This window comes from Canis lupus, chromosome 6 (assembly GCF_003254725.2).
Source record: "Canis lupus dingo isolate Sandy chromosome 6, ASM325472v2, whole genome shotgun sequence".
NCBI classification, from domain to species: domain Eukaryota; kingdom Metazoa; phylum Chordata; class Mammalia; order Carnivora; family Canidae; genus Canis; species Canis lupus.
The window spans coordinates 9,478,915-9,595,757 of NC_064248.1; the positions used below are offsets into that span (position 1 = coordinate 9,478,915).

Sequence of the window (116,843 nt, forward strand, 5' to 3'; positions counted from 1 at the left end):
ACTTAAAACTTTTATTTTTATCTTTGAAGTTTGCAAGTTTCACTATTAAATGTCAAGGTGTTGAACAGTTTTATTGATTTTTTGGGGGGTGGTCCTCTTTATCTCTTGGATCTGAATAACTGTTACCTTCCCCAAATTTGGGAAATTCTCAGCTATGATTTGTTCAAATATACTTTGTGGTCCTCTCTCTCTCTCTCTCAGCCTCTTCTGGAATCCCAATTAGAAGTATATCCTTCCTTCTCAATGTATCATTTATTTCCCTAAGACTTTCCTCATGGGTTCTTAATTTTTTTTCTTTTTTTCTCAGCTTCCTTCCTTACCATCAACTTGTCCTCTATGTCACTATTTCTTCCACCTCATTAACCCTAGTAGTTAGAACATCCAGTTTGGATTGCATCTCATTTAATTGATTTTTAATTTCAGCCTGATTAGATCTCAGAAATAATGAAATCTCTAGAGTCCTTTACACTTTTTCCAGAGCCACCAGTAGCTTTATAATTGTACTTCTGAATTGAATTTCTGACATCATATTTAAATCCAAATTCTGTAATTCTGTAGCAGAGTATTGTTTCCAGTTCTTTCTTTTGTGGTGAATTCTTCCTTCCAGTCATTTTATCCAGTGCAAAGTGGCTGTATGAGCAGGCTGAGTCAAAAATATCAACCATGACCTTTACATGTAAAATACACTCTAGATGCTTCCAAAGAGGTCAGAGACCGGAAAATAGAAGAAAAAGAACAGAACAAAATAAAAGGACCACTAAAGTGAAAAACAAAATTTAAAACAAAGTACTAAAAATAAAAAACCAAAAACAAAGAAGAAAAAAGGAAAAAAAATAGAAAAGAGGAAAAAGAAAAAAAGAGGGGGGAGATGGTGGTGGTGAGGAACTGGTAATGGAGAGAGAATGTAGTCTACCTCAGGGGTCCTAGAGGGTGATCCTCTTGGTTCTGAGTGTATTTTGTTCTTTATGTTAGAAGATGCTCAATCCCAAATTTATATAAACCAGCAATACTTACATAAACCCCCAACACTGACCACAAAAACATAAGATAAAAGGGGAGGGCAGAATGGGAAGGAAGAGAGAATATAATCTCAGAGAATGAACCAACACTGAATTCCACTTGGTTCTGGGTGTATGTTGGTCATGTTTTATAAGGTACTAATTTCCACCATTGTAAAACAAAACGAGGCAGAAAAAATAAAAGACTAAAAACAAATACCCATATCTTGCATATATAGCAAAATTAAATTGAATATGTTGAAGGAAATTCAGAAGTGAACAATATATCTAAGACATGTAATTATAGAAATATGAAATATGTCAAAAAAGAAAAACCTGAAAAATGAAGAGCCAGTAAAATACTGTAGTTAAGGTGGAAAAAGAAAAAATATCAGAAATTTTTAGTCTGATATAAAAACGAGTGGTAATGGAAAAAGAATGAAAAAAAAAAAAAAGGACCCTCTAGTTCTATATACTATTTTCCCTCAGTCCTGGCGCTTTCCAGTACTGTTTATTTGGCCAATAAATTTGTTCTTCCCTTGTTCTTCCAGGAGTTCTTCTGGGGGAGGTCTACTGTGATGATTCTCAGGTGTCTGTGGCTGGGCGGAGATGCCCTGCCCCTTGCCAGGTGCTGGGCTCAGTATGAGCTGTTTATTCTGTGAGGCCTTTGTTCCCTTGAGGCCCCACCTCTCCCAGGCACACAGTGAAACAAAGAGGAAAAACAAAAATGGCAGTGGCCAGATTTCCAGTTCTGGAGCTGAGCTCCTCCAGAGTAACTAACCACAGTCTCCCAGTCTGCACTGGCCTAGATGCTCCTGGGGGCAGGCGCAGCTGCACTGATCTGCACAGCTTGTGGGGCACCCAGCAGCAGGAGAATTCTTTCTTTCCTGTGCCCTCCCCACTTCCACCTGTCCCAGGGGGAACAGAGGATTGCCGGCTTTGTCAGCTTGGGTGCCCAGGATCTGGGGCTCTGTGCTGCTGGACCTGCACTCCCAGGGCCCACCTCTCCTGAAGGGAATGGGACATAGCCACCTCCTGTTGCCAGCCTCTAGGGTAAAGGCAGCTCTGGAGCCGGCTGGCCTAACTGATTGGCTTCTCCCAAATGCCCCAGAGGCTGCAGCACTCCAGCCCTTTACCAATATCAGACTGTGGTTTGCAGTGAGCTTTCCCCGGGGCACCCCTCCTCTTATAGTGACTCCAGGAATCTTGAGGCTTAGCTGCCCGTCTTTCAATTTTGCCTGATTTCCCTGATGAGCACTCTTCTGTCGGGGAAAACCCTGGCACAAATTTTTAAAGTTCCTGCTTCTTCAGGGCTGGGCTTTCCTGCCCCGGAGGCTTTTGGTGCTCTGCTTTAGCCCTGCTAGTCGCGGTTCCCCTCCCCCACTTTATTATTTTTATTTTTGCCTTCTTACTTTGTTAGAAGTGAAAACTTTTCTCCCTGTAGTATTCCAACTGTTCTCTCTTTAAATCTCAGGTCGAATTCATAGATGTTCAGGAAGTTTTGAAAGTTATCTAGGTAAGTTTGTGGGGCCAGGTGAGTTGAGGACCCCTACTCTTCCGCCATCTTGCCCCTCCCTCCTACTATCAATTTTGTTAATAAACAATTATTCAAAACTTGGGAATAACCTAAGAGGATGGCGGAATACCCTTTCAATGGCATACTGCAGCATTGTTTAGCAAACCAACCCATGGCTTATTTATTTATCTCTCAGAATGTTTCTGTTTGACTTTGTGATTTACTATTTAACTAGACCCCATTGCGCACTGTTAGCCTGATTTATGTCTGAGAAAAAGACAAACCCAAAGATTATGGGTTTTATTGCCCTGTAGGACATTACTCATTTTTCTGACCTAGAAATCTTATTCTCACATTCTTTTCTTGATGTATTGTCAAAAATGCCTTTACTGATGAACTCTACAAACTTCTGTTTTACAAAAGCCCTTGGAAGCAGTTTTCTCTTATGATCTCCATATTACTTAACAGTTGAATAAAATCTTTGACACCTGTTGACTCCACATTTTTGAAAGTCGTGTGCTTAACTTATAAAAACTTATACTCACAGTAAAATGGTAATGATGTGAAGAGAAATCTCACAGAGGAAGACGTAGACATGGCCAACATGCACATGAGAAAATGCTCTGCATCACTTGCCATCAGGGAAATACAAATCAAAACCACAATGAGATACCACCTCACACCAGTGAGAATGGGGAAAATTAACAAGGCAGGAAACCACAAATGTTGGAGAGGATGCGGAGAAAAGGGAACCCTCTTACACTGTTGGTGGGAATGTGAACTGGTGCAGCCACTCTGGAAAACTGTGTGGAGGTTCCTCAAAGAGTTAAAAATAGACCTGCCCTATGACCCAGCAATTGCACTGTTGGGGATTTACCCCAAAGATTCAGATGCAATGAAACGCCGGGACACCTGCACCCCGATGTTTCTAGCAGCAATGTCCACAATAGCCAAACTGTGGAAGGAGCCTCGGTGTCCATTGAAAGATGAATGGATAAAGAAGATGTGGTTGATGTATACAATGGAATATTCCTCAGCCATTAGAAACGACAAATACCCACCATTTGCTTCAAAGTGGATGGAGCTGGAGGGTATTATGCTGAGTGAAGTAAGTCAATCGGAGAAGGACAAACAGTGTATGTTCTCATTCATTTGGGGAATATAAATAATAGTGAAAGGGAATATAAGGGAAGGGAGAAGAAATGTGTGGGAAATATCAGAAAGGGAGACAGAACATAGAGACTCCTAACTCTGGGAAATGAACTAGAGGTGGTGGAAGAGGAGGAGGGCAGGGGGTGGGGGTGAATGGGTGATGGGCACTGAGGGGGGCACTTGAGGGGATGAGCACTGGGTGTTATTCTGTATGTTGGCAAATTGAACACCAATAAAAAATAAATTTATTATTAAAAAATAAATAAAATGGTAATGATGATAACACCAAACCCCATAGGCTTTTTTTATGGAAAAAAGAAGAGTACATGTGTATGTACCTGTAACATTGCCCTAATAAATGTTATTTGTAATTAACACTACTTCCTCTTATATAGGTACATTGTATATTATATATGTATATTATATAAGTATATCACACCTAATAGGCACTCAATATATATTTGTTGAATCCACATATTGTTGAATACAAATACAGTTATTTAATTTTTAAAAACATTTTATTTATTTACTCATGAGAGACACAGAGAGAGACAGAGACAGAGGCAGAGGGAGAAGCAGGCTCCATGCAGGGAGCCCAATGCAGGACTTGATCTCAGTACCGTGGGATCATGCCCTGAGCTGAAGGCAGACACTCAACTGCTGAGCCACCCAGGTGTCCCCAAATACAGTTATTTGTTGAATGGATGACTGTATCACCAACAATGAGATAAGACAAAATAGTGACACATTCATTTTCAGTAAGCACAAGTTTCTAGGTGTTAATTGACACTAAAAATTCTGTTTCCATCTGCCTTCCTAAATCTGAGCTGTGTAGTTTTTAAATTAATTTTCAAATTTTGAGGGGCACCTGGGTTCTGGGATCAAGCTCTGCATGGGGCTCCTTGATCAGAGGGGAAGCCCGCTTCTCCCTCTCCCCCTGCTCATGCTCTCTCTCTCATTATCTGTCTCTCAAATAAATACAGTCTTTAGAAATAATTTTTAAATTTTGAGATAACTGTAGATTAACATGTAGTTGTGAGAAATAACACAAGGAGATCTTGGGTGCCCTTTAGCTTTCTCCAATGGTAACACTGAATGAAACTAGAGTACAATATCACAACCAGAATATTAACATTGATATTCATTCATTGCTGAAGCTTTTTATTTCTTTGTTAAAGCTTTCTATTTTTGTTTGTTTTTGTTTGTCTGAAGCATGTTTTAAAAATATTTTAATTATTTATTCATGAGAGACACACAGAGAAAGGCAGAGACACAGTCAGAGGGAGAAGTAGGCTCCCTGCAGGGAGTCCAATGTGGGACTCAATCCCAGGACCTCGGGATCACTGAAGGCAGATGCTCAACCACTGAGCCACCAAGGTGCCCTGATGGAATTTTTCATAAGGAATCTTGATTGAACTTTCAGGCCTTTCTAGGCCAGAAGCCAAGCCAAATAATTACCATCAGACATGCCTTCAATACCTATATATTTGGACAAATTCCTCTTCTTGAGGTCCCAACATATCCTGAGGCTCCTGCACCTGCCAAAAAGTGACATTCTTTTTTTAAAAAAATATTTTGTTTATTTAATCATGAGAGACACACACGGAGAGGCAGACACAGGCAGAGGGAGAAGCAGGTTTCATGCAGGGAGCCTGATGTGGGACTCAATCCTGGGACTCCAGGATCATGCCCTGGGCCAAAGGTAGGCACTAAACCATTAAGCCACCCAGGGATCCCCCCCAGAAAGTGACATTCTTTACTCACCTGGTAAGGCTGCTGGAAACCCTGGAAGCAAAGTATCAGGCCAACATTTCCAAGGGGCTTTATTGGATCCATAAAGTCAACTTCAGTTCCTTAAAGCTGTCTGTTCATATCTGAGTCTATGTGTGTCTCTCAACTATGACATTCCAGTCAAAGTCTTGCTAAAATAACCAATGTTTCCATTGGTGTCCTGTTACAAGGAGAACAGATGCTTATTGAATTTATGGAAACGATTATGACTGCCATGAAAGAAAGAATACTCTCTGAGACTTTTTGGAGAGAAAAGTTAGATGCTTCCATTTGTTCACATTTCTATAAGCCATAGATATCTTAGGAGAAAGTTTCCTTAATCTGGAAGAGCAAACATTAGAGAACCAGCTACATTTCAAACAAGAGTCACAGCAGTATAATAATCTTCAGTTCATTTAGTTCCATCTTACTAATTTGAATGGAGCTTTTTAGTCAGTTCTGGAAGGCAGCTGGTTAGCCTGGTTAGAGACCAAAGATGTTCTGCAAGAGGTTCTTAGATCAGGGTCCTGGTTTAGGGCTAGGACACTGAGCAAGGCATGTATAGGACTTGTGACCCCTGGGAGGAGTTCCAGCATAGGAGATCAAGCTAGAAAACAGAATCTTTTTTTTTTTTTTGGTGTTCAACTTGCCAACATATAGAATAACACCCAGTGCTCATCCCATCAAGTGCCTCTCTCAGTGCCCGTCACCTAGTCACCCCCACCCCCCGCCCACCTCCCTTTCCATCACCCCTTGTTCATTTCCCAGAGTTAGGAGTCTCTCATGTTCTGTCTCCCTTTATGATATTTCCCACTCATTTTTCCCCTTTCCCTTTATTCCCTTTCACTATTTTTTATATTCCCCAAATGAATGAGACCATATAATGTTTGTCCTTCTCCGATTGACTTATAGAAAACAGAATCTTAAAAGAGAGTTCTGTGGAAAGCCATAGTCTTGATCTGGGAGTTTGTACTGAGGGCAGGAGTCATAAAAAGATGAGATATTTTTCTTCAGTCCCTGGGGGTCAGATTTCTTCCAGCTTAAAAAAAAAGTATATACATATGAGAGAGAAGGAGGGAGAGGAGCGGTGGGAGAGAATCTCAAGCAGACTCCCTGCTGAGATTCATTCATCCCCCCAATGTGGGGCTCAATTTCACACCCTGAGATCAAGACCTGAGCCAAAACCAAGAGTCCGATGCTCAACTGACTGAACCACCCAGACACCTCAGATTTCTTCCAGCCTTTAAGAACACAGCTCAAAGATTCCCATTGTGGGAGAAACAGGTTGCCGATTCCCACTGGGAACATCACAAAAGGGAATGGAACTCTGGTTTGAGGTCAACATTTCACAGAGTGACCTGCCTGACCTGGAAAAAGACCAGTCCTATACCTGGCAACCGACTTCTGGTGGCATGTCATTGATGAAGGAACAGAAGCCTAGCTGAGGACAAAGCACAAGCTGACACCCCACAAACAACACTCCCCCCCACCCATTGGAATATGTGTGACATTCCTCAGGCACTCCTGGCTACCCTAAATCTAAGGGGAAGAAAAAACAAATAGTTAATTTATAGAGATTATAATCCTATACACATGAGTTTCCCTCAGTTTACAAAATGTCTTAGTGATTTATAAGACAAAAAACATTCTTATCAATAACCTAACTTCCAGAAGGAAACTCCCAACTATCTTAATGCTTTATTAAAGGGAAAGACAATCTTAACTTGACAATGGCAAGGCTTCTAATATTTTTTAGGTCCTCTTTAGCATACAAAAATTCTTTTGAAAACCTTCCTTTTCCTTACCTCCCCCAACTCCCAAGTATATAATCAGCCACCCCTCACAACCGTGGGGCAGCAGCTCCTTCTGCCCACAGGTCCTGTACCCCTGCCTTAATAAAACCACCATTTTGCATCAAAGACATCTCAAGAATTCTTTCTTGGTTGTGGGCTCCAGATCTCACTCTGCCAAACCTCACCTACACTCCAAAACTACATCATGACCACAGAGAGGGTCACGGGAACCCCACAGCAGTCCCTGGGGACATCCTCTGGCAACAAGGAGAGCCAGACACCAGTGTGGCCAGACCCGCTGGGAAGAGGAGCGCGAAGGCTCACCACTCACACCAGGAACAGCTTTGCCCGCAGATCAGGACTGCAGCTGGACCTCCGGTGGAGGCCAAGGAAACCAGGTGGCTGAGAGTCGCCAGCCTCAGGAAAGGCTCCCAGCTGAGTTTGTAAGGTGCACGGATTTGCCAGGGGCCAGTGGACAGTTGCTCAGGCCTCTGGGAGTAGAACTGCAGGCAGAGCAGGAAAGCAGAGGGAAGGAGTGCTTCGCCCTGGATGGCGGGCAGTCTCACCTGTTGGCCCTCAGCTCTCAGACCACACCTGAGAGCCATCCGCAGCCAGACACCTTCCCTTGTGTGAGAAGTACTAGAGTTAGACTGAGGAAGGATCCCAAATAGAGAGGAGAGGCAGAAAGGGTCCCTCCGAAGAGCAGGAGGGGAAATCCCTCACCTTTCTGGGCAGCGGCGTTGGGGCTCCTTCCCCCTCGGACCCGAGGAGTCACCTCCACCAGAGGTCATCAGCCCCCTGAGGACTAGAGTGTGTCCATGATGAAAAGTCTGGAGAAATTCCTGAAGAATACGGGGAGAGTCTCAGACTGGCAAAGGCTCCTTGTGTGAGGGTTCCCTCCTCCAAATGGGGGGTGCACAGACTCCCCGTGTGCAGCCCCCAAAGGTGGTATATAATCGGGGTATCTGTCCTGGGGGCATGGGGGCCCCCAAATGTGGGGTGAGGATTGTGTGGAAGCCGGGACACAAGCCAGGAAAGAATTCACATGAAGCAGAGCAAAGGACACAAAAGAAGTTTATTGGGTACACCCCCAGGGAGCAGCGGGCAGGACAGCAAACCAGAGGCTGTCTGCAAGGAGGCAGTGGGTGGGGGTTGTTTTAATTAATTAACTAATTAATTAATTATGTTTTATTGGAGTTCAACTTGCCAACATATAGCATATCACCCAGTGCTCATCCTGTCAAGTGCCTGTAGGGGTTGGTTTTAAAGAGGGAAGCTGGGGAAGTATGGGGACTTAGGGCAATTTCCCTTTTTTGGTAACTGTGCCTGCTTGTAAGTAGCCCATGGGTAAGTTAGGGCCTTATGGATATTTGGAGGTATATCCTCTGATGGGCGTGTTGCTATTCAGCCGGGGGTTCACTGTGGGCCCTTCCAATAATCCATTGCCTGAAGCCTGTTTGCCAAAAAGTGGACTCCACACTATGTTTCTATCAGGAGAAAAGGGGAAGCTGGGAAGGCTGTTATAAACTGGAGTTCATTGGAGTAACCCCGGAGTTAGAAGTGTGGCAGCTTCTCATTTGCAGAGCTCTTGTGGGGAGGAGTGGGGAGTTGTGGTGACAAGGAGATCCCTTATTCCTGCAGTTGGGATACTAAAGTACAGCAAGGACAAGTCCTTGCAAGGTCAAGTCCATCTCTTCCTTTGGATCTGTGTAGGGGTGAGGGCGCCCCCTGTTGAAACTGTCCCACTCCATCTCAGTGATGTACATTATTCTCTCTTGACAAAGGCTTTTCTAGAATGGGGCTGTTTATATTGTTCTTTAGAAATTTCCTGACTGTGGGATGCCTGGATAGCTCAATGGTTGAGCGTCTGCCTTTGACTCAGTATGTGATCCTCAGGTCCTGGGATCAAGTCCCGCATCAGGCTCCCAGAGGGACATGTTTCTCCCTCTGCCTATGTGTCTGCCTTTCTCTCTGTGTCTCTCATGAAAAAATAAATAAAATCGTTTTTTTTTTTTAAGAAAATTCCCGAACAACATCAGCTGAGACATCAATAGCTTGTAGTTAAATTAAACCTCTCGAAAGATGTATGCAAATACTTTCCCAAATGGCAGATTTGAAGATGGACTTGACTAGGTTGGAGCCCAAAGATCAAACCAACCTGGCCTCCTGAGGACTGAGGATAATACAGCTATGAAAGTCATAGCTGACACTGATTATGTGCTCACTGCATGCTCTGTGCTGTGTCCTAAATAACTCACTACATCATCTGGTTTCACTGTCATGTCAGATAGGCACTGGCATTATGCCCCTATTTTAGGAATCTGGGGCACTAAATACTGAACAGTAAGGTACTAGGTAATTTGTTCAAGGTCTCAGGTATAAATATCTGTAGTGGAGTGTGGCCCAAGCCCTGTAGGCCCAGCTATGTAAAGCGGGCATCTTTCCTCATTTACCCAAAGCGATTAGTTTAGGCTCAGTTCTGGACTGAGCTGGGATTTAAGCCCAGGAGCACCAGCCTTAGAGCTCCCCATCTTTCATCACTGTGTGGTGCTGCCTTGTTTTTATCAAATAATACAAGTCAGACTAAGGCAGGAGCTGGGGAGAGCTGTATTAGGCTCAAAGTGCTTTTGTGACCTACTCCCCAAAACAATCACAACCTTCCAGAAGAATCTATTTTAAGAATTATGTTCCCAACACATCTCAGAGTAAATTACTGACCTGATGTTTCATAATCCCCTGTAATTCCTACAAAGAGATTCTCCATCAGAGTCAGAAAGGGGAGGCTGACACATTACTGCCATGTAACCATCAGAGCCCTCAATTCCCAACTGTCTCCACAATATCCTTTATAGCAGAAGGACCCTGCTCACATGCTGAGGTTACATGTCACCCTCTATAGTCACTTTAGTTCAGTTTGGAACACTTCCTTAGTTTGTCTCTGGCTTTCATTAAAAAACAAAATTCCAGCAAAACAAGTTGAAGATATAATCAGCTTTATTAAGTGATTGGTGAATTGGCACATCCCACCTGGCAAATAGACAAATTCTCTCAGGAGGTGTACAAAATGCAGGGTTTTCTAGGAAGGAGGGTGGGGCAAGAAGTGCGTAGAAGGAAAAGAAAGGGTTGTTTCAGGCCAGGATCCTTTATTTCTGGGGTTTCTATCCTGAAGATAACTCACTAGTGCCCATTAGGAAACTTAAAAGTTTACCTTCCTGGGATAGGTGGAAACTGTCATTAGTCATGGTTTGCTATGAGGTAGGGTTGGGGGCCAAGTGTCTCCAATTTGGGCTTGTTTTTTCTCTTTTATTACTTCCATGACCCTGACTTTTTAGACGATTACACACAAGTTACAGATTAGGCATAGATATTTCTTTATTTGGATTTGTCTTATTTTTTTCAGGATTTCTTTCAGGTTTGCATCCCTGGCAAGAATATCTCAGAGGTGATATTGAGATCTTCTTATGCCATCCTATTAGGTGATGCCCCATCAATTCCTCCTGTTCCTGATGACCTTCACTTGTCTGCCAAATCTCTGCTCTGTGAGCCTCTCTTTCTTCAGTTACTCATGGGTGTTTGAGTGGTGATACTTTGAAACTGTGTGAGTGTCCTCATCAACTGTAATCTACCTCTGTTATTATCTACATCTGTGTGTATTTTTGTATTCCTATTTTATTAAACAAGTCATATCCTTTCATATTGTCAGTTATCATGAGCCCAAATTGCTTCTGATGGGTGGATGAAGCCCTTCAGGCTGGCTCTGTGTTCTGTGGACATGTCCTCGTCACTGTGTAGGCAAAACATGCTCCAGGCTCATCATGTGCTCTGCCAGCCTGGAATCAGCCATTTTTTCTGAAAGGTCCTAGTTCTTTTCAGGAAAATGACATTTATAAGGCAAGATCTGGGCAGAAGATGTGCTTATAGTCTTACAATGTCACTGTTTCTAAAAACTGTTTGTAGAAGAGGTAGAGAAAATGTGTTTTTTACACACAGAAAGGTAAATATACACATTTTAATTGCTCTCTATCAGTTTATCATCTATGTATCAAAAAGCCTGACTTTATATTGACAGACTTCCAATCTCTGAATACACAGATTCATTTGGCTCTCTCCTTTTCCAAATAAGTGACACAGTTCTCCAACAGTGAGAAACTCCTGAAACCCTTTTGCTTTAAAGCTTCTAAAAAAATAAAATAATAAGATAAAATCTTTATTTCTCTGATCAATCCCTCTTTATGTAACTAATCCCTACTCCATTGCTTAACACTCATGGATGTCACCTTCATGCTACTTGGGTTCTCTACTCTGTATTTAGACTCTGGGGGCTCTCAACAGGCCACTCTCTGTGTGAGTACCCTTCTCACCTAGCTTGAGCTCCCACACCTATGACAGGCAGCTCCTCCATGTGGACACCATCCCACCCTACTGAATCTATAACTTGGGAGTCTCTGTGATCTCTTGTCTGCCCCTGGCCCTCAATGTGGGGCTGCTCACCTGCCTGTGCTCCACCTATTGACTTTAGGACTGACTTATCTAGGGAGGGAAAAAAAGGAAGAGGAGAGGAGAAGAGAAAAGAAGAGGCAGGAGTGGAGGGAAAAATAGGAAGACTCCTGTACAGCTTCTGATACCAACTGAAGGGCTAAGAGCTAAAAGCCTTTCACTTGGTATCATCTGGCCAATCACAATCTCTTATTCAATGCTCATTGTGTCAGGACAGTTAGGAGCTGAGTATGGAACACAAAGACAAAGCATGTGCCCGGTCTACTAGAACATCAAGGCAGATGAGATGAAAACATGAAATAAAAACTAATGATAGAATAATAAGGACTTCAACTAAGTGTAATAAAAATAACACATGTGCTCCAAAATCTGTAGAATTAAACTGTGAATATACTTGCTGAGCAATGAGCAAAGTCATAGTGGATTGACTCTCATCTACCTTAAGAGATCACGTTGGAGTTCTGAACAAGGCCCAACTACCCAATGACTGTGATGGTCAAATATTCAGCCACTGGCTCTCACTCATCAGTTCTATGGATTCCCCCCTTAATGTTCATGAAGGCATAAGTTAATATTTTGGTAAGAGGATATTGACTGACATCCTCAGTATGATATTTAATATGTAATATAAAATAAGACATGATATAAATGTCACTATCACAGTGACCATTGTTTCCATCAAATTTTGTTGATAAAACAGTTGAGAAAATTTTATTCTTGATCAGTGCTCAGGGGAGTAGATGGCACAAACTGGGGGTAGTCTGTGTGAACCAGATAGACTGCATCTACATGTCTAGTTTACTCTCCACAATATATAATGCTCCACACAGACACCAGACAAAGCTGAAGGCGTGTACAGAATCTCTAGTCATCCGTCATGGGCAGTAAATGAAGCCCATCTTCATTTCTGGGTTTTACTCACATAGGAAATTGAGGTCTGTGGTGTTCTGGGATATAGCTTCTCGAAGAACAAAAGGGAAGTCCTTAGGGAAATTCAGGCTCCACGCACACTCCCATCTCTTGGCTCAACGTTGAGAATAATGGGTTCTTCTGGTCGAATTAACCCTTGAGAACTTAATTTCAGGGGAATCTGCAACAGTTAAACCAGCAAATGAGAGCCAGGAATGAAGCCCTGCCAATGACAGATGCAAAGTAAGCAAGATACATGAAGGACACTAATGTGTTACAAATATGTAAGTACTCTTGGTTTAGCATCCTATATCTCTTATTCTTTATCTTACTCGGTAAGCTGTCAAGACTGGAGCATGGAACATTCAACAGATTATCTATTGAGTACTCACTCTGTACCAGGCTGGAGACAAACTCATGTTGGTTTGTGTTCTTTTTTGATTTAGATTTTAAGTAAAAAGGATGAGTCTTTAAAATTTAGGACAGATTTTTAGCCATTATGGCACACAATTTTGAAAAGTAATACAGAGTTAACTTGTGTATGTTGAAGTTTGGAAGGTCATCCTGAGTGGGTATTATGTATTTTATTCTATGGCCATCCTCCCTGCTAATGATCCTGTCACTTCTCCCAGTGGAAACATCCATTCATGATGGCAGTTTGGGTTAGAAAGGGAGAACCTCCTGTCAGTGGGGTTCATGGAAGGTGGGGCCAAGTGGCCAGGATGGCCTGGACCATGGTAGTCTATCACATCTGGCAGAAATGCTTCAAACCAGTGAATCTCAACCTTGCTTACACTTGAGAATCAATGAAGGTACTTTTAAAGCCAGACACTGTGTGAATTATGTTAGAATTTCTGAGATGACCTGGACACCAGGATTTTTAATGAACCCACTGATTCCAATATAGAACCATGGGTTGAGAATCACGGTCTTGATAGCATCTGTAAGTTGTGGTGGGGAAGAGCATCCTTCAAAAGTCATGTCGCAGTAAACACTGCATGTCATGACTGTACACAGCTTGTTCCCTTCCTTTCAGTGGACTTGAAAGAAATTTAAAACATTGCTGAAGTTAAAGGTCTGTGCATAATCATATCTTGTGAACTGCACTGAATAGATAGATGATCCTTATGGTTGTGTGGTCATAAGACACAGACATGCACTCAGGAGCTGAAGGACACTTAAAAGGCCACAAATGACTCCAAATAGATTCTCCAGGAAATAGGACAAATTATTAAGGATAAATGAGCCCCCCCCACATCCATTTGATATCTCTTAGTTAAAAAAAAAACAATAAAATACTATTTATGCAGAAAGTTCTCTTTCTGACCTGTGTTTCTTTACAAGGTTTGAAGGAGAAGTTCTGCAGGACTTTGATGAGGGCAAGTTTCATGTTCATGATTGCGAATCTCATTCCAAGGCAGTTTCGGGGTCCAGTTCCAAAGGGCAGGTATGTATAAGGATTTATGCTGTCCTTGTTCTTCTTACTGAACCTGGTTCCACAATACAAGTTGGAAACAAGTTAGTGAAACATAAAAACCACAAGAGGTACATGTTAGGAGTTTTCAACCAGGAGTATATAGGAAACTTTGATGGACTGGTTACTGAAATCCTGCCGTGTTTATTCTGTAGCGACAATTTTAGCTATAGATAATTGGATACCCCTTCCTTATGGGAGCATTCGGTACTGTTTAGGAGATGAGATGAATGCTGTTGAAAACAAGATTTGTCTTGAACACTGGGATTACATTCAGGGTGGTGAGTTGTTCACACTCTGAAAGGTGAGCAGAAAATATGACTGATTGAAGGAAAGTTAGGATCCTGCCCCCACTGACTTATGTTAGTCACATATCCATGGACAAAAGAAGCAGGAAAAATGCCACCCATGATTTGTATTGTTATTTTTCCCTTCACTTCCCCCTCTTCCCCAGCAGTACCCCTCTTCCAAATAATAGCATGTTAGATGATATGCATGGGCAAATGTTGCTACTCTACTATGCTCATACTCACGGTTATGTATAACGAGTGTAATAACTGAAATCTTGCCTATCTGTTCCATGAGGCTATAAATTCCTTGAAGGTTAGACTTATATTTTATTAAAAACTCATTCCTCAATATTTATATTAAGGAAAAATGTGGGTTTGGTGAAGGTAATAATGGCATTCTCAGTAGGTATTTTTTTTTAAACTCCATATATTATGAGGAACATACTGGAGTGTGTTTATAGATGATGAGCCTTAATGTAATATGGGAATCAGACAAGGAATTGCGAAGGTTTGTGGATGGGGCAGCTGACATGGTTAGTGGTTGTTGGGCAGGTGATGGGCACATATGCATTAAAAGTGTTTCTTAGACGTGTTTTTCTAGAATATCCCTTTGTATGTGTCAAAAATTCTCCATAACAGCCATTTTTAATACGTGAATCTTCCACTGCCTGGCATAGTCCCTAATACATATAAGTAAGCACTTCCTCTCATGATTGAATGAATCAGAGAGAAGCACCAGGAGTGGTCTTCTGGTTTCTGTTTGAGAAGTGGCAGGAATGGGGACTGCTGAGTGACCAGGAATGGGAACCACCAGGGCTTCTGATCCAAGAAACAGCTCAATTGGTCAATTCTGACTTCTTTTAGGAAGTATTACATGTAGATGTGATGGTAGCACTAGGGACACCATGCAACAGGACAATGCCTCTGCCATCAGGGAGCTTAGAGTCAGGAGCTAAAAGTCTAGATCCCTAAAAAGTTCACTCCAAAATTTCCTCACCAATATAATAAACAGGAAAGTACCAACTTTTGCAGAATTTAAGTTGTGCCCAAAGCCAGACTCTGCTCTGAATTCCCAGAAGAGGAAGCTCAAGACCCCTTCAAGAAGGCTCCTCAGACAGCTAGAGAGCAGATTTTTCAGATGACTTTGCTTTGGACGAACCACAACAAACAAACATGGGAGCTGCACAGGATTGCAGCCACAGACAGCATAGGACCTGTGTGCCTCTCTGTCCTCATGAGGCTGCTTCTCCTGCTAGGGATGTAAACTCTCAGAGCCACAGACTCTGCTCTCCCATTTAGGCTAGCAGAATGGTGGCCAAGGTTTGCAAACATGGAATGTGGGGACATGGGAGGTGAATTCATAGTAAAGAGGACTAAAAAAATTAAAGGAAAAGAAAAAGACCTATTTCCTTCAATAAGGTTGTAGTTAAGAAAATTACATGCATATGATCACAAACCAAATATAGATGTTGTTATAGTTTAATGTTACATTAAGTAATTCAAGAGACACCTGGATGGCTCAGCAGTTGGGCATCTGCCTTTGGCCCGAGGTGTGATCCCGAGATCAAGTTCCCCACCCGGCTCCCTTCATGGAGCCTGCTTCTCCCTCTGCCTGTGTCTCCGTCTCTCTCTTTGTGTCTCTCATGAATAAATAAATAAAATCTTTTAAAAAGCAAGTCATTTGGGATCCCTGGGTGGCGCAGCAGTTTGGCGCCTGCCTTTGGCCCAGGGCGCGATCCTGGAGACCCGAGATTGAATCCCACGTCGGGCTCCCGGTGCATGGAGCCTGCTTCTCCCTCTGCCTGTGTCTCTACCTCTCTCTCTCTCTGTGACTATCATAAATAAATAAAAATTTAAAAAATAAAAAAATAAAAAGTAAGTCATTCAAAAAATATAATGCCATCTTAATTTTTAATAATCAATATATGCACCTCTATGCATTTCTCTAAATGTCCACAAAGGACATATGTATCATTATTCATAATCTTGATGTATTGGGACTGACATTGACTTTAATATTCTCTTTTAGGGTGTACAGTTTATAAAATTTTGACAACAATCATCATTTCATAACAAGAAAAATACTTATAAGAAAAAAAGATGTACAAATAAATCATTGTACAACCACACGATTGTCATCTATACTAAGAACATTTCAAAATATCCTCCAATATGAAGGTGGGTTCCCCTTTCCAGGATTCCCTGTACCTTTCAGGTTGGAACTTCTCAGGCTCTGGCCAGATATCCGGGTCTTGGTGAAGAGTAAAGGTTGGCACCATCACCACTGTCCCTTTAGGAATGAACACACCACTGATTTCCACATCTTTCTTACAGACCCTTACAAGTCTACCAGTGATTGGGTATAATCTGAGACTTTCATTCAACACCATGTCAAGATACTCCATCTGTACAAGAGTATCATAAGTAGGTGCTGCCTGGAAGGAAAGAAACAGATGTAGATAAATTGATTTGGGGGATAAATTTCACCTTATCAGCATTACTGCTGACCTGTTAGAAAGAAACCTCTAAGAAACATTTGTTTTGATAAAGGGCATTTATAATCATTTGACTGTCTACCATGTCCTTTGATCCGCTCAGTGGCCCACTGACACGTGTACAATAGTAACAATTAGGGGAGACACCTGGGACAATCCCATAAACGGCCTGAAATCCTTCCCACTACTAGGTAGTGGTGTTTCTTCCTCATATGAATAAAGTGACTAATATACCATGACCCTTATTCTAAGTGAAATATGCTGAAGTCACCTTCCTTTCAAAAGAGGGGCCTTACTTACATCTGTACCAAGGAAGGAGAATGTACAACAGAAAATATCCTATATCCACATAAACTCTTTTAGTTGAAATATCTTGCTTCCTAGCCCTTCAATTATCTATACAATATTTGAAGATAAATATTATCTTATACAAAAATAGAAATATTTCAGGGCGCCACAGTTTCCTTTCAACCCAAACAGGGCATAAAATGGTAGGGTTGGATGCTACCAATTGTAGGAACACAATTTCAGTTCTAATGGAACACTGTTAAGGGGATCAGAATCCTATTCTCAGCCCCACCCTATGTGGTTGGAAAAGTCTCCTAGTTGTTGCCTTAGGGTTTCACTGTTTGCCAAATAAGCCCCTCCAGCCTCAGAAGCTGGTTCCCTTCATAAGTAGGGAACTCCAGATTGGGCAGGGATCTGAAAACAGTGTATGCAATATGTCTCTATCACTTGGTGTTATATTTAAGAGCCAACATTGCAGAAGTTAGAGGTAGATCAGGATCCAGGCAACCTGTCTCCTACCTTGGCTTCTTCACCATTAGTTATATGATAGTTTAAGAATGTTATGTCGTCTCTCTGTAGCCCAGTTTCCTGACTTGTTATATGAAGATAATTAGAACTGATACTTAAAAAAAAACCTGATACTTCATAGGGTGTGTTTCAGAACACTCTGTTCACCCAATACCCATGTAGACCACCATATTTCCCAGCCCATGTGAACCTAGGGGAAATCACTTGCAAATGAGCTGTGAACTGAGGAGATGTATGTGTTCATGCCAAACACTTAAAAAGCAAGTGAGCAACACTCTAGCACTTGTTACCCAGTCAACATGAAGTCCCCAAGTTGCAGATAATGCAGATGTAAGAAAGCAGAACCTTGGGAGAGGAGACAAGATGGTGGAAGAGTGAGAGTCCTTGATTCATCTGGTCCCCCAAACTTACCCCGATAACTTTCAAAAAAACCTGAACACCTATGAATCCAACCTGAGATATAAAGAGAGAACAGCTGAAATGCTACAGAGAGAAAATCGATCACTTCTATCAAGCCACTCTGCACTGGACAAAATGACTAGAAGGAAGAATTCACCACAAAAGAAGGAACTGGAAGAAATATTCTCTGCCATATATCTAGTACATATGTATTTAAGTAACATGTCAGAGATATAATTCAGAAGTCCAATTACAAAATTCCTGGTGGCTTTGGAAAAAATCACAAAGGACTCTAGAGATTCTATTACTGCAGAATTAAGATAGAATCAGGTCAAAATTAAAAATACTTTAACTGACATGCATTCTAAACAGGATGCTCTAATGGCTAGGATTAGTGAAAGTGAGTGACATAGAAGACAAGTAGATGGAAAGGAAGGAAGCTGAGGAAAAGAGAAACACAGTCAAGAACTTATGAGTAAAGGCTTTGGGAAATAAATGATAGTTTGAGAAGGAAGAGTATTCGTCTTATTGGAATTCCAGAAGAGGCTGAGAGAAAGAGGACCACAAAGTATATTTGAACATATTATAGGTGAGAACTTCCCAAATCTGGGGAAGGAAACAGGCATTTAGATCCAAGAGATAGAGAGGACCCTCTAAGATCCACAAAAACCGATCAACACCCTGACACAAAATAGTGAAACTTGAAAATTTTAAAGATAAAGAGATAAAAGAGATAAAATCCTAAGTAGCAAGAGACAAGAGATTCTTAACTTATATGGGGAGAAATATCATATTAACAGCACATCTATCCACAGAGACATGGCAGGCCAGAAAGGGCTGGCATGAAATATTCAGGGTACTAAATGAGAAAAACATGCAGGCAAGAATACTTTATCCAGCAAGGCTGTCATTCAGAATAGAAAGAGAGATAAAGAGCTTCCAGAATACTGAAAGAATATGTGACCACCAAACTGGCTCTGCAAGAAATATTAAGGGGCACCCTTTAAGAGAAGATGGAGCCCAAAGAAACAATCCACAAAACAGGGACTGTATAGATATTACTATGACACTAAATTCATATCTTTCAATAGTTACCCTGAATGTGAATGGCTAAAAACTTCCATCAAAAGACACAGGATATCAGACTGGATAAAAAAAGCAAGACCAATCTATTTGCTGTCTACAAGAGACTCATTTTAGACCTAAGGATGCCTCCAGCCTGAAAATGAGGGGGCAGAGAACCATTTACCATTCAAATGGTCCTCAAAAGAAAGCTGGGGTAGCAATCCTCATATCAGATAAATTACAGTTTTTACCAGAGACTCTAATAAGAGATAAAGAAGGACACTATATCATACTTAAAGGGTCTATCCAATAAGAAAACCTAACAATTATGAATATTTATGCCTCTAATGTGGGAGCAACCAAGTATATCAATCAATTAATAATGAAAGTGAAGAGATACATAGATAATAATACAAAAATAGTAAGAGACTTCAACACAGCACTCTCAGCAAAAGATAGATATTCTAAGAAGAACATCACCAAAGAAACAAGGGTCTTGAATGATACACTTGACCAAATGGATTTCACAGATATATACAGAACATTCCATCCTAATGCAACTGAATACACATTCTTCTCGAGTGCACATGGAGCTTTCTCCAAAATAGACCACATACTGGGTAACAAATCAGGTCTTAATCAATACCAAAAGATTGGGATTATTGCCTGCATATTTTCAGATCAAAATGCTTTGAAACTAGAATTCAATCAGAAGAAGAAATTTGGAAGACACTCAAACACTTGGGGTTAAAGAGCATCCTACTAAAAGATGAATGGGTCAACCAGGAAATTAGAGAAGGATTAAAAAGATACATGGATGAGTAATATTCCATGGTGTTGGTGTATATATATATACACACACACACACATACACACACATATACATATATATGTATATATATACCACATATATATACATCATATATATACATCATATATATACACACATCATATATATATATATATATATATATATATATATATATAGCACATCATCTTTATCCATTCATCCATTTATGACTCAGCCATCAGAAGAGACAAATACCCACCATTTGCTTCGACATGGATGGAACTGGAGGGTATTATGCTGAGTGAAATAACTCAATCAGAGAAGGACAATCATCATATGGTTTCACTGCTACATGGAATATAAGAAATAGTGAGAGGGATTATAAGGGAAAGGAAGGGAACTGAGTGGGAAAAATTAGAAAGGGAGACAAACGATGAGAGACTTCTAACTCTGGGAAACAAAGGGTAACAGATGAGGAGGTGGGTGGGGGATGGGGTGACTGCATGATGGGCACTGAGGAGGGCACTTGATGGGATGAACACTGAGTGTTACACTATATGTTAGCAAATTGAATTTAAATTTTATTTTATTTTATTTTAAAGATTTTATTTATTTATTCATCAGAGAGAGAGAGAGAGAGAGAGGCAGAGACACAGGCATAAGGAGAAACAGGCTCCATGCCAGAAGCCTGACGTGGGACTCGATTCCAGGTCTCCAGGATCACACCCTGGGCTGAAGGCAGCGCTAAACCACGGAGCCACCAGGGCTGTCCTGAATTTAAATTTTAAAAAGTAAAAAAATACATCATTGACTATAAAAAATTCATGTAAACTAATGAAGATGAAGATAAAACCATTCAAAATCTTTGGGATACAGCAAAAGCAGTCCTAAGAGGGAACAAACTTCCCTCAAAAAATTGGAAAAACTCAAATACAAAGCTAACCATGCACCTAAGAGAATTGGAGAAAGAATAGTAAATAAAGCCTACACCATGCAGAAGAAGAGAGATTATAAAGGTTAAAGCAGAAATCAATGAAATAGAGATCAGAAGAACTGTAGAACAGATAAACAAAACCAGGAGTTCGTACTTTGAAATAATTAATAAGATAGATAAACCCCTAGCCAGCCTCATTAAAAAGAAAAAAGACTCAAATAAAATCACGAATGAAAAAGGAGAGATCACAACCAATTCCAAGGAAATACAAATGATTTTAAAAACGTATAATGAGCAGCTATATGCCAACAAATTGGGCAATTTAGAAGAAACGGATGCATTTCTGGAAACCTGCAAATTACTAAAACTGGAACAGGAAGAAATAGAAAACCGGAACAGGCTAATAACCAGCAAGGAAATTGAAGTAGTCATCAAAAATCTCCCAAGAAACAAAAATCCAGGGGCATATGGCTTCCCAGGGCAATTCTACCAAACATTTAAAGAAGAGATACCTATTCTACTACAGCTGTTTCAAAGGAGAGGAAGGGAGGGAATACTTCCAAACTCGTTCTATATGGCCAACATTACCTTGATCCCAAAACCAATGACTCCACCGAAAAAGCAGAATATAGACCAATATCCCTGATGAACAGGGATGCAAAAAACTCACCAAGATACTAGCCAATGGGACCCAATAGTACATTAAGAGGATTATTCACCATGACCAAGTGGGATTTATCTCCAGGATGCAAGGGTGGTTCAACACTCGTAAAACAATCAACGTGATAGATCACATCAACAAGAGAAAAAACAAGAACCATATGATCCTCTCAAGAGATGCAGAGAAAGCATTTGACAAAATACAGCATCCTGATTAAAACTCTTCAAAGCGTAGGGATACAGGGGACATTCCTCAATATCATAAAAGCTATTTATGAAAAGCCCACAGTGAATATCATTCTCAATGGGGAAGAACTGAGAGCCTTTCCCCTAAGATCAGGAACAAGACAGGGATGTTCACTCTCACCACTGCTATTCGACATAGTACTAGAAGTCTTAGCCTCAGCAATCAGACAACAAAAAGAAATAAAAGGCATTCATATTGGCAAAGAAGAAGTCAAACTCTCCCTCTTCTCAGACGACATGGTACTGTATATAGAAGACCCAAAAGAGGGCAGTCAGGGTGGCTCAGCGGTTTAGTGCCGCCTTTGGCCCAGGGCCTGATCCCGGAGACCTGGGATCGAGTCCCACCTCGGGCTCCCTGCATGGAGCCTGCTTCTCCTTATGCCTGTGTCTCTGCCGCCCACCCCCTCTCTGATGAATAAATAAATAAAATCTTTAAAATAAACTAAAATAAAATTTAAATTCAATTTGCTAACATGTCTCTGTCTCTCTCTGTGTCTCTCATGAATGAATAAATAAAATGTTTTTTTTTAAAGAAAGAAAGCCCAAAAGACTCCACCCCAAGATTGCTAGAATTCACACAGCAGTTCAGCAATGTGGCAGGATATACAATCAATGCACAGAAATCAGTTTCATTTCTATACACTAACAATGAGACTGAAGAAAGAGAAATTAAGGAATCAATTCCATTTACAATTGCACCCAAAAGCATAAGATACCTAGGAATAAACCTAACCTAAGAGGTAAAGGATCTTACCCTAAAAACTACAGAACACCTCTGAAAGAAGTTGAGGAAGATGTAAAGAGATGAAAAAAAATTCCATGCTCATGGATTGGAAAAATAAATACTGTGAAAAAGTCTATGCTACCCAGAGCAATTTACACGTTCAATGCAATCCCTTCAAAATACCATGGAATTTCTTCAGAGAGTTGGAACAAATAATCTTAAGATTAGTATGGAACCAGAAAAGACCTCAAATAGGCATAAGAATGTTGAAAAAGAAAATCAAAGCTGGCAGCATGACAATGCTTGACTTTGAGATGTATTAAAAGCTGTGATCATCAAGACAGTGTGGTACTGGCACAAAAACAGATACATAGTTCAATGGAACAGAATAGAGAACTCGGAAATGGACCCTCAACTCTATGGTCAACTCGTCTTCAACAAAGCAGAAAAAAATATCCACTGGAAAAAGGACAGTCTCTTCAATAAATGGTGTTGGGAAAATTGGAAAGCCACATGCAGAAGAATGAAAGTAGACATTTCTCTTACACCATACACAAAGATAAACTCAAAATGGTGGAAAGATCTAAATGTGAGACAGGAATCCATCAAAATCCTAGGGGAGAACATGAGCAACACCCTTTTTGACTTGGCCACAGTAACTTCTTGCAAGATACATCTATGAAGGCAAAGGAAACAAAAGCAAAAATGAACTATTGGGACTTCATCAAGATAAAAAGCTTCTGCACAGCAAAAGAAATGGTCAACAAAACTAAAAGACAATCTACAGAATGGGAGAAGATATTTGCAATGGCATATCAGATAAAGGGCTAGTATCCAAGATCTATAAAGAACTTATTAAACTCAACACCCAAGAAACAAACAATCCAATCATGAAATGGGCAAAAGACATGAACAGAAAATTCACCAAAGAAGACATAGACATGGCCAACAAGCACATGAGAAAATGCTCTGCATCAGTTGCCATCAGGGAAATACAAATCAAAACACAATGAGATACCACCTCACACCAGTGAGAATGGTAAAAAATAACAAGACAGGAAAGAACAAATGTTGGAGAGGATGTGGGGAAGTGGAAACCCTCTTGCACTGTTGGTGGGAATGCAAAGTGTGGTACAGCCACTTTGGAAAACACTGTTGAGGGTCCTCAAAGAGTTAAAAATAGAGATACCCTACGACCCGGCAATTGCACTACTGGGGATTTATCCCAAAGATACAGATGTAGTGAAATGCCGGGATACCTGCACCCCAATGCTCACAGCAGCAATGTCCACAATAGCCAAACTGTGGGAGGAGCCTGGATATACTTTGACAGATGAATGGATAAAGAAGATGTGGTATATATGTTACAGTGGAATACTATTCAGCCATTAGAAAGGACGAATACCTACCATTTGCTTTGACATGGATGGAACTGGAGGTTATTATGCTGAGTGAAGTAAATCACTCAGAGAAGGAAAATCATCATATGGTTTCACTCATACAGGGAATATAAGAAATAGTGAAAGGGACTATAAGGGAAATGAGGGGAAAAGATTTGGAAGAATTAGAGAGGTAGACAGAACATGAGAGACTCCTAACTCTGGGAAACAAACAAGGGGTAGTGGAAAGGGAGGCGGGCGGGGGGATGGGGTAACTGGGTGATGTGTTGAAGAGGGCACTTGATGGGATGAACACTGGGTGTTAGGCTATATATTAGCAAATCGAACTTCAAATAAAAAAACAAACCTTTGCTATGAAACCCCCCACTAGATTTGAGGGCTAATCTGTTACTGAGGCATAACCAAGCCTATTCTGACTCCCTCTTCAGGTATGACCCACTCACCTTATTGGGGAAAGTCGCATCAATCTCCTTCTGCAGTTTCTGCTGGACATCAGGGTGAGTGGCCAATTCATACATAAGGAGGCAGAGAGAAGTACTAGTGGTCTCATAGCCAGCAACAACAAAGATAATAGATTGAGCAACAAGCTCCAGATCAGACAGAGCTAAAAGGAGAGAAAAGGCATTTTAGCTAGAGCAGGTGAATGTAAAACATGGCAGCTTCAATGATGACAAATCCATTTGAAACTCCCAAATCCCTGGTGAGAAATGTAAAAGCAATTCAGAATCAAACTGGGAGCAGTTTTACTCTGATGTTTATCTTACAGAGCCGGAAAGAGGCACAAGTTGTCTTGATGTGATTATTCCTATAGTCTCTACTCTTCTTGGACACCTGTTACTGCTTATGCCACACACATACACACCACCAACAAGGGAGGTAATCTCAAGGGATGGTATTTTTTAAAAGATTTTATTTATTTATTTATTTATTTATTTATTTATTTATTTATTTATTTATGAGAGAGAGACAGAGACAGAGACAGAGACACAGGCAGAGACACAGGCAGGCTCCATGCAGTGAGCCTGACATGGAACTCAATCCCAGGACTCCAGGATCTCGCCCTGGACCGAAGGTGGCGCTAAACCGCTGAGCCACCCGGGCTGCCCCAACGGACGGTTTTTCTGTCTAATATACACAGAGTTATCAATAAGTCCTTCGGAGAATCATAAAAGTACTTCTGCCCTAAGAAACATGGACTAGTACCCTCCCCAAGGAAAAATATAAATTCATCCAACTTAAATATTTTAATAAATTTATTTTTATTGGTGTTCAATTTGCCAACATATAGAATAACACCCTGTGCTCATCCCATCAAGTGCCTCCCTCAGTGCCCGTCACCCAGTCACCTCCACCCCCCGCCCACCTCCCCTTCCACCACCCCTAGTTCATTTCCCAGAGTTAGGAGTCTCTTATGTTCTGTCTCCCTTTCTGATATTTCCCACATTTTTTCTCCTTTCCCCTTTATTCCCTTTCACTGGAACTGGAAGGTATTATGCTGAGTGAAATAAGTCAATCGGAGAAGGACAAACATTATATGGTCTCATTCATTTGGGGAATATAAAAAATAGTGAAAGAGAATGAAGGGGAAGGGAGAAATAGTGAGTGGGAAATATCAGCTTAAATTTTTTAAACAGTTTCTAATGCTAAGGCTTAACTGTCAGGAAAATTGAATTATCTTTTATGTAAACATATCCGTGGGAACTTAACTGGACAAGGTTGGGCTACAGATAAAGTCTTGTTACTCAAAGTGTAGTCCATGGACCAGCAGCATCTGCAGCACCTGGGATCTTATTAGAAATGCAGAATCTCAAACCTCACCCTAGATCTATGAAATCAAAATCTGAGCTTTCAGGAGATGTGGTGACTTGAGTGCACAACCAAGCTTGAGAAGCATGGATTATACCTTTGAGAGGTTTCGGTTAAGTGAAGACCCGGGGTATATTCTTTACATGGATGATCTCAGATACATATAAAACTGTGACAGAGACAAAATGCTAGAAGAGTGGTGAATGACGTTAGTCTAATCAACTGCATTGAAACAGCAAAAGAAACAATGATCAATAAAAAGACATTGACCAGCATGAATTATACACAAACAGAATCCACTGAGTGGAATTAGAAATGTTTATTTAATCATGGCTTGAATGTCACCTTCCTCATCAAATGGATGCACCCTGAATATATATTGGCCTCCTTTTTGATTTTCTTGTAGTAGAAACTAGGCACAGTCATGCTCTAATCTATTTGACTGAAATTAACATGGTACTTGCCACAGACATAAAATTCAAAACTAAAAATAATACAAAGTGAGTGTAAGAAAAGTCTACAGAATTCTGATTTCTTGGTCATACTTTCTGTGAATCTGGTGTGGATAAATTCAACTATCAAATTCTTTCCCCCAATTGCTATGAAGCCCATGATAAAATCAAATTTCACAACTCTGCTGTCCAGTATGGTAGTCACTCTCCAGATGTGCCTATTTATATTTAAATGTCACTTAAATTTAAACCAATATAAGATTTAGTTCTTCAGTGACACTAACCACATGTCAAGTGTTCAATTAACCATATGTGTGTAGTGGTTCTGTATTGAACTGGACATATAGAGAATATTTTCTTCAACCTAGAAAATAGAAGAGCTAGCTAGAAAGAAAGAAAGAAAGAAAGAAAGAAAGAAGAAAGAAGAAAGAAAGAAAGAAATGTATATATAGGTATACATATATTTTAGCGGTGTGATGGAGTAAGCCCATCTGTAGTCCCTAGAATAAATTGTTAAATATTCAAGAATTTTGGGAGATGGTTGTGAAACCATAGATAGCCTGAACTTAACCATGATGGGACTGTTTCTGTCATAGGAACAAACTATAAACCAAGGCTCTTTTTTTTTCTTTCAGACACAGAGACCATAATTACATCACTGGATGAGTAGACATACAAATGTTTATGTTCATCAGTCTTGTGTAAATGTATTTGAATTTCTTAACTCGGCCCACGGAGAGGAAATAAAAGCAAAGAAGCTTTATAGTAGTGATCTCTCCTTGATCCCAGATTTTGGTTTCTAAATATCATTGCTCACTAAAAGGAAACACAGCATCTGAAGAAATGGCTGATTCCAGGTCTCATCAGGGGAAACAGCAGAGAAACCTGGAATGTCTCACACTAGAATGCAAGCAAATGCTCAGAAAATAATATGGGAAAAGGTACAGAATACTCTATGTACTGTAATGGTGGATAAACATCATTATACCTTTGTCAACCTCCATGGAATGTATAACACCAAGAGTGAACTGTAATGTAAATATGGATTTGGAGTGGTAGTGATGTGTCATTGAGGGACATTGTAACAAATACACCAAATGGTGAGGTATTTTGATAGTGGGGGATGCTGTGTGTAGGTGGGCATGGGGGGGAATATGGGAAATCTCTGTGTCACTAACCATTGCAGTGAACCTAATATTGTACAAAACATAAAGTCTGTTGAAAACATAAAAACAGAAAAAGAAAGAAAAAAATGACACAAAAAATAACACAAGAACCCACTTGAAATGGCTTCCAGAGGACAAACTGGAGACAACTGAGGATCTAAATAAAGAAGGAGCTAGGAGACTAACTTAGTAATATAAGAAATCATACTGACATAAATAAATTAAATGTTATAGAGAGAGAATGAAAAGCTCCCTAACAGTGGACGATCACTCATCAACATAGAAGAAATGATGGAATTAGAAAGCCAACATTTTGGAACCATCTTAGTAATAATGGTCTCAGTCAAACAGCATCCATGGATGATAGAAGGAGTAGGTGAAAGTAGTAGGTGAAAGTGGCCAGCATTTACACTGTCACAAAGGCATCTTTCACCAGTCACTTCTTAATTACAAAATGAAAAAAAAACTTTACAGTACATTAAGCCAATGAACACAACTTTAACCAAGTGTTCCAGGTCACCAATACCGGGGCCATATGCCTTCTGATATGGCGAAGCGTTGATGTGAACTTCCAGGTATAGGCTCAGAGAACTGACACAGGAAACAAGCTCCCCAGAGGTTATGAAATAGGTGATCCATGAACCACTGACTGCCTTGTCCATGGTTGCCCTTCAAGCTTTGAACCAACTTATGGCTGTGTGCTTCTGGAACGTGCTTCCATTACCATTTGTATCTGAACACGTGTCTCTCTTTGATTTGTATAATTACATCTGCTAAAAATCGTCCTCCACACCTCAGAACCACCCCCTGCATCAGAGACTTCCCATCACTGGCCCTCTAAGCTATCCTTACTTGCCTTTGTGGGTATTCATTTCTTTAGAATTCTGGGAGTTAATCATCAGTTGCAGAAAATCGACTCGGTGCTGCAAGCAGAAAGAGAACTTTCAACAACAGAACATCACTTGTGAAGTCAGAAATAAATTAGGGATGCAGGATTTAATTTCTTTCCTGAGAATATGGCCCCTTTAAGTCCAGAAGTCTGGCTTGTGTTACCCAAGTCATTAGTGAACAAAAACATCCAGCTGCAAAATCTTGGAGAGCAGGTTGCTTCCCTGACAGGAATCCAGCTATAGTGTCCCACTGTTTCTTGGTTCTTGCTCCCTTGATCCTGAGCTTCTCTGGATTTTCAACACAGCTTCCTGGCCAAAGAGTAGCATGCTCTCTCTCTTGTCATGCTTGCTAACTTAGGAGAAAGTTCCTGACTTCAGTCCTTCCCCCCCGCCCCCCAGACTCATTTCTTAACAAATGGCCACAGACCAATAGCCTGACTTTTGTAGAGTCCAGGGACAGCTTCTGTGTCATCATCTTCTAATGACCCACCCTCTGGAACTCATCTTCAGTGACATTCTGGGGTACCCAGCGCTGCCTCTCCCTCCTACACACACTCTAGCGCTGATCATCAGGCCTCAGGAAGGCAAATCTGGCTTGGCCAGCTTGCAGCCTCAGTGCCCAGAGAGACTCCTGACCACTCCAAACTATGGCAGGCTCAAATTTAACACACACTCTACTCTACCAGGTGCCTGGTGGGACCTTCCCCTGGAGAAGGTGTGAGATAAGAAGCTTGGAATTGAAGGAATTCTTTGCCACTCTAACATCTGGGGAAATTTTAATATCAGAAAATTATTTTTACACAGGAAGTTGTACCCTTTGACAATTTTTTGAAGAGAAGAGGTCGTTTTTTTCTCTCATCAAATTTTATTGCCTGGCATAGTAGGTACCATGCTTATTATTAAATTTTAAACGTTGACTCTCTGACTCATTCTCTTTCCTCCTTCCCTGATCTCCATCTTCTTCATTCTCCTTAAAATGTTAGAGGTCTCCTGCTCTAAACCCTCCAGTTCTCTACCTACCTAAAAACATACTTAAATGACCACACTTACTTAAATGACCACACTTAGGATGTACACACTTCAATAAAACATCAAAAGTGAACACTCACATGTAACTACCACCGGATTACCTTTTGTTTATCTTTGAGGCGACTTTCCTTCATCCTTTTTACAGACTTTGTGAAAAAATCAGTAATTTTCTTTGGAAATAGCCAGATATTTAACATTTCATATAGTGGAGTAAGAAATGGAAACAATACTGTAAGGCAAAAGAACAATGGAAAGCACAGTGAAAATGCAAATTTTACCTGGAGCAATTATAACTTGGTCTACCAATCAGAGGATTAAAAGACACCAGGATTCTTTGAAACCCGGAGTCAGTCCCTCTAGATCTGTACTTGAATTTCAAGCCAATGGCTGAGCAAGAGCCCATTGTGGGGCTCCATCCCAGGATTCCAAGATCATGACCTGAAATCAAAGGCAGATGCTTAACCAACTGAGCCACGCAGGAACCCCTGGAATCAAATTAAGTGTCCAAAATTATATACCCTTCTGGACAGCCCGGGTGGCTCAGCGGTTTGGCGCCGCCTTTGGTCCGGGGCGTGGTCCTGGAGGCCCGGATTTGAGACCCATGTCAGACTCCCTGCATGGGGCCTGCTTCTCCCTCTGCCTGTGTCTCTGTCTCTGTCTCTGTCTCTCTCTCTCTCTGTGTGTGTGTGTCTATGAATAAATAAATAAAATCATAAAAAAAAACAAAATTATACCCTTCTGTTCATGGGCAGCTGATCTTGACAAGGTTTCTAAGACCATTCAATTAAGAAAAAAATAGTATTTTCAATGAATGTGCTCAACAAGAGAACAGTCTCATGCAAACAAACCAACAAACAAAACCCAAAACAAAAGAAAAAAAGAAGAAAAAGAAGTTTAATTCTTACCTCCTATAACATATAAAAATAAAATAAATTCAAAATAGATCAAAGGCCCAAATATAAAAGTTAAAACTGTATAATCCGTAGGAGAAAACCAAGGGATAAATCTTCATGATCTCAGATTTCTCTGCGAATTTAAGATCTGACACCAAAAGCACAGAAAGAAAAGGAAAAATACATACATTTTACATTAAAAACATTAACAATTTTGTTGATGAACACTGAGACCGTAAGTTGAATTGTACATTTTAAAAGGGGGGCTCAATGTACACATACATGTGACATTGTATAAGCAATGAAATTGTTGTAGAAAAATGGGAGGTAAGCAACAAGGGAGAAAGGAAGGAAGGGAAGGAAAAAGGAAGAGAGGAAAAAAAGAAAATACATTAATGTACATACTTATGGAGAGTAAAAATGGATCAGGGAAATCAAATTTTAAGAGCTTCTTGGCATTTTCCACAAACGGATCTTGTGGGTTGTTGAGGGAATCAATGTTCACTCCAAACGATGTGCTGGTGATCACATCCATGCTGTAGGCTCCAAAGATGCTGGGAGAGAAACAAAGACACGAATACTTAAAATCAGCACCTCTTTACTATCCTTATCCAATGCTTGCAGCAAGAAGTGCCTGTAGATTCCAATGTCCAGGCAAGACAAGAACCACACTTTGAGAACCACCTGATGGATCATCTAAAGAGTCTGTATGCCATCATACTCACTGATGAGGTGCTCGTGAGGTGCCAGTGACACAGCTGGCCTTGTGCTATGGGTGATGGGGATACCAGGGCAAGTTAGAGAGACCTCTGAGCTCAAGGAGCTTAATCTTGGAGGGATAGAGACCCCAAATTAGGCAAATTACACAAGTGTGTTTTGAGTAAGGGCAGTAGAAGGTGGATAATCACTGTGTCTGAGCAGGACAAATGGTGGAATAACTAACGCTTCCTCAGGGAGTCAGGTGAAACTGATCTGGATCTTCTCTCACCACAGTCTCTGTGCTCTCGGAGCTGAGTCTTCTTTAGCACATTACAGAACACCAACACCCTGTTCTGAGATGCCAGGAATACCATCCTTTTTTTCTCCACCTCTGCTAAGTCTCCTGAAAGACCCACTTTGTCTCATCTCCTTGATCTGAGATTGCCCTGAGGACTCACCCATTTCTGGAAAAAGTAAGAACTGAGAATGTTCCTAGTTAAAAAATATATATTAAATCACACCAAAACTGACTTAGGGGATGCCATAGCTAAGTGATCATATGCTACTAGTTTTGCCAGGACAGTCCTAATATGCATCCGTTCATCCTGCAATATTAAAATATATCCCGTGGCACCCAGGTGGCTCAGTCAGTTGACTGGCTACCTTCCACCTTCTTCCCAGTCATGATCTCTTGGTCCTGGGATCAAGCCCCACTTTGGGCTTCCTGCTCAGGGTGGCAGTCTGCTACTCCCTCTGCTCCTGCCCCCTGCATGGGCTTGCTCTCTCTCTCTTTCTCTCAAATAAATAAGTGAAACGTTTTGTAAAAATAAAATATATCTCAATTTAGGCTAATATCTCAATTTAGGCTACTTTTTCACCCTACCCATCCCATGTGCAAGGCCTTCTCCCTTTTGTGTTTGAAAGATGGACAAGTGGTCATAAAAGTTAATATTTAGTGTTTTGCTTATATCCTCAACAAAATCAGGAAGGGATTTAAGTTGTCCCAAGTTCCACATGAAAACTTTCTTGCTCCATCCAGTGCCCAAAAATATGTATCAAGTGGTCCCCACCACCACCATTCATTACTCTCTACACTCAAAGATTTGGAAAAATCGTGTTTCCTTTTTTTCAAGCACATATTTTTGTCTTCCCCAATATCCAAGGAGACAATCAAGCAGATGAATTAATCCTGCCCCGTGTACAAAAAGAAGACCCTCTCCCTCCTGGCTGCTCTGCCTTTTTAGGCAAGCTACCTCTCCTTGGCTGGCCCATTGGGGTTATAACACTACACGTCTACTTCAGTCAGCTTCTTTGCTGGGGTAATTCAACAGTGGGAATTGGGCTCTGTGGCAGCAGCTGGAAAGTGTCATGACAGAGTTGGAATTCCAGCAGCCCCACTACTACTTACTCTTTCAAGCTGATGGCTTTGCCTTTCTCTGCCTCCTTCCTCAGGTTCCTCACCAACACATCTCCATACTGGCCAATGATGGGAAACATCTACACACAAAATACAACACCACCTGAAGTTAAATCCAGAATGAAGTCCTAGAATGACATGGCTTTCACAAATATGGATCAGGAAAGGACATTTAATAACAAGTTTTATCATGTCTCCTCTAGGACATGAGGATAAAAGACCATATTTAGGAAGCCCAAATACAGCAGAGTACTTAGAGGTGGACTACAATCTTAGTTTCTAATTATCCCCAGGTGCATTCATTACTTCCTAATGACAAGACCTCTTCTTTTCTTACCTCCTTGAGCTTTCCGCTGGTGAAAGTTGGAGACAGCAATGTTCGTATTCTCTTCCATTCTTCATCCTCAGACACAGTGATGGCACTCTTCATAAATCCCACTGGTCCAAAAGACTAGAGTCAAAGCAAAACACATTTTGCCCTACATAAGTGTTTTAGGTCTCCACAGTTCGGAAAATTTGTTAAACGGGCATCTATTACTCACCAAATATTTAGTGAGTGTCTCCTTAGTAGCGGTCCCTATGCTACTCAATAGATATTTATCTGAAATGCTTAGTTTCCTGTGAGGCTGAAGGAGGCAGCACTACACTACCTGTAGTGCTTCCAGCTTTATATTCCAATCTCCTTTTCAGTGTAAATATGATATGGAAAATTTGGCATGGAAACTACTCCTCCAGGAGAATAAACTGTTAATACCTAATACATTCTCCCAAGGTGTGCAGGGTAGAAGTGCATTGGAAGATAGCCAGATGGCCTGGCAAACTGTGTGTTGCTTCAGAGCAGTTCTGCCTTCACATATAGCCGTAGCATGAGAAACTAAAAAAACAGATGCGTAATATGGTGTTGTTTTTTTTTAAATAGTAGTTTACCCTAAAAAGATAGTAATCTATTTGCTATTCTCAAGAAATGATACAGTTACATGGAAATCTTTTCCCCTGTGTTTTCCCCAAAGGGACCTAGCGAAAAGAGAGAGATAATTCTGTTTCTCATATTGGGACTGGCCTATCAAGCCAACAACCTTGACTCTTTCTACCATTTTTCAAAAGTATATTTTGTTTTAATGTGGGTATCTCCAAAACCATTTCATGATAAAAATTCACAAAAGAGCGCAGCCCTGGTGACCCAGCGGTTTAGTGCTGCCTTCAGCCCAGGGTGTGATCCTGGAAGCCCAGGATCGAGTCCCGCGTCGAGCTCCCTGTGTGGAGCCTGCTTCTCCCTCTGTCTGTGTCTCTGCCTCTGTGTGTGTGTGTGTGTGTCTGTCATGAATAAATAAATAAAATCTTTTTTAAAATTCACAAAAGAACTAGAAACAGAAGAACTCTACTTCAACTTAACAAAGATTATCAAAAAACCTTATAGCACACATCAACTCGGTGAGGAAGGATTGATGTGATATCACCAAGATCATGAGACAGGACACATCAGCCTCTGTTAACCCACAAAGAACAACAGGTAGACAGCTATCCACAAACAAAATAGACCTATGAGCTTAGGAGTCCATTTAAGAAGCTTCAACAACACAGTGGAGCAAAGCTCCTGAGAATAAGTGCATTAGAAAAGTAAGGAGAAGAGCTTCATTTTGTCTGCATCATACCAGGAGTCAGGCCAGTACTACTCAGCACCAAGAGGACACCCGCCAGCTTCAGAGAATTCCTCTTGCTGGGAAAAGGACTAAAGGTCATTAGCCCCAGCCCTTCAGGGCACAGCACAAATGACCTGTTTTGGCTTCAAACCTCCAGAGACTGGCATAGCTGACACATCTAGACAGAGCAAGGAACAAAGAAAGGCAGGACTATCAGTATCAGCAAAGTGGCAGGAGTAACCATGGTTCCTTGTGTCCTGCTCTGCAGAGGACCCTAGCAGCCTTAGCAGCTGCTGAATCAACAGCTGACACAGCACAGTGCACCCTCTAAGATTTTGCTGCTGATAGACCCACAGGCTTTCATATTTGCTGACTCCAGCTGCCTGAGTCCTGCTCTGCCCCATCTGCCCTCTCATGAGTTGCCTCAGCCAGTGCCACCACCTACACCCTGAGCCTCAGAATCTGCACCCACAACCAGCCATGGCCCCTGTGACTGGGCACACATACCACACCAGCCCAGGCCCCAGCAGCTTTCGGGTCCCTGAGGCCAGGCTTGACTCCCATCACTGAACGCACTGCCACATGGGACCACAGCTAATCCCTGAAACTTCACATCTACACGCTGCCAGCCTGAACTCCAGTCAAAAGCAGTAGTGACTATTCCTGCAGCCACATGAGTGTACACAGACAACCCAGACATTCAAAGTACCCATGTGCCCATCACTGAGCCCAGCTCTTTTGGGAGCATGTGCCTGGTTTTAGCCCCCACAGATGAGTGTGTGTGTAGCACCAACTCTGGCCACCATTCTGCTTGCCCTAGTCCCCTGGCACTGGATCTGGTGATGCTACTGAGGACCCCAATAGCCACTGCATCCACAAGAACCCTCCACTGTGCTTCCTGTCAAGGATCATGCAATTGCTGATGGATTGTGGCCCTCAAATACCTGAGACAACCATCCCCTCCTGGATTATTTCAGATTATCCAGTCAGAGTGGGGTAAAGGAAAATGAAAAAAAAAAAAAACCTAGGGAAAAATCCTACAGGATTTATAGGACAGCATCAGGTAAAAGAATGTGCACATTATGGGGATCCCAGTAGAGGAAGAGAGAAGTGGACAGAATGCTTACCTAAAGAAACAATGGCCGAAAACTTCCCAAACTGAGGGAAATGCACAGAAATCTTGGAATATGTAGTTCTCAATCAGATTGAATTCAAAAAAAGATTTCACCAAGACACATGATAATAAAATTGTCAAAAATTGAAGACAAAAAAATTAGAGACAAAGAAAAAATCTTGACAGGAGCAAGAAACAAGGGGCACATCACATAAAAGGCAGAAACCTCTTTCACTTCAGCCTTAGCAACTTTTACTAGACACATCACTGGAGGCAAGGGAAACAAAAACAAAAACATATTATTGGGACTTCATCAAGATGAAAAGCTCCTGCATAGTGAAGGAAACAATCAACAAAACTAAAAGCCAACCTTTAGAATGGGAGAAGACATTTGCAAATTATATATCTGATAAAATATTGGGATCCAAAACCTATAAAGAATTTATGAAACTCAACACCCAAAAAACAAATAATCTGGTTAAGAAATGGGAAGAAGGCATGAAAAGACGCTATTTGGAAGAAGACATCCAGAAGGCTCACAGACACATGAAAAAATGCTCAACATCACTCATCATCAGAGAAACACAAATCAAATCCACAGTGAGATACCAGCTCACACCTGTCAGAATGGCTACAATTAACAACTCTGGGAACAACAGATATTGTGAGGATCTGGAAAAAGGGAAACACTCTTGCATTGTTGGTGGGAACGCACATTTGTGCAGCCACTCTGGAAAAGAGTATGGAATTTCCTCAAAAAGTTGAAAATAGAACTATGCTACAATCCAGCAATTGCACTACTGGGTATTTACCCAATGCATGCAAAAATAGAGATTCAAAGGCATACATGCTCCATATTTATAGCAGCATTATCAACAATAGGCAAACTATGGAGAGAGCTCAAATGTCCATCAACTTTTGAATGGATAAAGATGTGGTATACACACACACACACACACACACACACACACACACACACAATGGAATATCACTCTGCCATCAAATAAACGAAATCTTGCCAATTGCAGCAACGTGGATGGAGCAAGAGAGTATTATGCTACGTGAAATAAGTCAGTCAGGGAAAGATAAATGTGATACGGTTTCACTCCTAAGTCAAATTTAAGAAACAAAACAGATGAACATATGCGAAGTGAGGGGAGAAAAAGGAGAGAAGGAAACAAATCACAAGAGACAATGATAGAGAACAAACTGAGGGTCAATGGAGGGAGGTGGATGGTGGAAGGGCTAGAAGAGTGATGAGCATTAAGGAGGGCACCCGTGATGAGCACTGGGTATTGTATATAAGGAATGAATCACTAAATTCTACTCCTGAAACCAATATTGCATTGTATGTTAACTAACTAGATTTTAAATACAGATACATACATGTATACATACATAAATTTAAATGGAAGGATGAATGGATAAAGAAAATTGAATATTGCTCAACCTTAAAAAAGAAGGAAATCCTGCCATTTCCTTTTTTTTTTTTTTTTAAAGATTTACTTATTTATTTATTCAGAGAGAGAGGCAGAGACACAGGCTGAGGGAGAAGCAGGCTCCATGCAGGGAGCCTGACATGGGACTCAATCCCGGGTCTCCAGGGTCACACCCCGGGCTACAGGCGGCACTTAACCACTTCGCCACCAGGGCTGCCCAATCCTGCCATTTCCAACAGCATGGTTGAACGTGGACAACATGACCACATGCTAAGGGAATTAACCATACACTGAAGGACAGGTAACACATGATCTCAATTATTAGTGGAATCTATAAAAATAAAGTCAAGCTCAATAACAGAGTAGAATGGTACCAATAGAGGCTGGGGAGGAGGGAGAAGGGCAAATAGTAATCACAGGGTGCAAACTTTCAGTGTTGAGAAAAATAAGTTCTGGAGACCGAATATACTGCATGGTGATTATAATCAAAATACACTACCATATATTTGATATTTGTTTAAAAAGTAGATCTTACACGGTCTTACCACACACACACACACACACACACACACAAAGTAACTCTGGGTGGTGATAGATATGTTAATGTGTTTCATTTGTGATGATCACTTTATAAATCAAAACATCACATTTAAATATATAGTTTTCATCGTAAAGATACATGTATAAATAGTTAAATGGTGAAAAGCTGAATGTTTACTCCTAACATCAGAAACAAGGCAAAAATGTTCACTGTCACCACTCTTATCCAAAACCATACTAGAAATCCTAGCTAGTGCAATAAGACAAAACAAAGAAATAAAAGGCATGCAGATTAGAAAGATAAAAATAGGAGTGTCCCTCACCTGCATCCCAATGATTATTGCAGCAATGTCCACAATAGCCAAACTGTGGAAGGAGCCTCGGTGTCTATCGAAAGATGAATGGATAAAGAAGATGTGGTATATGTATACAATGGAACATTACTCAGCTATTAGAAAGGAAAAATACCCACCATTTGCTTCGATGTGGTTGGAAATGGAGGATATTATGCTAAGTGGAGTAAGTCAATCAGAGAAGGACAAACATTATATGGTTTCATTCATTTGGGGAATATAAAAAATAGGGAAAGGGAATAAAGGGGAAAGGAGAGAAAATGAGTGAGAAATATCAGTGAAGGTGACAGAACATGAGAGACTCCTAACTCTGGTAAATGAACAAGGGGTGGTGGAAAGGGAGGTGGGCAGGGGTTGGAGTGACTGGGTGATGGGCACTGAGGGGGCACTTGACGGGATGAGCACTGAGTGTTATGCTATATGTTGCCAAATTGAACTAAAATAAAATAAAATACTTTTCTAAAATAAAAAAATGGAAGTGTCCCTATGTCAGGTGACATAATTGGCGATGTAGAAAATCTTGGGTGATATAAAAAAGAACATCTCTGCATCTAATAAATGAGTTAAGCTAGGATGTAGGAAATAAGATCAACACCAAAAATCAACCACATTTCTAGATAATGAATATGTTAAAACACATTAAGAACACAATAACAAGGGATCCCTGGGTGGCGCAGCGGTTTGGCGCCTGCCTTTGGCCCAGGGCGCGATCCTGGAGACCCGGGATCGAATCCCATGTCGGGCTCCCGGTGCATGGAGCCTGCTTCTCCCTCTGCCTGTGTCTCTGCCTCTCTCTCTCTCTCTGTGACTATCATAAATAAATAAACATTTAAAAAAAAAAAAAAAAGAAAAGAACACAATAACAACTATAATCACACAAAGAAGGTGAAATACTTGAGATGTGTATTGAACAAAACATGTATGGTTTTCCTATTGAGAATGAAATGCTGGTGAAAAGACTCAAAGAAAGCCTAAATAAACACATATTGTGTTCATGCTTTGAAAGACATGACATAATAAAGATCTAGATTTTGCACAAATGATTGGTAGGTCTAAATCATGTCTTACAAAATCCTGGCAAATATTATGCAAACATAGATAAGCTAATTCTAAATTTGTATGGAAAGGCAAAGGAGCTAGAATACCTAAAACAATTCCAACAAAAATAAAATGGGAGGAATCACTGTTCATGATATTGAGACTTACTATATAGTTACAGTAATCAAGACACGGTGGCACCGGTAGAGGGATAGATACAGAGATCAATGAACAGAACAGAGATTGACAAATAGATACAAACACATAGGCCCGACTCATTTTGATACTGGTACAAAAGCCATTCAATGCAGGAAGTACAGCCTTTCCACAAGTGATGCTGGAGTGCTTACACAACCATAGGCCAGAAATAAGGATTTTTGACCTAAGTGTCACAGCTCACAATTAACACTAAAAATTAACACAAAATGGATCACAGAATTAAATGTGAAACACAAAACTATGCATGATTCATATTACAAATATAAAACATAAAAGTATATACTTAAATGTAAACTATAAAATGAACTACTTTGAGAAAATCCTTGGGACTTAGGGCTAGATAAAGAGTTTTCAAACTTGATGCCAAAGTCACAGTCCATCAAAGGAAAAGAATGTTAAATTGGCCTTATCAAGATAAGAAATGCTTGCTCTGCAGAAGACTCTCATACAACAAAAAGACAAGCTACATACCATGCCTACAAAAGAAAGTAAGCAGGAGGCTGATGATGGAACAGCTCTATAACATGAATGGGGTGGAGGATACACAAGTCTACATGTAAGATCAGTGTTCAGGAGCAATCACACATGCACAAGGTACATTTGAGTGTGCCTAAAATCACTGAAATCTGAATAAGTTCAATGGCTAGAACCAATGGCTATTTCTGCTTCCATATTGTACTATTATTATGCAGGATATTACCTTAGGAGAAAGGGCTTGAAGACCATACAACATGGGACCTCCTACGACAACTTCCTGTGAGTCTGTCATTGTGCCAAACGAAAGTTTTATGAATGAATAAATAAATAAGTAAGTAAGTAAGTAAAATTAAAATAACTCTATGCCTACCTGTCGGTTTGTGAAGACAGAATAACATTCTTTAACTAGCACTGTTTTGATCATGTCTGGATCCATGATAGCCAACACGGGCTGTCGCCCATCATAAAACCTGTGTCGGGAAAACAGAACTGATTATATTAACATGACAGTTTCTGCAGCTGCAGCCACACCTGGAAGTCTCAACTTTTATCCTGACATTATATAATCTAAACTCTGACATCATGATTAGAAATAACAGTAGAACATTTGTTAACTCTAGGTGATGTGTACATGGATAGTTCCATTCTCTACAGTTTTCTGCATGTTTAGAATGTTTCAAATATTTTTGATGTATTTTAGACATTTCAAATAATGTTTATATATATCATCCAGAAGAAACTTAGGTGAGTAAATTTGACATGGGGCCCAAGAATCTGCCTTTTGAACAAGCTCTCCCAGGTGGTTCTTGTCCACAGCCAGGCTCGAGAGCCACACAGTAAAGACAGAACCGGGGCACATGATGTAATTCTGACTCCATTCAGAGTTGAGCAGTGCTGAAGGTGGGCAGGGACAGTGGGGCTAAACCAGTGTCCATCCAGAGATCTGTCTTCTTTCTATTCCATCATGCTGCTTATGGGCCTTGCCACTCAGAGCCCCACGGTCTCTGAGGATGTGATCAGAGAAGATAAAGAGGTAAGAGGAGGTACACTCCTGGCTGTGAGCATCCCAGAACCACATCATATCTCTCCCTCAGCTTCACCAAACCTCTGGCAGCTCTGAACAGAAGCATCCAGGGCAAGAAGCCAAGATCATACTACAAAATCACAGTCCATCAACCCACCAGGAAACACTGTGGCTTAAAATTCTCTTACATCTCAAGTTCACAGAATAAAGAAATACTTCCACATTGAATACCTCCGTTGAAAGAAAAATCTGGGCCTAAAATTAAAATGCAAAACAAACTCCACACTTACAAAAAAGTAAGAAAAAGGTGAGTAGCAAGTCAATCGGAGAAGGACAATCATTATATAAGTTCACTCATACAGGGAATATAAAAAATAGTGAAAGGGATTATAGGGGAAAGCAGAGAAAATGAGTGGAAAATATTAGAGAGGGTGACAAAACATGAGAGACCCCTAACATTGGGAAACGAACAAGGGATAGTGGAAGGGGAGGTGGGCGGGGGCATGGGGTGACTGGGTGACAGGCACTGAGGAGGGGCACTTGACAGAATGAGCATTGGGTGTTATAAGTTGGCAAATCAAATTCCAATAAAAAATATACATAAAAAAAGAAAAGGTGAGTAGAAATGGCTTTCCATTCTGTTTATCCAAACCCTTCTTTCAAAGGATATATTTAATCCAGACTACAAATAAAGGTAACACTCCAGGTCCGATTTACACTTAAAGCTGCACACGTGGTGACATATGGGATCTTGGGAAGGAGAGCCTCCAGAAGCTTTACTACAGCAGGCTTCATCACAAGGGGCTCTTGACTAAGACTGTCCACACCACAGGGTCCTCCTCATCACAACAGGCCTAGTCAATGGAAATGTCCAGAATACTCACCCCCACATTCTTCCATACTTTCTAAAACATTTTTCATCAAAATCACAAAAACCCTGCAAGAGAAATCAAAACATATTATTAGTCTAAATGTACTGAGCCCTATGGGTAATGGGGAACAAAATGACTTAGATCGCATGAAATGTGCCTTACAGCCTCTCACTAGCAGATAGAGGGAAGCTGTTAATCACAGGGGACTATCAGAAATGAGAGAAAACAGAGGATATATGGAAATGGAGAATTTCATGTCCCTCTTGCACTATTTCCAAGTGTTGGAGATACTGAACATCTTACCCTGTCTGGGAGGACTGGGTAGTCTCTGTGTGTCTGATGTGTTTGGCTTGTGCATTATATCTAAATCTCAGAACCCTCTGAATCATTACCTCAGGGCCATGTAGAAAACTGGAGCTGAGGGAAAGGCAGCATGGCTGCATATTCTGAATGTCAGATAGCATCTGTTTGTTGATCTCATGAGCCCTACTAGATTCCAGTGGATTTAGGATATTTGTTTTATTTTATGTTAATTTTTAACTCTTTATTTTTTAATTTTTTAAAAAAAGATTTGTATTTATTTATTCGTGAGAGACACACAGAGATAGGCAGACACATAGGCAGAAGGAGAAGTAAGCTCCCTCCGGGGAGCCTGATGCGGGACTCGATCCCAGGACTCTGATCATGACTGAGCCAAAGGCAGATAATCAACCACTGAGCCACCTGGGGGGTGCCCCAGATGATTTAGGATATTAAGGCACCAGTGACCTCTTTTACTCTAGCAGTTTTACATGAGTCTAAACATGCTTGTTTAGTGAGAAAGTGAGGAATGTGAATGACAGAGTGGACTCGCTTTCCAGTTCTCCATCACAACACAGAGAGGGGATAATGCCCTCATCCCACAAATATCAGAAACAATTAAAATACTTGATAAGAGTTTTCATTTCTATCACTAAAAGAACAACAACAAGACTTCTAGTGCCTACATTTCAACTGTGATTTTGATGTTTTAACAATACAAATCAGGATCCCGGAAATGTGGTCTTGGGTGTATGTACTAAGAAATTGATCTGGGAAAAAGTGGAAAGGAAATTATTGTTTCTTCAGAGGGAAAGTCCAGAAGTTCTTAGACGATAATTGGGCACTGAGAGTCTCAGGAGGGAAAAGCGGTGTGGACGGCCACAGACTAGCTAGAGTTACTAAACCAAACCAAGCTCGGACTTGCGTCCCTCATTTACTCATAAGGCTGCTTGAGAAAGGACTTGAGCAATGGTTTCCGGAGATCGCTTTTACGTGATCGCCCACATAATACAATTGATATAATGTGTTCTAGCCTGGTGGTAAAGTTAAATAGGGGTCTGTGCTATTCTTACTGGTCTGTTAATCATATCTATTGTCCTTTTGAAAGCGTATGCACCTAGAATAGCATGTTTATCTATTAACTAGGACCCTCCTGTGTCAGTAGGGTCTGCCATGCATGTAGGTATTCCTTTATCTTTGTTCTGCTTGTGCTATATAATACCGTAAGAACCTTGAATAAAGTTGACACTGCTTGGACATCATCCACTGTGTCCCTCCTGTCCCCATCTCTTTTCTTTTATTTACCTCATCCCCTTACCCTTGGGACCCTGATCGTGTTGCCGCAGAGCACGCAACAAGTGGTGCCCGAACAGGGACCTGAGCACATGCAAGAGAAGGTGCACATATAGGTGAGTAGTCGCTGACAATCAGGTAAGGGGAGCCTGGTTACTTAGAGCCACAACAGGAGTAAAAAATAATGGAGCAGTCACAGTCTATGGAACAGTTTTTTTTTTTTTTTTATGACCACTTTGCAGGCCCTTATGAATCGAGAAGGGTCCAAGGTCTCTAAAAAGGCCTTGACGCAATTCTTTTGTACTGTATCAGACTTGTGTCCCTCGTTTCCAAAAGAAGGGACTGTCAGTTTGGAAGCCTGGCAAAGGTAGGACAGGAAATTAAAAATCAACTTAAAAAACATGGTCCTATGGCCTGTCCTCCAGGCACCATGCAAATTTGGGAAGAAATAAGAGAGGCTTTAGATCCACAACACACTTTCGAATTAATCTCTATAGCCTCTCATGAATCCCTCCCTGAAAATGATGTTCAGACCTCTTCAGAGGAACAAAAGGAGAATAATAATTTGATGATTGAGTCACCATCACTACCAGGAGGTCGGGATTTGCTCACCAAGATGGCACAAATTCGCTTCCACTCCGAAGGAGCAAAAATCCTAAACAAGGAGGGGCACCCAATTCAGGTGCTTGTCCTGAGTTTAGAAGACGGATAGCAAAAAGACCACCAATTACTTAATACTGCCCCCTCCAGATTCCCCCACCAGTGTCTCAGATAAAAATTGAGGATGGGGAGCAAATTGATTGACTTTAAGTGGATCCAGATGGAACATAGTAAACAGGTCTTGAAAATTATCACTACTAAACCTAAAACTTCTGTTCTATTGAGGTTTACTGAAGGTCACATAAGCTCTGTTATCTTTTTGCAATCTGTTAGTAAAAAAAAAATTGATTAAATTGATGGTTAATTGTTTCCAAGTTTTCATAAGTAATTGTTAAGATACCTTTCAAAGTCCTTGGTAACCTGAAACCTTAGTCACAAGTTGATGATAAATGGAATTAAATTTATCGGACATCTAGGTCTTTTCCAAACAGAAAAAGTGCTAAAACGTTGATTTGAATCTGTTGGTGGACATGCTTTGTACTTAACTGTTTCATAAATTTGCCGTCTAAAGAATTCTGGTGTTCAAAAATCGGTTACTCCTTAGTTTTCACTGGACACTAAGGTTCCTAAAAATGAAAAAACTCTGCTAAAATAAGACTGATGACTGACAAGAAAAGCAACTCTGGGGGCAGCTCTGGTGGCGCAGTGGTTTAGCACTGCCTGCAGCCCGGGGTGTGATCCTGGAGACCTGGGATCAAGTCCCACGTTGGGCTCCCTGCATGGAGCCTGCTTCTCTCTCTGCCTTTCTCTCTCTCTCTCTCTCTGTGTGTGTGTCTCTATGAATAAATAAAATATTTTAAAAAAAGAAAAGCAACCCTGTATGTAAAAAAGGAGATATGTAAGAAAAATGTAAGGAATGGAAATATATTTTTGTTCAAGGGAAAAAAAAAGTAATTTTGTCCCAAATGAGACTGACTGAAAAGAAATGTCTTAGGACAAATTCTAAATGCAAAAAAGGATGTAAAAGTGTTATAAAGAAAAATCCTTAAAAAGAAATTTTAGATGTGGTCAGGACAAACTAATATCAAAGTAAATGAATTTTAAAGTACAAGAGTATAAGATTAAAAGTCTGCTTTCTGTTCAAAAGTTTCCTTGATATGTTGGTCTGCTCTTTTTTTTTTAATAATAAATTAATTTTTTATTGGTGTTCAATTTGCCAACATACAGAATAACACCCAGTGCTCATCCCGTCAAGTGTGTTGGTCTGCTCTTGATAAGAGCAGCAGTTTTGTCCAAAAAAGAGTCAGGTATGCGGGGGCAGCTGTAACCACAGAAATGGAGACCATCTGGGCAGAGCCATTGACAGCCCAATGGCGGCTCAATGGGCAAAACTGATTAACCACAGATAAGGTACAAGCTTTATTTAGTGTGAATTTAAATTGGCAAATAGCCTTGTCCTGTTATCCAGGACAACTTAAATATCATCTTCCCGCAGACAGACTTTTGCAATTTCTTTCTACCACGTCTGTCCTCAGTTCTGCTATTATAGCAACAGAACCTCTGGCTAACGCCGTCACTATATTTGTTGATGCTGATAAAACAGGGCACATTGGAATCTACAAGGAATCCTATAAGACAATCTACAAGGAATCCTCTAAGGCTAAAACAACTTATCAAAGTCATTATCCCACTAAGTAAGTACAAAGAGCTGAACTAAAGGCTGTCCAACTGGCTTTGCAAATGTTTCCTGAACCATGCAATCTATTTACTGACAGTCACTATGTGGCTCGAGCTGTACCAGCCTTGCCACGTGCTTATATACTCACAAATGATGAGGAATTATATCACTTATTCTCTAGTATTCAGCAATTATTAAGGGCCAGGAAAGTTCCTATTTTTATATCCTATATACGGGCCCATACTAATCTGCCTGGTCCCCTCTCAAGGCAACCACATTGCTTACACCATTACTCACACTTATATAACAAACATAAACAACAAACAATTGGCCACACAGAGTCATGCTAATTTTCATCAAAATGCCTCAGCTCTTTGTCAGCAGTTTTGCATCACCTAAGAAGAGGCCCACCAGATAGTAAAGAACTGTCCGGCCTGTCCAATACACCATCCTGTTCTTACTTATTCAGTTAATCCCAGGGGATTGATGCCTAATCATCTTTGGCAAATGGATGTTACCCTCTTTCCTGCTTTCGGCCGCTTAAAATATATACATGTCTCTACTGATACTTTTTCTGGGTATATCCACACTACTGCACATTCTGGAGAAGCCTTTACTGATGTTTAAAATCATTTATTTTCAGCCTTCTCCCAAATGGGAACCCCTAAGGCCATAAAAACTGATAATGGCTCAGCTTATAGCTCCAAAGCCTTCCAGAACCTTTGTGCTACCTTTCAAATTAAGCACTCTACAGGAATTCCCTACAACTCACAAGGTCAAGTCATAGTTAAAAGAGCTAACAGCACTCTCAAATCTTACCTTAAAAAATTAAAAGAGGGGGAGATACTACAGTGAAATACTCTCCCCATATGCATTTAACTCTAACTCTTTATGTTTTAAATTTTTTGAATGTTGATGATATAGGACGAACAGCAGCTGAACGATTTTGGCATCCAGATTTTTCTCCTCTCCCTTACGATAGGTGGAAAGATCCACTGACTGGCATTTGGAAGGGCCCCGACCCTGTCCTTCGCAAGGGGTGTGGGTTTATCTGTATTTTTCCCCAGGATGAGGACACCCCGCAATGGCTCCTGGAACGATGGTGTCGACTCCTCACCCCTACGCCGGAGACTAGCCAACCTGACCATAACTCGCCAACAAAAAAGAAGGAGACGTCTCCCGTCGTACCGTTGGGCCTGGATAAGGGAACTGATCAATCAAGCGATAAGTCTGGCTGAACAGACACAGCCTAATGAGTCCTTACTTACTATCCTTCTTATTGTATTAGCTATTACAACCCCTCCTGTTGGTGACACGGCTGTATATTGGGCCTATCTACCTGACCCACCTACTGTAAGGCCAGTTACTTGGGATGATCCTACTCCCCAAATACACACCAATATGACAGAATATTTTGGAGGAAGTAGTTCTGATGGCATGGAAGTAGCAAATCATTCTATTAATTGGACGGTCCTGGCAGCTCAGGTACCCATGTGCTTTTAATTACCACTATATGACCAAGAACCAGTTAATGGTTGCTTGGTAGTTCAGCCTCACATAGTGACATAGTTCAGCCTCACATAGTGACATATCTTTCAAAAATGGGAAAAAAAAAAAACAAAAAACGAAAACCCTCCATCCCGACTTAACATAATGTTAGAAAGGTGGACAGTCTATAAGGTCACTGGTGACACCCCTCCCAGTGACCCCCAACAAGCTATGTGCCCTCCCAGGTATCCCAATTGTCCTCAAAACTTAACCCATGCTATTCCAGGTCCTATTTGGATGGAGTGCCTTCAGAAGACACCTTTGGTCATCTCTCCTCATGGCATCCCTGAATTTTCTATCACGGACTGGTCAAGAATGACAAGAAAGGAGCCTCTGCACTATATTGCATATCCATCTGGTCGACCAATGCATAATGTGACTATAACCGGAGGGTTTTTTTCTACCGTCGGAGAAATGTACCACACAGAACTCTGGAAATTGGTAGCCGCCATGGGACCAGCCAAGATGCAGACAGCTAAGAGTGGCTACACGAACACAAAGGACTTCAAACTTACTATACGGGCCTCTGTCCCTAAGCCTTTCCTGTTGGTGGTAGGATATGGGACGGCAAATTTTTCCTTTATACAAAATAATGGAACTGATATATTATTTGAACTAGGATGTAAAAATTGTGTATTAACCAATTGTTTGCCTGTGCACTTGCCCTCACCTCAAACAGGTCCTGTCACTATCTTTTTGACTATGCAACCTCCTTATTTACTATTGCCTGTTGAGACTGAAGGCCCTTGGTATGCTAATTATGGTTATCAGTTTGCTGTGGGAATGCAGCTACAATTGAAAAGATTGAAACGCTTCCTTGGGCTATTGCTAGCCCATATTGCTGCATTGGTTGCTCTTATAGCTACTGCAGCTGCAGCCTCTGTGGCCTTACCCCAGGGTGTACAGACAGCACAATACGTTAACAACTTAGCAAAAAACGTCTCTTATGCGCTGTCTACTCAGGAGCGTATAGATAAAAAAATTCTCAGTTGTCTTGATGGGCTCAAAGAAGCAGTGGAATTTCTGGGAAATCAACTATCCCTGTTGAAAACCCAGATGTCTCTGGTTTGCCATGGCGGGTTTCAGCATATATGTGTCACCCCTATGAAAGCCACTAATGTAACATGGGGAGAAGTTAAAAAACATCTACAAGGAATATGGTTTCATAGTAATATAAGTCTTGATTTGTTGGCGTTGCAAAGGGAAATCTCCGTTATCAGTTATTCTCAGATAAGTATGACAAACCCAGCTAAAATGGTGGCTCATATCTTGGATGGCCTGCACGGATTTAATCCAGACAACCTATTAAAATATTCATTCTGGATGTTTATAATCATATTTACTATTATGATCTACTTTTTGCATGGTGTGTGATTCAGGCCAAGGCAAGACGGCACAGATTCAATACGGATGCTCAATTACATTTCCTTAATCTTAAAACAAAAAAGGGGGAAATGTGGACGGCCACAGACTAGCTAGAGTTACTAAACCAAACCAATCTCGGACTTGCGTCCCTCATTTACTCATAAGGCTCGGGAGCCCAAAGGGTAAATGGTTGGTTGACGCTTGAGAAGGGACTTGAGCAATGGTTTCCGGAGATCGCTTTTACGTGATCACCCACATAATACAATTGATATAATGTGTTCTAGCCTGGTGGTAAAGTTAAATAGGGGTCTGTGCTATTCTTACTTGTCTGTCAATCATATCTATTGTCCTTTTGAAAGCGTATGCACCTAGAATAGCATGTTTATCTATTAACTAGGACCCTCCTGTGTCAGTAGGGTCTGTCATGCATGTAGGTATTCCTTTATCTTTGTTCTGCTTGTGCTATATAATACTGTAAGAACCTTGAATAAAGCTGACACTGCTTGGACATCATCCACTGTGTCCCTCCTGTCCCCATCTCTTTACTTTTATTTTCCTCATCTCCTTACCCCCAGGACCCTAATCGTGTTGCCACAGAGCGCGCAACAAAGTGGAATCAGAGGAACAAGCCTCAGATCTGTGGGAAAGGAACTCCACAGCAGAGAGCAGCTTGCAGGTGAGACTGCCAACTTCCTCTATGTGATCTTCTAACCCCTGTCCAGAGGCTAGGCTTCAGACAAGGCATCAAAGCTGGATTACCCACAACCACTCTACCAACATCAGTCTGTGTGTCACTAGTATATTCCATTCAATTACATTAATTTCTTTTTTCTTAAAGATTTTATTGATTTATTTCAAAAAAGAAAGAGAGAGAGCACAAGCAGGGTGGGGGGTGCAGGGAAGAAGCAAAGGGAGAGGAAGAGAGAGAATCTGAAGCAGACTCAGATGCTGGGCTCCATCCCATGACCCTGAGATCATGACCTGAGCTGAAATCAAAGGTCTGATGCTTAACCAACTGAGTCACCCACCCAGGCCTAACCAGTTACATTAATTTCTTAATAATTTTGTCAAAGTATCTTTTTTCTAGGGATATATGGGTGGTTCTTGCTTTGTAGGAAAACACACAAGACCTTTAAAGGTTAAAACCTGAAGTCAATAGAGAAACAGCATCTCACCTCAGTTAAACTCCCTCCCTGCTGAACTCACACATAGGGTGTCTCTTTTGAAGGTAGAGAAGTAAAGCTGAGATTTCACTGTTAGCAAAGGGAGAATTAGATGCATGCAAATAGCTGCAGGGGGTTGGTCAGTTCGTGAGAGAATTCAAGTATGTGCAAATTCCCCAGTGGTGAATCTGGGGCTGCCCAATAATCTGAAGTTCGAGAACCATCCAGGAAATGGAAAGGGCTATCCAGGGCTTGTGCAAGAACAAAAAAGTCTGATTCTAGCATACATAGCTCACTGGACCACTAGCACGGACACCCTTGGTTCTCTTCTCCTAATACCAATATGATGATGCCTTCCTGGGAATCCACACCTTCCAAAAACAAAACAAAAGCCTCTTCATAATGCTCATAAGCTAAAGCATCAAGTTCCATGCTGAATTAGTCAGAGAGCTGGGCTGCCCACTGAGGCAAACCCTGAGGCTCGTAATAACAGACAATAGAGCTCTGGGGTAGACTTGACACCATTTCTGGAAAGTCAGAAATCGAAGATTTCCTCGTGAGAAGGAGCATTTTTATTATGGAATTAAAGTGGGATTTGCAACTGACAGAAGCAAAAGTCATAGCTCAAACAATACTCACATTACGGTAGCCAAGAACAGTTCCCAAAAAAGGCAGAGGTGTTGGCCCAGGAATTCCCAGCTTCTTAAAAAGTCCATGCGTGTAGGTCCCATAGCTATAAAGCCAAAGAGAAAGCCAGGTCACAGGGATGGTGGAATAGGTGCTGGGGCTGGCCAGTCAATGACACAGAAGTGGAATAGTCAAGGGAGGGAGGAGGTAACAATCGGCAAGAAATGATAACAACAATTCCAACAGCAATAATTGCATTTGCTCATCATCATCTGATGATGATGTTGATCATCTCCTTTCCAGTCTGTCAAAACGAGACTGTCAAACCGTAATAATGTGAGACTGTCAAAACGTAATAATGATTAGCTAAGAGTAGCTGAAAATGTCGTGGTCTCAATCCTAGAATGAATATTTGATAAATATTCCACCCTTGAGTGCTCCTGAAAGATTCATGCTGATTTCTTCCAGGAAATTCAGTTATGCCTATTTAATAAATGACTCTTCCATGATTTTGGAGATTCTCATTCTAGGTGGAAAGAGGAAATGTGATTCTCTATTCTAAGTGATGAGATTTTGCTTAATTGCATCTACTCAAGAGCTGAGAGGTTCTGAGAGCGGACCATGAAAATACTCATACAGTTTGCTCAGAGATCTTTGTGTTTTTCCTTCACTATAGGCTCTGTGATGGTTCTGAATATGCGTCTTCTTAAATCTGTCTTCAGAGAGAGAGGCCTTGAGCAACTACAGTGCTCTTATGTTTGTATAATAAAAATTATGTCCAAACTCCATTGTCCCATAGAAAAAAGACAGCTTTGCTAACAGTGAAATCTCAGCTCCACCCAAGTCTCTGTTGTGGAGCAGTCTGGTTCTCTTGAGCTGCAGAGAAGACAGACTGGCCTATATGTGCCCCAAATGACTCCATATACAAGAATCAGTAAGAAAACAATCCACTTCCAGACCATTCTTCCCATCGTGGCATCTGGTCCTTCAACCTGTGATACTCACCTGATCAGCACACTGCAAGGTACACTCATTTTCTCTTCAAGATGGTTACTCACAAAGCAGTTAGTTTACTGGCTCTGTGCTTCCACTGTCTGAGAAACCCATTACGGTTGATGCTCCCTATGACAGGCTTGCCTACAATCATCTTTCATGTGTCATGTGTAGAATCCCACAACTGGGGGTTCTAGATACTTAGAACCCTTCCACTTAGGTTTGCTGAGGGATGGCAGGGCGGAGGAAGAAGAAAGGCTGAGGATAGGAGCTGCCAGAAACCATTTTACCCACGAACCTGCTAGGCCTACAAGGTTAACCCAGAAGAGGCAAATAAGGAAAGTACAGTGGGAAATGATGTTGGGTAGAGATGGTACATGCCCTGCAGGTGCTATCTGATATGAGACCTTCCAAAGTCCAGACACCTCCAGTTGACAGCAGAATACATGTTATGCAACAAAAATGAGTAATGATAAAATGTTCCATAGATTGGAATGAAGACCCTGTCTCCTCATCTCTGGGGACTAACCTTAAGACAGTAAATGTTCAAAATAGTCCCTACAAAACCAGCAAATCATATAAAATGTAAACAAACTCACAAAATTGCACAAAATGACCAGTATTTGAGGGACCAGTGGATGTACCTCAGCTGTGCCCGACTGAGTGTTTGGATCCTTCCTCTAGTACAGCTGGACTCATCAGCACCAATTGTAGAAGCCAGGGTAGTCTTAGTTGGTCCCACCTCCATTCTCTTCTTGTCATCACCACCACTCTAAATCAAGTCCTGTTTCTGAACATTCACTGTGCTCCATGAACTCCCAAGTGAGGCCAAGCAAGTGAGGGATAGTCAGGAACACTGGTCCCAAGGAAAGATCTTGTGTACTGTCTAAAGCCACATGGCTCCATAAGAAGGCAGGCAGGGGGCTGAGTGAATTTTTCTGATTCTCTCCAGCCTCCCTCTTCTTGGTAGAGTCATGCAGCTGCTGGTACAAATGAAGGGCCTAACAATGAAGCCATTTTAAAAATTGTTTTTGATGAGAGACTGCTAACTCTGGGAAACGAACTAGGGGTGGTGGAAGGGGAGGAGGGCGGGTGGTGGGGGTGACTGGGTGACGGGCACTGAGGGGGGCACTTGATGGGATGAGCACTGGGTGTTACTCTATATGTCGGCAAATTGAACACCAATAAAAAATAAATTTACCAAAAAAAAAAAAAAAAAAAAGTTTTTGCATTCCATGCCTGCAGAGGGCACTGTCTACAGCTACTGAGTCTTGGTTACACCAGTGTCTTAGTATACAGTGTTTGCCTGGTGGTGACAGTATCCAGTGACAGCCCCACTGCCAGATGACACACTGGAACTTACATGGTGTGTTCTTGTTCCCTCGCTTCAAGCAGACGAGATGCTAACCTTATGGTCCCATGATGATCTCCTGTGGGACCAGGACAGAGGAGTATTTCTGGGAGGTCTGTTCTGAGGGAGGAATATTCTCCCGCTCCATCCCCAGTTCTACCTGGATGCCTCTCACATCAGTTCAGGCTCTGTCTCACTACTCATCTGTAGTGAGTAGTGAGATCCTTAAAACAACAAGTGGGCACATGCATTTGAGACACATACAACCTATATCATGGAAGTATGCATGTGTACACTAAATTCATATTACTCTAGAAGACATAAGCTATTTATGCACCTTTATAGTCACAAAGGCTGAACCAACAGCCCTCTTTTATTGGTAGGAAAAAGCATACAGGAAAGACTTTTATCTCAGCAAAAAAAAAAAAAAACCCCAACCCTATTTTAAGTAGAGTGAAATTAAACACTACCTATTCAATTTAAATGTCATCATACAGAAAATGTCTTGCCACACTACCTAGCATTCTAACCTTTCTCTTAGAAAATGAAAATGTTCTATGTTCCATGTTCTATGTTCATATCTCATGATTTCCTCCTCTTAAAGAAAGTGAAATTGAGGCAGAGGTCAAATATGACATGGAGGGTCTGTCCCTATCCATGTTGTAAAACTCAATCCTTTCCCAAACTGCTCCACGATGGTGGGAATCCCATCACTGAAAGGAATTCCTCTGCCAGATGTTTCAATTCCTCCTCCAGTACTGTAATATAAAGGCAAAAGCATAGTTTAAAGCCAAATTGGCTTTCAGGGCTCTGCCTCTTGGCTGCTGGCAGATTCATATTGAGGGGTAGAGGGAAAAAATCTCTATCCTGATGCTAACCATTCCAGAGAGTGGAAGGAAAAGGTGAAATGAATAAATTTTGAAAGATTTCTACCACGTCTCCTCAGCTCTAAGGATGTTGATTTAGGGGTAAGGAGTTCTGCACAGTACAGGGTGAGGGATGGCCAGTAGAGGGGTGCAGGAAAGAGGGAAGAGCTCAGTCAGAAGAGGGGAAAAAAGCATCTCTAGCACCCCCTCGGTTGTCAGGGTGCATCAAGTGCCTTGTATTCATAATGCCTGGCGGTAGAGAGTGGGGGGAGCAGGAGCCACCTAGTGATACAGGCCCAATCCAATACATATCCTGTGGAAGGCACAGACCAGAAGGTGAAGGTAATGAGCCAATGACTCAAGCCACTCCCTCGGCCTCCAAAATCCCCATAGCTTAGAAAGGGATGAGGACTCCAGGGTATTGGGGCCTGTTGATTTTATTCTGCCTCTCTTGAATTCTGCTTAATTAGTCTAGGTCCCAACTGGTGGTCCATCAGAAGATCGCCCCCAGAAGAACTACTGTCACTCAAACCCTCCTAGCTACAGGAATTGGAGTTGCGGTGTGGTAGGTATACTTCAGTAGATCTGGTGAGGTCAATAATAATCTTTTAGGTGTTCACAGCATGTTTGAAGTACTCAACACTTAAGCAACTTCTTTCTCAATTCCTTGATCCTCAAAACAGACAAGAAAAAGGGAGTGGATGCTGATTAGCAACACAAATTGAAGGTTCCGGGGATGATGAACCTGGGTAGTTACTTACAGGTAGAACAGCACCAGGCTGGTGGCCAGAAGAAGCCAGGTTTCTGTGGAAAAGCTTGGGATCAGGTCCATGGCCACTTTCTCTCTGTGAGTCTCCTCTACTTTTGTTCAGCAGTGTGGGCTAGTCTTTGATGACCTGCGTGTGTGCGGCTTCCCTTCCCATAGCAATGATTCCGTGAGGCTGGAATGTGTATACTGAAAATGGGGCAGGACTGGAGCTGGAGCCAGTAGCAGGGCCCTTTCCCCCAGCCATGAGTGTTGGCAAAGCATCATGGACACACTCCCAGATTGACCTTTGAGATCATATTCTGTCCAAAATCAATAAACAACTCAATCAGTGTTATCGGTAATCTCAAAGGTTACAAAAACGCAGGTAAAGTCACCGTACTTAAATCCCTCACTTGCCCTTGTCACCATGGCTTCCTTTATTTTTAAATACATGAAATCCTTCAAGCAAGCTAAGTCTGCACATCTCTACCCATGTGGGTTCCTCTGACTACAAATGCCACTGGGCTCCCTAGAAAGCTCTTACCCATCCTTCAAATCCAGCTCTGACATATTCCCCTCTATTGGAGTCTTTCTTCAGCAACCTCCTTGAACACATATAACCGCTTTGTCCTCTGGGGATTTCTATCCCCTATGCCCCAGTTCTATTATTGTGAAGGTTGGTGAGGTTGAGTTGGTAGAGGTGCAATGATTGGGCTTCCTCTAGGTCCTTTCTGGGTGAATTTTTGGTGACCATCCCACATACCTGATGGGAGAGATCTGAGAACATAGCATCTGGAAATTACCCCTGCTCATTATCATCACTCAGACCCATGTTCTGTGTCTGTATGGCCTGAGAAACTGTGGATTATGTGGCATACCTCTGGAATCTCTGGGACAATGGAGGTGTCCCAGAGAAGGGCCTCCAATCCTTAGTACCAACAATGCATAGACATAGAAAGCTGGAAGACAATCCTAGGAAAAGTAGGGGAACAAATCCCAGGAATTCTGAAATACTTCTGCCCCCTTTTGGGGTCTTCACTGGCCACCATTCAATAGGGTCATGCTATTCCATGTTACAGATGTAAAGACTGAGACTTATTGACTGCAATGGGCTTTCCATCAGCCATTGATCACAGGAACCTATTGCAAATAAATGAACATAAAGTGAGACTGAAGAGTCCTCTGCGCTTTGCAACAGCAGAGCCCTTCCATGATAAGTGTCACTATAGAATATTGAGACTGAAGACTACAAAAGCAAACTGGTTAAGTTTCTGTTCAAGACCTTCATGGTGACCTGAACAGGGGTTTCCTTGTGGGTCTCCCACAACAAAGAACTCTGCCTCATCTCAGCAGGGAAGGCAGATTGCCAATAGAGGTGATAGTAAGAATATCGTTGGATGGGATCTGCCTCCCTAAGTTCCCCAGCAGAGAGGTACACAGAATACATGCAAACAAGGACAGATTCCTGTCATTGGATAACAGAAACCACTTATGTCTCTCACGTAAACACAAAGCCTTTCTTATTTTACTTGGAAATCAAATCTCTGTGGAAACTAACATGCCTTCATCCTCCTCCAAAACCCATGCTCCACTATGACAATTTCCTAACTAAGCCTAATATGAGTATCCTCCTGCCCTATTCACCTCAGGTCCTGCTCTAGCTGCTTGGAATCTGTCCCAACAGTGATATCCTAGCCATTGCTGGGGACCAAAATGTAGCCAGCACCGGACCAATGCAGATGGTCTTGTCTGTAGGGGAAAATAATAGAAGCATGAGCTTTGTGCCCCATCCTTCCCCGGCAGGGGACACCTGACATGACAAGATTCCCATTCTCAGAGCTGTGCAGAATGTGTTAAGGAAGACAGTGAGCATTGGGGACTACCCCTCATGCTCTGTGGCTCTGATCTACTCCTTCCTGTACAAATATGCTCATCATGTACTTTCCAAACTCTAATTTTGTGGGGGTAAAAATACAGTTAAGACTCAGACATCATTCAGGTTGAAGATAGAGGAATCTAACATAATTATAGTATAGCCAAGGAAAAGTAACTATGCATCTTCCTGCACAGGGAAGGATTTATATGCTTTTCAGTCTCCTTCGCTATTGTGTAAAACTGAACCTCAAATATGCTCAGGGAAGTCTTAGGCTCAGATACCAGTGTTGGTGGACAGGCAGTCAGAAACTCAGGGAGGAAAGGAGTCTGGGCCATCTAATATTCCCATCCCTTTATATCCTGAGCCCATCTGGCACATCTTCTCAGAAGCTGGGCCTGATTTTTTACTGGCCAAGAGAGAACTGCTCACAGTTGGGGAGTCAGTGTCGCTCTGGGATGGAAATATTTGTGCATGATATCCAAATTTCACAGGTCCCAATCTCAGGTTGTGAAAATGAAACCAAGACTCTCTGTCTGTTCCTAAGCTGTCAAGCCCTCATTCTTCTCAGTAAGGTCATACTTGAGTTTGTCAATTTTGGATTACCAGGTGGTATCTAAGTTTTGGTGACTGGGTCCTGTGGTTGGTGTGGGAGTGGTGAAGTAACTGACTAATCCATGGACATTCCAAAAACTGGAGGAGTAGGCCCCTCTCCCATTGTCCCTAGATGTTAGTTGGGCTCTACACCTGCTGCATTTTGTCCATGGGCCTAGCACTAATATTAAAAAGTCAAAATATCTGCCTAATGAACCTGATGCTCTAAAGGGATGAGAGACACTAAACAAATAACCACACGACTATTGGGTTATAAATCAACACCTGCTATAAGGTAAGGGTATCTGGTCTATCTGGTGACTTTGCCCAACCAGATACCTGACCCTCACGGGCACTTTAGAATTATTCATTCAATATGAACTCATAAACAGTTCAACTCATGGCAAGAGAGGACAACAGTTATAGAGTAACTCCAAATTATGCAATGTAGTCTCTTTCAGCAGAAGGAGGAGATGTGAGTCCAAGTTTTAACTGATACATAATCAAAAAGTTGGGAGTTTGCTGAAGTTGGACTACTGACCTTTTTCTTTTTATGGATTATGTGTAAATGGCTCTTTTTACCACATGCTCTGTGAGGAGACACTGAGGACGTAAATGTTTAGAGAATTCATTTCCTGGATTCTATTTTTTTTAAGATTTTATTTATTTACTTATTTTATTTATTTATACACACACACACACATACACACACACACACACACACACACACACACACACACACACAGAGGCAGAGACTTAGGCAGAGGGAGAAGCAGGCTCCATGCAGGAAGCCTGATGGGGGACTCAATCCCAGGACTTCAGGATCACACCCTGAGCCAAAGGCAGACTCTCAACCACTGAGTCACCTGGCTTTCCTCATTTCCTCGATTCTAATTGAATCTGCAAGTCTGTCCAGCTGTGTAAACACAAGGTAGGGAGAAGGACCACCACACCTTAGTTTTCCCTAGCCCTGTAGGATCTAAAGAAACACCAGGATGAGAGCCCACTTGTCCTCCATCCCCTAGTGGGCAAAATTTGTGTCAAAACAGTTCCCAAGTAGAAAGATATCTTGTAGGTCAAGAAAAGTTAAATCCCAAAATGAACCAAACAGGATTTAGGAGAGCACATTCTCTGTTGCCAACACAATGATTAAGAAAATTTAGTTGGGACTTCCAGGAAGGCCTGCTGATATCAGAGAGGCAAGTGAGGCATTCCACCTATGGGCAAATTGCCAAATTCTCAGTAATCATATATAAATTACACACTTTATTTGCATACAATATTTTAAGAAATCAATATTATGCAAGAAATCAATGAGGGAAAATACATTCAAATTTATTGAGTCTTCTCTCTCTTCTTTTTAATAAGGCTGGCTAATGGTTTATCTATCTTATTAATTCTTTCAAAGATCCAACTCCTGGTTTTGTTGATCTGTTCCACAGTTCTGGTCTCGATTTCGTTGAGTTCTGCTCGAATCTTTATTAACTCTCTTCTTCTGCTGGGTATAGGATCTATTTGCTGTTTTTTCCTCTGCTCCTTTAGGTATAAGGTTAGCTTTTGTATTTGAGTTCTTTCCAGTTTTTGAATGGATGCTTGTATTGCGATGTATTTCCCCCTCAGGACTGCTTTTGCTGCATCCCAAAGATTTTGAACAGTTGTATCTTCATTCTCATTAGTTTCCATGAATCTTTTTAATTCTTCTCTAATTTCCTGGTTGACCCTTTCATCTTTTAGCAGGATGGTCCTTAACCTCCATGTGTTTGAAGTCCTTCCAAACTTCTTGTTGTGATTTAGTTCTAATTTCAAGGCATTATGGTCTGAGAATATGCAGGGGACAATCCCAATCTTTTGGGATCGGTTAAGACCTGATTTGTGACCCAGTATGTGGTCTATTCTGGAGAAAGTTTCATGTGCACTTGAGAAGAATGTGTATTCAGTTGAGTTTGGATGTAGAGTTCTGTAGATATCTGTGAAATCCATCTGGTTCAGTGTATCATTTAAAGCTCTCGTTTCTTTGGAGATGTTGTGTTTAGAAGACCTATTGAGTGTAGAAAGCGCTAGATTGAAGTCACCAAGTATAAGTGTATTATTATCTAAGTATGTCTTAATTTTGGTTATTAATTGATTGATATATTTGGCAGCTCCCACATTCAGGGCATATATATTGAGGATTGTTAAGTCCTCTTGTTGGATAGATCCTTTAAGTATGATATAGTGTCCCTCTTCATCTCTCACTACAGTCTTCGGGGTAAATTTTAGTTTATCTGATATAAGGATGGCTACCCCTGCTTTTTTTTTGAAGACCATTTGAATGGTAAATGGTTCTCCAACCTTTTATTTTCAGGCTGTAAGTGTCCTTCTGTCTAAAATGAGTCTTTTGTAGACAGCAAATAGATGGGTCCTGCTTACTTAATAAATAATAAATTTATTTTTTATTGGTGAATAGCAGTGGTGAGAGTGGACATCTTGTTCCTGATCTTAGGGGAAAGGCTCTCAGTGCTTCCCCATTGAGAATGATATTTGCTGTGGGCTTTTCATAGATGGATTTTAAGATGTCGAGGAAAGTTCCCTCTATCCCTACACTCTGAAGAGTTTTGATCAGGAATGGATGTTGTATTTTGTCAAATGCTTTCTCTGCATCTAATGAGAGGATCATATGGCTCTTGGTTTTCCTCTTGCTGATATGATGAATCAGATTGATTGTTTTATGAGTGTTGAACCAGCCTTGTGTCCCGGGGATAAATCCTACTTGGTCATGGTGAATAATTTTCTTATTGTACTGTTGGATCCTGTTGGCTAGTATCTTGTTGAGAATTTTTGCATCCATGTTCATCAGGGATATTGGTCTATAATTCTCCTTTTTGGTGGGGTCTTTGTCTGGTTTTGGAATTAAGGTGATGCTGGCCTCATAGAACGAATTTGGAAGTACTCCATCTCTTTCTATCTTTTTTTTTAATAAAATAATTTTTATTGGTGTTCAATTTACCAACATACAGAATAACACCCAGTGCTCATCCCGTCAAGTGTCCCCCTCAGTGCCCAACACCCACTCACCCCCACCCCCGCCCTCCTCCCCTTGCACCACCCCTAGTTCATTTCCCAGACTTAGCAGTCTATATGCTCTGTCTCCCTTTCTGATATTTCCCACACATTTCTTCTCCCTTCCCTCATATTCCCTTTCACTATTATTTATATTCCCCAAATGAGTGAGAACATACACTGTTTGTCCTTCTCCGATTGACTTACTTCACTCAGCATAATACCCTCCAGTTCCATCCACGTTGAAGCAAATGGTGGGTATTTGTCGTTTCTAATGGCTGAGTAATACTCCATTGTATACATAAACCACATCTTCTTTATCCATTCATCTTTCGTTGGACACCGAGGCTCCTTCCACAGTTTGCTATTGTGGACATTGCTGCTAGAAACATCGGGGTGCAGGTGTCCTGGCGTTTCATTGCATCTGAATCATTGGGGTAAATCCCCAACAGTGCAATTGCTGGGTTGTAGGGCAGGTCTAATTTTAGCTCTTTGAGGAACCTCCACACAGTTTTCCAGAGTGGCTGCACCAGTTCACATTCCCACCAACAGTGTAAGAGGGTTCCCTTTTCTCCACATCCTCTCCAACATTTGTGGTTTCCTGCCTTGTTAATTTTCCCCATTCTGACTGGTGTGAGGTGATATCTCATCGTGGTTTTGAGTTGTATTTCCCTGATGGCTAGTGCTGCAGAGCATTTTCTCATGTGCATGTTGGCCATGTCTATGTCTTCCTCTGTGAGATTTCTCTTCATGTCTTTTGCCCATTTCATGATTGGATTGTTTGTTTCTTTGGTGTTGAGTTTAAGAAGTTCTTTATAGATCTTGGAAACTAACCCTTTATCTGATACATCATTTGCAAATATCTTCTCCCATTCTGTAGGTTGTCTTTTAGTTTTGTTGATATCCTTTGCTGTGCAAAAGCTTCTTATCTTGATGAAGTCCCAATAGTTCATTTTTGCTTTTGTTTCTTTTGCCTTCGTGGATGTATCTTGCAAGGTTACTGTGGCCGAGTTCAAAAAGGATGTTGCCTGTGTTCTCCTCTAGGATTTTGATGGAATCTTGTCTCACATTTAGATCTTTCATCCATTTTGAGTTTGTCTTTGTGTATGGTGAAAGAGAGTCGTCTGGTTTCATTCTTCTGCAAGTGGATGTCCAATTTTCCCAGCACCATTTATTGAAGAGACTGTCTTTCTTCCAATGGATAGTCTTTCCTCCTTTATCGAATATTAGTTGCCCATAAAGTTCAGGGTCCACTTCTGGGTTCTCTATTCTGTTCCATTGTCTATGTGTCTGTTTTTGTGCCAGTACCACACTGTCTTGATGACCACAACTTTGTAGTACAACCTGAAATCTGGCATTGTGATGCCCCCAGATATGGTTTTCTTTTTTAAAATTCCCCTGGCTATTCGGGGTCTTTTCTGATTCCACACAAATCTTAAAATAATTTGTTCTAACTCTCTGAAGAAAGTCCATGGTATTTTGATAGGGATTGCATTAAACGTGTAAATTACCCTGGGTAACATTGACAATTTTGCAATATTAATTCTGCCAATCCAGGAGTATGGAATATTTTTCCATCTCTTTGTGTCTTCCTCAATTTCTTTCAGAAGTGTTCTGTAGTTTTTAGGGTATAGATCCTTTACCCCTTTGGTGAGGTTTATTTCTAGGTATCTTATGCTTTTGGGTTCAATTGTAAATGGGATTGACTCCTTAATTTCTCTTTCTTCAGTCTCATTGTTAGTGTATAGAAATGCCATTGATTTCTGGGCATTGATTTTGTATCCTGCCACGGGACCAACTTGCTGTATGAGTTCTAGCAATCTTGGAGTGGAGGCTTTTGGGTTTTCTTTGTAGAGTATCATGTCATCGGCGAAGAGGGAGAGTTTGACTTCTTCTTTGCCAATTTGAATGCCTTTAATGTCTTTTTGTTGCCTGATTGCTGAGGCTAGGACTTCCAGTACTATGTTGAATAGCAGTGGTGAGAGTGGACATCCCTGTCTTGTTCCTGATCTTAGGGGAAAGGCTCCCAGTGCTTCCCCATTGAGAAAGATATTTGCTGTGGGCTTTTCCTAGATGGATTTTAAGATGTCGAGGAAAGTTCCCTCTATCCCTACACTCTAAAGAGTTTTGATCAGGAATGGATGCTGTATTTTGCAAATGATTTCTCTGCATCTAATGAGAGGATCATATGGTTCTTGGTTTTCCTCTTGCTGATATGATGAATCAGATTGATTGTTTTATGAGTGTTGAACCAGCCTTGTGTCCCGGGGATAAATCCTACTTGGTCATGGTGAATAATTTTCTTATTGTACTGTTGGATCCTGTTGGCTAGTATCTTGTTGAGAATTTTTGCATCCATGTTCATCAGGGATATTGGTCTATAATTCTCCTTTTTGGTGGGATATTTGTCTGGTTTTGGAATTAAGGTGATGCTGGCCTCATAGAACGAATTTGGAAGCACTCCATCTCTTTCTATCTTTCCAAACAGCTTTAGTAGAATAGGTACGATTTCTTCTTTAAACGTGTGATAGAATTCTCCTGGGAAGACATCTGGCCCTGGACTTTTGTGTCTTGGGAGGTTTTTGATGACTGCTTCAATTTCCTCCCTGGTTATTGGTCTGTTCAGGTTTTCTATTTCTTCCTGTTCCAGTTTTGGTAGTTTGTGGCTTTCCAGGAATGCGTCCATTTCTTCTAGATTGCCTAATTTATTGGCGTATAGCTGTTCATAATATGTTTTTAAAATCGTTTGTATTTCCTTGGTGTTGGTAGTGATCTCTCCTTTCTCATTCATGATTTTATTAATTTGAGTCTTCTCTCTCTTCTTTTTAATAAGGCTGGCTAATGGTTTATCTATCTTATTAATTCTTTCAAAGAACCAACTCCTGGTTCTGTTGATGTGTTCCACAGTTCTTCTGGTCTCGATTTCGTTGAGTTCTGCTCGAATTTTAATTAGCTCTCTTCTTCTGCTGGGCGTAGGGTCCATCTGCTGCTTTTTTCTCCAGCTCCTTTAAGTGCAAGGTTAGCTTTTGTATTTGAGTTCTTTCCAGTTTTTGAATGGATGCTTGTATTGCGATGTATTTCCCCCTCAGGACTGCTTTTGCTGCATCCCAGAGATTTTGAACGGTTGTATCTTCATTCTCATTAGTTTCCATGAATCTTTTTAATATATATATATATATATATATATATATATATATATATATATATATATATATTGCCCTGGGTAACATTGTCATTTTCACAATATTAATTCTGCTGATCCATGAGCATGGAATATTTTTCCATCTCTTTGTGTCTTCCTCAATTTCTTTCAGAAGTGTTCTGTAGTTTTTAGGGTATAGATCCTTTACATCTTTGGTTAGGTTTATTCCTAGGTATCTTATGCTTTTGGGTGCAATTGTAAATGGGATTGACTCCTTAATTTCTCTTTCTTCAGTCTCATTGTTAGTGTATAGAAATGCCACTGATTTCTGGGCATTGATTTTGTATCCTGCCACGCTACCGAATTGCTGTATGAGTTCTAGCAATCTTGGGGTGGAGACTTTTGGGTTTTCTATGTAGAGTATCATGTCATCGGCGAAGAGGGAGAGTTTGACTTCTTCTTTTCATCCACGAAGGCAAAAGAAACAAAAGCAAAAATGAACTATTGGGACTTCATCAAGATAAGAAGCTTTTGCACAGCAAAGGATACAGTCAACAAAACTCAAAGACAACCTACAGAATGGGAGAAGATATTTGCAAATGACATATCAGATAAAGGGCTAGTTTCCAAGATCTATAAAGAACTTATTAAACTCAACACCAAAGAAACAAACAATCCAATCATGAAATGGGCAAAAGACATGAATAGAAATCTCACAGAGGAAGACATAGACATGGCCAACAAGCACATGAGAAAATGCTCTGCATCAGTTGCCATCAGGGAAATACAAATCAAAACACAATGAGATACCACCTCACACCAGTGAGAATGGTAAAAAATAACAAGACAGGAAAGAACAAATGTTGGAGAGGATGTGGGGAAGTGGAAACCCTCTTGCACTGTTGGTGGGAATGCAAAGTGTGGTACAGCCACTTTGGAAAACACTGTTGAGGGTCCTCAAAGAGTTAAAAATAGAGATACCCTACGACCCGGCAATTGCACTGTTGGGGATTTACCCCAAAGATACAAATGCAATGAAACGCCAGGACACCTGCACCCCGATGTTTATAGCAGCAATGGCCACGATAGCCAAACTGTGGAAGGAGCCTCGGTGTCCAACGAAAGATGAATGGATAAAGAAGATGTGGTTTATGTATACAATGGAATATTACTCAGCTATTAGAAATGACAAATACCCACCATTTGCTTCAACGTGGATGGAACTGGAGGGTATTATGCTGAGTGAAGTAAGTCAGTCGGAGAAGGACAAACATTCTATGTTCTCATTCATTTGGGGAATATAAATAATAGTGAAAGGGAATATAAGGGAAGGGGGAAGAAATGTGTGGGAAATATCAGAAAGGGAGACAGAACATAAAGACTGCTAACTCTGGGAAACGAACTAGGGGTGGTAGAAGGGGAGGAGGGCGGGGGGTGGGAGTGAATGGGTGACGGGCACTGGGGGTTATTCTGTATGTAGTAAATTGAACACCAATAAAAAATAAATTAAAAAAAAAAAAAAAAAGGAACTCTGCAGGGCCTGGAGGCTCTGGGGCGGGGCCGCTGATGTGCTCAGCTGGGGCAGGAGCGTCCTCGCTGTCCTGGGCCCTCCCGGCCTCTGCCTGTCCCGGGGGAGGCCGGATCCTGGGCTGTGTCCCGGCGCCCTGTGCTCCGGAGCCTGCGCTGTTGGATTCGCGCTCCCGGGCCGCGCAACCCCCTCCGCGGAGCTGCCGCCCGAGCCCCTCCTGGAACCGCGCAGCCCCCTCCGCACGGAGCCTCTTCCTCTGCCCGAGCCCTTCCGAGCTGCTCCCGGGGCCGCGCAGCTCCCTCCGCGGAGCCGCCGCCCGAGCCCCTCCGAGCTGCTCCGGGTCCCGCCGTGCGCGCTGCAGCCCTTAGGGAGCTCGGCGCACTCTCCTGGGCGCGCAGTTGCTCTGTTACTGTCCCAGGGAGCCGGAGGGCATCCTCGCCCTCCTGGGTCCTGCTCCAACTCCCTGCGAGCCCCTTTCCGCCCGGGAAGGTCGGTGCAGCTCCTGCTCCTCCGGGACGGGGCTCTCCTGTCCTGGGGACACTCGCCCCGGCCTCAGCCCGGCTCCTCGCGGGGCCCCTCCCCCTTGGAGGCCTTTGTTTCTTTATTTCTTTTTCGTCTTCCTACCTTGATAGATGCGCGAACTCCTCTCACTGTAGCATTCCAGCTGGTCTCTCTTTAAATCTCAGGCCGAATTGATAGATTTTCAGGATAATTTGAAGGTTTTCTAGATAATTTGGTGGAGACAGGTGATTTGGAGACCCTACTCTTCCGCCATCGTGCTCCTCCCCGCCCCCCCAAACTTCTTGTTATGATTTAGTTCTAATTTCAAGGCATTATGGTCTGAGAATATGCAGGGGACGATCCCAATCTTTTGGTATCGGTTCAGACCCGATTTGTGACCCAGTATGTGGTCTATTCTGGAGAAAGTTTCATGTGCACTTGAGAAGAATGTGTATTCAGTTGAGTTTGGATGTAAAGTTCTGTAAATATCTGTGAAATCCATCTGGTCCAGTGTATCATTTAAAGCCCTCGTTTCTTTGGAGATGTTGTGCTTAGAAGACCTATCGAGGGTAGAAAGCGCTAGATTGAAGTCACCAAGTATAAGTGTATTATTATCTAAGTATTCCTTCACTTTGGTTATTAATTGGTTTAAATATTTGGCAGCTCCCACATTTGGGGCATATATATTGAGGATTGTTAAGTCCTCTTGTTGGATAGATCCTTTAAGTATGAGATAGTGTCCCTCTTCATCTCTCACTACAGTCTTCGGGGTAAATTTTAGTTTATCTGATATAAGGATGGCTACCCCTGCTTTCTTTTGAGGACCATTTGAATGGTAAATGGTTCTCCAACCTTTATTTTCAGGCTGTAAGTGTCCTTCTGTCTAACATGAGTCTTTTGTAGACAGCAAATGATGGGTCCTGCTTTTTTATCCAGTCGACACCCTGCGCATTTTGATGGGGTCATTAAGCCCATTCACGTTCAGAGTTACTATTGAGAGATAGGAGTTTAGTGTCATCATGATATCTATTCAGTCCCTATTTTTGTGGATTGTTCCATTGGACTTCTTCTTAAAGGGGAATTTTGAGAGTCCCCCTTAAACTTTCTTGCAGAGCTGGTTTGGAGGTCACATATTCTTTCAGTTTCTGCCTGTCTTGGAAGCTCTTTATCTCTCCTTCCATTTTGAATGAGAGCCTTGCTGGATAAAGTATTCTTGGTTGCATGTTCTTCTCATTGAGGACCCTGAATATATCCTGCCAGCCCTTTCTGGCCTGCCAGGTCTCTGTGGAGAGGTCTGCTGTTACCCTAATATTCCTCCCCATAAAAGTCAGGGATTTCTTGTCTCTTGCTGCTTTAAGGATCTTCTCTTTATCTTTGGAATTTGCAAGCTTCACTATTAAATGTCGAGGTGTTGAACGGTTTTTATTGATTTTAGGGGGGGATCTCTCTATTTCCTGGATCTGAATGCCTGTTTCCCTTCTCAGATTAGGAAAGTTTTCAGCTAGGATTTGTTCAAATTCATATTCTGGCCCTCTGTCCCTTTCGGCGCCCTCGGGAACCCCAATTAAACGTAGGTTTTTCTTCCTCAGGCTGTCGTTTATTTCCCTTAATCTGTCTTCATGGTCTTTTAATTGTCTGTCTCTTTTTCCTCAGTTTCCCTCTTTTCCATCAACTTGTCTTCTATGTCACTCACCCATTCTTCCACCTCGTTAACCCTCGTCGTTAGGACTTCTAGTTTGGATTGCATCTCATTCAATTGATTTTTAATTTCTGCCTGATTGGATCTAAATTCTGCAGTCATGAAGTCTCTTGAGTCCTTTATGCTTTTTTCTAGAGCCACCAGTAGCTGTATAATAGTGCTTCTGAATTGGCTTTCTGACATTGAATTGTAATCCAGATTTTGTAACTCTGTGGGAGAGAGGACTGTTTCTGATTCTTTCTTTTGAGGTGAGGTTTTCCTTCTAGTCATTTTGCTCAGTGCAGAGTGGCCAAAAACAAGTTGTATTGGGAAAAGGAGAAAAAGAGAGAGAGAAAAGGAAAGAAAAGAGAAAAAGAAAAAAGAAAAAAGGAAGAAAAAAAGGAAAAAAGAGAAGAAAAAGAGAAAGAAAAAGAAAGAAAGGTGAAAAAAAGGGGTGGGGGAAGCAATCAGAAATCAAAAAGAAAAAAACAAAACAAAAACAAAAACAAAAAACACTGGGGAGTATCTTCTGATTCTGTGTACTTTAAGTCCCTTGGCTTCCCCTGGAACTTGTCCCTCTAGCTGGTCTTCTGGGGGAGGGGCCTGTTGTGCTGATTTTCAGGTGGTAGCACTTGGGGGAGCTGCTCTGCCCCCTGCCTGGTGCAGGGCTCAGTGGGGGTTGTTTACGAGGCCGCAGGAGGAAAACCCCAGTGGTTGCTGCAGCTCTGGAAACCTGGATTCAGCTCCCGCAGGAACTACTCCGTCTGCAGGGGCCTGGAGGCTCCGGGCGGGCCGGCCGCAGATCTGCTCAGCTGGGGGCAGGAGCGTCCTTGCTGTCCTGGGCCCTCCAGGCCTCTGCCTGTCCCGGGGGGCGGGGAGGCCGGATCCTGGGCTGTGTCCCCGGCGACCTGTGCTCTGGGTCTGCGCTGTTGGATTCGCGCTCCTGCCCCGCAGCCCCCTCTGTGGAGCCGCCGCTCGAGTCCCTACGAGTTGCTCCCGGAGCCGCGCAGCCCCCTCCGCGGAACCTCTTCCTCCGCCCGAGCCCCTCCGAGCTGCTCCGGATCCCGCCGTGCGCGCTGCAGCCCTTAGGGGGCTCGGCGCGCTCTCCCCGGGGCGCAGGTGTCTGTTAGTGTCCCCGGGAGCCCGAGGGCATCCCCGCCCTCCTGGGGTCCTGCTCTAACTCCCTGCGGGCGCGGGAAGGTTGATGCAGCTCCTGCTGATCCAGGACGGGGCTCTCCTGTCCTGGGGACACTCGCCCCGGCCTTAGCCTGGCTCCTCGCGGGGCCCCTCCCCTTTGGATGCCTTTTGTTTCTTTATTTCTTTTTCCCCGTCTTCCTTCCTTGATAGAAGCACGAACTCTTCTCACTGTAGCGTTTCAGCTGTTCTCTCTTTAAATCTCAGGCCGAATTAGTAGATTTTCAGGATGATTTGAAGGTTATCTAGGTAATTTGGTGGGGACAGGTGATTTGGGGACCCTACTCTTCCGCCATCTTGCCCCTCCTCCTTTTAAAAAATTTTTTTAATAATTTTTATTTATTTATGATAGTCACACAGAGAGAGAGAGAGAGAGGCAGAGACACAGGCAGAGGGAGAAGGAGGCTCCATGCACCGGGAGCCCGACGTGGGATTCGATCCCGGGTCTCCAGGTTCGCGCCCTGGGCCAAAGGCAGGCGCTAAACCGCTGCGCCACCCAGGGATCCCTAAATTTTTTTATTGGAGTTCAATTTTATTCTTTTTTTTAATAATAAATTTATTTTTTATTGGTGTTCAATTTGCCAACATACAGAATAACACCCAGTGCTCATCCCGTCAAGTGCTCCCCTCAGTGCCCATCACCCATTCACCGCCACCCCCCTGCCCTCCTCCCCTTCCACCACCCCTAGTTCATTTCCCAGAGTCAGGAGTCTTTATGTTCTGTCTCCCTTTCTGATATTTCCTACCCATTTCTTCTCCCTTCCCTTCTATTCTTGATCAGTGCTCAGGGGAGTAGATGGCACAAACTGGGGGTAAGTCTGTGTGAACCAGATAGACTGCATCTACATGTCTGGCACTTATTAGTCACATCCTTTACTCTCCACAATATATAATGCTCCAAACAGACACCAGACAAAGCTGAAGGCGTGTACAGAATCTCTAGTCATCCGTCATGGGCAGTAAACGAAGCCCATCTTCATTTCTGGGTTTTACTCACATAGGAAATTGAGGTCTGTGGTATTCTGGGATATAGCTTCTCCAGGAACAAAAGGGAAGTCCTTAGGTAAATTCAGGCTACACGCACACTCCCATCTCTTGGCTCAACATTGAGAACAATGGGTTCTTCTGGTCGAATTAACCCTTGAGAACTTAATTTCAGGGGAATCTGCAACAGTTAAACCAGCAAATGAGAGCCAGGAATGAAGCCCTGCCAATGACAGATGTAAAGTAAGCAAGATACATGAAGGACACTAATGTGTTACAAATATATAAATACTCTGTTTAGCATCCTATATCTCTTATTCTTCATCTTACTCTGTAAGCTATCAAGACTGGAGCATGGAACATTTATTCATCACTCATTCAACAGAGTATCTTTTGAGTACATAGAGTTCTTTTGTGTTTTTTATTGATTTAGATTTTATGTAAAAAGGATGAGTGTTCAAAATTTAAAACAGATTCTTAGCTATTATGGCATACAATTTTGAAGTGATATAGAGTTCAATTATGTATGTTGAAGTTTAAAGGTCATCCTGAGCGGGTATTATGTATTTTATTCTATGGCCATCCTCCCTGCTAATAATCCTGTCACCTCTCCCAATGGAAATACCCATTCATAGTAGCAGTTTGGAGTAGAAAGGGAGAACAGATAGACTGGAGTGGGGCTCGAAGAAGGTGGGGCCAAGTGGCCAGGATGGCCTGGACCATGGTAGTCTGTCACATCTGGCAGAAATGCTTCAAACCAGTGAATGTCAACCTTGCTTGCACTTGAGAATCAATGAGGGTACTTTTAAAGCTAGACACTGTGTGAATTATGTTAGAATTTCTGAGATGACCTGGACACCAGATTTTTAATGAACCCACTGATTCCAATATAAAACCATAGGTTGAGAACCACGGTCTTGATAGCATCTGTAAGTTGTGGTGGGGAAGAGCACCTTTCAAACATCATGTCACGGTGATCAATGCATGTCATGACTGTACACAACTTGTTCCCTTCCTTTCAGTGGACTTGAAGAAATTTAAAACATTGCTGAAGTTAAAGGTCTGTGCAGCATAATGTCATGTGAACTGCACTGGATAGATGATCCTTATGGTTGGGGGGTTATAAGACACAGACATGCACTCAGGAGCTGAAGGACACTTAAAAGGTCACAAATGATTCTCCAAGCAATAGGACAAATTATTAAGGATAAATGAGCCCCCCCACACATCCATTTGATATCTCTTAGTTAAAAAAAAAAATACTATTTATGCAGAAAGTTCTCTTTCTGACCTGTGTTTCTTTACGAGGTTTGAAGGAGAAGTTCTGCAGGACTTTGATGAGGGCAAGTTTCATGTTCATGATTGCGAATCTCATTCCAAGGCAGTTTCGGGGTCCAGTTCCAAAGGGCAGGTATGTATAAGGATTTATGCTGTCCTTGTTCTTCTTACTGAACCTGGTTCCACAATACAAGTTGGAAACAAGTTAGTGAAACATAAAAACCACAAGAGGTACATGTTAAGAGTTTCCAACCAGGAGTATATAGGAAACTTTGATGGACTGGTTACTGAAATCCTGCCGTGTTTATTCTGTAGCGACAATTTTAGCTATAGATAATTGGATACCCCTTCCTTATGGGAGCATTCGGTACTGTTTAGGAGATGAGATGAATGCTGTTGAAAACAAGATTTGTCTTGAACACTGGGATTACATTCAGGGTGGTGAGTTGTTCACACTCTGAAAGGTGAGCAGAAAATATGACTGATTGAAGGAAAGTTAGGATCCTGCCCCCACTGACTTATGTTAGTCACATATCCATGGACAAAAGAAGCAGGAAAAATGCCACCCATGATTTGTATTGTTATTTTTCCCTTCACTTCTCCCTCTTCCCCAGCAGTACCCCTCTTCCAAATAATAGCATGTTAGATGATATGCATGGGCAAATGTTGCTACTCTACTATGCTCATACTCACGGTTATGTATAACGAGTGTAATAATTGAAATCTTGCCTATCTGTTCCATGAGGCTATAAATTCCTTGAAGGTTAGACTTATATTTTATTAAAAACTCATTCCTCAATATTTATATTAAGGAAAAATGTGGGTTTGGTGAATGTAATAATGGCATTCTCAGTAGGTATTTTTTTTAAACTCCATATATTATGAGGAACATACTGGAGTGTGTTTATAGATGATGAGCCTTAATGTAATATGGGAATCAGACAAGGAATTGCAAAGGTTTGTGGATGGGGCAGCTGACATGGTTAGTGGTTGTTGGGCAGGTGATGGGCACATATGATGCATTAAAAGTATTTCTTAGATGTGTGTTTCCAGGATATCCCTTTGTATGTGTCAAAAATTCTCCATAACAGCCATTTTTAATACGTGAATCTTCCACTGCCTGGCACAGTCCCTAACACATATAAGTAAGCACTTCCTCTCATGACTGAATGAATCAGAGAGAAGCACCAGGAGTGGTCTTCTGGTTTCTGTTTGAGAAGTGGCAGGAATGGGGACTGCTGAGTGACCAGGAATGGGAACCACCAGGGCTTCTGATCCAAGAAACAGCTCAATTGGTCAATTCTGACTTCTTTTAGGAAGTATTACATGCAGATGTGTTGGTAGCACTAAGGACACCATGCAGCAGGACAAGGGCTCTGCCATCAGGGAGCTTAGAGTCAGGAGCTAAAAGTCTAGATCCCTAAAAAGTTCACTCCAAAATTTCCTCACCAATATAATAAACAGGAAAGTACCAACTTTTGCAGAATTTAAGTTGTGCCCAAAGACAGACTCTGCTCTGAATTCCCAGAAGAGGAAGCTCAAGACCTCTTCAAGAAGGCTCCTCAGACAGCTAGAGAGCAGATTTTTTAGATGACTTTGCTTTGGATGAACCATTACAAACAAACGGAGCACTGAGGGGGACACTTGACGGGATGAGCACTGGATGTTATTCTGTATGTTGGTAAATTGAACACTAATAAAAAATTAATTTATTAAAAAAACGGAGCAAAAATGAACTATTGGGACTTCATCAAGATAAGAAGCTTTTGCACAGCAAAGGATACAGTCAACAAAACTAAAAGACAACCTACAGAATGGGAGAAGATTTTTGCAAATGACGTATCAGATAAAGAGCTAGTTTCCAAGATCTATAAAGAACTTCGTAAACTCGACAGCAAAGAAACAAACAATCCAATCATGAATGGGCAAAAGACATGAAGAGAAATCTCACAGAGGAAGACATAGACATATGTCTGAGACATAGCAAGAGAAAATGCTCCGCATCACTGGCCATCAGGGAAATACAAATCAAAACCACAATGAGATACCACCTCACACCAGTCAGAATGGGGAAAATTAACAAGGCAGGAAACCACAAATGTTGGAGAGGATGCGGAGAAAAGGGAACCCTCTTACACTGTTGGTGGGAATGTGAAATGGTGCAGCCACTCTGGACAACTGTGTGGAGGTTCCTCAAAGAGTTAAAAATAGACCTGCCCTACGACCCAGCAATTGCACTGTTGGGGATTTACCCCAAAGATGCAGATGCAATGAAACGCCGGGACACCTGCACCCCGATGTTTCTAGCAGCAATGGCCACAATAGCTAAACTGTGGAAGGAGCCTCGGTGTCCATCGAAAGATGAATGGATAAAGAAGTTATGGTTTATGTATACAATGGAATATTACTCAGCCATTAGAAACGACAAATACCCACCATTTGCTTTGACGTGGATGGAACTGGAGGGTATTATGCTGTGTGAAATGAGTCAATCAGAGAAGGACAAACATTATATGTTCTCATTCATTTGGGGAATGAATATAAATAATAGTGAAAAGGAAAAGAAGGGAAGGGAGAAGAAATGGGTAGGAAATATCAGAAAGGGAGACAGAACATAAAGACTCCTAACTCTGGGAAATGAACTAGGGGTGATGGAAGGGGAGGAGGGCGGGGGTGGGGGTGAATGGGTGACGGGCACTGAGGGGGGCACTTGACGGAGTGAGCACTGGGTGTTATTCTGTATGTTGGCAAATTGAACGCCAATAAAAAATAAATTTATTATTAAAAAAAGAAAGAAAAATCTTATATACTGTATCCATCCATGTGCTCTCTGATAAATACAAAAGATTTTCTCTCAAAAACAAACAAACAAACAAAGCTGCACAGGATTGCAGCCACAGACAGCACGGGACCTGTGTGCCTCTCTGTCCTCATGAGGCTGCTTCCCCTACCAGAGATGAGAACTCTCAGATCCACAGCCCCTGCTTTCCCACTTAGGCTAGCAGAATGGCGGCCAAGTTTACAGACAAGGAATGTGGAGACATGGCGGGTAAGTTCAGAGAGTAAAGAAGACTAAAAAACTTAAAGAAAAAATACCATTTCCTTCAATAATATAGTGGTTAAATTAATTATGGCATATGCATATAATCACAAACACAATTATAGTAAGTGGTTATACTTTAATGTTATCTTAAGTAAGCCACTCAAAAAATATAATGCCATCCTAATTTTTAGTAATCAATATATGCATAGTAAAGTGTCCACAAGGACATATGTATCATTACTCATAATCTTGATGTATTGTGATTGACAATGACTTTAATATTCTCTACAGCTTATAAAATTTTGACAATGATCTTTTTGTAATACAAAAATTACTTCTGAAAATTAAAAGATGTACAAATAAATCATTGTACAACCATACAATTGTCATCTATACTAAGAAAATATCAGAATATCCTCTAATATGAAGGTGGGTTCCCCTTTTCAGGGTTCCCTATACCTTTCAGGTTGGAACTCCTCAGGCTCTGGCCAGAGATCCAAGTCTCGGTGAAGAGTAAATGTTGGCACCACCACCAATGTCCCTTTGGGAATGAACACACCACTGATTTCCACATCTTTCTTACAGACCCTCTCTAGTCTACCAGCAATTGGGTATAATCTGAGACTTTCATTCAACACCATGTCCAGATACTCCATCTGTACAAGGGCCTCATAAGTGGGTGCTGCCTGGAAGGAAGAAACAGATTTAGATGAATTGAGATTTGGGATAAATTCCAATTCCTACTGACAACTACTGACCTGTTAGAAAGGGACCATGAAGAATCACTTGTTTTGGTAAAGGGCATTCATGGGCATTTGACTTTCTACCATGTCCTTTAACCTGCTCAATGGCCCACTGATATGTGTGCAATAGTAACAATTAGGGGAGACCACTGGAACAATCACCTACACAGGGTCTGAAACTTTTTCCAATACTAGGTAGTGGTGTTTCTTCCTTATATGAACAAAGTGACTAATATACTATGATGCTTACTACTATTGAAATATGCTGAAGTCACTTTCCTTTCATTTTTTTTTTTATGATAGTCATACAGAGAGAGAGAGAGAGAGAGGCAGAGACAGAGGCAGAGGGAGAAGCAGGCTCCATGCACCGGGAGCCCGACGTGGGATTCGATCCCGGGTCTCCAGGATCGCGCCCTGGGCCAAAGGCAGGCGCCAAACCGCTGCGCCACCCAGGGATCCCTCACTTTCCTTTCAAAAGAGGGGCCTTACATCTGTACCATGGAAGGAGAATGTGTAACAGAAAATATCCTCTATCTACACAAACTCTTTTAGTTGAAATATAGTGCTTCTTGGTTCTTCAATTATGTAACAAGAGTTAGAGAGAAATACTATATTATATAAAAATATAAATATTTTGGGGTGCCATTGGTTCTCTTCAACCCAAATAGGGCAAAGAAGGCTGGGTTGGATGCTCCAGTTGTGAGAACACAATTTCAGTTCTTGGGAACACTGTTAAGGGGATTGGAATTCTATTCTCAGCCCCACCCTCTACTGCTGGAAGGGTTTCCTCATTATTGCTTTGGGGTTTCGCTGTTTGCCAAATAAGTTGCTCCAGCCCTATAACCCAGTTCTCTTCATGAGTAGGGAACTCAAGTTAGTCAGAGGTCAGAAAACAATGTGGGCAATATGTTCCTATCACTTGGTATTATATTTAAGGGTCAACATTATACAGGTTAAGAGTTCAATAAGGATCTCAGCACCTTGTGCCTCGCTTGGCTTTTTCACCACTAGTTATGTATTAGTTAAAGAATGTGATGTGTCTCTCGGTAGCTCAGTTTCCTGATTTCTTACTTGGAGATAATAGAATTGATACCTATAGGATGTGTGACAGAGACACTTTCTGCTCACCCAATATGCACATAGGCCCCCACCCCAACCCACCCCCGTATTTCCCAGCATTGTAAAATTAAGGGACACTCACTTTGCAAATGAGCTGTGAACTGAGGAGATATATATCAATTCAGAGCCAAACATTTGAAAGCAAGTGAGCAACACTCCACTTACTCGTTACCCATTCAACATGAAGCCCTCAAGTTCCAGATAATGCAGGTTAAGACAGACCCTCTCTACCTTGTATACCAACTGTGTGGAGCAGAGACTTATTTCCAACCTCTACTATACCCATGTTGGACAAGCAAGGGTGGATTAGAAGTATACCACTGCTATGAAAACCCACTAGATTTGAGGGCTAATCTATTACTGAGGCATAACCAAGCCTATTCTGACTCCCTCTTCAGGTATGACCTGCTCACCTTATTGGGGAAAGTCGCATCAATCTCCTTCTGCAGTTTCTGCTGGACATCAGGGTGAGTGGCCAATTCATACATAAGGAGGCAGAGAGAAGTACTAGTGGTCTCATAGCCACCAAAAATAAAGATAATAGATTGAGCCACAAGCTCCAGATCAGACAGAGCTAAAAGGAGAGAAAAGACATTTTAGCTACAGCAGGTGATTGTAAAACATGGCAGCTTCAATGATGACAAATCCATTTGAAACTCCCAAATCCCTGGTGAGAAATGTAAAGGCAATTCAGAATCAAACTGGGAGCCGTTTTACTCTGATGTCTATCTTACAGAGCCCAAAAGAGGCACGAGTTGTCTGGATATGATTATTCCTATGGTCTCTACTCTTCTTGAACACCTGTTACTGCCTATGCCACACACACACCCCACCAACACAGGTGGGTAATCTCAAGGGACGGTATTTCTTTTTTTTTTTTTTAAGATTTTATTTATTTATTCATAGGGACACACACAGAGAGGCAGAGACACAGGTAGAGGGAGAAGCAGGCTCCATGCAGGGAGCCCGACGTGGGACTCGATCCACGGACTCCAGGATCACGCCCTGGGCTGCAGGCGGGGCCAAACCGCTGCGCCACCGGGCTGCCCGGCAAGTGCAGTTTAAAAGTCCTGCGCGTTTTCTGACTCCGCCTCCGAGGCGAGAAAAGGTTGTTGAGGAAGGAAGCAGGCTCCTCCTTCCGTAACTGCCAGGGCAAGGGACGGTATTTCTGTCTAACACACACAGAGTTATCAGTAAGTCCTTAGGAGAATCATAAAAATACTTCTGCCCTAAGTAACATGGGCTAGCACCCTCCCCCAGGAAAAATATAAATTCATTCGGCTAAAATACACCTTAAATTTGTTGTAAGAGTTTCTAATGCTAAGGCTTAACTGTCAGGAAAATTGAATTATCTTTTATGTAAACATATTTGTGGGAACTTAACTGGACAATGTTGGGCTACAGATAAAGTCTTGCTACTCAAAGTGTAGTCCATGGACCAGCAGCATCTGCAGCACCTGGGATCTTATTAGAAATGCAGAATGTCAAACCTCACCCTAGAACTATGAAATCAAAATCTGAGTTTTGAGGAGATGTGGTGACGTGTGTGCACAACCTAGCTCGAGAAGCATGGATTATACCTTTGACAGGTTTCGGTTAAGTGAAGACCTGGGGTATATTCTTTACATGGATGATCTCAGATACATATAAAACCGTGACAGAGACAAAATGCTAGAAGAGTGGTAAATGACGTTAGTCTAATCAACTGCATTGAAACAGCAAAAGAAATAATGATCAATAAAAGGACATTGGCCAGCATGAACTTTACACAAACAGAATCCAGTGAGTGGAATTAGCAATGTTTATTTAATCACGGCCTGAATGTCACCTTCCTCAGCAAATGGATGCACCCTGAATATAAATTGGCCTCCTTTTTGATTTTCTTGTAGTAGAAACTAAGCACAGTCATGCTCTAATCTATTTGACCAGAACTGGATTAGATAATACTGAGGGCACTGAAATTAACATGGTACTTGCCACAGACATAAAATTCAAAACTAAAAATAATACAAAGTGAGTGTAAGAAAGGTCTACAGAATTCTGATTTTCTAGTCATACTTTCTGTGAATTTGGTGTGGATAAATTCAACTATCAAATTCTTTCCCCCAATTGCCATGAAGCCCATGATAATCAAATTTCACAACTCTGCTGTCCAGTATGGTAGTCACTCTCCAGATGTGCCTATTTATATTTAAATGTTACTTAAATTTAAAACAATATAAGATTTAGTTCTTCAGTGACACTAGCCACATGTCAAGTGTTCAATTAACCATATGTGTGTAGTGGTTCTGTATTGAACTGGACATATAGAGAATATTTTCTTCAACCTAGAAAATAGAAGAGCTAGCTAGCTAGCTAGAAAGAAATAAATGTATATATAGGTATACATATAATTTAGTTGTTTGATGGAGTAAGCCCATCTGTAGTCCCTAGAATAAATTGCTAAATATTCAAGAATTTTGGGAGATGGTTGTGAAACCATAGATAGCCTGAACTTAACCATGATGGGACTGTTTCTGTCATAGGAACAAACTATAAATCAAGGCTCTTTTTTTTTCTTTCAGACACAGAGACCATAATTACATCACTGGATGAGTAGACATACAAATGTTTATGTTCATCAGTCTTGTTTAAATGTATTTGAATTTCTTAACTCGGCCCACGGAGAGGAAATACAAGCAAAGAAGCTTTATAGTAGTGATCTCTCCTTGATCCCAGATTTTGGTTTCTAAATATCATTGCTCACTAAAAGGAAATACAGCATCTGAAGAAATGGCTGATTCCAGGCCTCATCAGGGGAAACAGCAGAGAAACCTGGAATGTCTCACACTAGAATGCAAGCAAATGCTCAGAAAATAATATGGGAAAAGGTACAGAATACTCTATGTACTGTAATGGTGGATAAACATCATTATACCTTTGTCAACATCCATGGAATGTATAACACCAAGAGTGAACTGTAATGTAAATATGGATTTGGAGTGGTAGTGATGTGTCATTGAGGGACATTGTAACAAATACACCAAATGGTGAGGTATTTTGATAGTGGGGGATGCTGTGTGTAGGTGGGCATGGGGGGGAATATGGGAAATCTCTGTGTCACTAACCATTGCAGTGAACCTAATATTGTACAAAACATAAAGTCTGTTGAAAACATAAAAACAGAAAAAGAAAGAAAAAAATGACACAAAAAATAACATAGGAACCCACTTGAAATGGCTTCCAGAGGACAAATTGGAGACAACTGAGGATCTAAATAAAGAAGGAGCTAGGAGACTAACTTAGTAATATAAGAAATCATACTGACATAAATAAATTAAATGTTATAGAGAGAGAATGAAAAGCTCCCTAACAGTGGACGATCACTCATCAACATAGAAGAAATGATGGAATTAGAAAGCCAACATTTTGGAACCATCTTAGTAATAATGGTCTCAGTCAAACAGCATCCGTGGATGATAGAAGTAGTAGGTGAAAGTAGTAGGTGAAAGTGGCCAGCATTTACACTGTCACAAAGGCATCTTTCACCAGTCACTTCTTAATTACAAAATGAAAAATAAAACTTTACAGTATATTAAGCCAATGAACACAACTTTAACCAAGTGTTCCAGGTCACCAATACCGGGGCCATATGCCTTCTGATATGGTGAAGCTTTGATGTGAACTTCCAGGTATAGGCTCAGAGAACTGACACGGGAAACAAGCTCCCCAGAGGCTATGAAATAGGCGATTCATGAACCACTGACTGCCTTGTCCATGGTTGCCCTTCAAGCTTTGAACCAACTTATGGCTGTGTGCTTCTGGAACGTGCTTCCATTACCATTTGTATCTGAACACGTGTCTCTCTTTGATTTGTATAATTACATCTGCTAAAAATCGTCCTCCACACCTCAGAACCACCCCCTGCATCAGAGACTTCCCATCACTGGCCCTCTAAGCTGTCCTTACTTGCCTTTGTGGGTATTCATTTCTTTAGAATTCTGGGAGTTAATCATCAGTTGCAGAAAATCGACTCGGTGCTGCAAGCAGAAAGAGAACTTTCAACAACAGAACATCACTTGTGAAGTCAGAAATAAATTAGGGATGCAGGATTTAATTTCTTTCCTGAGAATATGGCCCCTTTAAGTCCAGAAGTCTGGCTTGTGTTACCCAAGTCATTAGTGAACAAAAACATCCAGCTCCAAAAACTTGGAGAGCAGGATGCTTCCCTGACAGGAATCCAGCTATTATGTCCCACTGTTTCTTGGTTCTTGCTCCCTTGATCCTGAGCTTCTCTGGATTTTCAACACAGCTCCCTGGCCAAGGAGTAGCATGCTCTCTCTCTTGTCATGCTTGCTAAGTCAGGAGAAAGTTCCTGACTTCAGTCCTTCCCCCCCGCCCCCCAGACTCATTTCTTAACAAATGGCCACATAGACCAATGGCCTGACTTCTGCAGAGTCCAGGGACAGCTTCTGTGTCATCATCTTCTAATGACCCACCCTCTGGAACTCATCTTCAGTGACATTCCGGGGTACCCAGCCCTGCCTCTCCCTCCTACACACATTCTAGCGCTGGTCATTTGGCCTCAGGAAGGCAAATCTGGCTTGGCCAGCTTGCAGCCTCAGTGCCCAGAGAGACTCCTGACCACTCCAAACTATGGCAGGCTCAAATTTAACACACACTCTACTCTACCAGGTGCCTGGTTGGACCTTCCCCTGGAGAAGGTGTGAGATAAGAAGCTTGGAATTGAAGGAATTCTTTGCCACTCTAACATCTGGGGAAATTTTAATATCAGAAAATTATTTTTACACAGGAAATTGTACCCTTTGACAATTTTTTGAAGAGAAGAGGTCGTTTTTTTCTCTCATCAAATTTTATTGCCTGGCATAGTAGGTACCATGCTTATTATTAAATTTTAAACGTTGACTCTCTCATTCTCTTTCCTCCTTCCCTGATCTCCATCTTCTTCATTCTCCTTAAAATGTTAGAGGTCTCCTGCTCTAAACCCTCCAGTTCTCTACCTACCTAAAAACATACTTAAATGACCACACTTACTTAAATGACCACACTTAGGATGTACACACTTCAATAAAACATCAAAAGTGAACACTCACATGTAACTACCACCAGATTACCTTTTGTTTATCTTTGAGGCGACTTTCCTTCATCCTTTTTACAGACTTTGTGAAAAAATCAGTAATTTTCTTTGGAAATAGCCAGATATTTAACATTTCATATAGTGGAGTAAGGAATGGAAACAATACTGTAAGGCAAAAGAACAATGGAAAGCACAGTGAAAATGCAAATTTTACCTGGAGCAATTATAACTTGGTCTACCAATCAGAGGATTAAAAGACACCAGGATTCTTTGAAACCTGGAGTCAGTCCCTCTAGATCTGTACTTGAATTTCAAGCCAATGGCTGAGCAAGGAGCCCATATTGGGGCTCCATCCCAGGACTCCAGGATCATGACCTGAAACCAAAGGCAGATGCTTAACCAACTGAGCCACCCAGAAACCCCTCGAATTGAATTAAGTGTCCAAAATTATACCCTCCGTTCATGGGCAACTGATCTTTTTTTTATATAAATTAATTTTTTTAAAGATTTTTTATTTATTTATTCATGATAGTCACAGAGAGAGAGAGAGAGGCAGAGACACAGGCAGAGGGAGAAGCAGGCTCCATGCACCGGGAGCCCGATGTGGGATTCGATCCCGGGTCTCCAGGATCGCGCCCTGGGCCAAAGGCAGGCGCCAAACCGCTGCGCCACCCAGGGATCCCTATAAATTAATTTTTTATTGTTGTTCAAATTGCCAACATATAGAATAACACCCAGTGCTCATCCTCTCAATTGCCCCCTTCAGCGTGGGCAACTGATCTCTACAAGGTTTCTAAGACCATTCAAGTAAAAAAAATAGTATTTTCCATGAATGTGCTCAACAAGAGAACAGTCCCATGCAAACAAGCCAACAACAACAACAAAAAAAACCCAAAACAAAAAAAAAAAGGAAGAAAAAGAAGTTTAATTCTTACTTCCTACAACAAATAAAAATAAAATAAATTTAAAATGGATCAAAGGCCCAAATATAAAAGTTAAAACTGTATAATAATCCTTAGGAGAAAACCAAGGGATAAATCTTCATGATCTCATATTTCTCTGCGAATTTAAGATCTGACACCAAAAGCACAGAAATGAGGGAAAATATTTACATTATACATTATCAACATTAACAATTTTGTTGATGAACACTGGGACCATAAAATGAATTATACATTGTAAAGGGGGCCTCAATGTATGTGAAATGATAGTAATAAAAAAAACTATAAAAAGTTTATACTGATATAAACTATAACATTGTTGTAGAAAAGTGGGAGGTAAGCAACAAGGGAGAAAGGAAGGAAGGGAACAAATAAGGAAGAGAGGAAAAAAAGAAAATACATTAGTGTACATACTTATGGAGAGTAAAAATGGATCAGGGAAATCAAATTTTAAGAGCTTCTTGGCATTTTCCACAAACGGATCTTGTGGGTTGTTGAGGGAATCAATGTTCACTCCAAACGATGTGCTGGTGATCACATCCATGCTGTAGGCTCCAAAGATGCTGGGAGAGAAACAAAGACACGAATACTTAAAATCAGCACCTCTTTACTATCCTTATCCAATGCTTGCAGCAAGAAGTGCCTGTAGATTCCAATGTCCAGGCAAGACAAGAACCACACTTTGAGAACCACCTGATGGATCATCTAAAGAGTCTGTATGCCATCATACTCACTGATGAGGTGCTCGTGAGGTGCCAGTGACACAGCTGGCCTTGTGCTATGGGTGATGGGGATACCAGGGCAAGTTAGAGAGACCTCTGAGCTCAAGGAGCTTAATCTTGGAGGGATAGAGACCCCAAATTAGGCAAATTACACAAGTGTGTTTTGAGTAAGGGCAGTAGAAGGTGGATAATCACTGTGTCTGAGCAGGACAAATGGTGGAATAACTAACGCTTCCTCAGGGAGTCAGGAAAGGTGAAACTGATCTGGATCTTCTCTCACCACAGTCTCTGTGCTCTCGGAGCTGAGTCTTCTTTAGCACATTACAGAACACCAACACCCTGTTCTGAGATGCCAGGAATACCATCCTTTTTTTCTCCACCTCTGCTAAGTCTCCTGAAAGACCCACTTTGTCTCATCTCCTTGATCTGAGATTGCCCTGAGGACTCACCCATTTCTGGAAAAAGTAAGAACTGAGAATGTTCCTAGTTAAAAAATATATATTAAATCACACCAAAACTGACTTAGGGGATGCCATAGCTAAGTGATCATATGCTACTAATTTTGCCAGGACAGTCCTAATATGCATCCGTTCATCCTGCAATATTAAAATATATCCCGTGGCACCCAGGTGGCTCAGTCAGTTGACTGGCTACCTTCCACCTTCTTCCCAGTCATGATCTCTTGGTCCTGGGATCAAGCCCCACTTTGGGCTTCCTGCTCAGGGTGGCAGTCTGCTACTTCCTCTGCTCCTGCCCCCCTGCATGGGCTTGCTCTCTCTCTCTCTCTTTCTCTCAAATAAATAAGTGAAACATTTTGTAAAAATAAAATATATCTCAATTTAGGCTAATATCTCAATTTAGGCTACTTTTTCACCCTACCCATCCCATGTGCAAGGCCTTCTCCCTTTTGTGTTTGAAAGATGGACAAGTGGTCATAAAAGTTAATATTTAGTATTTTGCTTATATCCTCAACAAAATCAGGAAGGGATTTAAGTTGTCCCAAGTTCCACATGAAAACTTTCTTGCCCCATCCAGTGCCCAGCGATATGTACCAAGTGGTCCCCACCACTACCATTCATTACCCTCTACACTCAAAGATTTGGAAAAATCGTGTTTCCTTTTTTTCCAAGCACATATTTTTGTCTTCCCCAATATCCAAGGTGACAATCAAGCAGATGAATTAATCCTGCCTCATGTACACAAAAGAAGACCCTCTCCCTCCTGGCTGCTCTGCCTTTTTAGGCGAGCTACCTCTCCTTGGCTGGCCCATTGGGTTGTAACACTACACGTCTACTTCAGCTTCTTTGCTGGGGTAATTCAACAGTGGGAATTGGGCTCTGTGGCAGCAGTTGGAAAGTGTCGTGACAGAGTTGGAATTCCAGCAGCCCCACTCCTACTTACTCTTTCAAGCTGATGGCTTTGCCTTTCTCTGCCTCCTTCCTCAGGTTCCTCACCAACATATCTCCATACTGGCCAATGATGGGAAACATCTACACACAAAATACAACACCACCTGAAGTTAAATCCGAGAATGAAGTCCTAGAATGACATGGCTTTCACAAACATGGAGCAAGAAAGGACATTTAATAACAAGTTTTATCATGTCTCCTCTAGGACATGAGGATAAAAGACCATGTTTAGGAAGCCCAAATACAGCAGAGTACCACTTGCAAGTGGACTACATCTTAGTTTCTAATTATCCCCAGGTGCATTCATTACTTCCTAAGGAAAAGATCTCTTCTTTTCTTACCTCCTTGAGCTTTCCGCTGGTGAAAGTTGGAGACAGCAATGTTCGTATTCTCTTCCATTCTTCATCCTCAGACACAGTGATGGCACTTTTCATAAATCCCACTGGACCAAAGGACTAGAGTCAAAGCAAAACACATTTTGCCATACATAAGTTTTGTAGGTCTTCACAGTTTGCAAAATTGTTAAAGAGCATCTATTACTCACCAAATATGTAGTGTCTCCTTAGTAGCAGTCCCTATGCTACATACTCAATAGATAGTTATCCCAAATGCTTAGCTTCCTGTGAAGCTGAAGGAGGCAGCACTAAGGGTAGTAGCTGTTTCCAGCTTTATATTCCAATTTCCTTTTCAATGTAAATGTGGCATGGAAAATTTGGCAGGGAAACTATTCCAGGAGAATAAACTGGATTCATACCTAATACATTCCTACATAATACCTACATAATAATACCAACATAGTAATAATACCTACATTCTCCTAAGGTGTGCAGAGTAGAATTGCATTGGAGGATAGCCAGATGGCCTGGCAAACTGTATGTTGCTTCAGAGCAGTTCTGCCTTCACATATATCCGCAGCATGAGAAACTCAAAAAACAGATGTGTTAATATGGTGTTTTTTTTTTTTTCAAAAATAGCAGTGTACCCTAAAAAGATAGGAATCTGTTTGCTATTCTCAATAAATGATACAGTTACATGGAAATCTTTTCCCCTGTGTTACCCCAAAGGGAACTAAGGAAAAGAGAAACAGATAATTCTGTTTCTCATATTGGGACTGGCCTATCAAGCCAACAACCTTGAATCTAACTACCATTTTCCAAAAATATATTTTGTATTAATGTGGATATATCCAAAACCATTTCATGATAAAAATACACAAAAGAACTAGAAACAGAGGAACTACTTCAACCTAATACAGATCATCAGAAAACCTTATAGCACACATCAACTCAGTGAGGAAGGATTCGTGTGATATCACCAAGATCATGAGACAGGACACATCAGCCTCTGTTAACCCACAAAGAACAACAGGTAGACAGCTATCCACAAACAAAATAGACCTAAGAGCTTAAGGTTCCATTTAAGAAGCTTCAACAACACAGTGGAGCAAAGCTCCTGAGAATAAGTGCATTAGAAAAGTAAGGAGAAGAGCTTCATTTTGTCTGCATCATACCAGGAGTCAGGCCAGCACTACTCAGCACCTAGAGGACACCCGCCAGCCTCAGAGAATTCCTCTTGCTGGGAAAAGGACTAAAGGTCATTAGCCCCAGCCCTTCAGGGCACAGCACAAATGACCTGTTTGGTTTCAAACCTCCAGATACTGGCATAGCTGACACACCTAGACAGAGCAAGGAACAAAGAAAGGCAGGACTATCAGTATCAGCAAAGTGGCAAGAGTAGCCATGGTTCCTTGTGTCCTGCTCTGCAGAGGACCCTAGCAGCCTTAGCAGCTGCTGAATTAACAGCTGACACAGCACAGTGCACCCTCTAAGATTTTGCTGCTGATAGTCCCACAGGCTTTCATATTTGCTGACTCCAGCTGCCTGAGTCCTGCTCTGCCCCATCTGCCCTCTCATGAGTTGCCTCAGCCAGTGCCACCACCTACACCCTGAGCCTCAGAATCTGCACCCACAACCAGCCATGGCCCCTGTGACTGGGTATACATACCACACCAGCCCAGGCCCCAGCAACTTTCAGGTCCCTGACGCCAGGCTTGACTCCCGTCACTGGACTGCACTGCCACATGAGACCACAGCTAATCCCTGAAACTTCACATCTACACGCTGCCAGCCTGAACTCCAGTCAAAAGCCCCCACTGCCATGCATGCAGTAGTGACTATTCCTGCAGCCCCGTGAGTGTACACAGACAGCCCAGACATTCAAAGTACCCATGTGCCCATCACTGAGCCCAGCCCCTTGGGAGCATGTGCCTTATTTCAGCCCCCACAGATGAGTGTGTGTGTAGCACCCACTCTGGCCACCATTCTACTTGCCCTAGTCCTCAAGCACTGGATCTGATGATGCTACTGAGGACCCCAATAGCCACTGCATCCACAAGAACCCTCCACTGTGCTTCCTGTCAAGGATCATGCAATTGCTGACGTTGTGGCTCTCAAGTACCTGAACCAACGATCCACTCCTGGATTATTTCAGATTATCCAGTCAGAGTGGGGTAAAGGAAAATGGAAAAAAAACCTAGGGAGAAAAATCCTACAGGATTTATAGGATATCATCAAATAAAAGAATATGTACAGTATGGAATCCTGGTAGAGGAAGAGAGAAGTGGACAGAATGCTTACCTAAAGAAACAATGGCTGAAAACTTCCCAAACTAGAAATCTTGGGATATGTAGTCCTCAATCTGATTGAATTCAAAAAAAGATTACACCAAGACACATGATAATAAAATTGTCAAAAATTGAAGACAAAAAAATTAGAGACAAAGAAAAAATCTTGACAGGAGCAAGAAACAAGGGGCTCAGCACATAAAAGGCAGAAACCTCTTTCACCTCAGCCTTAGCAACTTTTACTAGGCACGTTACTGGAAGCAAGGGAAACAAAAACAGAAACATACTATTGGGACTTCATCAAGATGAAAAGCTCCTGCATAGTGAAGGAAACAATCAACAAAACTAAAAGCCAACCTTTAGAATGGGAGAAGACATTTGCAAATTATATATCTGATAAAGGATTGGGATCCAAAACCTATAAAGAATTTATGAAACTCAACACCCAAAAAACAAATAATCTGGTTAATAAATGGGAAGAAGGCATGAAAAGACGCTATTTGGAAGAAGACATCCAGAAGGATCACAGACACATGAAAAAATGCTCAACATCACTCATCATCAGAGAAACACAAATCAAATCCACAGTGAGATACCAGCTTACACCTGCCAGAATGGCTATAATTAACAACTCTGGGAACAACAGATGTTGGTTTAGGATGTGGAGAAAGGGAAACCCTCTTGCATTGTTGGTGGGAATGCACATTTGAGCAGCCACTCTGGAAAAGAGTATGAATTTCCTCAAAAAGTTGAAAATAGAACTATGCTACAATCCAGCAGTTGCACTACTAGGTATTTACCCAATGCATGCAAAAATAGAGATTCAAAGGCATACATGCTCCATATTTATAGCAGCATTATCAACAATAGGCAAACTATGGAGAGAGCTCAAATGTCCATCAACTTTTGAGTGGATAAAGATGTGGTATACACACACACACACACACACACACAATGGAATATCACTCTGCCATCAAATAAATGAAATCTTGCCAATTGCAGCAACGTGGATGGAGCAAGAGAGTATTATGCTACGTGAAATAAGTCAGTCAGGGAAAGACAAATGCGATATGGTTTCACTCCTAAGTCAAATTTAAGAAACAAAACAGATGAACATATGCGAAGTGAGGGGGACAAAGGAGAGAGGGAAACAAATCACAAGAGACACTTAATGATAGAGAACAAACCGAGGGTCAATAGAGGGAGGTGAATGGTGGAAGGGCTAGATGAGTGATGAGCATTAAGGAGGGCACCGTGATGAGCACTGGGTATTGTATATAAGCGATGAATCTCTGAATTCCACTTCTGAAACCAATATTGCATTGTATGTTAACTAACTAGATTTTAAATACAGATACATACATGTATACATACATAAATTTAAATGGAAGGATGAATGGATAAAGAAAATTGAATATTGCTCAACCTTAAAAAAGAAGGAAATCCTGCCATTTCCAATAGCATGGTTGAATGTGGACAACATGACTACATACTAAGGGAACTAAATCATACACTGAAGGACAGGTAACACATGATCTCACTTATAAATGGAATCTAGAAAAATAAAGTCAAGCTCAATAACAGAGTAGAATGGTAGCTGTCAGAGGCTGGGGAGGAAGAAAGAGGGCAAATAGTAATCACAGGGTACAAACTTTCAGTGTTGAGAAAAATAAGTTCTGGAGATCGAATATACTGCATGGTGATTATAATTAAAATACTGTACCATATATTTGAAATTTGCTTAAAAAGTAGATCTTACATGTTCTTACCACACACGCACACACACACACACACAAACAAAGTAACTCTGGGTGGTGATAGATATGTCAATACATTTCATTTGTGATGATCACTTTATAAATCAAAACATCACATTTAAATATATAGTTTTCATTGTAAAAATACATGTATAAATAGTTAAATGGTGAAAAGCTGAATGTTTACCCTTAACATCAGGAACAAGGCAAAAATATTCACTCTCACCACTCTTGCTCAAAAACCATACTAGAAATCCTAGCCAGTGCAATAAGACAAGACAAAGAAATAAAAGGCATGCAGATTAAAAAGATAAAGTGGGAGTGTCCCTCACCTGCATCCCAATGATTATCGCAGCAATGTCCACAATAGCCAAACTGTGGAAGGAGCCTTGGTGTCCATCGAAAGATGAATGGATAAAGATGTGGTATATATATACAATGGAATATTACTCAGCCACTAGAAATGACAAATACCACCATTTGCTTTGACGTGGATGGAACTGGAGGGTATTATGGTGAGTGAAGTAAGTCAATTGGAGAAGGACAAACCTTATATGGCTTCATTCATTTGGGGAATATAAAAAATAGTGAAAGGGAATAAAGGGGAAAGGAGAGAAAATGAGTGAGAAATATCAGTGAAGGTGACAGAACATGAGAGACTCCTAACTCTGGGAAATGAACACGGGGTGGTGGAAAGGAAGGAGGGCTGGGGATTGGGGTGACTGGGTGACGGGCATGGGGGGGCACTTAATGGGATGAGCCCTCTGTGTTATGCTATATGTTGCCAAATTGAACTCCAATAAAATAAAATAAAATAAAATAAAATAAAATACTTTTCTAAAATAAAAAAATAGGAGTGTCCCTATATCAGTGAAATAATTGGCTATGTAGAATATCTTGAGGGATATAAAAAAGAACATCTCTGCATCTAATAAATGAGTTAAGCTAGGATGTAGGAAATAAGATCAACACCAAAAATCAACCACATTTCTAGATAATGAATATGTGAAAACACATTAAGAACACAATAACAACTATAATCACACAAAGAAGGTGAAATACTTGAGATGTGTATTGAACAAAACATGTATGGTTTTCCTGTTGAGAATGAAATGCTGGTGAAAAGACTCAAAGAACGGGAGGAGCAAGATGGCGGAAGAGTAGGGTCTCCAAATCACCTGTCTCCACCAAACTACCTAGAAAACCTTCAAATTATCCTGAAAATCTATGAATTCGGCCTGAGATTTAAAGAGAGACCAGCTGGAATGCTACAGTGAGAAGAGTTCGCGCTTCTATCAAGGTAGGAAGACGGGGAAAAAGAAATAAAGAAACAAAGGCCTCCAAGGGGGAGGGGCTCCCGGAGGAGCAGGAGCTGCACCGACCTTCCCGGGGGAAAGGGGCTCGCAGGGAGTTGGAGCAGGACCCAGGAGGGCGGGGATGCCCTCGGGCTCCCGGGGACAGTAACAGCAACTGCGCGCCCAGGAGAGTGCGCCGAGCTCCCTAAGGGCTGCAGCGCGCACGGCGGGACCCGGAGCAGCTCGGAGGGGCTCGGGCGGCGGCTCCGCGGAGGGGGCTGCGCGGCCCCGGGAGCAGCTCGGAGGGGCTCGGGCAGAGGAAGAGGCTCCGTGCGGAGGGGGCTGCGCGGTTCCAGGAGCAGCTCGGAGGGGCTCGGGCGGCGGCTCCGCGGAGGGGGCTGCGCGGCCCGGGAGCGCGAATCCACCAGCGCAGGCCCCGGAGCACAGGGCGCCGGGACACAGCCCAGGATCCCGCCTCCCCCCCGGACAGGCAGAGGCCGGGAGGGCCCAGGACAGCGAGGACGCTCCTGCCCCAGCTGAGCACATCAGCGGCCCCGCCCCAGAGCCTCCAGGCCCTGCAGACGGAGTTCCTGCCGGAGCTGAATCCAGGTTTCCAGAGCTGCCCCGCCACTGGGGCTGTTCCTCCTGCGGCCTCACGGGGTAAACAACCCCCACCGAGCCCTGCACCAGGCAGGGGCACAGCAGCTCCCCCAACTGCTAACACCTGAAAATCAGCACAACAAGCCCCTCCCCCAGAACACCAGCTAGACGGACAACTTCCAGGAGAAGCCAAGGGACTTAAAGTACACAGAATCAGAAGATACTCCCCGGTGGTTCTTTTTTTGTTTGTTTGTTTTTGTTTTTGTTTTTGTTTTGTTTTGCTTTTTGATCTGTTTCCTTCCCCCACCCCCTTTTTTTCTCCTTTCTCTTTCTCTTTTTCTTTTTTTTTTTTTTCGTTTTTTTTTTCTTTTTCTTCCCTTTTTTTTTCTCTTTCTCTTTTCTTTCCTTCTTTCTCTCCTCTCTTTTTCTCTTTTTCCCAATACAACTTGCTTTTGGCCACTCTGCACTGAGCAAAATGACTAGAAGGAAAACCTCACCTCAAAAGAAAGAATCAGAAACAGTCCTCTCTCCCACAGAGTTACAAAATCTGGATTACAATTCAATGTCAGAAAGCCAATTCAGAAGCACTATTATACAGCTACTGGTGGCTCTAGAAAAAAGTATAAAGGACTCAAGAGACTTCATGACTGCAGAATTTAGAGCTAATCAGGCAGAAATTAAAAATCAATTGAATGAGATGCAATCCAAACTAGAAGTTCTAACGACGAGGGTTAACGAGGTGGAAGAACGAGTGAGTGACCTAGAAGACAAGTTGATAGCAAAGAGGGAAACTGAGGAAAAAAGAGACAAACAATTAAAAGACCATGAAGATAGATTAAGGGAAATAAACGACAGCCTGAGGAAGAAAAACCTACGTTTAATTGGGGTTCCCGAGGGCGCCGAAAGGGACAGAGGGCCAGAATATGTATTTGAACAAATTCTAGCTGAAAACTTTCCTAATCTGGGAAGGGAAACAGGCATTCAGATCCAGGAAATAGAGAGATCCCCCCCTAAAATCAATAAAAACCGTTCAACACCTCGACATTTAATTGTGAAGCTTGCAAATTCCAAAGATAAGGAGAAGATCCTTAAAGCAGCAAGAGACAAGAAATCCCTGACTTTTATGGGGAGGAGTATTAGGGTAACAGCAGACCTCTCCACAGAGACCTGGCAGGCCAGAAAGGGCTGGCAGGATATATTCAGGGTCCTCAATGAGAAGAACATGCAACCAAGAATACTTTATCCAGCAAGGCTCTCATTCAAAATGGAAGGAGAGATAAAGAGCTTCCAAGACAGGCAGCAACTAAAAGAATATGTGACCTCCAAACCAGCTCTGCAAGAAATTTTAAGGGGGCCTCTTAAAATTCCCCTTTAAGAAGAAGTTCAGTGGAACAGTCCACAAAAACAAAGACTGAATAGATATCATGATGACGCTAAACTCATATCTCTCAATAGTAACTCTGAATGTGAACGGGCTTAATGACCCCATCAAAAGGCGCAGGGTTTCAGACTGGATAAAAAAGCAAGACCCATCTATTTGCTGTCTACAAGAGACTCATTTTAGACAGAAGACTCAAAGAACGCCTAAATAAACACATATTGTGTTCATGCTTTGAAAGACATGACATAATAAAGATATAGATTTTGCACAAATGATTGGTAGGTCTAAATCATGTCTTACAAAATCCTGGCAAATATTATGCAAACATAGATAAGCTAATTCTAAATTTGTATGGAAAGGCAAAGGAGCTAGAATACCTAAAACAATTCCAACAAAAATAAAATGGGAGGAATCACTGTTCATGATATTGAGACTTACTATATAGTTACAGTAATCAAGACACGGTGGCACCGGTAGAGGGATAGATACAGAGATCAATGAACAGAACAGAGATTGACAAATAGATACAAACACATAGGCCCGACTCATTTTGATACTGGTACAAAAGCCATTCAATGCAGGAAGTACAGCCTTTCCACAAGTGATGCTGGAGTGCTTACACAACCATAGGCCAGAAATAAGGATTTTTGACCTAAATGTCACAGCTCACAATTAACACTAAAAATTAACACAAAATGGATCACAGAATTAAATGTGAAACACAAAACTATGCATGATTCATATTACAAATATAAAACATAAAAGTATATACTTAAATGTAAACTATAAAATGAACTACTTTGAGAAAATCCTTGGGACTTAGGGCTAGATAAAGAGTTTTCAAACTTGATGCCAAAGTCACAGCCCATCAAAGGAAAAGAATGTTAAATTGGCCTTATCAAGATAAGAAATGCTTGCTCTGCAGAAGACTCTCATACAACAAAAAGACAAGCTACATACCATGCCTACAAAAGAAAGTAAGCAGGAGGCTGATGATGGAACAGCTCTATAACATGAATGGGGTGGAGGATACACAAGTCTACATGTAAGATCAGTGTTCAGGAGCAATCACACATGCACAAGGTACATTTGAGTGTGCCTAAAATCACTGAAACCTGAATAAGTTCAATGGCTAGAACCAATGGCTATTTCTGCTTCCATACTGTACTATCATTACGCAGATATTACCTTAGGGGAAAGGGCTTGAAGACCATACAACATGGGACCTCCTACGACAACTTCCTGTGAGTCTGTCATTGTGTCAAAACAATGTTTTATAAATAAATAAATAAATAAATAAATATTTTTAATATACCCCAAATGAATGAGACCATATAATGTTTGTCCTTCTCCGATTGACTTATTTCACTCAGCATAATACCTTCCAATTCCAGTGAAAGGGAATAAAGGGGAAAGGAGAAAAAATGAGTGGGAAATATCAGAAAGGGAGACAGAACATGAGACACTCCTAACTCTGGGAAACAAACAAGGGGTGGTGGAAAGGGAGGTGGGTGGCGGGTGGGAGTGACTAGGTGATGGGCACTGAGGGGGGCATTTGATGGGATGAGCACTGGGTGCTATGCTATATGTTGGAAAATTGAAATCCCATTAAAAAATAAATTATGCTGAGTGAAATAAGACAATTGGAGAAGGACAAACATTATATGGTCTCAATCATTTGGGGAATATAAAAGATAGTGAAAGGGAATAAAGGGGAAAGGAGAAAAAATGAGTGGGAAATATCAGAAAGGGAGACAGAACATGAAAGACTCCTAACTCGAGGAAACGACTAGGGGTGGTGGAAGGGGAGGTGGGTGGGGGTTGGGGGTGAGTGGGTGGTGGGCACTGAGGTGGGCACTTGATGGGATGAGTACTGAGTGTTATTCTGTATGTTGACGAATTGAACACCAATAAAAAATAAATTTATTATAAATAAATTAATAAATAAATTAATAAATTAATTAATTACTTAAAAAACTCCATGCTTACCCGTCGGTTTGTGAAGACAGAATAACATTCTTTCACTAGCACTGTTTTAATCATGTCTGGATCCATGATAGCCAACACGGGCTGTCGCCCATCATAAAACCTGTGTCAGGAAAACAGAACTGATTATATTAACATGACAGTTTCTGCAGCAGCAGCCACACCTGAAAGTCTCAACTTTTATCCTGACATTATATAATCTAAACTCTGACATCATGATTAGAAATAACAGTAGAACATTTGTTAACTCTAGGTGATGTGTACATGGATAGTTCCATTCTCTACAGTTTTTTGCATGTTTAGAATGTTTCAAATATTTTTGATGTATTTTAGACATTTCAAATAATGTTTATATATATCATCCAGAAGAAACTTAGGTTAGTAAGTTTGACATGGGGCCCAAGAATCTGCCTTTTGAACAAGCTCTCCCAGGTGGTTCTTGTCCACAGCCAGGCTCGAAAGCCACACAGTAAAGACAGAACCGGGGCACATGATGTAATTCTGACTCCATTCAGAGTTGAGCAGTGCTGAAGGTGGGCAGGGACAGTGGGGCTAAACCAGTGTCCATCCAGAGATCTGTCTTCTTTCTATTCCATCATGCTGCTTATGGGCCTTGCCACTCAGAGCCCCACGGTCTCTGAGGATGTGACCAGAGATAAAGAGGTAAGAGGAGGTACACTCCTGTCTGTGAGCATCCCAGAACCACATCATATCTCTCCCTCAGCTTCACCAAACCTCTGGCAGCTCTGAACAGGAGCATCCAGTGCAAGAAGCCAAGATCATACTACAAAATCACAGTCCATCAACCCACCAGGAAACACTGTGGCTTAAAATTCTCTTACATCTCAAGTTCACAGAATAAAGAAATACTTCCACATTGAATACCTCCGTTGAAAGAAAAATCTGGGCCTAAAATTAAAATGCAAAACAAACTCCACACTTACAAAAAAGTAAGAAAAAGGTGAGTAGCAAGTCAATCGGAGAAGGACAATCATTATATAAGTTCACTCATACAGGGAATATAAAAAATAGTGAAAGGGATTATAGGGGAAAGCAGAGAAAATGAGTGGAAAATATTAGAGAGGGTGACAAAACATGAGAGACCCCTAACATTGGGAAACGAACAAGGGATAGTGGAAGGGGAGGTGGGCGGGGGCATGGGGTGACTGGGTGACAGGCACTGAGGAGGGGCACTTGACAGAATGAGCATTGGGTGTTATAAGTTGGCAAATCAAATTCCAATAAAAAATATACATAAAAAAAGAAAAGGTGAGTAGAAATGGCTTTCCATTCTGTTTATCCAAACCCTTCTTTCAAAGGATATATTTAATCCAGACTACAAATAAAGGTAACACTCCAGGTCCGATTTACACTTAAAGCTGCACACGTGGTGACATATGGGATCTTGGGAAGGAGAGCCTCCAGAAGCTTTACTACAGCAGGCTTCATCACAAGGGGCTCTTGACTAAGACTGTCCACACCACAGGGTCCTCCTCATCACAACAGACCTAGTCAATGGAAATGTCCAGAATACTCACCCCCACATTCTTCCATACTTTCTAAAACATTTCTCATCAAAATCACAAAAACCCTGCAAGAGAAATCAAAACATATTATTAGTCTAAATGTACTGAGCCCTATGGGTAATGGGGAACAAAATGACTTAGATCGCATGAAATGTGCCTTACAGCCTCTCACTAGCAGATAGAGGGAAGCTGTTAATCACAGGGGACTATCAGAAATGAGAGAAAACAGAGGATATATGGAAATGGAGAATTTCATGTCCCTCTTGCACTATTTCCAAGTGTTGGAGATACTGAACATCTTACCCTGTCTGGGAGGACTGGGTAGTCTCTGTGTGTCTGATGTGTTTGGCTTGTGCATTATATCTAAATCTCAGAACCCTCTGAATCATTACCTCAGGGCCATGTAGAAAACTGGAGCTGAGGGAAAGGCAGCATGGCTGCATATTCTGAATGTCAGCTAGCATTCTGTTTGTTGATCTCATGAGCCCTACTAGATTCCAGTGGATTTAGGATATTTGTTTTATTTTATGTTAATTTTTAACTCTTTATTTTTTAATTTTTTATAGAAAGATTTGTATTTATTTATTCGTGAGAGACACACAGAGATAGGCAGAGACATAGGCAGAGGGAGAAGCAGGCTTCCTGAAGGGTGCCTTATGTAGGACTCGATCCCAGGACCCCGGGATCATGACTGAGGCAAGGCAGATGCCCAACTACTGAGACACCCAGGTACCCCAGTGGATTTAAGATATTAAGGCACCAGTGACCTCTTTTAATCTAGCAGTTTTACATGAGTTAAACATGCTTGTTTAGTGAGAAAGTGAGGAATGAATGAATGACAGAGTGGACTCACCTTCCAGTTCTCCATCACAACACAGAGAGGAGATAATGCCCCCATCCCACAAATATCAGAGCCAAATAAAACACTTGATAAGAGTTTTCACTTCTATCACTAAAAGAACAACAACAAGACTTCTAGTGCCTTCATTTCAACTGTGATTTTGATGTTTTAACAATACAAATCAGGATCCCAGAAATGTGGTCTTGGGTGTATGTACTAAGGAATTGATCTGGGAAAAGTGGAAAGGAAATTATTGTTTCTTCAGAGGGAAAGTCCAGAAGTTCTTAGATGATAATTGGGCACTGAGAGTCTCAGTAGGGAAAAGCAGAATCAGAGAAATAAGCCTCAGATCTGTGGGAAAGGAACTCCACAGCAGAGAGCAGCTTGCAGGTGAGACTGCCGACTTCCGCTATGTGATCTTCTAACTCCTGTAGAAGACTAGACTTCGGACAAGGCATCAAAGCTGGATTAACCACAACCACTCTACCAACATCAGTCTGTGTGTCGCTAGTACATTCCATTCAATTCCATTAATTTCTTTTTTTGTAAAGATTTTATTGATTCATTTCAAAAATGAAAGAGAGAGTGCACAAGCAGGTGGGGGAGGGCAGGGAAGAAGCAAAGGGAGAAGAAGAGAGAGAATCTGAAGCCGACTCAATGCTGCATGTGGAATAGATGCTGGTCTCCATCCCATGACCCTGATATCATGACCTGAGCTGAAATCAAAGGTCTGATGCTTAACCAACTGAGCCACCCACCCAGGCCCAACCAGTTACATTAATTTCTTAATAATTTTGTCAAAGTATCTTTTTTCTAGGGATATATGGGTGGTTCTTGCTTTGTAGGAAAACCAAAACCCACACAAGTCCTTTAAAGGTTAAAACCTGAAGTCAATAGAGAAACAGTTAAACTCCCTCCCTGCTGAACTCACACATAGGGTGTCTCTTTTGAAGGTAGAGAAGTAATGCTGAGATTTCACTGTTAGCAAAGGGAGAATTAGGTGCATGCAAATAGCTGCAGGGGGTTGGTCAGTTCGTGAGAGAATTCAAGTATGTGCAAATTCCCCAGTGGTGAATCTTGGGCTGCCCAATAATCTGAAGTTCGAGAACCATCCAGGAAATGGAAAGGGCTATCCAGGGCTTGTGCAAGAACAAAAAAGTCTGATTCTAGCATACATAGCTCACTGGACCACTAGCACGGACACCCTTGGTTCTCTTCTCCTAATACCAATATGATGATGCCTTCCTGGGAATCCACACCTTCCAAAAACAAAACAAAAGCCTCTTCATAATGCTCATAAGCTAAAGCATCAAGTTCCATGCTGAATTAGTCAGAGAGCTGGGCTGCCCACTGAGGCAAACCCTGAGGCTCATAATAACAGACAATAGAGCTCTGGGGTAGACTTGACAGATTTCTGGAAAGTCAGAATCGAAGATTTCCTCGTGAGAAGGAGCATTTTTATTATGGAATTAAAGTGGGATTTGCAACTGACAGAAGCAAAAGTCATAGCTCAAACAATACTCACATTACGGTAGCCAAGAACAGTTCCCAAAAAAGGCAGAGGTGTTGGCCCAGGAATTCCCAGCTTCTTAAAAAGTCCATGCGTGTAGGTCCCATAGCTATAAAGCCAAAGAGAAAGCCAGGTCACAGGGATGGTGGAATAGGTGCTGGGGCTGACCAGTCAATGACACAGAAGTGGAATAGTCAAGGGAGGGAGGAGGTAACAATCGGCAAGAAATAATAACAACAATTCCAACAGCAATAATTGCATTTGCTCATCATCATCTGATGATGATGTTGATCATCTCCTTTCCAGTCTGTCAAAACGAGACTGTCAAACCGTAATAATGATTAGCTAAGAGTAGCTGAAAATGTCGTGGTCTCAATCCTAGAATGAATATTTGATAAATATTCCACCCTTGAGTGCTCCTGAAAGATTCATGCTGATTTCTTCCAGGAAATTCAGTTATGCCTATTTAGTAAATGACTCTTCCATGATTTTGGAGATTCTCATTCTGGTGGAAAGAGGAAATGTGATTCTCTACTCTAGTGATGAGATTTTGCTTAATTGCATCTACTCAAGAGCTGAGAGGTTCTGAGAGCGGACCATGAAAATACTCATACAGTTTGCTCAGAGATCTTTGTGTTTTTCCTTCACTATAGGCTCTGTGATGGTTCTGATATAGGCGTCTTCTTAAATCTGTCTTCAGAGAGAGAGCCTTGAGCAACCACAGTGCTCTTATGTTTGTATAGTGATTATTGTGTCCAAGGCTCCACTGTCCCATAGAAAAGTGAAATTCTTTCAGCTCCACCCAGTCTCTGTTGTCAGGAAGTCTGGTTCTCTTGAGCTGCAGAGAAGACAGACTGGCCCATATGTGCCCCAAATGACTTCATATAAAAGAATCAGTAAGGAAACAATCCACTTCCAGACCATTCTTCCCATCGTGGCATCTGGTCCTTCAACCTGTGATACTCACCTGCTCAGCACACTGCAAGGTACACTCATTTTCTCTTCAAGATGGTTACTCACAAAGCAGTTAGTTTACTGGCTCTGTGCTTCCACTGTCTGAGAAACCCATTATGGTTGATGCTCCCTATGACAGGCTTGCCTACAATCATCTTTCATGTGTCATGTGTAGAATCCCACAACTGGGGGATACTTAGAACCCTTCCACTTAGGGTGCTGAGGGATGGCAGGGTGGAGGAAGAAGAGAGGCTGAGGCCAGGAGCTGCCAGAAACCATTTTACTCACAAACCTGCTAAGCCTACAAGGCTTACCCCATAGAGGAAAATAAGGAAAGTACAGTTGGAAACGGTGTTGGGTAGAGATGGTACATGCCCTGCAGGTGCTATCTGATATGAGACCTTCCAAAGTCCAGACACCTCCAGTTGACAGCAGAATACATGTTATGCAACAAAAATGAGTAATGATAAAATGTTCCATAGATTGGAATGAAGACCCTGTCTCCTCATCTCTGGGGACTAACCTTAAGACAGTAAATGTTCAAAATAGTCCCTACAAAACCAGCAAATCATATAAAATGTAAACAAACTCACAAAATTGCACAAAATGACCAGTATTTGAGGGACCAGTGGATGTACCTCAGCTGTGCCCGACTGAGTGTTTGGATCCTTCCTCTAGTACAGCTGGACTCATCAGCACCAATTGTAGAAGCCAGGGTAGTCTTAGTTGGTCCCACCTCCATTCTCTTCTTGCCATCACCACCACTCTAAATCAAGTCCTGTTTCTGAACATTCACTGTGCTCCATGAACTCCCAAGTGAGGCCAAGCAAGTGAGGGATAGTCAGGAACACTGGTCCCAAGGAAAGATCTTGTGTACTGTCTAAAGCCACATGGCTCCATAAGAAGGCAGGCAGGGGGCTGAGTGAATTTTTCTGATTCTTTCCAGCTTCCCTCTTCTTGGTAGAGTCATGCAGCTGCTGGTACAATTGAAGGGCCTAACATAGAAGCCATTTTTACAGTTTGGCTATCGTGGCCATTGCTGCTATAAACATCGGGGTGCAGGTGTCCCGGCGTTTCACTGCATCTGTATCTTTGGGGTAAATCCCCAATAGTGCAATTGCTGGGTCGTAGGGCAGGTCTATTTTTAACTGTTTGAGGAACCTCCACACAGTTTTCCAGAGTGGCTGCACCAGTTCACATTCCCACCAAAATTGTTTTTGCATTGCGTGCCTGCAGCGGGCATTGTCTACAGCTACTGAGTCTTGATTACACCAGTGTCTTCTAAGTCCACAGTGTTGTTTGCCTGGTGGTGACAGTATCTAGTGACAGCCCCACTGCCAGATGACACACTGGAACTTACATGGTGTGTTCTTGTTCCCTCGCTTCAAGCAGAGGAGATGCTAACCTTATGGTCCTGTGATGATCTCCTGTGGGACCAGGACAGAGGAGTATTTCTGGGAGGTCTGTTCTGAGGGAGGAATATTCTCCTGCTCCATCCCCAGTTCTATCTGGATGCCTCTCACATCAGTTCAGGCTCTGTCTCACTACTCACCTGTGCTGAAAAATTAAAATAAGCTGCGGGCACATGCATTTAAGACACATACAAATATATCATAGAAGAATGCATGTGTACACTAAATTCATATTACTCTAGAAGATGTATGCTTTATGCACCTTTACAGTCACAAAGGCTGAACCAACAGCCCTCTTTTATTGGTAGGAAAAAGCATACTAGAAAGACTCTTATCTCAGAAAAAACACACACACACACACACACACAAAAACAAAAACAAAAAACCCCCAACCCTATTGTTAAGGAGAATGAAATTAAACACTATCTATTCATTTTAAATGTCATACAGAAATGTCTTGCCACACTACCTAGCATTCTAACCTTTCTCTTAGAAAATGAAAATGTTCTATGTTCCATGTTCTATGTTCACATCTCATGATTTCCTCCTCTTAAAGAAAGTGTAATTGAGACAGAGGTCAAATATGACATGGAGGGTCTTTCCTACCCATGTTGTAAAACTCAATCCTTTCCCAAACTGCTCCACGATGGTGGGAATCCCATCACTGAAAGGAATTCCTCTGCCAGATGTTTCAATTCCTCCTCCAGTACTGTAATATAAAGGCAAAAGCATATTTTAAATCCAAATTGGCTTTCAGAGCTCTGCCTCTTGGCTGCTGGCAGATTCATATTGAGGGGTAGGGGGGAAAATCTCTATCCTGATGCTAACCATGCAGAGAGTGGAAGGAAAAGGTGAAATGAATAAATTTTGAAAGATTTCTACCAAGTCTCCTCAGCTCTAAGGATGTTGATTTAGGGGTAAGGAGTTCTGCACAGTACAGGGTGAGGGATGGCCAGTAGAGGGGTGCAGGAAAGAGGGAAGAGCTCAGTCAGAAGAGGGGAAAAAAGCATCTCTAGCACCCCCTCGGTTGTCAGGGTGCATCAAGTGCCTTGTATTCATAATGCCTGGCGGTAGAGAGTGGGGGAAGCAGGAGCCACCTAGTGATACAGGCCCAATCCAATATATATCCTGTGGAAGGCACAGACCAGAAGGTGAAGGTAATGAGCCAATGACTCAAGCCACTCCCTCAGCCTCCAGAATCCCCATAGCTTAGAAAGGGATGAGGACCCCAGGGTATTGGGGCCTGTTGATTTTATTCTGCCTCTCTTGAATTCTGCTTAATTAGTCTAGGTCCCAACTGGTGGTCCATCAGAAGATCGCCCCCAGAAGCAACTACTGTCACTCAAACCCTCCTGGCTACAGGAATTGGAGTTGCGGTGTGGTAGGTATACTTCAGTAGATCTGGTGAGGTCAATAATAATCTTTTAGGTGTTCACAGCATGTTTGAAGTACTCAACACTTAAGCAACTTCTTTCTCAATTCCTTGATCCTCAAAACAGACAAGGAAAAGGGAGTGGATGCTGATTAGCAACACAAATTGAAGGTTCCGGGGATGATGAACCTGGGTAGTTACTTACAGGTAGAACAGCACCAGGCTGGTGGCCAGAAGAAGCCAGGTTTCTGTGGAAAAGCTTGGGATCAGGTCCATGGCCACTTTCTCTCTGTGAGTCTCCTCTACTTTTGTTCAGCAGTGTGGGCTAGTCTTTGATGACCTGCGTGTGTGCGGCTTCCCTTCCCATAGCAATGATTCCGTGAGGCTGGAATGTGTATACTGAAAATGGGGCAGGACTGGAGCTGGAGCCAGTAGCAGGGCCCTTTCCCCCAGCCATGAGTGTTGGCAAAGCATCATGGACACACTCCCAGATTGACCTTTGAGATCATATTCTGTCCAAAATCAATAAACAACTCAATCAGTGTTATCGGTAATCTCAAAGGTTACAAAAACGCAGGTAAAGTCACCGTACTTAAATCCCTCACTTGCCCTTGTCACCATGGCTTCCTTTATTTTTAAATACATGAAATCCTTCAAGCAAGCTAAGTCTGCACATCTCTACCCATGTGGGTTCCTCTGACTACAAATGCCACTGGGCTCCCTAGAAAGCTCTTACCCATCCTTCAAATCCAGCTCTGACATATTCCCCTCTATTGGAGTCTTTCTTCAGCAACCTCCAGGAACACATATAACAGCTCTGTCCTCTAGGAGACTTCTATCCCACTGCCCCAGTTCTATTATTGTCCTCTCTACCCTCCAGTCCTATTATTGGTCTGCACATCTATTTGCCTTACAGATAGAGAGCTCAGAAAGGCACAGTCTGAGCACCTGTCAACATTATGGCCCTAGTTCCCAGCAAAGGACTACATACTCAGCAAGCATTCAGAAAGGTTGGTGGAGTTGAGTTGGTAGAGGTGCAATGACTGGGCTGTAGGTCCCTTCTGGGCAGGTTTTGGTGACCAGCCCACATACCTGATGGGAGAGATCTGAGAACATAGCATCTGGAAATTACCCCTGCTCATTATCATCACTCAGACCCATGTTCTGTGTCTGTATGGCCCGAGAAACCATGGATTATGTGGCATACCTCTGGAATCTCTGGGACAATGGAGGTATCCCAGAGTAGTGTCTCATCTTTAATACCAACAATGCATAGACATAGGAAGCTGGAAGACAATCCTAGGAAAAGTAGGGGAACAACTCCCAGGAATTCTGAGATATTTCTGCCCCCTTTTAGGTATTCACTGGCCACCATTCAATAGGGTCATGCTATTCTGTGTTTACAGATGTAAAGACTGAGACTTAGTGACTGCAATGGGCTTTCCATCAGCCATTGATCACAAGAACCTATTGCAAATAAGTGAACATGAAGAGAGACTGAAGAGTCTTCTGCACTCTGCAACATCAGAGCCCTACCGTGATAAGGGCCACAATAGGAAATTGAGACCCAAGACTACAACAGCAAACTGGTTAAGTTTCTGTTCAGACCTTCATTGTGACCTGGACAGGGGTTTCCTTGTGGGTCTCCCACAACAAAGAACTCTGCCTCATCTCAGCAGGGAAGGCAGATTGCCAATAGAGGAGATAGTAAGAATATTTTTGGATGGGATCTGCCTCCCCAAGTTCCCCAGCAGAGAGGTACACAGAATACATGCAAACAAGGACAGATTCCTGTCATTGGATAACAGGAACCACTTATGTGTCTCACGTAAACACAAAGCCTTTCTTATTTTACTTGGAAATCAAATCTCTGTGGAAACTAACACGCCTTCATCCTCCTCCAAAACCCATGCTCCACTACGACAATTTCCTAACTAAGCTTAATATGAGTATCCACCTGCCCTATTCACCTCAGGCCCTGCTCTAGCTGCTTGGATTCTGTCCCAACAGTGATATCCTAGCCATTGCTGGAGACCAAAATGTAGCCAGCACCGGACCAATGCAGATGGTCTTGTCTGTAGGGGAAAATAATAGAAGCATGAGCTTTGTGCCCCATCCTTCCCCGGCAGGGGACACCTGACATGACAAGATTCCCATTCTCAGAGCTGTGCAGAATGTGTTAAGGAAGACAGTGAGCATCGGGGACTACCCCTCATGCTCTGTGGCTCTGATCTACTCCTTCCTGTACAAATATGCTCATCATGTACTTTCCAAACTCTAATTTTGTGGGGGTAAAAATACAGCTAAGACTCAGACATCATTCAGGTTGAAGATAGAGGAATCTAACAGATAATTATAGTATAGCCAAGGAAAAGTAACTATGCATCTTCCTGCACAGGGAAGGATTTATATGCTTTTCAGTCTCCTCCGCTATTGTATATTGAACCTCAGATATGCTTAGGGAAGTCTTAGGCTCAGATACTAGTGTTGGTGGACAGGCTGTCAGAAACTCAGGGAGGAAAGGAGTCTGGGCCATCTAATATTCCCATCCCTTTATATCCTGAGCCCTTGTGGCACCTCTTCTCAGAAGCTGGGCCTGATTTTTTACTGGCCAAGAGAGAACTGCTCACAGTTGGGGAGTCAGTGTCGCTCTGGAATGGAAATATTTGTGCATGATATCCAAATTTCACAGGTCCCAATCTAAGGTTATAAAAATGAAACCAAGATTCCCTGTCTGTTCCTAAGCTGTCAAGCCCTCATTCTTCTCAGTAAGGCCATACTTGAGTTTGTCAATTTTGGATTACCTGGTGGTATCTAGGTTTTGGTGATTGGGTCCTGTGGTTGGTGTGGGAGTGGTGAAGTAACTAACTGATTCATGGACATTCCAAAAACTGGAGGAGTCGGGTCCTTCTCCCATTTCCATACATGTTGGTTGGGCTCTACACCTGCTGCATTTTGTCCATGGGCCTAGCACTAATATTAAAAGGTCAAAATATCTGCCTAATGAACCTGATACTCTAAAGGGATGAGAGACACTAAACAAATAACCACACGACTATTGGGTTATAAATCAACACCTGCTATAAAGTAATGGTATCTGTTATATCTGATGACTTTGCCCAACCAGATACCTGACCCTCACGGGCCCTTTAGAAATGTTCATTCAGTATGAACTCATAAACAGTTCAACTCATGGCTAAGAGAGGACAAGAGTTATAGAGTAACTCCAAATTATGCAATGTAGTCTCTTTCAGCAGAAGGAGGAGATGTGAGTCCAAGTTTTAACTGATACATAATCAAAAAGTTGGAAATTTGCTGAATGTGGACTACTGACCTTTTTCTTTTTATGGATTATGTGTAAATGGCTCTTTTTACCACATGCTCTGTGAGGAGACACTGAGCTCATAAATGTTTAGAGACTTAATTTCCTGGATTATATTTTTTTTAAGATTTTATTTATTTACTTATTTTATTTATTTATCCACACACACACAAAGAGAGAAAGAGAGAGAGAGAGAGGCAGAGACGTAGGTAGAGGGAGAAGCAGACTCCATGCAGGAAGCCTGATGGGGGACTCATCCCAGGACCTCAGTATCACACTCTGAGCCACAGGCAGACTCTCAACCACTGAGTCACCAGGATGTCCCCATTTCCTGGATTCTAACTGAAGTCTGAAGTGTCTATCCAGCTGTGTAAACACAAGGTAGAGAGAAGGACCACACACCTCAGTTTTTCCCAGCCCTGTAGGATCTAAAGAAACACCAGGATGAGAACCCACTTGTCTTCCTTCCCCTAGTGGGGAAAATAGGTCTCAAAACAGTTCCCAAGTAGAAAGATATCTTGTAGGTCAAGAAAAGTTAAATCCCAAAATGAAACAAACAGTAGGAGTAAGGAGAGCACATTTTGTCTTACCAACACAACGTTTTAAAAAATTTAGTTGGGACTTCCAAGCAGGCCTGCTGATACCAGAGAGGCGAGTGAGGCATTCCACTTACGGGCAAAATTGCCAATTCTCAGTAATCATATAAATTATACACTTTATTTGCATACAATATTTTAAAAACTCAATATTATGCAAGAAATCAATGAGGGAAAATACATACAAATTTAAATAAAGACATGTTCACAGGGTTAATTTTATGTATTCACTCCAAAAAAAAAAAAAAAAGAAAAAGGTAGGGAAAAGATAGGAAAGCTAGAGAATAATTCAAGGAGTTCCATCCTATGGTCAGTTCATGTGACTATAGGTGTCTGAACAAAGAAGAGACAAAATGATAGAAATAATTCAAGAAAATTTCCCAGGACTGAAGAGCAACAGTCTCTAGAATGATAGGCCAATATGCTGCCAATACACTGGCCAATACGCAACCCTTGACACATGTGGGAAGTTACATTTAGGCATACATTTATTTTATTTTATTTTATTTTATTTTATTTTATTTTTTATAATAAATTTATTTTTTATTGCTGTTCAATTTGCCAACATACAGAATAACACCCAGTGCTCATCCCGTCAAGTGTCCCCCTCAGTGCCCGTCACCCATTCACCCCCACCCCTCGCCCTCCTCCCCCTCCACCAACCCTAGTTCGTTTCCCAGGGTTAGGAGTCTTTATGTTCTGTCTCCCTTTCTATATTTCCCAAACATTTCTTCTCCCTTACCTTATATTCCCTTTCACTATTATTTATATTCCCCAAATGAGTGAGAACATATAATGTTTGTCCTTCTCCGACTGACTTACTTCACTCAGCATAATACCCTCCAGTTCCATCCACTTTGAAGCAAATGGTGGGTATCTGTCATTTCTAATGGCTGAGTAATATTCCATTGTATACATAAACCACATCTTCTTTATCCATTCATCTTTCGATGGACACCGAGGCCCCTTCCACAGTTTGGCTATTGTGGACATTGCTGCTATAAACATCGGGGTGCAGATGTCCCGGCGTTTCATTGCATCTGAATCTTTGGGGTAAATCCCCAACAGTGCAATTGCTGGTCATAGGGAAGGTCTATTTTTAAATCTTTGAGGAACTTCCACACAGTTTTCCAGAGTGGCTGCACCATTTCACATTCCCACCAACAGTGTAAGAGGGTTCCCTTTTCTCCGAATCCTCTCCAACATTTGTGGTTTCCTGCCTTGTTAATGTTCCCCATTCTGACTGGTGTGAGGTAGTATCTCATTGTGCTTTTGATTTGTATTTCCCTGATGGCAAGTGATACAGAGCATTTTCTCATGTGCATGTTGGCCATGTCTATGTCTTCCTCTGTGAGATTTCTCTTCATGTCTTTTTCCCATTTCATGATTGGATTGTTTGTTTCTTTGGTGTTGAGTTTAAGGAGTTCTTTATAGATCTTGGAAACTAGCCCTTTATCTGATACGTCTTTTGCAAATATCTTCTCCCATTCTGTAGGTTGTCTTTTAGTTTTGTTGACTGTATCCTTTGCTGTGCAAAAGCTTCTTATCTTGATGAAGTCCCAATAGTTCATTTTTGCTTTTGTTTCTTTTGCCTTCATGGATGTATTTTGCATGAAGTTACTGTGGCCAAGTTCAAAAAGGGTGTTGCCTGTGTTCTCCTCTAGGATTTTGATGGAATCTTGTCTCACATTTAGATCCTTCATCCATTTTGAGTTTGTCTTTGTGTATGGTGAAAGAGAGTGGTCTAGTTTCATTCTTCTGCATGTGGATGTCCAATTTTCCCAGCACCATTTATTGAAGAGACTTTCTTCCAATGGATAGTCTTTCCTCCTTTATCGAATATTACTTGGCCATAAAGTTAAGGGTCCTCTTCTGGGTTCTCTATTCTGTTCCATTGATCTATGTGTCTGTTTTTGTGCCAGTACCACACTGTCTTGATGACCACAACTTTGTAGTACAACCTGAAATCTGGCATTGTGATGGCCCCAGATATGGTTTTCTTTTGTAAAATTCCCCTGGCTATTCGGGGTCTTTTCTGATTCCACACAAATCTTAAAATAATTTGTTCTAACTCTCTGAAGAAAGTCCAGGGTATTTTGATAGGGATTGCATTAAACGTGTACATTGCCCTGGGTAACATTGACATTTTCACAATATTAATTCTGCCAATCCATGAGCATGGAATATTTTTCCATCTCTTTGTGTCTTCCTCAATTTCTTTCAGAAGTGTTCTATAGTTTTGAGGGTATAGATCCTTTACATCTTTGGTTAGGTTTATTCCTAGGTATCTTATGCTTTTGGGTGCAATTGTAAATGGGATTGACTCCTTAATTTCTCTTTCTTCAGTCTCATTGTTAGTGTATAGAAATGACACTGATTTCTGGGCATTGATATTGTATCCTGCCACGGTACCAAATTGCTGTATGAGTTCTAGCAATCTTGGAGTGGAGGCTTTTGGGTTTTCTTTGTAGAGTATCATGTCATCGGCGAAGAGGGAGAGTTTGACTTCTTCTTTGCCAATTTGAATGCCTTTAATGTCTTTTTGTTGTCTGATTGCTGAGGCTAGGACTTCCAGTACTATGTTGAATAGCAGTGGTGAGAGTGGACATCCCTGTCTTGTTCCTGATCTTAGGGGAAAGGCTCCCAGTGCTTCCCCATTGAGAATGATATTTGCTGTGGGCTTTTCGTAGATGGCTTTTAAGATGCTGAGGAAAGTTCCCTCTATCCCTACACTCTGAAGAGTTTTGATCAGGAATGGATGCTGTATTTTGTTAAATGATTTCTCTGCATCTAATGAGAGGATCATATGGTTCTTGTTTTTTCTCTTGCTGATATGATGAATCACAGTGATTGTTTTACGAGTGTTGAACCAGCCTTGTGTCCCGGGGATAAATCCTGCTTGGTCATGGTGAATAATTTTCTTAATGTGTTGTTGGATCCTATTGGCTAGTATCTTGTTGAGAATTTTTGCATCCATGTTCATCAGGGATATTGGTCTGTAATTCTCCTTTTTGGTGGGGTCTTTGTCTGGTTTTGGAATTAAGGTGATGCTGGCCTCATAGAACGAATTTGGAAGTACTCCATCTCTTTCTATCTTTCCAAACGGCTTTAGTAGTATAGGTATGATTTCTTTAAACGTTTGATAGAATTCCCCAATCTTTTGCTATCAGTTCAGACCCCATTTGTGACCAGTATGTGGTCTATTCTGGAGAAAGTTCCATGTGCACTTGAGAAGAATGTGTATTCAGTTGAGTTTGGATGTAAAGTGCTGTAGATATCTGTGAAATCCATCTGGTCCAGTGTATCATTTAAAGCTCTCGTTTCTTTGGAGATGTTGTGTTTAGAAGACCTATCGAGTGTAGAAAGTGCTAGATTGAAGTCACCAAGTATAAGTATATTGTTATCTAAGTATGTCTTAACTTTGGTTATTAATTGATTGATATATTTGGCAGCTCCCACATTCAGGACATATATATTGAGGATTGTTAAGTCCTCTTGTTGGATAGATCCTTTAAGTATGAGATAGTGTCCCTCTTCATCTCTCACTACAGTCTTCGGGGTAAATTTTAGTTTATCTGATATAAGGATGACTACCCCTGCTTTCTTTTGAGGACCATTTGAATGGTAAATGGTTCTCCAACCTTTTATTTTCAGGCTGTAAGTGTCCTTCTGTCTAACATGAGTCTTTTGTAGACAGCAAATAGATGGGTCCTGCTTTTTTATCCAGTCGACACCCTGCGCATTTTGATGGGGTCATTAAGCCCATTCACGTTCAGAGTTACTATTGAGAGATATGAGTTTAGTGTCATCATGATATCTACTCAGTCCCTATTTTTGTGGATTGTTCCATTGGACTTCTTCTTAAAGGGGAATTTTGAGAGTCCCCCTTAAACTTTCTTGCAGAGCTGGTTTGGAGGTCACATATTCTTTCAGTTCCTGCCTGTCTTGGAAGCTCTTTATCTCTCCTTCCGTTTTGAATGAGAGCCTTGCTGGATAAAGTATTCTTGGTTGCATGTTCTTCTCATTTAGGACCCTGAATATATCCTGCCAGCCCTTTCTGGCCTGCCAGGTCTCTGTGGAGAGGTCTGTTGTTACCCTAATACTTCTCTCCATTAAAGTCAGGGATTTCTTGTCTCTTGCTGCTTTAAGGATCTTCTCTTTTCTTTGGAATTTGCAAGCTTCACTATTAAATGTCGAGGTGTTAAACGGTTTTTACTCATTTTAGGGGGGGATCTCTCTATTTCCTGGATCTGAATGCCTGTTTCCCTTCCCAGATTAGGAAAGTTTTCAGCTAGGATTTGTTCAAATACATATTCTGGACCTCTGTCCCTTTCGGTGCCCTCAAGAACCCCAATTAAATGTAGGTTTTTCTTCCTCAGGCTGTCATTTATTTCCCTTAATCTACCTTCATGGTCTTTTGTTTGTCTCTTTTTTCTCAGTTTCCCTCTTTGCCATCAACTTCTCTTCTATGTCACTGGTTCTTCCACCTCATTAACCCTTATTGTTATTGAGTTCTAGTTTGGATTGCATCTCATTCAATTGATTTTTAATTTCTGCCTGATTAGATCTAAATTCTGCAGTCATAAAGTGTCTTGAGTCCTTTATGCTTTTTTCTAGAGCCACCAATAGCTGTATAATAGTGCTTCTGAATTGGCTTTCTGACATTGAATTGTAATCCAGATTTTGTAACTCTATGGGAGAGAGGACTGTTTCTGATTCTTTCTTTTGAGGTGAGGTCATTTTGCTCAGTGCAGAGTGGCCAAAAACAAGTTGTATTGGGAAAAGGAGAAAAAGAGGGGAGAGAAAGAAGGAAAGAAAAGAAAAAAGGAAAAAAGGAAGAAAAAAAGAAAAAAAGGAAGCAAAAGAGAAAGAGAAAGAAAGGGAAAAAAAGCGGTGGGGGAAGCAAACAGAAAAAAAACAAAAAAAAAACCCCGGGGGAGTATCCTCTGATTCTGTATACCGTAAGTCACTTGACTTCCCCTGGAACTTTCCAGTGCTGCTTGGTTAATAATTTGTTTTTCCCCTGTCCCTCTAGTTGGTCTTCTTGGGGAGTGGCCTGTTGTGCTGATTTTCAGGTGTTAGCACTTGGGGGAGCTGCTCTGCCTCCTGCCTGGTGCAGGGCTCAGTGAGTGATATTTATCCTGTTTATCTGGTGAGGCCACTGTGAGGCTCAGTGGGGGTTGTTTACCCTGTGAGGCCCCAGGAGGAACAGCAACAGTGGTGGCGGCCAGCTCTGGAGCCCTGGAGTCAGCTCCCGCAGGAACTCCGGAGCTCTCAGTCTGCAGAGGCCTGGATGCTCCGCGGCGGGGCCTCTGATCTGCTCAGCTCCCGGCAGGAGCGTCCTTGCTGTCCTGTGCCCTTCTGGCCTCTGCCTGTCCCGGGGGGAGGCCGGATCCTGGGCTGTGTCCCCGGCGCCCAGTGCTCCGGGGCCTGCGCTGTTGGATTCGCACTCCCCCTCTCCGTGGAGCTGCTGCCTCAGCCCCTCCGAGCTGCTCCCGTGTCCAGCTGGGCACTCTGCAGCCCTTTAGGGAGCTCGGCCACGGGGTGTTGTGCGCTCTTTCCGGAGCTCAGGTGTTTGTTAGTGTCCCAGGGAGCCTGAGGGCATCCCCGCCCTCCTGGGGTCCTGCTCTAACTCCCTGTGAGCGCCTTTCCGCCTGGGAAGATTGACAGGGCTTTCCTGTCCTGGGGGCCGTCGCCCTGGCCTTAGCCCGGGTCCTTGCAGGCCCCTCCCCGCTGGATGCCTTTTGTTTCTTTATTTCTTTTCCCCCCATCTTCGTACCTTGATAGAAGTGTGAACACTTCTCACTGTAGCATTCCAGCTGTTCTCTCTTTAAATCTCAGGCCGATTTCGTAGATTTTCAGGATGATTTGAAGGTTATCTAGGTAATTTGGTGGGGACAGGTGACTTGGGGACCCTACTCTTCTGCTATCTTGCCCCTCCCCTCTACATTCAAATTTAAATAAAGACATGTTCACAGGGTTAATTTTATGTATTCACTCCAAAATAAAGAAGGAAGGCAAAAGATAGGAAAGCTAGAGAATAATTCAAGGAGTTCCATCCTATGGTCAGTTCATCTGACTATAGGTGTCTGAGCAAAGAAAAGACAAAATGATAGAAATAATTCAAGAAAATTTCCCAGGACTGAAGAGCAACAGTCTCTAGAATGATAGGCCAATACGCTGCCAATACACTGGCCAATACGCAGCCCTTGGACACATGTGGGAAGTTACACTTAAGCAAACATTTATTTTAAATAGATAAAATCAGAAATGCAGTTCTTCAGCTACACTGGCCACATTTAATGCGCACAATACCCTCATGTGGCTGGAAGCAACGATATTGGAAAACACAGAGAATATTTGCGTCATTGCAAAGTCTTTTGGACAGCTCTGCCTAGCATAATGAATGACAGCATGTCCATGAAGGTTCATCGCCTTGAACTTTCAGAACACCAAGGACAAAAAGAAGATCCCAAATGCTTGCAGAGAGAGTGAGGAGAGCAAGACACAGGTCCATGCAAGGAATCAGAGGGCACTGATCTTTTCAACAGTGATACTAGATGAAAGTCTCTATGTCCTCAAGTTCACAGAGAAAATTCCAGCCCACCTAGAAATCTGTGCTCAAATCATCCATCAAGTAAGAAGGTAGAGCAAAGATATATTCTCAGGAATATGTCATGCACATTCTCAGGAAAAATTTATTCCTCTGCATCATTCTTCTGAAAACAACAGGAAGAAGGTTTTTGCCAAAATGAGAGAGAACATCAGAAAGAGATCAGGAAGAACGAGGCACCACTAAGTTTATATATATATATATATATATATATATATATATATATATATCCACTTTAGTTACTGTACAACTTTCTAAAGCATGTATATCTATACATTTGATTTTTAAAAATAAATTTTTAGAAGCCTCAGACCAGGTATCAGCCCCTCTCAACCCTCTTTGGTGACAAGTGTTCTTTCTCTGTGCTCTCAAAGCACCATGCCTGACGTTCCACCATATTGAAACTGTCTATTCATGGGTCTGAATTTTCCCACCAACAGGGCCCATTTGGACCTGATCTGGAGCACTAAGTAGGAAATGTTTGTGGATCTAGACAAAAGCCAGACTAAGAACCTTCCTTCTGACCTCTAGGATGGTTGAGGTTTAAATGAACCTTAGATAGTGGGTGTTGGGAAATGCCCAAGTGATGAGACCATAGACCTACTGGTGGAGTCCGTGTACTGTTTCCAATCTGTGTTTCACGAACAGCCACCAAATAATTTACTAAAGGCCTAATGTGTGCTCAGCTCTGTGTAGGCTCTGAGAGGACAGCTGTGAGGCCAACATTAGTCACAAAGCCATTCCTTTCCTATGGAGGCCTATGGGCTCCAGCCTAGCAATGGGACGAATGAGCTTGTCTGAAAGCAGCTCAGGATAGTGAGTGAGTGCTGGAGAGGGCTCCATCTCTCTACGTTTTCCCACTCAGTTCCCCTCCTTTCCCTTCTAATCCCTTTCACTATTTCTTATATTCCCTGTATAAGTGAAGCCATATAATTGTCCTTCTTCTACTGGCTTACTTCACTCAGCATAATACCCTCCACTTCCACCCATGTCGAAGCAAATAGTGGGTATCTGTCCTTTCTCATGGCTGAGTAATATTCCATTGCATATATAGACCAGGTCTTCTTTATCCATTCGTCTGTCGAAGGACATCATGGCTCTTTCCACAGTTTGGCTATTGTGGACATTGCTGCTATCTGTATCTTTGGGGTAAATACCGTAGTGCAATTGTTGGATTGTAGGGTAGCTCTATTTTTAACTCTTTGAGGAATCTTCACACTGTTTTCCAGAGTGGCTGTACCAGTTTGTATTCCCACCAACAGTGCATGAGGGCTCCTCCTTCCCCACATCCTCTCCAACATTTGTTGTTTTCTGTCTTGTTAATTTTCACCATTCTCACTGGTGTGAGGTGGTATCTCATTGTGGTTTTTATTTGTATTTCTCTAATGGCAAGCAATGCAGAGCATTTTCTCATGTGCTTGTTGGCCATGTGTATGTCTTCCTCAGTGAAATTTCTGTTTATATCTTCTGCCCATTTCATGATTGGATTGTTTCTTAGGTGTTGAGTTTAATAAGTTCTTTATAGATCTTGCATACTAGCCCTTTATCTGATATACACCTTTTAGCTTTTCATCTTTCACATCATCATCCCCATTAGAGCTTTCTTGGGGTGACACCTGGGAGGGAGATTTTCTTGTTACCACTTACAACTTATTGGTCTGACTTATGTAGAGCTTTTCTGAGTTCAGTTTTTCTGATCCTATCCCCATTTCTCTTTCCCTGTGCCAGCCAGAATGAGCTTAGGATGTTTGTGGGTGAGATTTCTGGGCTAAGAAAGTGGGCCTCAGATCCTGTCTCTGTCCTGGACCTTACAAGTGACACCTGCTGCCTGCCCTGGTTCAACACAGGGTCCTTGATGGTCTGTGGCTGTGTCCATGATTCTATCAATCCTGGGAGTTGACCCTGTTGATATGGGCCCTTCTCAATGGTACCTTCCACCCAGTCTCACTCTCTACCCAGCTTTGAAGAGAGTGCATGTTCACTGCTGTGGGTCCTTTAGCCCTATGTGGCATGTGCAGGCCCATTGTTATCCTCCCTGCATCACAGATGGGGAAACTGAGGTCCTTAGGGTTAAATAACTAGGTCCCCTGGTTCTTTTTGGCGCAGGTGGCTAAAACAAATCCAGGGAGAGTTTGCCCTTGATCCAGCTCAGCCTAGTGGCTGCAGTAATCTTCAGCCTCCCAACAGAACAACTGCTGGGACTTTACTCCTTTGCTTATGTACACATATCCCACACATACACACACACATTCCAGTATACAACTCCTGAGTATACATGCCCCTGTGTATACACATTCTATACACAGAAGCATATACCTAAAAACACATACCCTTGTGTAGCCACCAGAACACACACACACACACACACACACCTGTACAGTCACTTGAACACACACACACCCCTGGACACCACATTCACACACCACCTCCCTCCCTGCCCAGGAAGTCTAGCCAATAGTCAAGCCCCTGGACAATCTGCTGAGTTCTCTGCTGTGGCATCCAAGATGACCCAATTCCTCTATCTCTGTATTAATTATTGCCCTGCAACAAATTACTCTAGAACACAGCAGCATAAAACAATGATTTTATCATCTCAGAATCTTTGGGTAAGGAATTCAGAAGTGACTTGGCTGAGTGTTTCTGACCAGAGTCTCTCATGAGGCTGCAGCCAAGCTATTGCCTGGGGCTGCATTATCTGTATACTGGACAGAACTGGAAACGTATCAGAAGTGGTACACTTGTGGGCCTGGCAGGTTAATATTAACTGTGGCAGGAGGTCTCAGATGTGTAGCATGTGGCCAATTGACTACCCTCACAACATGGCAGCTGGCTTTCCCCAGTCTAGTGACGAAGAGGGGCAAGGTGGAAGAATCTTTGTCTCTTATGAATTGGCCACAGAGTCACATGCTGACATTACCTCAATATCCTCCTGGTTTCCCAGGTCAGCTCTATCCATGGGATAGAAAATACATACCAGGAGACAGTAGGGTGCTCTTCAAAGCTAGCTATCCCTACAATCACAATGTTGCTCTACTGAGAGGCATGCTGAGGGCACAAAGCTTTGGTGTCAAGGAGACCCAACACTTTCAGGTTCTCAATAGTCAGTCCTTTCACTTCTTCCTTTGGCCTTGATCCATGGGACTCTAAGGGTCACCCCTGCTTAGACACCAACATTCCTTTCTCTTACCTCACCCACACCCCCACTGCTGCCTCCAGGATTCACAGGAAATGAAAGGTGATAGTTTCCAGTTTCCCACAATTGGCACCTCTCTTCTGGGTCCTATAAATCTGACTCTCCCGAAGTGAAAGAGGGATATTCAAATGATTTAATGTGGCATAACAACCACCCCAAAGGATTGGACAATCTTTTATTTTACCCATGAATCTGGAATGGACTGGACTCAGCTGGTCAGCCCTTGTTTGGAGTCTCATGTGTTTGCAGACAGATTAGGGCTGAGGTCATCCTGAAGACTCTCTTCACAAGTCTCAGTTGGAGACACTTGAACAACTGGGCCAGGAAACCCGTGGCTCCTCAGAAATTTCTGTGTTTCAAGATACATACAACAAAGAGATAGAGAGATAGAAAAGACAGATAAGTAGTAGGTAAATATGGATAGATGATAAAGAGATAGAGGCAGGTAAATAGATGATAGACAGAATCCTATATAATGACATGAGACTTCCACTACCACACTTATAAAAACGGTTTGCATCTTCAAACAAGATTCTATGGGGAGGAAAATTCTTGGCCTACAGAAGTGAATATGGAAGTTTACACATGGATGTGAACTTCCAGCCCAATGAACAGTCACCTACTCTGCAGAAGCAGGCTTGTAACAGGAGAGAAGGGAAAACCCTGAATTAGCTAATTTTGACTTGACATTTCCCTGGCCCTGCTTATCTTTGACCCCCAAAGATTGAAGCAGCTCTCATGCTAGCTTTTCATGCATCCTGAGCGCTGCACAGCCTGAACATGGCCAGATACACTGGGCAGAACTCTGTCACCAGAAAAGCAATTCTAAGAGAGGGCCGAGAGAGCCCACATGAACACGGTAGGAGTGTTTCCCTCCAATCACTGCAGTGCATTTCTGCCTCCAACACTGCCCATATCTAGTTGTGATGACTGTGAACTATACAACTGAAAACTCCCAGTTTTAAACCAGCCAAAAGGGAGTTATTTAAGAATAAACGAGAATTGCAATCCAGGACAAACAAGCTGCAGCAAAACCATAGCCAAATCTGAAGATCAAAAGGCAGGTATGCTTTTTTTTTTTTTTCAGGAGAAAAAGGAAAGCTGGGAAGGCTGTTATAAACTGGAGTTCACTGGAGTAACCCCAGAGTTAGAAGTGTGGCAGCTTCTCATTTGCAGAGCTCTTGTGAGGAGAAAGGGTGGAGGGTTGTGGTGACAAGGAGAGCCCTTCTTCCTGCAGCTGGGATAGTAAAGTACAACAAGGACAAATCCCTGCAAGGTCAAATCCAGCTCTTCCTGGTGGGTCTGTGTGGAATGGTTGAGGGTGGCCCCTGCTGAAAACTCCTCATTCCATATCAGTGATACACGTTATTCTCTATTGACAAAGACATTTCAAGAATGGAACTGGAGAGTATTATGCTGAGTGAAGTAAGTCAATCGGAGAAGGACAAACATATGGTTTCACTCATACGGAGTATATAAAAAATAGTGAAAGGGATTATAGAGGAAAGGAGAGAAAATGAATGGGAAAAATCAGAGAGGATGACAGAACATCCTAACTGAGAGACTCCTACCTCTGGGAAACGAACAAGGGGTGATGGAAGGGGAAGCGGGCAGGGAGGGTGACTGGGTGACAGACACTGAGGGGGGCACTTGACAGAATGAGCACTGGGTGTTATACTATATGTTGGTAAATCGAACTCCAATAAGAAATATATATATTAAAAAAAAGGAATGGTGATTTATATTGTTCTTTGAAATTTCCTGAAGAACATCAGCCAAGACATCAGTACTTTCTAAGTTAAACCTCTGGGAGAGATGTATGCAATTACTTTCTCAAATGGCAGATTGAAGCTGGACTTGACTAGGTTGGAGCCCAAATGTCCAGACCAACATGGCCCCTGAGGACTGAGGATAATACAGTTATGAAAGTAATAGGGGACATTGATTACGTGCTCACTGCATGCTCCATGGCTTGTGTGTCTTAAATACCTCCCACACACACCATCTACTTTCATCGTCATATCAGATAGTCACTGCCATTATTCCCCTATTTTACACAATCTGAGGCACTGAGTACCGAGGCAGGAAGGTGTTAATTAGTTCATGGTCCCATGTGTAAGTGTCTATAGAGGAGCAAGGTACTAGACTCCTGTCACTGGGCAGCACACTCATCCCTAAGCTTCTGGAAGTATTCACTCTTAGCTCATAGCTGCTTTACTCTCTGGAGAATCACCCTTGGCCAAATTGAATCCACTTCACCTAGGAGTTGGGGGGTGGGAATGCAGTCACTGATGGGGTACAAAATGACAGCCCCTGCCTCAAAGTGATATTGATTCTGTAATACATTTCTGCCTCCAAAGCTCCCCATGAGATCAGGCTCCCCTGACCACAGCTTTGCTCAGCTTGTTGTCCCGCTCTACTCAGCTCGCCTCAATCCTTTCTCCTGAGAGCACTGTCTCAGGATACCATTTGCTTCAGAATCCCCAACTCTGGCTCTGCTTTTAGGGACCCAACCTGGAAAATGACAAAGCCCAAGCTAGTATGTGCACAGTGGCATTCAACTAAGGGGCATAAAGGTGCTGAAAAGCAGCCCAAGTCCTGCAGGCCAAACTATGCAAAGGGGGCACCTTTTCCTCATTTACCCAAAGACACTGAAATGTCTAGAACTGAGCTAGGATTCAAACTCTAGGAACTCCAGCCTCAGAGCTCCCCATCTCTCATCACTGTGTGGTACTGCCTCATTGTATGTAACAATACAAGTCAGACTATGGGGCTGAGCAACGTAGGCCCAAGTTGCTTTTGTGACCTACTTCTCCCCAAAAAAATCACAATATTCCAGAAGAGTCTGTTCCAGGAACTTTGTTCCTGACCCATCTCAGAGTAAAATACCGACCTGATATTTCATAATCCCCTGCAATTCCTCCAAAGAGATTCTCCATCAATGTCAGGAAAGGGAGGCTAACACATTACTGCCATGTAACCATCAGAGCTCTCAATTTCCCCAACTGTCCCACAATGTCCTTATTACAGAAGAACCCTGCTTACAGACTGAGGTACATGTCCCCCTCTGTTGTCTCTTTACTTCAATCTGGAACACTTCCTTAGTCTATCTCTGGCTTTTGTTTAAAAAAAATCCAGCAAGACAAGTTGAAGATCTAATCGGCCTTATTAAGTGATTCATGAATTGGCACATCCTACCTGGCAAGTAGACAGATACTCCCAGGAGGTGTACAAAATGCAAGGTTTTATAGGAAGGAGGGTGGGGCAAGAAGTGTATAGAAGGAAAAGAAAGGATTAAGGTCAGGATCCCTTCTTTCTGGGGGGTGGACCTACAGGGTTTCTATCCTATAGATGACTGACTACTGCCCATCAGGAAGTTTCAGGAGGACTCTTAAAAGTTCACCTTCCTGGGACAGGTGAAAATGTCATTAGTTATGATTGCTATGAGGTGGGGTTGGTGGGAAAGTGA

General features: G+C 41.9%; 1 protein-coding gene across 8 annotated transcripts; it reads right to left on the reverse strand.

The window, feature by feature from the left end:
• Positions 1 to 7,951: 7,951 nt before the first annotated feature.
• LOC112646265 (cytochrome P450 3A12-like) lies at positions 7,952 to 100,121 on the reverse strand. Of its 8 annotated transcripts, XR_004816582.2 has the most exons (14): positions 51,208 to 51,516; positions 49,583 to 49,676; positions 41,009 to 41,061; positions 39,471 to 39,570; positions 32,618 to 32,731; positions 32,272 to 32,360; positions 30,570 to 30,718; positions 29,373 to 29,500; positions 28,209 to 28,275; positions 24,372 to 24,532; positions 16,608 to 16,834; positions 13,963 to 14,125; positions 12,649 to 12,816; positions 7,952 to 8,071 (listed from the first exon to the last, which is right to left on the reverse strand). XR_004816582.2 is itself a non-coding variant. In XM_049110794.1 (13 exons), exons 1-13 carry the CDS (start codon positions 97,606 to 97,608, stop codon positions 12,721 to 12,723), a joined length of 1,545 nt encoding a protein of 514 aa, XP_048966751.1. In that variant the 5' UTR covers positions 97,609 to 98,449; the 3' UTR covers positions 10,577 to 12,720. The 8 variants fall into 8 exon arrangements, 7 of the variants coding, with proteins under 7 accessions (XP_048966751.1, XP_025281889.1, XP_025281888.1 ...); XM_049110794.1 differs by lacking the exons at positions 7,952 to 8,071; positions 51,208 to 51,516 and adding an exon at positions 97,505 to 98,449 and having other exon boundaries at positions 10,577 to 12,816; XM_025426104.3 differs by lacking the exons at positions 7,952 to 8,071; positions 51,208 to 51,516 and adding an exon at positions 53,542 to 53,814 and having other exon boundaries at positions 10,577 to 12,816.
• Positions 100,122 to 116,843: the final 16,722 nt, after the last annotated feature.

Excerpts from the sequence above, each read along its gene's own strand:
- LOC112646265 (XM_049110794.1), bottom strand. The coding sequence starts at position 97,608 with ATGGAGGTGGGACCAACTAAGACTACCCTGGCTTCTACAATTGGTGCT. Across the intron at positions 49,677-97,504 it reads CTCAGTCGGGCACAGCTGAG|CTATGGGACCTACACGCATG; the intron begins GTACATCCACTG and ends TTGGCTTTATAG. Across the intron at positions 32,361-32,617 it reads CCAGCGGAAAGCTCAAGGAG|ATGTTTCCCATCATTGGCCA; the intron begins GTAAGAAAAGAA and ends TTTTGTGTGTAG.